Source organism: Calonectris borealis, chromosome 4, assembly GCF_964195595.1.
Source record: "Calonectris borealis chromosome 4, bCalBor7.hap1.2, whole genome shotgun sequence".
Classification (NCBI taxonomy): Eukaryota; Metazoa; Chordata; class Aves; order Procellariiformes; family Procellariidae; genus Calonectris; species Calonectris borealis.
In genome coordinates, this window is record NC_134315.1 from 2,782,270 (window position 1) to 2,926,151 (window position 143,882).

Here is a 143,882-nt window from a genome sequence, read left to right on the forward strand (position 1 = left end):
GATCCTTTTGCTAGTGGCTTCAAAGCTTCAGAGCTCGTTAGAGCAAGCCATAAAATGAAACCGTATTCCTCTAATTTGTCTTGGTTACATAGGGACGCGGCGGCTCGCGAGCCCTGAATGCTGCCACGCAGAGATGCTCGCTGCGCGCATCCCAGCCTGCCTACGGTAGATCACCGGGATCCGTGCCGAACGTCAGATCCATGAATAAATGGCTCAGGGGGGGACAATACATTCGTCCCCATCCGTCACTGAACAAAACCTGGGAGCTGAGCCCGGAGCGGTGCTTCGGCTGCTGGCTTTGTCCCACTCGTGGGTCCCCGCCGGTTCCCACGGCCCCGCCGCCAAACGGGGCCGCGCCTGCGAGCTCAGCCTTCCTCCCTCCGGACCCAGGCAAGATGGAAGAGGAGGATGGAGTGCTGCTGGTTTTAATTATCACCTTCGTTTTCACGGATGAGCAACAATGAGTTTAATTTATCGCCGTTTGGTGTTTGCTGATCAGACTCCTGGCTTTCCGCTGGGCAAGCCAAATCCGAAGAAAATAGCTTTCCAAATGATCTCATTGCTGTTTCCTTCCCCTGGATCCAACAAGCAGAGCGAACGGAGAAGTGGCCAGCAAGGTACTGCTTCACCGGAGAGCCGGGGAGCTCTGCGGGAGGTCCTGCTCAGGAGCTGCATTTTGCTGGAAAAGAGGTTTAAAAGGAGATGGAAAGGCAGCGGTGACTCTGTGGGATGGAAATTAGTGATGGAGTCTGAGGACATAAATGTTCTTCTTTGGAGAAAAAGGAAAGAAAGGGGTTCAGAGGAGTTAGGTCCCAATTCCCAGTGCACCGTTGGTGGTTCCCTCCTCTTGCAAAGGGGGTGGACGGCACTGGACTGAAGATGGAGGTGGGTGGGAAGCCCTTGAAGATGTTGGCATCAGCAGCATGAATATCTCACTTAAATGAAATGTTGGCAAAAGGAGATGAAAAGCTTAGGTGGATTTTCCCTTCCTGATATCCCTGGCCTTGTCCGCTCACAATCCTTCTGAACCAGAAACCATGGCAAGCCGGCAACAGGGAGTCCGAGGAGAAATTCTGGGTGTTTTCTGGGAAAAGTGGTGGGCCAAAGATGGAGGGAAATGGTTTCAGAGAGAGAGAAACAGCTTCTGGGAGTCTCTGGGACTCTGAGACTCTGGGAGTCTGGGAGTTTAGGAGAGGCAAACTGAGAGAAGAGGGGCACCAGTGCAGCGTGGCTCATTCATATCTTCATAGACCCCCTAAAAATTTTCCAGTATGGTGCAACGGAGTTAAAGTGAATAGATGCATGCTGGCAAATTTGCTTTCTTAGTCACCTTCCGTGGGCCCCTTAGGAGGAGCCCAGAGCTCTCCAGGACCACCAGCTGAGGAGCTCTGCCGAACGTGGAGAGGCTCAGAGATGCTTTTCGCTTACACATCCAGCCTTTGAAGATGTTGCATTGCCTGAAGTTGCAGCCTCTCCCCAGCCTGATGGTCGAGGCCAACAGGTAGAGACTTGAGAGCGAGCTGGAGAGTTGTAAAATCAGAGGCTGTTGGCTTAAATCACGTTTTAAGAAGTGTATCCCCAGGCAGCGTTGAGAGGAGGCTCCTGGAAGGGCGAAGCACAGTGAGGGGAGGGATTTGAGCCCCGGAGGAAGCGGGATGGGAGAGGTGGGAAGCTGTTCCTGGAGATAACGAGATGCGGGGGAGGCCACACAGCAAGCGCTGTAGGTCCTGGCTTCCTCTGTTCATCTGAGGCTGAAACGACTATATCAAAGGGAGGGAAAAAAGATGGGTGTAGGGCTGGTTGCCTCCAAAAGCTGGTGGCCACCCAACGGGAGGACAGCTGTAGTGCTGAGGGTAGGTAGGTGGTGGCTGTGGGCAAGCACTTGAAGAGGAGCAGGTCCCAGGGAAATCTTTGAGGTTCGGGGTACGGGGCCCAGGGAGGTTGCACTGTCCCCATCCTTGGAGGTTTTCAAGAGCAGATTGAACACAGCCCTGAGCAACCTGGTCTGACCTCATGGCCAACCCTGCTTTGAGCAGGAGGTTGGAGTAGAGATCTCCTGAGGTCCCTTCCAACCTGAATTTCCCTATGGTCCTGTGATCCTAAGACACATCCAGATTGTTCCCCCCTTGTAGAGCCTTTCCAGGGCGTTAGGGGAGAGAAGCCAGCACATCACTCCAGTCAATTATTTCCTGTCTTTTGTCAGACAAAATCCCACTCTGGTAAATCTGACATTGCCAAATAGGTTTAGAAAATGCTGCCTTTAACCTCCAGGGTCGCACGGTGAGTGGGGACATGAGATCTGAGTTTTATTCCATGGAACCAGACAGAGTAACACCATGGAAATGATGCTGGGCAGAAATTTAGAAAATAATAATATTTCTTTTTTCATCAAGGAATGTCATACTGTAGCATCTGGAGATGTCCCAGGCCGTGTTGGGATTAAGATGCCATGACACTAAATTATTCTCAGGGACGGCGATTCCCCCATCTGGCAGCAAACACCTCTCTGCTCCAACCACCGTTGAAGAAGCCAAAGGCCACTTTAGCAAGGACCACCGACAGCACCAAATTCCCTACGTGCATGGAGTTAGCTATTGCAAACAGAACATCTGACAGCCCCCTCCCAGTCCATAGTCACCCTCAGCCTCATCTCTCTCTTAACTAAACTCTTCATTTACAAAGAGCAGTGCCTATAAGAAAAAAAGTCCGGGTAGTTCTGGGTCAGCACTGCTATTTTTGCAATGTTTCCTGTGCTTGCAGGATCTCGGTGTGTCGTGTCTCCATCACCTCCTGCATCTCCACCGTGTTTCATGGGCGCACGGTGCCAGATTCACGGTGGTATAAACATGCAGACCTCAGCTTGCTGGAGAACTGACTCGCTTTTTTATTTTCTTTGACTTGGGGGCTGCCTTTTGAAATGAGAATAAAACAATAATTTAAGGGTTGAGGAAATCTTAATCTCTCTCTTCCCAGAATAGCACTTGAGAAGAACTGAGATCTTTTAGCCTGAAGAACTTGAATAAATGGAGTAGGAAGTTTTTATCACCATCCTAGTTTACTATTCAGTTTTCCCTCCTGAGGTAAAAAGTGGGAAACTTTTGTCAGAGTCTTGTTTTATCCCTGTCTGGTGCTATTCATAAATTTTTCGTGAAGAGCTCTGCAGGCAGCAAGTTTGTTCTCGGTACGAACATCCGCTGCTCTCAGGTCACTGCCTGCAGCCTGGACTCCGCTGAAACATTTATGGGGTCCCATAAATGCAACAGGATCCCATAAATCTGAACAGAAGGGAGGAAAAACAATTCTTATGAAACACAGCAAGGGACTACCTTGTTTGTTTACCACGCAAGCATGGCACGCTTCGTTTTTTCTCTCTGAGAAGTCTGAACTATTTCTTTAAAAGTGCTGTTGCGGTGGGAAAATGCCTCATTGTATTCTTGGTCCTGTATAGGGATAGGAAAAAAAAAATTTGAAAGCCCCAAAAGATGGATCCTTGGCTCATAGGAAGCTGGAAGCTGACAGTGAGATTTCTGTGAGCCATAAAGCTTTTCTGTTTGTTTTTATTTGTAGCCGTTGTGCTGTCACTTCCACCAGTTACCAGCTGCCTCTCAGCTGTGCCTGGCACCATCACGAGAGCCAGAGCTGGAGCTGTCACCGCTGGTTTTATTTCTGGGGTTGCCTCTGCCCGGTCAAACACAAGGGATGGAACAGGTCTTCCTGCCGGTAAACTGAAAGTTTAGTCTGGAGAAGAGATTAGCCTGGAGGAGTCTGAGGGGAGACCTCATCGCGCTCTACAACTACCTGGAAGGAGGTTGTAGCGAGGTGGGGGTTGGTCTCTTCTCCCAAGTAACAGCGATAGGACAAGAGGAAATGGCCTCAAGTTGCACCAGGGGAGGTTTAGATTGGACATTAGGAAAACTGTCTTCACCGAAAGGGTTGTCAAGCCTTGGCACAGGCTGCCCAGGGAAGTGGTGGAGTCCCCATCCCTGGAGGTATTTAAAAGACGTGTAGATGAGGCGCTTAGGGACATGGTGTAGTGGGCATGGGGGTGTTGGGTTGACGGTTGGACTCGATGATCTTGGAGGTCTTTTCCAACCTTCATGGTTCTATGATTCTATGATTGTATGAAGTTTGACCATCCTGGAAAGTCCTCCAGCGTGGCTCGTGGATGGCTCCTTGGCATGCAACAGGCCTTCCTGCAGCCGACAAACCCAGCAGCCCACGCCTTTTGCAGGGAAGTGTTGCGCGCGCGACAGTAGCATGGGATGTATGAGTTAATTTTTAAATAAAATGCAGCCTCCAGCCTCCTGAGCCTCCAGCCAGCCCAGGGTGAGAAGTTTAGGTGTCCCTCATGGGTGGGGGAACAGAAGACCTCTCCAGGTGCATGTCTCAGGGCAAACGACGGCTATTTTTGGCCTCTGTGTATCCAACATTGTTTTCTCCATCAGTGCAGCAGGGATTTACTAAAAATAAAAAGGTATTCACAGGAGAGGGTGCAAAGGCAGCTGTTTCCATAGGCAGATGCCAACGTTGAGGGACCCAGGCTGAAAGCACAGCGAGAGCGAGCCCTATCAGGTCAAGCGAACGGAGACTTAACCCAGATTTGGTGATTTACTGTTGGACAAGATCTAGGTCAGGAGGACCCACCAAGGAACATCAGCAGCAGCTTTCCCCCTTTTCCAAAGCAGTCTGCTTTCCTCTTTCTTTCTTTGGCAATTGTTATGGATTTCATTCAGCTTTTGCAGCCTTCAAAACGTGGAACAATAGTGAGACAGCGAAGCTCAGGAAGCCGGGGAGCAGGAATAACAGTTGACGTTGTGTCCTTTCCCAGCCTTGCTGCCAGACACCCCTTCCCCTTCACTCCTTCTCCAGGAAGTCTGACCTCTCTGTTGGGTGTTTTCCAGGCTGTTGATCTGCTTTTGCATCGCCCTGCACCCAAGGGAAATGCAAGGCTGCAGATAACACCCTGATGCAATGCACCAGTGGTGCAAAATGTCTTCTCTTGGAAGAAAGAAGAGCCTTGGGAGCAAAATTGCACCAATCCTTGTCCTGGGAAGATCCCTGTCCCCTTTCCTCTCCTCTCTCACCATGGTCTTGCTGTGCTTCTGGGGCTCTGGAGCTCTGCATGCCTCTGGGCAGGCACGTGAACACCGCTATGGTGATGGATCATGGCCATCAGGGTCTTGGTTGCATGCCAAGGAGAAGATGGAAAGTGCCAACACAGCACCCAAATGTTAAGAACGGGGCTCGCTGCAGGGAAAGGACAGCAGGGACACACTGTTAGGACATGTCCCCTTCCCTACATGAGTGCTGGATGCAGAGGGAGCCTGGGAAAACCTTTTGGAGGCTGGAGGTCCATGGGCTAGGACAGGGACAACCAGCAGGAGCTCTGCAGGAGACTGTCCCATTGAGCGTTCAATAAGAGAAGCAGGAGGGACACGTTTTAGGGGGGAAGCCGAGGGTTTTTAGCAATGCTGACAAACACCAAACGTGTCTTCTTTTCCTTTCGGTGCTTCAGTTCCCACGGCTGATGTTGCCTTAGCGAGCTCATTTCAAAGCACGGCCAGAGGCTCAAAAAATAGGGAGAGCTCGGGATCGAGACGGTGCCAACCCCCCGTCAGCACACGAGTGGGGGGCTGGGTGGTGTAACCCGTGGCTTAGGGACATCGGTACATCGAACCCATCTCAGTTTTACCGGTGAGGCCAGCTAAAACGCTTCCCGGTTGCCCCAGGGCTGCTGGGTCACGGCCCAGCATATTTATCTTGTCTTCTCTGCTCCGCGGCAGCGAGCGAAGTCCAATTTGGTTTGGGGGGAAGAAAAGAAATAACACTTTGGAACGTGTTCTTCTCTGCACTGAGTTAAGAGCGAGGCGTGCGTGGGGCGCAGAGCCCTCGGCCGCTCCCCGTGTGCCCCCCGTTTGCATCGGGGTGCATCGCAAAGCAAAAAGGAGTTTGCTCTTAGCAGCCCATCACACCCAAAGGCTGCGGATTTAGGGCTTTACGCTGCTCTCGGCAAATACCAGCGTAATTAAAAGAAGATGCAGACAAGTGGTCTTATCTCGCTCTCCCCCAGGAGCCAGGGCGATTAACGGGGACGAGCAGAGAGTTCGGCCGTCGGAGATTAACGTCGGGGCTTTCCGCGGGGGAGAACACCGCGTGGGGGGATGAGAGCGATGACAGCAAATTCGGTTTTCCTTAATGCTTACTCAACCGCTTGTCACGCCGTGGGGCAGCTTTCCTTTCCCCCGGGCTACGACGACGAGGCAGGAGGATGCAGGAGGAGAAGGATACGTTCCCCGCAGCCGGGGGATGCGTGATTAATAGATTTCAAGCTATGTGTCCCCGCACGGTTCATTAAACCCTGGGTCCAGATCTTTCCCCGCGTCGTGTTGAGCTCAGTCCTTTAATTACGGGTACTTGGGGATGTTTGTGTGCGGGACCCAAAATCCCGGCTCCGGCATCGCGGTGCTGGAAGCTGGGTGTGCTGGCTCGCGGAAAGATGCAATAACAGTAAAATGGGAAAGAGTGGGGAAGGGGGGGGCGAAGTCCAGAGCCTGTGGCGAGGCTGGCACCTCCGTGCTGGGCAGGACAGGACAGGACGGAGGAGGTGACACAGCAGGAGGGGCTGGGGGCTCCGCTCTCCTTGCACCCCAAATTTCTGGTGTAAAGTGAATAAAAGGTGTCCGTGAGGGCGGTTGTGCTGGTACCAGGACACTGGTGCAGATGGGTGCTGGTTGGAAAGGCGGGTTATTTTGGGGGGGTTAACAGAAGAGGGACCATGGGAGATAGCGGGGGTGCTGGTGATGGGGCGTGGTGGTTTTGGGGGACAGCGGTGCGGGGAAGAGTAATTCGGGAGAGGTTTACACGGGGGTGCAATGCTGGGGGGGCAGGGGGGGCCGGGGCATGTCCATGTGCTGCAGAGGGGGGCAATGGTTTGGGGGAGGCCAGGGCACACCGCCCCGCGGGGCTCTGTGGGGCGCCGTATCACACCCTCCCACGAGGCTCTATGGTGCTCCGTGGGGCTCCGTGTCACACCCTCCCGCGGGGCTCCGTGGGGCTCCGTGTCACACTGCCCTGTGGGGCTCCGTGGGGCTCCGTGTCACACCCTCCCGCGGGGCTCCGTGGGGCTCCGTGGGGCTCCGTGTCACACCCTCCCGCGGGGCTCCGTGGGGCTCCGTGTCACACCCTCCCGCGGGGCTCCGTGGGGTTCCGTGGAGCTCCGTGTCACACTGCCCCGCGGGGCTCCGTGGGGCTCCGTGGGGGTCCGTCTTACACCACCCCACAGGGCTTCGTGGGGCTCCGTCTCACACCGCCCCGCGGGGCTCCGTGGGGCTCCGTGGGGCTCCGTCTCACACCGCCCCGCGGGGCTCCGTGGGGCTCCGTGTCACACCCTCCCGCGGGGCTCCGTGGGGCTCCGTGGGGCTCCGTGTCACACCCTCCCGCGGGGCTCCGTGGGGCTCCGTGTCACACCCTCCCGCGGGGCTCCGTGGGGCTCCGTGGGGCTCCGTCTCACACCGCCCCGCGGCGCTCCGGGGGGTCGGACGAGCCCACGCCACGGCTCGGGGGGGGGCTGTGGCGGGGGTTGGACGCACCCATGAGCGGCGGCGGAGGGGGGGGGTGGAACCAGCGTTGTGCCGGGGGTGTGTGCGCGGGGGCAGGAGTTGGACGAGCCCATGCCTCGCGGAGGGGGGAGGCAGCCGTACCCGCCGCTGTGTTTGCGTCCAGCTGTTGTCGGCGGTAGAAGCCTTTCCGGCCCCGTTCCGTGTAAGAAGAGGAGAAGGTCGGTCTGAGTCCTCCGCGTCCGGGAAGGCAGAAAGCGCGGGCGGCGACGCGGCTCTACCGCGGCCCTCCCCCCCGCAGCGGGAAGAGCGGTGGTGCGTGCGGCGGGGGGCGGGGCGAGGCGGGGCGGGGCGGGGCGCAGCGGCCGCAGTGCTGCCGGCTCCCTCCTCCCGTCGCCGCATCGCCGTCGCCATGGCGCTGTGCGGCCGCTCCGCGCTCCTCCTGCCGGCCCCGCGCCCCTCGCCGCGCCGCCCCCGGGCCGCCGAGGCCTTCGTCAGGTAACGGGTGGGAGCCACCGGGGAAAGGCGTTGAGGGTGCGGGGCGGGGGGGGGGGGAATGAAGAGCTGACAGGGAGGGGCCGGCCCGGGCTTTGGGCTGCACTGAGGGGGCTGGTGGGGTGGGGTCGGGCCGGGCCGGGCGTTGGGGAGCACTGAGGGGGCCAGGGGTATGAAGGAGACTGGGGGTATTGAAGGGGCTGCGTGGAGCGGGGCTGGGGCATTAAGGGTGCTGAGGGCATCGAGGGGGGTTTTGGGGGAGATGATGGGGAGGGCTTGGGGGCGTTGAGGGGTTGTGGGGGGAGGTGAGGTGTTCAGAGAGCTGTGGGCACTGAAGGTGCAGGTTGGGAAGAAAATGAGGTGTTAAAGGCGTTGGGGTGGGCTGGTGGGAAGGAGGGGGCTAAGGGCTTTGGAGGTGCCGAGGTAGGCTAGAATGGAGGGGTTGGGGGTGTTAAGGAGAGGTTTTGCGGAGTGCAGGGAACATTAAAGAGTTTTGGGGGGTATTGCAAGGGGATTTGGAGCCATTAAGGAGTTTGGGGTGTTATGGGGGGCTGGAGCATTAGGAGCAGCATGTGAGGGGCTGAGGCTATGGGTGGAAGGCATGGGGCATCATGCGGGGTGGCTAATTTTGCAGGTGGCTACTGAGAGACAAGTGTTGATGGCCTTGATGGGATGGCAGGCAGGGGCCTGACGCGGCCTTGTGGGTGTAGGGATTGGCGACCGCTGGAGGAGGGTGTGTGGGAGGCTGTGGTGGATTGGGGGACAAAAAGAGAGGTTTGGGGACCTTGGAGAGGGGCTGGTCTGGAGAGAGTGGGCTTGGGGTAGTGTTACTGCGGGGAGCTAAGCCTGGGTCTGGTTTGGGAGCTACCTTGGAAGTAGGGGAAAAAGGGCTTGGGAAAGGTAGGAAACCTGAATTAGGGTAGGGATAGCAGAGGTTTGGGAGGGGTTGGGGGATTATGGAGAGAAAGGAGATTGTATATTTGTGTGGGCACCTGCTGGGTGGCTTGTGGAAAGCTGCTTGAGGGTATGAAGGCAAGAACATTCTCTGAGCTTCAGAAATATGGAGGGTAGGGCTTGACAAGAGATGGGGCGTGCGGACGTGTTAGGTGATAGCGTTGGCTCTATGGGAGCTCGGGTGTCAGCTCAGGTGTCGTTAGGTTGCTAGAGCTCTATTTCCTTTTAAAGACTTAAGGTGCACCCATGTGTGTGTATTAGGCTACAGTGTATTATCTGAAGTGTCTGAATATCACAAAGAACAACCCAGGAACTGAAGCGCTTGATGCTTTCAATATTTATAGCACAATACATGGAAATATTCACCAGTGTGAAGCCAGATAATAGAGTAACTGGGACATGGCACGTAAATTGCAGAATTGCATGTAAATCACAAACAAACAGTTGGACGAGCTACCTGGGTATTAAAGTGTTTATACGTTTGCCATAGCTTTTACATTTTTAAAAAAAAAAGGGTTTGATATTTTGTTCAAGGAGGGAAGCAAAGCATTTTTACTTTTCAGACAATATGCTTGTGAAATTAGAAATTCGGCACTGTGGGAAAGAAATGGAGGTCGTTCTGTTTGCTTGAGATGCATGAACATGGCTGTTCTGTGATGGTTATGTTCCCTCTCTGCCTGCAGTTAGAAACTGAATTGATCATAAGAGGGAAGGAAAACTGAATAAATAAATAATAACTGAATAAATTTATCTTATTTGTTTAAAAAGAGCTTAGTATTTGTTTATAGCTGGAAAGTATCTCAAAATTCATGATCGGTAACAAAATACCAAGATGGTAAAAAAAAGCACAAGCTGAAAGAGAAAATGGTTTCCACTCAAGCCCCTCTCTTTATGAGTGATTTTGTAATCTGAGATCCTGTTTTAGAGTTGTCATGAGAACATTCAGACTCTCTGTGAACATCTGCAAGCTTTTGAGCTCCACTGGGAGATCCAGACAGCATCTATAATTTGGCGTGTTTGTAGGAGGCATGTCATCCGTTAATTTTTTTTTTTTTTCCTCTTCAACATTCGTTCTTGTACAGTTTTTTTTTTCAGGCCAGATGGAGGCAGGGAGGCCAGTGTTTGCAATAAATTTCCCAGGCAGTCAGCAGATACCAGGCAGTTAATAAAAATAACTTAAAACAAAACAATCCTCCTCCCCCCGCCCCCAAGTCCCAAACAGGAATGGAAAAATTCTTAAGACTATATAAAGAGTAGAGAAACGGCCAGAGATAATTCTTGGAGTTCTTCCACATACTTCAGAGTTTTGGTCTGCCGTATGGTGTGTTGGGAGCTGGCGTTTACCACAGCGACCCGAGGCGTTGTAACAACAAAAGGAAGTAAAGAATGGTTTTGTAAATAAAAAGAAAAAATCCCTTAACTAAGAGATGAGTATTGCCCAAAAAAGGGTATGCCTTTTTAGAAGATGATGTCATGTTTCATGTGTCTGTGTTTAGTGGGGAGCGAGTGTTTTCCTTACGAATATGTGCATTTCTGAACAAAATTTCTATTAAATGCACCATATAAAATCAATGTAAAACCTGTTCTATTTGGTAGGGCTTTGGACACACCCAATTTTGCATTACCTTTATGTAAAATAGAGTAGGCAAATCCTCCGTGTTTGTAACGTAACACAGATCCGTTCTCGCTGTGTGGGGAAATGCAAAATGAATGCTTGGGTTCATTTTTGTATTGTCTCTGCCTATAAGCCTAATATTATCATCCTCTAAACCAGTCTGTTCTTAATCACGTAGTGGTTGAGTATGTGGCTTTTTTCCGATGGCTTCAGAGGAGCAGTCAGTGGGGTGTTTGGGAGCGTGGTGGTACACGGACGAAAGAGTTGTGGTTTCCCAGCCAGTTTTAGCAGGGGTCGTATCTGTGTTGAAAGATTAACAGTTTGTATCCATGTGTTCTTATGTAATTATGCCGAGGTTCAGGATTTTGTAATAGCACAGTTTCACCAAAATTTTTGTAAGGAATGCTCTGTATTTTAGCTATGCAAAGACAGAGCTAATTTAACTTGCTAAGGACGAAAAAAAAAGAGAAACAAACTCCATTCCTTGAATATGGATGGTTTTCTACCATGGCTTAGGGTCTGTCAAGTGCTAGGCTGCGGCCTAAGTGAAGAGGGATGTGGGACTATATGGTTGATAGGAAGGTAGAAGAAATGCTTGGGATGGAAAAGTTGCCAAGGAGAGGAGCAGAGCTATTGGGTTAACTCAATTGCCTGTGGAGCTTCAGCCGAAGTTACCCCTTTGTGATCGTTGATCTAACTGGTGGCAAAGCATCTGGCTTCATGCTTTGTGGCTGCAGTGGTTGTGGTCCAGTACTGGGCTCTGCAAGTAAATTTAGTCTTAAGGCTCTGTAGCTTAACTTCTGATTTCTGCCGAAGTTCTAGACGCTTGTCTTGTCTTTCTGGTCAGAGACTGATTGATGGCAGAATAATTACACTCCAGCTGCTAGTCTTTCCTACTTCTTCAAATATTGCCATTTTCTCAGGTGATAATGTTTTTTGGGGGAAATAGTTGGTGTCCTTGATAACATGCTGCAATTTAAGAAAGTGAAAATACGGAGCTGATGTTCATAAATTAGCCTGTTAAACAGAGAATGCATCAAGGCTGCAGGTCTAACCGACACGTACGTGTGTGTAGGTGATGGGCAACCTATCATTTGATTGCACCCATGGAAGAACTTCATCTCCTTTCCAGCCCGTTAGCTGATGTTGAGGTCCTACCTGTGAGTTACTCACAGTAAACAAGTGTGCCGAAGGGCTGCACTATCCAGCATGGTTATAGAAAATACCAATTTGAATATTGATGTGCATTCTTAATAAATAGTGCTACTGTTCAGATGTGCTGAAGTGCCAAAGATCCTGAACAAGCCTGTAGTTTGCAAACAGCATCAGGTAGTCCCAACCATTTAGTAAGGAGAGATTCGTGTTTGTTCCTATGTGCTTTGAGGTCTCTGAATTACAGAATCGAATATAACTATCCAGTTAAAGTCAAGAAGCAAGGAATTTGTGCCTGTAAAATGCACACGGAGTTGAAATTTCTTCCTTTATGTCCAGTTTTAATATTTGCTACTTACTGTTGCTAAACATGCTAAGTGTTTTTAAAGTTGCTAGATCTCCTATTTTCAGTCAAGTTCCTTATGTTCATTGTAGAGAAATTTTGAAAATAGCTGGAAAATTGTCATGTATTTTAAGGTCGGTGAATGTCGTTGTCTTTTGTGAGTGCCAAGCAGTAAAACAGAGATATTTTGGTGAGCTAAAAAAAAAACAACAACCTGGGAAAGCATGTTATTGTTCAAGCTAGATAGTAAATTTCAAATAAACTGTTTTTGAAATTAATGAAATTCTGAGAGTCTTTAGCTCAGTCTGACTTCTGGTTTCTGTTTTCACAAATATGTTAAGATGGTGATAATGTCAGACTGTGGGAAATGCAGGGAAATCCCATGCTCTAAGCAGACAATAATAATGTTTCTGGTAGAAATTGTGAGGTCAACAAAAGGCCCATGAAAGATAAACTTGATTTTTTTGGGGTAGAGTGGAAACAGATGGTAGTAGCAGCAAGTTAACAAGAAGTGAGATTTGGAAAAAAATAAACTGCTTTATCTTTCCATTTTATTTATTTATTTCTTTTTAAAAATCAAGCACTTAACATTAAAACCAGCGTCTGTCTTAGGTAGACAGCATGAATCTGTTAAGTCATTCCCCGAAGATGAACCTTGTTAATGTGAGGATTTGCACAAGCTTGCCAGGGGTGTCTCAGATTTTTCCCCTTGTTCGCTGCTCTCGATCAAAGCTTTACCACGTGTGGGTTTTTAAGACTGCCTAGCCTTTGTGGGGGAGGAGCGAAACATCTGCCAATATGAAGCAAAACATACTCAACACAGTGAAATCACATCCTTTGTCAGCTGAATTGCACGTTAACCACAGCTGCGGCCATCCCAGCCGTATGGTAAGCCAGCCTGCGGGAATCAATTGGGAATCAGTCAGAGATCAATGCTAATATCGTTGCTGCATTAGTACCACTGGATTACAATGTCAGGAAAAGGAAGCTTGCGTGCAGAATAAATTCAGCTAGGGGAATCCCTTGCAGCAAGGGATGCAGAAAAAAGTAATACGTTGTGGAAACATAAATAAAATGAAAATTAAAATACTGTGTGGCATTATTTAAAAAATGTATTTGTTCTTTCTGATTGAGAAGGGCACAGTTGTTAATATTCTCTTTATTTGCCAATATACGTGGCTTGCAGCGCTGTGTCTGTTACTAAGCTGTGAAAGGCTAGACTGCTGTAAAGCAAGGTACTTTGCATAATTAGTGTGAAGACATGTGAACAGATGAGCACTAATTATTAGAAATTAATGATTGTCAATTATCTTCCCCTTTTTTTTGGATCTAGTCCAAGATTAGCAAATATCAAGTACCTCAACGTATAGTTTCTTAATTGGCCCAAACACACTTTATTGCCAGATGCCACCCCAAAATGTGGCTTTGCCTTCTGACCTGCCTTTATCAGCAGTCAGAGCAGCTTGCTGATGTTTCAAAGTATTATTTTTTTGACTCCTGAGCTAGAGTTTGTTTGGATCCGTAAGCTGATCTGACTTGACACATGGCTTCAAGATTATTAGTGCAGATACAAAGGCAATGAGGAGGGCGAGTCCGTCCCTTGCAGCACCGTGGGCTCTTATACTGGCTTAAGACGACGTAGAAATCGCATCTTCTGTTCAAATGTGCATGCTGGAAAAATTCTCACTTTCACCTACTTCAACTTCTCATCCACTTCTAAAGCAGCCTGGTTGTCTGTGGTTGTCTCGTTGGATATGGTTGGGTAACTAGCTTGCAGCTCATGTCTTGTCCAAGTCTCATTGCAGCCCAGGAATTTGAGGCTTCCTTAGAAGGGCTTCATGTAATTGTGTTTTCGAACACACCTAATGCTGATTTTTCAGCACCAAGCTGCTGTAAAAGTTAGTTGTGACTATGTATGTGGGTGGATCCAGAGCCATGTCTTCCAGGAAAGCATCCTGAAGCCCGGAGGGTTATGCCGTTGCGCAGATGTCATTCTTCATTGCTTCTGTTTGAAATTGTGTTACTGTGGTAAAATGAAAAGGAGTAAAAAGTCAGTACCCTTGCTAGGGTGCTTGCTTTGGAGGCGGGAAACGTCATGGATTTTTGTTCCCAGGACAGTTTCTTTGTTTTTGTCAGATGACTGCTTAATGTGAAATGCAAGAAAATGCCATTTTTTTTCCGCTGACTTTATACACAGTTAGGCCTGTATTGTTTAAGAGCATGTAGTAAGAATTCTAATTATTCTCTTTGCTATTTCTGAATAATGTCTTTCTTCAGACACAGAAGTCTTCTGTTTTTAATGTCAGCCTTTGAATGTAATGATTTATACACACTTGAAATGATGTTGAAAATGTTTCTGTGAAGAAGCTTTTTCAAAGATTTCTTTTGTAGAAACCACTTCTTTAAATGAGGCAAGGAAAAATAGGCTGTTTAATATTAAGATTGAAATAAACATCTTTATGGTCATACATCTCATTATGAAATAACGAACATATAATTTGCCCTACTCTTTTTCCCTTTATGTCAGGGCTGTCTCCTGGAGGAAATGTAGCACTGACATTCAACTTTACTTGGCAGAAATTTCTTAGCAGCTTAATCTGAGAACTTTATATATTTTAAAGGGTGCCCCAAAGTTATAATTTCTGTGAAAGATAATGAAAGTAATTCTAGGAGAGTAAAATTCCTAACTTTAAATCAAAACTTAAGGAGGGAAAGAGATACCCAACCCGGAACAAACATGCCAGTACTTTCTTCCCCCAATTCCTCTTCCCCTTTTCCCCCCTCCGCAGTTTATTTGAACAGATCAGAAAATATTTTCATAGAGCTCAAGAAGACAAAAACATTGTGTATTTTGCTTTGCTCTACTCTGGTCTCGTTGCACAGGCTCATAACACTACTTTTAAATGATAAACATATTTGATCAGGTCTCCCTTTTGTTGAAGCTGTTAGTGTGAAATTAAAAATTAAAGGTTTTAGGAATAACTTGCCTTGTATCATATAATAGGGTTTTTTAATAAATGGGAGTTTCTTACAAGGAGTTTCTGTACTTGTTCTTTGTCAAACTGACTTCTAACCGTTCCTTTCTTTTAAAAGTGATCAGTATAGGGGGGAAAAAATGATAGCAAAATCAAGGTATGTATTCATGCTGTGTTTATAATGCATAAGAGGTTTTAAAAATATTTTACAGTCCAGAAAAACCTGTCTTTGGCTGGAGAATTACTTAAATTTGCCTTGAGAGTAAAAGTTGAACACGAGTAGTAGAGGGGTTTTTGCATCTTGTTTCTGAGAGGAGTTGAATGAAAATCTACCTCTTGAGCCTTCAGATTGGAAGCATTAATAATATTTTTTCTGATGACAGTTTCTTTTCTCACTCTGAGCAGAAGCAGGAAGATGCATCCTCTGATATGGTAAATGTTTTATTAAAAGTCAGTCTGGAAGCTGCTTGTTGTGTCACTACAGAAGTCCTTGGGCATGCTTTCTCACAGTCCTTTCAATCTGTCCTTCAGATAGCCTCGGGAAGCATGGGTTTCTCTTAGAGTCCTTTGCAGATAGAATGAGAAGCATGTTTGTTTTCATGCCGGCTTTGTACATAAAGTTGCTTCCATTCTCTTGTGTTTTAGAGAGGCTCTGGCAATTCTACTTGCCTGCAGCTGGTCCTTAAATAACTGTAGGCTTGTTTGCATGCTAACAAATGAAATAAGTCAAATTTGTTTGTACCCACAGTGAAGAGTCTAGCAATTTTTTCTACTCTTGATCTTGTGACATGGGAAGTATAAAAATACGAGCACTGTATAGCTTGCCATAGCGGATCATCTCTCGCCTAGCTAGTCTGGGGTCCTGTTTAATGATGGGACGAAAGTCTTCCAGAATAAGATACAAAACCTTAAGTTTGGATAGCTGTGAGATTCAGTTTTAGGTTTTAAAGCACTAATAATTAGAAGTTGCTAAAATGTGCAGCATTAAGTTCAATGGTTCTTTCACGGACTTGATAGCATCACCTACATGGGCAACAACATCTGATAGTACCTGATAAGGTGTCTTTTTGCTGTCATCAATAGCTTTAATTTCTGTTTCTGTATCTAAGACTGGATCAAAATATCTATTCATACATACAGTGGACTGTGATACAGTACAGCATATAATATGAATTGGAAAGTTTCAGGCAAAAAGAATAATTGAGGGATTCAGAACTCAAATAGGCAACCTGAAAACTGGAAAAAATAAAACTGGAGTGGTTTGCATTGATTTTGTACTTCCTGTGAAAGTATCTTCAAATGTTGTCTGCCCTTTACTGTGGAATTGCACTTAAATTAGCTATAATGTAAACCTTTAGTGTTCATTCTGTCTTTCAGAGAAAGTAGAGCATGATAATTGTAGTATTACTAAAAAGATCGATTTGCTTTTTACTTGGCTTAAGTAACTATGAAAATAGAAATATATGACCTGACTTTCTTGTTTATTTGAGCTGATCATAAATTTAGCTCTGTGTGTTTCTGTAAGAGACATTTGTTTCCTAGAGCTGAACAGCTCATAGTTATATAAACAAGACTATAAACAAGAAAACACATTCACTAATATCAGCAGTGAAATTTCTTGCCTTCTATCTGTATTAAAACAAGCTCAGAAAATGTTGCCTAGAAGCACAAATTATGTTGCTTTCTGTCTGGCTATCGTAGCTGGATTTTTTTGCCCCGTTTAAAGATGCATGTTGGACAACTAAATTAAACTTCTTCATAAACAAAATGAATTGTTTATTATATAATCTTGGCAAGATGTGGTATTGTTTAATTTCTTTTTAATGCAGATTATCAAAGATTATATTTTAGGCTTATAATTTTCCCTAACTGTTCATTTTAGAAAAATTTCATGGTTTCAATACAGAAGTCATGAGAGGTAACATGCATCTTATGAAAATGATCTAGATATTTCTTTGGGTATAGTGGGGGAAAAAGTTCCTGCTTTTATGATGGCATTAAGTATTACGCATTTAGAGTTGCTTTGAGCTGTGGTTTACTTTCTGACTGGAAACTCACTAGTATAAGTTCAATTTGTTAATTTGTTTTGCAGAAAAAAAATCTTTCTTAAAAAGTTACATTCTTTTGGAGTTCAGCTTTTGTTATGTTAAATGAGAGTATTGGCTCTATATTTTTCCATTATGGATGAAATAAAATTCTAGAGAGTAATGCCAGATGCAAGGAAAAACTGTGGCACCTGAAGCTTAAATAATAAGAGAAAATCCCCTGGTCAGGACCTGTCTTATCTCAGAGTGCTCACCCAAATAGCTTTTTCTTTTCTGTCTGAAAGTTCCTTTGGTTCTGGTTATGTATGTGCTTGTGATAATGGCAGGGTGACCCGTTTGGGTCTTCGTGATACTGGTAAGCAAAAGCATCACTGGCACACCGCGGATAGCGTGACACTGATGCTTTATTAACCGAGGACGTGGATGAGACCCTGCAGGTTCGCGCGAGGAGGCAGAGTTCCCTGTGCCTTCCCCCCTACACAAATACCATGCTTTTCACTTTGGTCTTGTAAGAGGTCAGGGATGTGTCTGTATTATGTAGTTGCACAGGGTGGAAGCGGTCTGATGGTGCTGGAGGTGCTGAAACTCATCTTTTGCAAACTCCTCTTGGGGAGTAGGAGCTACTGCAGTCCCTTCCCTTGTCAACTTTCTACTTGGGCATCACCTGCCCCACGTCCACGTTGCTCTGCTCTCTACTTCTCTAGTAGAGAAAGGAGCGTTGCTGGCTAGGCGAGAGGAAACTTGAACAGAAACTTTTGCTAGAGGTTAGAGATTAACAGGGCACTTGGTTAGAAGAGATAGTTATGGGTTCTAGTCTTCTCTCAGCACTTTATCTTTTAGTGGACAAAAATAATCTCGAGATGGTTTGATATGAGGTCTAAATGTATTTTAAACAAAAGATACCCAAGTTGAAGTGTGTCCACTTAGTTTATATAATAAAGAAAAAAAGCTAGGTCAAGTCTTTAGCCTACCAACTTTGAGCACTTCAAAACACTGACCTTAAGGATGAATTCTCTTTCTTTTGCAGCTGCAGCCGCCTTCGAAACATTCAGAGTATCCTGACACAGAGCAGCAAATCTCAACCTGATGGCATCCTTTGCATTTTAGGTTAGTTTTACTTCCCCCCCTCCCCCCCTTTTGTTCTCACTGTACTGATAAAGATGATGTACTGATTCATGATGGAACCATGAGTTTCAGAAAGATGAAGATCAGCTCCTCCATCCTCCCCCAAGTCCCCAGCCCTGTTTCTCAGCAAGAGGACAGCTATCTGATTGTTACACTCTTGTCCCTAAATAATTATTAAGCCTATTTACTGATTTCAGGCAAACTTGCTACAATAGTAATATCATCAGTGTTCTTCCAAGCCTTATGAAAATGAAGTGGCTGGAGGGAAGAGAGAATCTTTGTTAATGTCCAAATTGAAAGAAAGAATTAAATCCATATCTATTTGGAGCAAACATTCATCTGTCTAGGCAGTGTTTGCTTTCTATCTGGTGCTTGGCATAAAAGCTCAAGGCTGAAGGCACATGTGTTGCAGCTGGTTTCCCCGTGGAGGCGGGGAAGTGGAAGGGATTAGAAGGTGCTGAGGTTAAAGGGGTGGAGAAGAGCAGAGGAGCACCAAGATTAGAGATCATGATATGCAGAGCTACGGAGGACGGTCGTTGAGAACAGGCTTGGTGGGGAGGGGGGAAATAATTGAAAACTGACAGAATTAATAAAACCTGAATTTAGGGGGAGGGAGGTCTTGCCTCAGGAGAAGTAATTCAAAATGCGTTTAAAGAGGTGCATGAGAAACTGGGAAGCAGTTACGAGTTAAATGGTGGCATATAAACAGCATGTGGTTTCAGTGCTTTATTTCTTTTGGGGTTGGGAGAAAAGGGTGATACGAAATAAAGCTGCATGTGCAAGTATGCTGTAGGAGAGTAACAGGTTTTTTGTACTGCTTTAGTATCATTTCTGTATGTAACATTGACTTTTGTTATTATAAAATCAGCATCAAGATATTAAAGGAAAAAATCAGGAATGATGATTGAAATTCTTTAGAAGATAGGACTAAGGAGTGATTGTTTAAATAATGTATTACAGTTAAAGATGGAGAAATCCAATGTAGTCCTAAAGAAGCTGTGTGTAGTAATGGGCTTGCATTAAGAAATGATACGACAGCCTTTTTCTTTCTTTTTTTTTTTTTTAAATGATGTATCAAGAAAACTTGAAGAAGCTCATTTACTGAACCACAAAAAAGTTGCAAATGTGTATAACCTAGTTCTCTTTTGGTTGATGCTAACTGTATAAATGACTCTTCCTATCCGACATTTTCTAGCATAAGAGTTTAAGAAGTCTTTGGCTAAGTAGTATTTTACAGCTAGAAGGTCTGTAAGGTCACTGTGTCAACCTTCCAATGAAACTTAATCATACAGGGTAAAGTACTTGTTTTTTGCCTTTGATGCTAGTCTAATTTCATAAAACATGACAAGTTATGCTGTGTCTTAATTCTCGCCATTGACACCGTAGTATTTCTTGACTGTTCTTAATTCTGAAGCTGCAGGAAGTCCCAGACAAAGAATAGTCACTCAAAACATTGTATGGCTTTAGGAAAACTTTACAGGCAAAAGGAATTGCTTTGTGTAATCCTCAGTGTAATGTGAAGTATTTAAGTCCATGCATAAGACCATACCTCTTACTAAATAAGCATTTCTGTTATGGAAATACAGGAAGTGTGTTTTGTTATTAGACTTGTGCTTTGCACTAATCTCTTTCAGCACCCACAATGGGACTGTTGTTGTCTCATCTGACCTGTCGAATGTAGCCTTCTTGCATAACGTCTGATTAAGCAGGCATGTCACTGTTATAAATGCATTAAATCTGTCTTCAGATGACAAAAAATATGTAGCCTTACATTTTGAGTCCTCTTGACTTGTATGGAAAGCAGATACTTTTATAACTATGCTTTTTTTTTTTTTTTACAGTCAGTGCATGTCATATTTCACTGGGCTGTCTTTAATGACCTAGAGTTAATGCATTTCCCGCACCTCAACTTTAATTTTACATACTGGGCTGTGAGATAAAAACAGTATAAACTTTCATAGCTTCACTTCAAGTAGGTTAATATTTATACTGAAATTTAAAACAGCATTGTAAGATTCCAAAGAGAGATGAGAACTGACCAATTATTGATACAACTATTTAAATGTAGTTACAGCTGATTTTTTAAAAGAATCCTGTCATCTTGTTTTAAAGTGGTTGAATGGTAGCATTCCTGCATTCTTTGCTGGGGAGAAAAGACATCACAACTGGCAGCAGAAAGAAATTTGGAGGTTGGCATGTCAGACGTCTTTAAAAAGCTGTGATGTCTCAGCTGGAGTGTGTTGCTGTTAAAGTTGCTAAGAAAACAGTGTATCAGACTAATTATACTCTAAAGCATTTTTTTTAACAGTGGTGTTTCTCACATCTTGCCTTTCAACAGAGATTTTCAGCTCACGGTTAAGTTGATCTGATTTCTGAAGATGTGTATTTAGTTTTAGGAGGTTATATCTATAAATCTAATTGTAGTTGTAGCTGTTCTGATTGTAGATCAGAACTGTTTCGCAGTTCAGCATAGCTAAGCTGAATTTTTACAGAACCTGATATTTAGTTTTTATTCTCCCTGAAGAGGATAGGAACACTTCAGAGGCTGTGCCAGTAAATCTTTAAGTTTATTTTACCTTGGTTTTTATATCCATCCTACACAGATGGATATAGGATGCTCTTAGGATGTGGGAGAAACCTCACCAGCATTTAGTACTGATTGTTCATCCTATTCTTTTTCCCAGTGGAGACTATTTGAATGATTATTGTGCTGCTTCTCTTAGATGGCAGTTCCACAACTGCATGTCGGTTTTCAGCAGCTGTCTAAAGGTGATCTCCATTCTCTCCAGCCTCCCCTTCCTGCTACCTCCCTGGTGTCCCTAGAGCTCGCATGGCTGTTCGATGTGTTATGGAACAATATTCTTTGTTTTGATACTCAAGGGTGTGTCAGAAATGCATGCCTGGGACAAAGAAAGCAGGACTCTCTTTACCTGTAGGCTGTGTTTATGTCAGCTTAGCAACTGTGAAATCGCAGGTATGAGAGATGGCTGAGCTGAATGCTTTTTGCAGCACAGAAGGGGAGTCTCAGCCTGCCCTAGACCGCTCCTCTCCCCTTTCCTCTCTTTCCTCCCCACAGGCGTTTGGTTGATACCTTGCACCTGGTTCATCCGACTGAGACACTTCCCCCCCCCAACACCCCCCCCCGGTATTTGGCCAGACTGGTTTTCTGCCAATTGAGCAAGCTGAATCAGCTCGCTGAGAGGTCAGATGAGCACTGACTGCAGGAGAAGGAGCAGGAATGGCTCCTTGGGCAGCAGTGAGCTGTTAGACTGAGTCACTGTCTAACTACACCCTTGTAATGAGTTGGGAACAGGCTGGGAGTTGCTACTGCCAGCTCAGCTGGAGACAGGCATGGGGGTTTCCTAATTAATAGCGTTCCCCATTGTTCTGTGGAGGACTCCCGATATGCTTTTTGGAGGTATCTTATCTTTGTTATTGTTTCATTTCCTGTTTATTTTCCGCTAACCGTATCTGTTCATTTAACAACATATGTTTCTGTAGAATAGTATTAACGCTTCAGTATGAAAGGTCCTGTCTGTACTGGATACTAAAACCAAAAACAAAACCCAAAAAATCAATTATTCTGCAGAGTTAATTCTTTTGTGATAAGCTAATTTCTTCTCTGCTAGTCTGTCAGTGCTCTGCAAGCAATAAATTCGCCCATGTCCTCTATTATAAGAGTTAAGCTTATCAGCTTGTTAATGTCATCTTTTTGTCTTTTCTTCCCCTCCTTCTGTCATTAACTGAAAAAGCAGGGTTTTGGTGTTTAGCTATGAAGATTATCTCTGCTTCAAGCCTGAAGAGCTGGTGCACCCGTATAAAACCTCAAACTCTTCAAGTGATGGCGACATCTTAACTTTTTTTTTTTATGAGGACGGTTTCTTATTTTTCTTCTGATCTTCCAGACTTCATAATCATTTGTTCTTTTTTCTGCTTCGCTATGTGTTATTCTGTTAGCCTGTCCCAGAGCACACCCCCTTGGCTGTTCAGGCCTTGGAAACCCTAGCAATGAACCTGATAGGAAAAAGTGCAGATGCCATGGCCGCTTTCGTCCACGCTGTTTGGCCTGTAGTTGAGGCTGCCTTGTAAGATTAACATTTGATATGATAGCTGATTTGATATGATAGGTTTGCTTGTGAAACGTAAGTAATGCTGCTTGCAGAACAACTCATCTAACAGCTTGCTGCCACTGAAAGGGACTATCCTAACTCCTACTTTGTGCCAGACTATTGCTTATCTGATTGCCTTCAAAAGTTGCCTCATTTAGGCAAGTAACCAGTAAACCAGTTTATCTTCAGGACATTGTGTGTGCTAGCTTTCTAAGGCTATAGCTGATTTCAAGGAGACTGATTACGTTTAAATGGAGTTCCCTAGGACAATGGCACGGTTGCTTCCTGGAAGAACGGAGTCTCCACACTTGATTGTAACTAAAATCCCACCTAAAGACACGGGCTTTGGCACCAGTATTAGAGTGTTGAGTCCCACTGAATTCTAGATTACATTGGTACGCCTGCTTTCATGGGGCTGGGAATGTAAATAAAATAAAAAGAGACTGTGTGTTTTCCCTCTCCTCCCTCTTTTGTGCCCTCTCTGTCTGTGTTCCTAGATCCAGGGCAGCCTGGTTATGCAGAAAATTATTGGCAAAGCAAAGGCAGAACGTTGCAGCAGGGGGGAAAAATGAGCGACCGGGTCTGAGCATTCTTTAGCTGAGCCTCATCGATGCCATGACCTAAGTTACAGATTGACTGCTAAGGCTCTTGATGTTCCCTTGGTCAAGGGATACCTCACACAGAGTTGTGACTTCTTTTAAAAAGAGGACGTATATATATGAATGGGAGATCAGTGCTAGAAGCTAGATAGCAGAGGAGTGAGGGTTCAAAGATTGTGGCTGGAAAGATTTTTGAGGGCTGAGAAAGCTGGGACAGGTGTGGTGCAGATTCCCCCATCCCCAGCACGATTCAAGGAATGCAATACTATAGTCTGTTATTGGTGCTGATAATCATGAAGCCGTGAGCGGGGAGCAGTATTACAGAGGTTCATAGCTTCAGCACAATTTGAAGTGATTGCTTCTCTTCCGTAGGCTTAAACCAAATATCTGATACCTTGGAATATACGTGAGCTATCCAAAGGCCAATTACTACACAAACAAGGGAGTTTATTAAGATGTGGGATTCAGTAGCTGGATGCAGACGCGGCATCTGGTTAGCGCTTTAAAGCTGAAGCATAATATAAAAAAAGGAACATAATTAGGAGAACCTAGGGTTTGTTCCAATTTCTGGTCAGTTCAGGTGACTCTTTAGTAGTTTGATTTCCAATGCAAGTCCTGAAACCCAGACGTCCAGGCTGTGTTACTACATTATCAGTGTACTGATCTCTCCTTTGGACAGTGGTAACAAATCTTGATTTGTCGGCAACCATCCAACTGTATCCTAATATAGCTTGGTAGGAAAACTTGACGTTAGTGTTTATGAGGAATTTTGTAGCAGTCAAGACTGGTGACCTGTCAAGTGTGGATGTCAAGGAATCTGCTTCATGCAGTTTTACTTGTGGAGAAAGCTTAATTTAGTACAGTAGAATTAGGAATTATGACTGTGACTGTCTTCCGGAGAGATGAAAATACTTCCTAAATCTGTGGCCTGTTTCCTTTCTTCTTGTATTTATAGTCTATGTCTTCATGCTCCAGATCTTCGATTGTTTTAATTCTATTTTCCCAAGGACCAGAAAAGGCTTTCCTTGGAAGCTGTTCATATACCATATGTTTTGTCAGAATATCTTTTCGTGATTTGTTAGAAGTCTGCACTGGCTTTCTGGTGACTCAGGGATCACTATAATACTGATAAGATAATGTTTAATCATGTATTCTAAAGCAGGAGATTTAGGTCACAGGATTAGTTTGTTACGAAGCTTCAATCAAGAACATATTAATTAGAATGCATACTGCATACAGACAGATGTTTAAGTTTGAATTGCTAGATAAAATTGAACTTTTTTTGATGCAGAGCACTGCAGAAAACTAGATTTAATTTTTGTTAAGCAATGCCTGTGGATTTAGGTCAAGAGTAGAATGTCAGCATGTGGCAATGAAATTGTGAAAACTCCTTTTTCCCTACCCTGTTTTCCCAGTATGTTCAACGGGCCTAAGTGCCCACCGACTATGTGAGGGAGTTGAGTTAATACTCCTGTTTTAAAGTTTTCTTATTAGGGAAGAAAACTAACTTTTCAGGTGTACAATGTTAGGACACGTAACACTTCACATATGGTTTTGCTTTTGCAGGAATAGATAGTCGATACAATGAAGGTTGCAGGGAACTGGCAAACTATCTGCTTTTTGGCTTGTACAACCAGAATAACAATGACTTTGAAAGAACTGGGTTTCCTGAAGAAGTTCTTGATGGTGAGTAACATAATAAGCATTTTTACCTATTCTTCAGTCTTTCTGGAGGGAGGGTGAGCAGAAGAAGGAGCATACCTCAAAAAAAAAAAGTCAGTAAATCTCAAACTGTGTCTATACACCTGAAAAATGGTTCTTAAAAATGCTGCTGAAGAACTCTTGTTTTTAAACACGTTCCCCCTCCATACATTCCCCCAGCTGTTGTAAACCTAGACAAATACAGCCCATTATGAGAAGTCCTAGTTCAGTCATGGTATGTATGTACAGGTGTTGTCAATTATTATGTGATCACACCTCCTGAGTTCTAAAATACTTGAGCTCTTTTTTACTTTAACATATTAACTCACTTCTGTAATCTTTGAAAGGTGGCCAATCACCATGACCATAGACTATTATTCCCTTATTTGCATGAAACTTTGAATATCTACCCCATAGGCTGTAGTGCTAGTTTTTAGTTGGAGCAACCTTCAAATGTAGTATCAGGCAAGAGCAACTATAGTTTACAGTTTTGTAAGCGCTCTGTAAGGACTCATCACTGACATTCTTGGCTTTTCAAAGGACAGGCTGATGCAAGTTCTGGGCAAGACTTCAGAATAAACCCACAATTGTTCTGAACAGTAAGAAGTACTATTGTACTTGGAACTCTATATGGCTGCCAACTGTTTCTTTTTTAAAGAAGTGGGGAATGATTGTGTGTTCAAATAGTTAAACAATTTTCTTTTAATGAGGTACATTATAGGAAGAGAGGATTTTCTGTTCAGTTTCTGTGGGGTTTTTTTTGTGCCCATATAATTCTCCTGTGTATGGAGTCTTGATGCTGAAATAATATTTGTTCTGCTTGTTGCAGATATAATAATATTAATAAAACCGGACAGTGTCCATCTGTACTGTAACCCTGTGAATTATAATCATCTTTTGCCATATGTGGCATACTGGAGGAACTTGCATTTTCACTGTCTAACCCAAAATGAGGTAAGAGGAAAATGAATGCAAATGAGAATTGCTAATGAACTCGCTAATGAACTGATATTCAAAGTGGAACTTTTTTTTTAACATTCCTTCCGGAAGTCTTTTTTCTTCTTCATACTCAGCAGGGGTGTGATCTGTGTATATATATGGGTATTAATCATTTTGCTAATGTGTGCGAGAAGAATATGTTTTTAATACTTTGTATTTGTTGGAGCATGAAGACAAATTGCTCCCCTCTCCCACTAATTACTATTGTTTTGACATGAGTCAATGATCTCTTAATGAGGAAAAACATGTGGGTTGTAAGAAATGCAGAATCTGAATCAAGTACCACAGTCAACACTGAGTGATAGCCTTATTTGCTACAAAAGCAGTGTTTTAATGCGTTGTTTGCAATAGAATCATAGAATCATAGAATCATACAGGTTGGAAAAGACCTCTAAGATCATCGTGTCCCACCGTCAACCCAACACACCATGCCCACTACACCATGTCCCTAAGGGCCTCATCTACACGTCTTTTAAATACCTCCAGGGATGGTGACTCCACCACTTCCCTGGGCAGCCTATTCCAAGGCCTGACCACTCTTTCAGTAAAGAAATTTCTCCTAATGTTCAATCTAAACCTCCCCTGGTGCAACTTGAGGCCATTTCCTCTTGTCCTATCGCTAGTTACTTGGGAAAAGTTTTAGAATATTAGAAAAGATTGGCTTAGTAAGCCATTTAAAATCAAGAAACTTTATTATGTATTTTCATTTTAACTTTCAACTCTTCCTTTCAAGAGCTATCAACCTCACTTTCACCATGTGAGTGATGTGAGTTTCATCTTGCATTTAAAAGTCAAGGTATTCTTAGAAAAGCTATGTTTATCATAGTGAAGTACTGTTAGAGGAGTAAAAAATGAAAATACTGTTTGTCTAGGTGTAGAATAAGAACCTTTTTATTCCAGTTGAGACTGGAAATGCTTCTTCCTAAATGCCATCATGGAAAGCTTCCCCCCCATTCAGTTCTGTGTAGTTCCTCTTCTAATTTAGAATTACACTGAAATCTGAAGGGAGTTGGTTAGGAGCCTGCGATGTCAATGAGTGAAGCTGGTGGAAGAATGAATGGGGAGATCAGGGAGAGAAACCTTCTGTTCCCTTGAGTTTCCAGCTTGAAAGCGATGGGGCTTATGATAGACTGATTGTGTTTTTATGTGGCTGTTTGATATTTCATAATTCTGTGATCTAAACTAATTCAGGTTAGAAGGGACCTCTGGAGATCATCTTGTCCAACCTCCTGCTTAAGGCAGGGTTGGCGATGAGATCAGATCAGGTTACTCGAGTTTTCTTGCAGTTGGATGTTGAAAGAGTCCAAGGATGATGACTGCAGAACTTCTCTTGGCTATCTGCTCCATTACCTGACTGTCCTAATAGTGAAAAAGTGTTTCCTTTCCTGAACTGTTTTAAATCATGCCTTCTGTCATGCATCCTGCAACTGCAGACCACTGCGAAGAGCCTGGCTTCACCATCTCAATAACGCTTCTGTGGGTGTTGGAAGGCAGCTATGAGGTTCAGCCATTGCCTCCTCTAGGCTGAACAAGTCTGGGTCTCTCCTTGTAGGACAAGTGCTCCAACCCACTGATCATCGTGGTGGCCCTCCTCTGAACTTGCTCTAGTTTGTCAACGTCTTTTCTGTACGTGGGTCCCAAAACTGGATGCAGTGTTCTAGATACAGTCCCATGAGTGCTGCACAGAGGGGGGTAATTACTTCTTGTTAAGACGTAAACAACTGAGCTACAGGTTAAAGCATGCCGTAGCAAAATCTAAAGCCTGGATTGATAAGGTTTTTCTGTTGCCAAAATCCCTACTGAAAGGGCAAATCTTGAAGCGTACCTGAGGGTGGCAAGACACATGCATTTTGGAGTCAAGACTGGAGTAGTTCGTAACACATTATTGCTAGCACAACTGCAGTCTCAGCTATTGAATTCTAAGCTGCATCTGCTTATGGGCTTTTATATGATTTATTGTGGTAAGTAGTAACCTTAATCACACAGTACTGGCTTGAAATAATGGTGTAACTAGAAAGGTAAATCATATGCCTTGCTATTTGTGGAAATGAATGGAAAAATCTGATTTCTGACATTGAAAATACAAGGTTTACTTCATTACTGTTTCACGTGAGTGAGCTAAGCGATGCATTTCCAGTCACATTTCTAATGTATAAGAATTGCCAGTTTCCTAGATTACTTCTGAAAGAGAAACCAAAAAACGTTGCTGTGTCAGGCTTTAAGTGCATCCTGTTTACAGGACGATTGCCTGTAGTGACTTTTAAGTGTTTTTTTTTTTCTTCAGCGATAGAAACAATTTTTGCTTGCTTTTATAAAAATGAAACCAAAAAAGCTCAAGAGTTTTAGAAATAAAGAACGCAATGCTGTACCTGGCTCTGTGCAGCTCTTGATGAATCTGGCAAAACCTATAGCCTCTCCTTCCTTCCCACTTGCCTTAACTAGACCATAGGAATTTAAGTGAATATCCTAGTTATCGGAAGAGAAAACATATTATTAAAGAATGCCTATTTTCAAAATGGCCAAAAAAGATAAAGTACTGCAATTTGATGCATACTGTATAAGCTTTCTGGGTGTCACGTCTGTACCGTTTATGGAACGGGCTGTATTTATACCTGCAATAGCAGAGAGTGAGCAAGCCTTTAGCACCCTGCCAAAAACCAAGTTCTTATTCTAATGGCAGTTTAAGTCTTGAGAAACTGGCAGCTGTTTGGGGCTTGGCTTTGAACTGACACTTTGATCTGGCTTCCTGGGATTGAAGAAAGAACACATCATGGAGGAAGTTGGGCTGCATCTTAAATTCAGGCTTGTCTTAAAAGAACTTGTTCTTAAAATAAATTTGTTGGGTGTACCCTGAAGCTCGCAAGAGCTATATACAAAAAGTCCATAATCATGTAATTTACCTTGATACTAAGTTCAGAACACTGTACCTAACAAAAAAAAAAAAAAAAAAAAAAGACAACAAAACGCTACCGCTTTCTGATCTTGCTCCAGAGAGTGAGTGACTCTTGAAGTACCCAGCAGTGCTAGGCCTGCTGGTTTCAGGCTTGCTACTAAACCATGCCTTTTCAGGTAAAAATCAGAGAGCATTTATAATTTTTTGTTCTATTATAAAAGGGGGATTTGTGTGATTTGTCTTGTCAGCCTGGTTTGTATGCTTTTCTGAGCCATAAGTATGATATTTGTTCTTCACTCCTGCTCTTCAGTCTGCTGAAGTCTACAGACGACTTCAGTCTGCTACCAGCGTGAAACAGCAAGATAGTGTAGCATGGTGGTGTCTCCTCTTCTTTCCTCCTCCTTTTCCTAAATATACGTCTCCTTCAGACAGCAGTTGGTTCTCATTGCTTGTTCTGTGACCTGAAGCATATCTCGTCAGTTGGCTTTCCCAGTTTAGTGTTGTTAAGCTGGCAATATTTTATTTTTATTTCCTCAGTGGCAAGTTTTTTGTGGCACATCAGTTGGTATTCTCAAAATCTTTTGTTGTTTAAAGATGATCCAGAATCTAGCAGATAATGTTGAAAGACTTCATTGAAAGCTGAACATAAAGTATATGATTATGCCTTCGTATGACGTTATTAAAAACCTTGCTCTGAAGTTTGATTTTTTAAAGAACAATTTCCATTGGCTTGAATATATCACTGCCATGATGGAATTTCCAAAATATAGAGACTAAAGAGGTTCTTTAGCTTCTGGAAGCTGTAGGTAATATTTTAGTGGATTACATGACATTTGCTATGGAATTAAAACAGTAGAATACATATTCTCTTTAGTGCAAAACTAACAATTGAATTAGGCATGCCTAATCAAATTTTAAATGACTTCTTTCAGTATGAAGATGAAGAAGCTGCAGAGGAATTCAAAATTTCTAGCTTCGTAGACATGGTTCGAGATTGCAGTCGCATTGGTATTCCATACAGCTGCCAAGGTAGGTTAGCTTGTTTTATGCTTATCGTGTAAGTGTTTTGCAGCATGCAGGTCATGCAGTTCAGGGAATGAAGATTTCCTTGCCTCTGGTAAGAAATAAAGATGAATATGTCTTTTCCTTTTAGCCTCTTTTTACTTAAGAGTTGGGTTTCTTTCTGAAAAATGTAAGCCCTTAGACTTCATCTGAAGAGTGAATGCTCACAGCGTGAGGCAAAGAAATAATTTGCATTCAGAGAAGTGTGTTCTGCTGCCACAGAAGTTCTCTGTTCAGATGGGAGCTCCAGATAAACACTTCTTTATCTAAGGAAAGAATAAACATTTCGTTATGCAAGTTTCCTTTTTTAGCACTGAAAAAACCGAACTGCATGACTTCCTGTTATGATCTGTAGCCAGTCTTGCAGCCCGAACAGTCTAATCTTACATTGTTCAGTAAAGTGTGCTTTGCAGTATCCCCAAGAGCGAATAACGCAAAAGCAGTGCAGTGCATGTACTTCACTGTGCAGCATGCGCGTGTGGGGTTTTTGGTCCGCAGTACAGGAGGTGAGAGGCAAACAAAGAAAAGAAAATTGCGTTCTATTTTAGAACTATGTAAGTTCAAACCAAGCTAATTCAGTTTTGTGTGGTGGTTTTTTTTTTTTATATTCCTAATTGTTCATTGCTTCTGTTGAGGAAAGGCTGATATGCTCTGACTGCCTGCAAAATCATTAATGGGTCAGGGCACGGGGGAGGATGGCCGTTCTTTGTTAGGAAGTATCTAAAGAAGGTGTGTAGCTTAAGGATGATAATCACACTTCACTTCAGATAGCTTACTGCTTCACTGATGAGTACCGGGCTGAATAGTTTTCTTCTCCCCCAACTTAAAATTCTGATTAATGTGGGGATGACAATGACAGTATTTGACTTAAGGTCAGATATTTAAAGAAATTGGAGTAAGCAAAGCTCCTTGTTTTAGTATTTTGAATTTTAATAGGCACAGTTTTGCTAATGGTCTTAGAATGAAATTTGCAAGGAGACATAATATCTTTTACTAGAGTGATAGCTGGAAAAAAGGGACAAAATTTGGGGTGTAAAAAAACATTTTTCAATTACCGATTTTAAACTGAACAAAGGCAGGATAATTGAGATCCTTTATTAGAATCTCAGAACAACTCTAAGATCTCACAGAAAGTTAAACTGCCAGTATTTGTGAGAGAATGTTTCTGTGAAACATTTCTTTTGCAGGTCATCTACAGATATTTGATATGTTCATTGTTGAAAAGTGGCCAATAGTGCAGGCTTTTGCACTGGAAGGAATTGGGGGTGATGGCTTCTTTACAATGAAATATGAAGTGAGTAGTTACATTTTTCATTTTCTTCCATTTCCATTCTGAAGTATAAATTGAATCATGGAATAATTTCGGTTGGAAAGTACCTTTAAGTTCATCTAGTCCTGACTCACTGCTCAAAGGAGGCCAACTTCTAAGTCGGATGAAATTTTTCAGGATCTTACGAAGCTGAGTTTTGAATGTGCAAGGATGGAGACACCACAGTCTTGCTGAGAGACTGTTATGAGCTACACAGCACTCTGTTCTGGATAAACCATGATTATTTGGTGCCCCCCTAGCCCCCCTTTGTGATTTAGGACTTTTTTCCTTCTCTTCTAGAGCCTCCTCTACCAATAACAGAAAATACTTCTTTTAACTCTGCTAGATGGGTATAGATCTTCAAGAGCAGTGCAAGAGACGTGACAAGTGCCTTGAAATGAACTGAGAATCAGAAGTGAGTGTATTTCTTGCGTCGTTAGTTTTGACACAAGAGATACATCTACTTTTCTCGCAAACATATATGCTTGGGTCATCATAGCCTGCTGAATACGGCAACAGTCAAGATTTTGGATGATGCTTCTAGTTCTAATCATGATTTGCTGTTCCACTCTGAGCAACTTGTATAATTTGATTTGCCTATTTATTAAATATGCTCTAACAGCATCTTCAGAGGACAGCTTTGTATTTATGTACTTGTTTGAAGCTTCTTTTATTTAATTTTCTTGGACCTCAGCCACAAAAATGCAGATGTCCTATTTTTCTTGTCACTCCTCCATTTTTACAGCCAGAATGTCAGTCTGACTTCTGACAACTGGGAAAGACCCAAGGAATCAATAGTACCGTTGTTAAAGTCTCATCACATGTAGTACTGTACACGCTTGCTCAAAAATCTATTATGTGACTTCAAGTGTGCCTTTCTCTGTCTGCGCACTGTGCTCTTTCCACTGATACCTTTCTTCATGCTTTTTTTTTCTTCATTCCATCACTAGTACTGTAGTCATCTTGTTGTGTGAACCTGTCAAAATCATTAAATACAAAGTGCAAATAGGTGAGCATCCTTGTGGAGGTCTGCCTAAGTATCAGCAGCCCTTCCTGATGTCTGAAATCAGTCAATGAAAATTTGACTGTGAATTCAGGAGTTGTTTGAGTCTTTAATTACCCTTGCCAGTTCATTTCGTGAATCCGCAGAGGCTTTGAGAAAATGTGTAGACACAGTGTGGCAATGACTTTGTAAAGACGGAGCCTCTGCCGTTTCATTGTGGGAGTTGATACTGTCATTACGGCACTCTTGCAGACTTAAAAAGGAGCAGTGCAAATTCTCAGTATCTGTTTTTAAGAGTAAGTGTGTTAGCTCTGGTGGTTCCGCCAGTTCCAGCTTGAGTTCTTGATTTCTTCCTCCTTAAAGTCATGAGGGGATTTCAAGTGGGAAGTGGCATTCTTAACTTTTTACGTAACTGTTTATCATGGTTATCTGTTAGGCAGCTGCTATATGTCACAGATGGGGAGGGAAAACCAATCTATGGGAGGAAGTACATTTGGGATCACTGTAAATGATCTATAAATGAGTACTTCTGCTCTTATTAAAAGAGGGTGTTCTCGCTGCATTTTTAGCTCCTCAAACTGACTTTCCCTCTGCTGTGCATTCTATGCTGTTAGATTTGAAGATAATCTAATGATGATAACTTACTAATATTTTTTCAATGTTTTAAGGGCAGTTACTCTATTACTCTTACTACACAAGTCACAGTTGCTCAAGATGCTGTAAGCCAGAGAATTTACTGTTTCGACAGGTTCATGGAAGTGATGTCTGGGAAATCATTATTGCCGTATCTAATAATATGAATAACTGGAATAACTGTAAAACAGTGGTTTAAGAAAATTCCAGTCAGTGTTGCATTTTTAATGAAGTGGATGGTGGGGAACCCTGTAAATGCAGAAATTATTCAGATACAAGTGTCCCTTAAGAATATATTTTTGAATAGTGTTCTCATATGCATCAGCTTACTACTTGGAAGAAGGTATTGCTAATTGCTAAGTTAAACTAGCTTTGCCTACATTTGCCTAAATTTATGCTTACGGCAAGAATTGGCTGGTGCGTCAGATGAGTACCCTTGGAATCTGCTTCTTGTCTGTCTTGTCTCAGAAAACTGATCTTTCCCATTTGGTTGCACCAGCTGATACTTTTCTTTGCTATTAACTCAATTTTGGAAAACTTAGTGAAATGATTTGTTTGAAAGATGCAATCAAAACTTTGCATGTACTTTAAAGGAGATGAGTCTCTGAAGCATCCAGAACACTTATATCTGGTGAATTCTTTCGTAACCAGTAGTGTAAAAATATTTCCGAATTCAGAGTTAAGGAGTGTTGTTGGACTGGGCGGCGTGCTGCAAGTCTGTTTCAATGCGGTCTAACCCTGAATCTGTGGCATTCTTTGTGGTGTTTTTCACAGAAGTGTGTTTAAAATATTTTTCAGTTAATGGATGTCAGTGTTGATTTGTGGAAGACATACAGCAAAATGGATCCTGTTTCCTTGGAGGACTTGCTCTTTGAGGTAATGTGGGTGAAATATTCTAAATCAACTTCTAGTCTGTTAGTGTAGCTCCAGAGCAAAATTGTTATTTTGTTTGTTTGATTTTAATAGTGTTTGTGTACTTAATCTACTGACTCTGCTTGCTGTTGTTCGCAGGGTCTCTCTCCTTTCTTCAAATCTACCACCAAGCCTGCAAAACTTTAAAATGGCTTTTCTTGAGTTCCTTGAATTTCTTAATTTGCCTGGAATTCTCCTAAAAGTTTCTCTAAATGGTGTGACTATTCTTCAGGTCATAGGACTATGTACAAAGTACAGAGAGTTGGTATGTTTGTGTGTGTTAATCCTCCTTTTGCAGCAAGGGGGGGAAAAATCCGCTTTGACATAGAGCCATTCTTTCAGGAAAAAACACTTTCACGATTGCTTTGTAACTACTTTAAGTGGATAACAGTGACACACAGTGGCTGCCCTGATGCTTTGTGAAATACAAATGTACAGTGTAAAGTGATTCCTCATTTTAATGTGATGGTGCGATCTCAGTGCTAGAGGAGGAAGCAATGTATGAGTATTAGTATATGTTATTTGTTGTTAATTTTTTTTCAGTTTCTAGCTTGCCAGCAAAGTAGGCTTTTAATGTGTAGCAAGTTCAGCAGTAAGTATCCTTTATTAATAAAATATTGGTAGTTCACACCAATTTGGTTGTTTAATCAACTGCTGTAATGAAAATTAAAATGTCATACAGTTTACAAGGCTGTCGGTCTAAATAGTCACTCTATGATACTTCACTTCACCCTCCCTGTGGAAGTGAGATAACTGTTTGGGACTGTTTTCTTGTACCTGGTAATTCTACCCTGAAACACTTATTTATCCTATTTTGAAGTTTTGGGCCTGAAAGTTATGGTAAAATTGACTTCAAATTTTCTTGGGGGGGGAGGGGGAGAATTAATTAATGGGGTTTTGAAACTCTGGTTTCATAGAAATTGGTGATTTTAAAAATGATCAATTTGCTCTGTGAGGATGAAGCTAGGTGCACTTAAAGAGCATTTGAAGTTGGTATCATGTTCATACTTTTTTTTGTTAACACAGCTTTGATTTCAGGAAGTTCTGATTTTAACTCTGCTTGGAATTTAAAAGAATATTCTGTACAATATTGGCATGTTCCAAATAAGCTGACAAAAGCACTTTTTAGTTCTTAGCTTCTGTGAAAAGCTTATTTGAGACTGGAATATTCCCCAATGATAATTTCTCCCCTTAAATGTAAACCTTCATTTTAAACCTGTAATATAAGCTTTATTAGTATTTTGGGAGGCTTGTGAGATTTCATCAACATTAACTTTTTAAATTTCATTCATTACTGCATTTATGAAGTGGCTGAATTCAAATACTGTATAATACTCATACCACTGCTAAAGTCATAGTTCTAGTTTTGCCTGTTATGTCTGAAAAACTACACTTTCTAAAATCAGGATGTCTCTCTTATCTTCCAAGTTAGTATGTGACAAGGAACTGAAAGTAATCATGAGAGCATTTTAAAATTGCCTAGTTCTGTAAGGTTCCTGCTTTATCAGCATGACACACTCTTTTCTTTTTATTGATTCCTTGATTTTTTTAATTAATTTGAATGCAACACTTACCTGTAGTCATCTTCCTTTTTTATTCTGCTTTAGTGAGATGTTACTGATATTTCCTTTGCCACTTAACAATTTTTTTTTTACAAATGCAGGTAAAGAAATGACTGTCTGCCACTTGCATATCATGAACTTCCCGAATTCCCCACCCTGTTCCTCATTTTCTTACCATAAGCTTCCTTAATGTCAGATAGAAATTACTGCAGAACCATATGCAGATTTAAAAATTGAAAACTAAATCTTCCAAGTGTTCATTTTGTAAGTCTTATAGGAATCGTGAGGTCTGAGTTATGAGTGATCTCAAAACAGTGTACTTCCTTAGGTTAAAAGCAGATAGGGCAGGGCTCTGGTCCTTTTCCCTCTCCGGCCTCTTCTCTTGCCAAAAAAAAAAAACCCCACAAACCCAAACAAACAAAACCCCCCCCCACCAAAAAAAGACCCTCTAAAACCCAGCAGAAAGTCCTTATCTTTTACAAGATGTTTACTTTCATGTACTTATTGTTTCATTGCGCAGGCTGCAATAGTATACTGCATAGTGAAATGTAATCTATGTTGTTCTTAAGTAATTGGGGTTCATTCAGTACAATCTGTGACTTCTTTCTCTGGTGTAACACTTGCCTTACTGAGTAATGTTGAATATTTTTCTTCTAGGATTTAATGATTTTTGAACACCAGTGGACCAACTTTTTTGCGAATTTTGATACTGAAATTCCCTTCATCTTGGAACTATCAGAATCTCAGGCGGGGGAGGTATGCCTGCTTCAGTAATCCTTTGAAATGCTAGTGTCATCCATGCAGAAGTAATAAGTATTCAGCATTGTTGTTTTTCTTTTTTATTTTTTCCTTGTTTTTTCCTCCCTACCCCATCTCACCTTTCATGTTTGAGGAGTAGAAACCTATTGTTTTAAAGTTCACCACCCACCTTACCTATCCATGGTATGATGGCTTAGGACTGCCTGGTGTGAGTCAGTTGAGCGTTTGTTCACCGGTAATTGGACTTAGTTGATTTACGTCTGCACAACAGATCCCTATTTGTAGGTAGTTTGACTTTCATTTTGGTGGAAGCTCCAGTATGTGCACGTCCTAACAAGCTGAGGTTGCACATGTCAAATATCAAACATAACTGATGGCAACATACAGCATGGGTGAAAATAGCACAGTGCTTTTTTGTAGTGGCTGTTGCTTTCTAAGCATATACGAGACTTAATGGTGTTTGGGTTTGTTTATGGAGATTGGAATTAGTTTTTGAGGGTTCAGGAGTTTTCGCTGAGAAGGATAATCCGGTTTGCTCTTAACGATGGTGAGGGTATATCACACTTTCTGTTCATTTACTTGTAATCAGATTTTTTTTTTTCTTCTTCGCAGCCTTTCAGAAGTTATTTCAGTCACGGAATGATCTCAAGCCATATAACAGATAACAGGTATTACTTGTTATTCCCTGTGAAATTGTGGTGTCACTACTACCTTGATATGTTATTCCCATATCTCTGATGCCATAATGCTTATAATTCCTTTTGGGAATCTCAGCATATCACATCTCATCTTTGCATGTTTTTTTTTTAAATATGCGAAGGTACTTCTGGGTGAGATAAACCAAATTTTCATGGGATTTGATGCTGTAGTTATTACATATACAATGTCAATATGTTTGAAACCATTCACCTTGTGCGTTCTAATACAATCAGTTTCTTTATGGTCAGGTACCTAAACAAACTCATGAACTTATTACACAGGACAGCTATGTTTGAAAATGTTGGTCCTATTTACATGATACTCAAAAGCAATTAAAATATGAAGGTTGAAGAAGTCAGTATAGTTTTGGAGTCACAACATGCACAAAACCAATGCTTAAAGCAGGGCAGTTAAAAAACAAAATCTTAGCCAATATAAGCTGGACAATACAGGTCAGCTTTATTTTATTTCAGCATAGAAGTTTAACTGAGAGAGGAAGGTTGTTTGTCACATGTTGCAAAACCAAGCCTTCTGCTGTTTTGAGCTAAATAAAGGTTGCTTAGCTACTTGAACGTCTCTGGAGATTCTTCTTTATTTGGGGTTAAACAGTGGAGTTCAATGTCCTTTATTGTTTTCAGCATCCTATGTTGTTTGCATTTAAATAATGAAAAGAAAAACCTTGACCTCTCCAGTTGAGTCTTGGGCGCAAAGCCAAAACTAAATCCAAAATAGTTTTGTTTAATTCCAATATAGTCATTTCAGTGTTTTTCAAGAAAGTAAATTTTAAACAGCTTTTCAAGGCAATTTACTTTAAAAAAGAGGAAAAAACCCCTTCTAATAGCATTTGGAAAACGGCTTTGAGATACGTTCTTGTATATGAAAGAAACTATAGTCTTGTTAATTCAAGTAGGTTTTTTTCTTTGGAACTTGGTCTTTTCAGTGGGAAGCTTTCTGCAGCTGTAGTAAATTTTTTTCTTTTTCTGTCCTACTCTTTTAGTGAGAAATTCAGTAGTTGGTCCATCAGACTTGCAAGCTTTGATTTCATTTGTTGTTTGTAAGTGTTCTTCAAGTATTTGGGTGGTGATACCCTCTTTTCTCCTTAGCCCTAGCCGGCAGCCCTTTGTTCTGTTTGGTAGCCACTCAACTAAGGAAAACTTGAACTCTGGCAACTTTAATTTTCCATCAGAAGGACATCTTGTTCGAAACACTGGCCTTGGTGGAAGCACTGCTAAGCATATGGTAAGGCTTTTAAGCAGTTATCTCGTATTTTGAAGCAGTGAATATTTTCTGTTTCTTCATGTATTTTTTTGTGCCCTTAAAATGCTTACCTTTCATGAGTTAAGTACCCAATTCTTCTTAACGTATAAAACATGTTACCTTAGGAATCAGTAATTTTAAGGAACAAATTTCCTTTTTCTTTCTCTTTCCAAGTCAAACTACACTGGATGTTTAATCAGGGACTGCTGAATGAGTTAAAATATTTTTTTTCCCCTGTAAAAAGACAACTTTTAAACACTTGCGGTGCTGTGTGGGGTGGGGGAGAGGGAAATGCTGTTTTTGAGGACGTTTGTCTTAGCCATAAAGTGAAAATCTTCCTGATGATAGCATATGATGTACTTAACTCTGACACACAGATTTTATTTTAATCAGAATTGTTTGGCCATTTCTTAAAAAGAAATGGAAAGACACTTTTTTTGATAATGACTTTGTGAATAGACACAGGATACTTACGTGTATCCAAATTTCAGCATATGCTTCAGCAACTGAACAGTTCATGAAACTCTGAAAATCTTTCTGGTTAAGATGAAGTTGTAAGATTAACTTGTTTCCGTTTTCAAGTAAAAGCTTAGTTTTAAAACATATGATGAGGTCGATGGCTTGTTGCACTGCCGCGCAGGGGACGTAACTGGGGAAGCGACCCCAGGGAATTCAGATCCTCTGGCTGGCTGGGCTGGGTGCATCAAGAAGGTAACTCGCAGCGAAGGAGGAGAGGTAGCATGCAGATTGCGTTGTGTAGTTCTCCCTGCTAGCCGATTTCCACGGGCTCTGGGAGGGTCCGTCGGTTGTGCGAGTCCAACGTCTGTGCTGCTGAGGAGATGGATGTGGTTGAGTACAGGCCATCGTGGAGTGAACGTATGATTGAGGGAATGAGTTTATGATCTTGTCATGAGAACATTTCATGCATAGTTAGGGATGGATGGACGTGGGTATTCTGGACGCATCGTATGTGTCAAAAGCCTGAGAAAGGATTGTTTTAGCATCCCGGTGAAATCTCATCCTCCCTTGGCTGCTCTGTCTAACCCTATTTCTGTAAAAACACTTCCAGTTTTGTTTTTTCTCCCCTTGTTAACATTCCCATTAAGACCATTTGATATCTTTCAAAATGCAAGTACAATTTTTTCCTGATGTACTTGCTCCATCTGTTGTCCTCAGATTCTGATGTTGTTCTTAAAAAGGTGATTTATTTACAGGTACAGGTGATACTGTTTTAATAGGGTGTCATGAAAATAGTAAATAAGACCAAGTGCAAGCATAGTTATGGGAACCTGACACACTTTCCTCTTCATGAAAAGAGCAGTTGACATAGGAAACACATGCTTAACGCTTACGGAAGTCAGAGCTCCTCTCCTTTCCAAAGTCTTTCAACCATTCAGGTCAAGTCAAAAGTGAAATATACCTTTGAAAACGTAAGTTGCTTTTTTAAAATCCAGTTAAGTCTGTGTTGTACACTTCCTGTAGCATGTCAGTCATTAGAAGACTAAAGGGGAACTTAGCTTATTGTTAATTATTGCACCAATTTTTTTTACTAAGGTCTTTTTGTATCTCGTTAATACTGACAACTAGGTAGTGCAGTGTGTATCTCCAAAGGGACCTCTGGCTTGTTCAAGGACCTATTTTTTTGGAACCACTCACATTCCTTTCCTGGGTAAGTATATTAAAAATACCAAGCAGTAATTTAAGGCAGTTATTCTCTTTGAATAAATAATAATAAATAACTTGTAGCGATGGAAAGATGGCTTTGATTCCTTTATAAGCATTTGGCCATGGAGTGGTAGATACCGTGTAGTTCTGTAGCCAGTGCATGAAATCGTAACGGAACATTGTTCCGTTGCACATCCTACCTTCATGTGCGAAAATCTGTCAGACATCCGCAAAGAATGGCACAAAGGTTGAGAAGTGTATTTGTGTTTGCATCAGAATGCAGTGTGAAGGTAGAGAGCAGCTGAGTGTGCAGGCCTTTTACAGGTACTAGGTAAACATTTAAGTCCATGTTCCATACAGCTTGGTAGAAAAAAAATATAGCAATTCAAAGTGTAGTTGTCAAATAAGCCTGATTTTTTTGTTTTGGTTTTTTGGTGTGTTTTTGTTTGTTTGTTTTTGGGGGGGTTGTTTGGTTTTTTTGTTTGTTTACAAAATAATGGAAGATTTTTAAAAGGATAGAGAAAATTATTTGACTTTTATCCTTTATCCTCTGGTTTGGGTCCAATATAGTGTGTTATGATAGTGTGATCCCTCATAAAAACAAGCCATGTGAAATTTTTAAAAACAATTTTCTTACCCATTTTAAATGGCTGCATGAGTCTATGGATAAAGTCAGTCTCCTTAGGGTTGCTATATATCTTGAAACCATATCCAGCTCAGAAAGTATCTGAAGAGAAGATGCTTGGAGGTTTGCAAAATGGAAGGAATTACAGCATACGTTTGGTCTAGTTGTGCTTTTTCCTGGGCCTCCAGGAGTGGCCACTTTGGGAGACAGGATACAGTGTGAGAGGGATCTTTGTCCTGACCCAATGTTTTTAGGGGATGCAGGTCTTAGTCTTGGCCATAGCATGTACTGGCTGTACTGATACAGGTTAACCCGTGCTTTGCTTTTTTTTAAATCTGCAAACAAACTGCAGTTATATAAAATACTGGATAAATGTCATGTAAGATACGCAGCAGAAATGTTATGCCCAAGAAGTTCTGTGTAAATGCTTCTGAAACTGCTTAAAACAAACATTTTTGTTTTTAATACAGGAAATGACAATGAGATGCACAAGCAAGCTGAACAAGTGTAAGCTGCCAGCTTCTTAGTATTCCTTAACTTTTCACTCTTTCTACCTTGTGGCAGTAGGTCAAAACCGCTTTTAGTCAGCAGTGGCTGTTGGCATTTGCAGAGCTACATTTTTATTTAGAATAACGTCAATGTGAGCGGGTTTGAAAGGCAAATTGCTCATTGAGGGTTTCAATGAGCAAGCTAGGAATTGTTAGTGTGACATCCCTTCTGCTGTACAGCAAAGTATGAAAGGAAATATTAGTAAATTTTGCTTAAATTTTAATTTTTTTTTTTATCTTAACACTTACTTGAATCGCTTTAGAATGTACTTCATATACACTGAGGGGGAAAGTATCTATAACTGAATGGGAGCATGTTCCACAGATAGAAGTAAAAGTAATTTTTAGACTAGTTTCATTAAACTAAGCAATGTGTAAGATTTATAATGATTAGTGAAAATGCCAACAGGGAACACTTGCAAAGAGATTTCACTATGTTAAAGGATAGATAAAAGTTAACTTCTGAATTTTTTTGTTAGTAAGCCACAAAGCTTCCGCACATTTTGACCTTCACAAAATAAGACTTTGTTTATCTATGTTGATGTCCACTTCTCTGCATGTTGTAGATACCTGTCAAGCTGTAAGAACATGGTAGATAATCTGCTTTGGTACTGCTCTCAATCTTGATAAACCAAATCTTTTCTTAGAGATTTTGTCCTCCTTGCTAGTTAGGATAATTTTAGGAGCCTTTCTTGCTTCTGCAGCAGAGCAGTTTGCCAGCCTGCCTGCCTGACATGTTAGCAAGATATTAACGGTGTGTCAGAGGGAGCCAGTAGTGGTGACCTTTCATGCTAAGTACTGTTGACTTTTGGTAATTGTGATATGGTTCTCAAAGATGTAAAAGTGAAGTTACTGGACTGAGCAGCAGATTTTTCATTTTTTATAGTAAAGTTAACTTCAACAGGTAATTTTGCTTACATATATGTTCTGCTCAAACATACAGAATATGTCTTGTCCTACTTCTAAAGGACTTTGTATTAAATACAGTTCTAATCGAGATGGCTAGAGAAGTGCTAAGCAAAGCAGGGGTCGGTTGATAGAGGCAGTATTTTTTTAGGAGAATATCTTTTTTCTGGAAGTGTCCCTGTATGGAATCAAATAATCTAGTTTCAACAACAGCAGCAAAATTAGCTTTTTGGGCAAACCTGACCTCATGATTTTGGAATTAGTTTGCAGTGGAGTCCTGGTTCTTATATTTGTCAATGTTTTTCAATGAAATAAAAAGTGGAAAAATATTTCATAGGCACTATTCAATCCAAATTTGGCAGTATTTAGGAAGCAGAACTGCAACCTAGAGTGCAGATTGGCTGGAGTGCATAAACTGACAGTGTAACTTTAAGTATCCCTGGGGTAAACTTTGTATTTTTACTTTTTTTTAAGAAAATACCATTTTCTGCTTTACTTTGTTAGTGTTGAAATTTTAAAATGCGAAGAAGCGTAAGGTAACTATAGCATATTAACGTAAAGCACAGCTCACTGTGAGGTGTTTTCTTGCAAATATATATATGTGAATTTGAGTGAAAATAGGAACGGTTACAGAGTTAGGAAGAAATTGCACATTTCCTGTAATGAGCGTGTACTGAAAACACAAGTTAAATGCATGTGTTAGTACATGAAATTACATAGAAGAAACCTCAAAAAGTAGTAAGAAGGTTTGATTTTTAAAATCTCTTACTGCTATTGGGGGTGAAGTTCAAAGACAAGCATTGGTGCATTTTGAGTTCCTCCATGTTGGGCCATGTTTGGTAGCTTCAGATGCTTTTTTCCATCCTTCAGGAACGCTTTGCACATGGCTTAAATGCTGTATCCTTCCCTTTCCTCCCCCCCTTCCCTCCCTCAACATCTAGCAGTTGCAGAGGAGTAACGAGAGGAGTTAAAGTTTGGGGAAGTAGGACTGTTTTGTCGATCTACTTATCTTTTTGTTCCAATTTAGCTGGAAGACAGAGGCTGATGTTTCTTAGTTGGGCACAGGTGGTTTTTTCCAATAGTTCTGGAGCTATAAATATGTGAGTAGCTGCAAGTTGCTTCTGGCTTTAATAAACCTTTGTTTATTTCTGTACAATTTTTTCAGTTCCCTTTTAAGAAGGGAATCGGACTAAGCCGTGATGTAGATTTGCTCAAAAGGTTGCGGTGGCTGGTTTGTTTTGGTATCTTTTTTGCGTGACATGCTCCAGAACAAGTCAGTCTCTGAAGTCGGTTCACTCTGTTTTCCAGAACATGGGGCTACCATTCTATTCTTGTTGGAATATTTAGGATGTGATTCTCAACACAATTACAGCAAAAGTCAACAATAAAACTTTTTTTTTTTTTTACTTGACTGATGAGAGCAGGGATACATTTGTGCCAAGAGGTTTTTTCCCAAGACATTCTGTAATTTAAGCAATTTACTTGCTCTAATTTATTTTTTTTAAACTGAAAGGTTAAGTATAAAGCTATTTCTGTGCTTATTTGAACACGGACCCCTTCCATATAAGGGAGTTGTGTTATGAGAGGAGAAACTGCTCCTTTAAACAGAGGAGGAAGAAAACTCTATCTGTCTAGTAAATGTTGTGTTTGTATTTCTCTTCAGTACGCTGTTGTCGCAAATATATACTGCTGTTGTAGAGGCTGTGCTTGCTGGCATTGAGTGCTATGCTAAAACTTCCACTGAATCCAAGGTAAATGAAGCACTGATTCTGTACACTGTAATTGTTGATTTGGATTGCTTGCAATATAAGATTACATGCAAACCAAAATAATAAAAAAAAAAAAAAGAATGTTTCAGTCAACTGCATAACATTAATGAAGTTAATACCGTGGCCTCCAACCAGTCTCTCTGAATTCTGTTTAAAAAAGAGAAATTTCAGAGTATATCTAATCTTATCCATCTACAATTGTTTTTCCATCTTTCATGAATTTTCCTAACCTTAGAGTAAGGAAAATCAGATATGTGAAAGGACAAATTTTAGCCTGGTGCATCAGTGTGTTATTGTTTAGTGTATGGTCTCTTGTTTATCTTACGGGTGCTCCTGTAGTTGCTGGGATTTGGAAGTGTGGGAAAAGATATTTTATTCTCAATTTCCTTTTTTCAGGCAAAGGAGGTAGCAGAGCAGATGCTCATGTCTGTGTTAGATACCCTTCATTTAACACAACTTAAAACTGCATTACGGTATGTATTTTCAAATCTTGTTGATTGATGTATTGTGTCAATGTATTAGCTTCTTCTGGGAAAAAATATGTCAAATGTTAATTTTAAACTGAACTTGCATGACTGCCAAATTCCAAGACTTCATAATGCATTCAGACTTTTAAAATCATAATTATTCCATTTTTGTTTTCCCGCTTTTTTAATAACTTCAGCAGTTATGTTGCTTAAATCTGTTATTGCTTATTTTTCACATGTAGAAGAAGTATAAAACACATTTTTCACCAGTACAAATTCTGTTCTACAGCTCCAAAATCGCTTTTCAAATTCAGGCTGTGAATAATCATGGAAGGTTTGTATCACTGTCTTACTCTTCTTGTTATTAATTAGTGTTTTTAATACAGTAATACATCTATTTTTCTTGTCTTGGAACTTTTGAGAAAACATTGTGTTTGATTATTTCGTACAAAATGTACTAAATGTTTTTGTGTATGAGGCAGTTTAATGATTTTATATCTGTAATTCTGTGGAATCTTAAAAACATCTGAAAAAAAATCTAAAACAACTGGGCAGACCAATTTTATTAACTGTTAATGAATAGAAGCAGCATGAGCCCATTAAGAGTTTCTGTTTAAAACCATGCTTTTAACTTAGTTGATATCACAAGCTTGTGCTTTTTTAATCCTCACGCTGTCTAATTTGTGAAGTGGCCTGCACAAATAAGAGTTTATTTTAAAATTAAATAGCTTTTTTGGCTGCTATGAAGTCACTGAAAATGATCTAACCTTTAAATATTTAATTATCGTTATTGTTCCAGAATTACTCCATTAGATAATGAGGACAGCCTGAGTTTGATTAAAACGGTAAGTAAGCTGTTCAGTATTCTGATTATACATTTTATTAGAAAATAGAGCTCGAGTGGCTTTTTTTTAATGGGGCATGCTGAGATTTTTATTTATGTGAGTACAAATGTAAGGGGAGAGATGAGATAGATTTCAGATGCTGAAACCAAGGTAAGATTGAGTTTTAACATGAAGCCAGACAGTGGAATTTGGAATAAAACATTAACATAGAGTTATGATCTCAGACTTTCCACCACAATATACAAGCGATGTTTTAGGTTTAAAAGATACAGATTTTGCTGCTTCAATTGAAATGTTTCAAGTTCTGCTTTCCCTTCCTTTCTGTCCAACTGTTTTATTGCTGTAGGCGTCTATGATGGTATTTGACATTCCAGACTTGCTCACAGGAAGAGGATGCTTGGGATCCGTTGTCTTTTCAGAGTCCTTTCTAACATCACAGATACAAGTAAAAGAAAAAGGTAACTATTTTGAATTCTAACACCAATGTTGTCATTCTGTTAGCTTTGGTGTGATGGAAGAGCAAAAGGGCTTCCGAGGGATGTTACTACTATTACCATTATGGCTTTAAGCCTTTGGGTTAATTAAAAGTCCTAAATGTTTTAGCTTGCTAGTAATGAATAGTGTCAAGTTTCTCTAATATCACTGAAAGGACTTTAGGGTTTTTGGCTGCCTTGTGATACAGCAGGGCTGAGGTATAAAAAATTCAAGTGTAATAGTACCCTTCCTAAATTTTCTTCAGTCTTAGTGAATGTCTTCTGTTGTATGAGGAAATTTGAACAGCTCTCTTCCATCACTTTTGTGACACTCATTTTGCATGATAAGTTTTAATTTCAGTTGCAATTTGTTTGGAAGAGATGAAACAAAAATAAAAAAGCATATGATTTTTAGAAAGCTTGTTTTTGGAACAGTCTTACATTTAAAATACAGGATACTGAGTAACTTCCATAACTTTAGACAAGTGCAAAATTTCCAGATTGTTTACATGTGACAAAGGTAGATAGTTACTGAGGTTGTCTGAACAATAGTTATGAACTCTTGTATCCAGACAGGCTGCGGGTTTTTAACCAGGGAGTTGGAAGACTTTTGGCGGGGACGAGAGCAAAGGAAGAAGCTATATACTAAGACAAGAATAAAAGCAGGGTTTCTTTGGTATTGTACAGCAGCTCTGTGTATATTACAGCACAAGAAGACTGGGAGCTAGTCTGCTGTGAAAGCTTCGCTTAAACACTAATAAGCCCTTAAAATAATGGGGAAATTTTCATATTTCCTAAAGAAATTTCAAGTCGTAAAAGTAACTCATTGAACAGTCTGAAGTATATGGATGGTATCATACTACTTTGCTTTCCATTTACTTCCCTGCAGATGGCAGCATTAATTCAGAAACCAGCCACATAATACTGACTGCAGCTATCCCAAGATACGCTTCTTGGCTGGTTAGTACACAAAAACTTATTTGAGTTTTTTCTATACATACAGATTCACAAATGAAAACTTGTTATATAAGTATGGATGTGTGAGGAAAACGTATGGAACTTGGGCATTGAAACAGAGTATTAATATAAGAATACTATTCTGATTTTTTAATTTGATCATGAAGTGAAAAACTAGTAAGTGGAAACAGGCTGATGGTTCCATTCATAACACAAGTTTTAAATTATTTCATTTTCACCACTTCAATTTTTTAGCTGTGTAAAGGCCTGGGTGTTTTTCAAGTACACAGTGTGACTTTTGAAAATTCTGTTTATTGTGGGGCACTTTAGATCACTTAAATGCCTGCCCCAACAGAGAGGTCTGGAAGCAGACCTTTCTTTAATGTTATGAAGCTGGGCAACATTATGCCCTTTGGCAATCCATACTTCTTAAACACTTCAACAGTAATAAAACATAAGACTGAATGGAATACACTACTTTGTGTCTATACAATACTATTTTAGTCTATAAAACAATTTAATGGGGAGTATCCCCTTGAATGTGTTTCAAGGAACTATTTCAGTCCCGTGGTAACACAGTATTGAAGAGCACAAAGCTGTCTTTGAAGCGCTCTAGTCTCTGGACTATATCTATCTGTGGTGGCTAAGGTTCTTGTTTGCCTTGAATCTTCTTTAATGCTTTTTATTTAATGTTAGACTGGCTTTATCTGTTAAAAATACAAATGGAAACTGTTTCGGGCTACAGGTTGAAGATAGCGATGTGAAACTGTCTGAAAAGGCACAGCATACCTTGAAGGTAAAATTAAACATTTTTGTTAAACTCTAGCAGTTACACTTTCAAGAACCAGTATTCAAAAAATCTTAGCTGCTAGCAAAACTGGCTTTTATTGTGTTTGTTAGTCCTCTTCTGCGAAAGACTTGCCTGTTCTACCCTGTCTCTTTCAAACTTTGACCTACAAAAAAAATACATTGTGTGTAAAAGTTTGAGGTTTTCTTTATTTCAAAGAACGACAAAACCCAAGAGCAAAAAGAGTTCTAATAAAGCTACGATTTCATGGAAGTCTCACTAAGTATTACCCAAGGAGCTCATGTGTTTCAAAAAACCCCCAAAAGTCAATGCCACTCTACATGCAACTTTCTTTTAACTTAATTAGCATGCTAAATGTCTAAAAGAAAACACTTTAAGCACTATGAAAAAGAAAAGAATTTGGGATCTGGGAACATCTTAAACCACATGAGTTTCACATTTGTGGTTTAATTTGTGGTTACCAGAAATCTTCATTACAAATAGATTTATTTTCCTGTAATATACTTTTAGTTCAGTAGATTGACAATCTAAAAACAAAAAGCTATGCCTTGTGGTTGTGACAATAACTTGTAACTTAATAGCTGCTGGCAAAACCAAAAGCGGGGGGGGGAAGTGCTTTTAAAAATTATACTCTTGACATGCTGTCTTTCACTAGTTCTTCTGTATCAATGCAGTTTAAAACTCTTAAAGTTCTGACAAATGCTGTTTAGAAAAAAAAAAATCTTTCTTTTCCTCAAGCACAAGCATGAAAAAATATTCTTGCCTGGATCACAGTCCTTGATGCAGTCTGTGATACTACTGTTTGTTTTTCCTCTTTAGGAAGACAAATCTTTTCTGGGCACTTTACTCACCGGAGGTGATGGAGCGTATATTTATTCTAGCAATCCACAAGCCATGCCTGCAGAAGGTGAGATGTGTTTTTTCAATTACTTATCGAGTTGGTCCACTTTTTCTTTTTTTTTAAACATGAGAGAGATGCAGAGTTTCTGGGATCTACTCATCTGGTGAGCATACTTATGCCATCGTCTTAAACTTTCTTTCCGTTTTCCTTTGCAACTTTCTCGTTAGACTTCATGTTTTACTTTTTTGTCCCCAACCTCTGCTTGAAACTTCTAGTCCTAAAGAGGGATTCCTGTCAGAGCCGTAGGCTTGCTTTTGAGGCACACGGGACTCGTCTCACATGATTGAGAATGAGTCTTTGCAGACCTGGGAGATGGCTTTCTCCCATAGTTAAAGTTCGAAAGCGTGCACAAATTGGTTTCTTCTATCATTAATGGATGGTGTGCCATGTTTTCTGCTTTTTCTGTACCTATATGAACATGAGGTTGGAAAGATTGGCAGTAGTGACAGTATGCGATGGGCTCTCAGCTCAAGAATGAAGGCAAATATGTACCTTTTGGGCAACGTGATATGCTGTCTGTGGAATGATTTGCTTCTAAATTTATTTACAACCTTGTGTTCTTTGCTCCTACCGAAGCCGCCTCCTGGGGTTGACATGCTGTTCCAGTTTTTTTCCATTGTCATTTTCACTCAGGAACTTCAGTGTTTATTAGCACAGATGCTCACTGTGTTACAGAAAGATGCTCAATCTTGGTCCTTTTCAGATTCAATCAAGTTACTGATTTCTGACACGAGATTACTAGCAACAGTCTTGGATCATTCCTCCTCTTTTGGTGCATTTTCCTTCAAGAACTTAAGTAACATGAATATCCCAATGATATGACTGAAGACAATTTGGGAGGACTGTTGGGAGGGGTTTCCCTCACTCCCTAGCCTTGCATTAACGTGCCTTGCTTTGCCTTGAGAAGACTCACAGAAGAATAAATAGAAGTTGTTGAATCAAAACATATTTCTTAAGGCACAATATTTTTATGTTCCGCTGTCCAGAGAAGGTACTGTTGTCACAGTATTGCTGTACAACAGAAGATAACTAATATCTGACATCTAAGTGCTTAGTATAAGCTGATGATCTTTAGGGGAAATCTTTAGCTTTATTGTTTTTGTAGTTATGCGAAGAGAGTATTGAGGATAAATAATGATGTACAAGGCTAATACGTAGTGACTTTCACATAGCGGAATTTGCTTTTGCTCTAATTGAACGGATTTTAAAGAAGGTTAATGCAGAATAAGATGTTTAGCTATTTTGCAATACAGTGCTGTGGGCACAGATTCACTCAGTAAATAACTAGGGAAAAGAACGGTGATTTTTTTTTTTTTTTGGCTTTGTGAAAACTGTCTGTGTATGCCCCAACGGAGCGATTTACTTTTTCCCTTTTTTGGGGAGATTTGTGAAGTTAAATATTTTTATAACTCTTGGGATGGAGAGTTTTAAGTAGGTGGTATAAGGACTATTATGTAACACTTCAACAAGCGAGATATTTTCTTAGGTGTCAAGTGAAAATGAATTTGATGTCGTTCCCTTTCACGTACGCTGCAAGGCAGCTTGCTCTGCTCTGATTTGGGCTCTACTGAGGTTGCAGCTATGTAGTCTGGCAAGATGAGGTGAAAAAAGGTGCTGTCACACAGGTGCTCATCTTCCCTCTGTCGCTTGTGTGTTACCGTAATAAGGTATATATTCGTGACTAAAATGCATCAAAAAACTTCAGGCTTTTCCTTAGTATGCTAATACAACTGCTGTGCTATGGATTTTTGTAGGATGAACTTAACTGAGTCAATCAGTCTTGCCAATTAAACTCTCTTTTGTGATTGTGTTCAAGGCCAGGTTGGACGGGGCTTTGAGCAACCTGGTCTAGTGGAAGGTGTCCCTGCCCATGAAAGGGGTTTGGAACTAGATGATCTTCAAGGTCCCTTCCAGCCCAAACCATCCTGTGGTTCTATTATTAATCACTTGTGGAAGTTATACAAGTAGTATATCAAGTTGTTCTTGATATAATTCACTGACTTCCATGGTAAAGGAAGCTGTTTTAGTTTGGATTAATTAATACTATTTTTGGCTTGCTTTTCTGTTACAAAATAATTAACACCTCTGATTTCCTCTCTTTCCCCATTGACAATTCTCTGTGAAGTGTGATATTCTGTGAGATTTGACAGAAATGTGCTTGAAGTGTTGTATTTTGCTTTTTTCTTCCTTGACCACTCAATAGAAGGCACATACCTGCGCTGTGGCTTGGATTTCGTGAGCACTGGAAGCATCAGCAATGAACATCTTGTCTATATAAACTATTAAACCTCCACATCTGTGTAATTATGCGTGGCTTTGTCTCCATTCTACTTGCTCTGAATTTGGACCTTGAATTTGTGATTGTAGTGTTTCCCAATTTCATAGCAGCTGTCTCTCCAGCGCAATTTTTATGTTAACTAGAAGCTTCAGTCTAAAACAGTTATGTTCATAGTTAGCAGAGCCTATATGTTTTTTAGGTGACTGTTGAAATCACGTACCTAGGTATGGTGATTTGGTTTGATTCATATCAAGCTCTTTTTTAATGAAACAAAGCCTTAATACTGAACAGTTTTGAAGATCTTATTCTAAGTTGCCATTTCAAGAGGAAAATGTCATAGTTCTTTATTCTTTCTTCTGAGCATTGTTGGATAGATTGAGCTAGATGTGTAGGCATGTGTAGCTGTATGTGTTAGTGACTTTGCTGCTTGGCTTTGCTTTTTCTTGAAGCGTAACTCTGAGTAATGCCTTCTTTTTTTTTCCTTTTTGTCCTTTTCCTTTTTTTTTCTTTAAAGAAAATATTTAACCTTTCCCTTTTGCTGACTCACATGCTTCCCTGTATGGGATGCGATCCTGCTTTTAATGCATGGCCCAGCACGGGTAGCAGAGGTCCAGCTGGCAGCCCCTGCTTAGTCATTTGTTCATGGCTTTCTTATGACTGTCGGAAATTAGCTTTTTGCTGATGTCAGTTTCTAGCACTTTGGTGGAATTTTGTTTTTATCCGTTACACCATCTAGCCTTGCTGTTTCTCATTTTCCAGCTGCTTTCCCTGGTCATGCAGGTTTGTTAAGAACCAAAATGTCTGTAAGATGACAAGAAAAACGGAGATAGAATGAATGCCATGTCTCTCTTAGCTGTCACTGATTGTTAGCTTCCAGGGAAGTTGCTAGCCCAGTAACAGTTGTCTCTACAGTCAAAAGAAAATGCAAGTCTGCAGGTAAAGGGCTTTTCTGTTTTAAACTTTGTCTTGGTGAGGAAGTGACAGGAAAACTGTCATCTTAGACTTTTTTTTACTGTCTGCATGGTATGTGTTAGTATGTTGACATTTTGCTGACAATCTGACCAACTTTAACACTGTTACTGTGTTTAAATTTTCAGTTGTTTTGGATGTAAGTTCTTCTTAAGTTCTTGCTTTGTCAGTTTTGCATTTCTGTAAGCTTGCAATTCAACATGATGGAATTTTTTTGGCTTTAAAAAAAACCCCACAGAATATATACGATAAGTGAGCTCCAGGGGATAAGATTAAGTCAAATGCAATCATAGTCATGATTCCTGCCCTTGATAGTGAGATCCGGTAAAGATCAAATGGTTGTGCTCTGAATGCTGTCTAGATACTATCCCAAATCTTTACCCAAATGTACTGCATGTTAAATATAACAAAATTCTGCAAGAATATAGATTTCTTCCTCACAAAGAAGAGTCTTTCATCGCATGATGCTGAAATATTGATATATACCTAATACAATTCTTTTTTCTTTCAAATTCTAGGCAAATTGTACTTCTTTTCAGATGGCATTCTCTTTTCTGATCCCCACCATGGCAGCATTTCCATTTCAAAGAACCATATGAGTTCCATTTCTCTTTATGATGGGGTGAGTATTTTGTTTGTTCCTATTGTCATAAACTTTTTATGAATTTTAAACAATACTTCTGTAGGGTACTAGTACAAAGTTTCGATTTCAGTTGCAGTTTTACAAGTGTATACGTCAAACTGTAATAACTGATGCAAATCTCTACACTTTTGGTATTGGTTAGCTTGACCAATTACTGATTAGCTAAACTGTAGGGAGGAGAGAATTTTGTATTAGACTGAGTTATCAATCTGGTCTTAATAGCGTGGAAAATTGCTTTTTATTAAAAGAAGAATTGCAGAACATAGCACTCATAAAACATCTAGCAGTCTTAAGTGATGGATAGAGAAAAGTTCAAGGCATTGTGAAGTCATATGGTGTATTGGAGGGTGAAATGCTGCCTTCTATTCAAAATATATTTAACCTTCAGTCAAATGTTCATGGCAGCGTACTACTTATCTCTGGAGAGGTCACGAGCAGTGTCTGTCTACTGTCGTAGAGCGTTGTGTAACTGACAGGGTGAAGCGAATGACTGGTTCATGTTTCCCAAGCTGAGAAGTGAGAAGGAAAGGCATGTTGCATGTAATTACACATATTCTGAGTAATTACAGTAAAAGACACAATGCTAGGCGTGGAGTTTTGCCATTCCTGTGATCAACTTGTATCACTTCACTTGGCCAACTTGCCACGCTAATAGTTTCGTCTTCTGGCTAGTGGGAATTGAGAAGTAGGTTAATGATGGTAACTCAGCTTTTTTTTTTTCCCTCTTCAAGGCACTCACGCTGGGTTAACTATCACTTTTTCAGAATGAAAAGAGATTATTTTGGTTGGTTATTTTTTCCTAAGCACTGGAAAAAAAGAAAACTCTGTTTCCTTTAGTTGCTATTTTCTTCAGGTACAGTATTATACATTTGTTTAGTGACCTCCAGAAGGCATTGTGTTGCTATGATTTCACCATATAATGGAGGAAACCAGCAAAATACAATAAAAGTGTGTGATTCAATTGAGACGAAAACGCAACAGTGAAGAGAAGCTTACCTTAGCTGCCTTTTCTTGTATGTCATATTGATTGCCCCTTGGTAGTTTAAGAAGCTATTTTAACACTGACCTTCCTTCCATTGTTTGATTCAAGACACTCACTTTCATAAAACTAGCTATTTATGGGACCTGGCTATCATTCTTGAACTGATGCCACATTTTTGTGTAAAGCTAAACCTTGACAGAGAGCATTTTATTGTTCAACTGACTTGGCATAATACGAGGGTGGAGAGCTTAAAATGTTAAGAAGTGACAGGAGAAGAAGGGTAATTGTTAGTATGCTTTTTCCGAAAGTTATTGCAACAACATTGATGGAAAAGAAAGGATAATTTAATGCTAGAATTAAAAGAAAAGATACAAAGACTTTAAGTGATGCAAAGTACAGTTTCTTAGCAGCTCTATCACCATGCCTGCTAGATGCTTCTCTTTTTAACTTGAAAATATCTGCACTTCTGCCTCCAACACGTGCTGCAGGCTTCTCTACACTGAGAAGCTGGGCACCTAGCTGCCACCTAAGCTCCAGAAGTCCTTGAGGCTCATAGACATCGAGTGTATGGAGGACAGGGTAGATTCCTCACAAAACTGTACCATGAAGGTCTGAAGCAGAAACCATCCTAATTTTAGCAGCGTCAAACGTACATCTCCCATCTCGTAAGGCAGCACTATTCTGGCGTAGTACCAGCCACCCTGGGAGTAAAAGAAAACCCAACAGGCTGCACTGCCACTCAGTCTCCAAACTCCCAGGTTTATTTCTTTTTCTTCTGTAGCTGTTCAGTGTCTCAATAAACGGTGTCAAGGCATCTTTACTGTATAGAGCTTAAGGTGCTATGTGCTTGGTTTTAAGGTCTTATTTAAGACCAAGTATTTCAGCTTGTAAATACCTGAATTCAGCATTCATTTTGGCCATTAATCAAGTGAACAAATATTATTAAGTAATACTTAGATTTCACAACAACATTAACATCTTGTAAAACTTCTAAATGGATTCTTTTAACCTTATGTCCGTCGGGATTATTGCTGCTTCTTTTCAGCTTTTTTCAATTTGTGGAACCCTAAAGATTTTCCAGGAGGAGGAGCACATTCTGTTGGGCAGTTCACATGCAGATTGCAGCATGTATGAGTTGGCCTTTTAGTCGCTCCTCATGAAATCTGCAAGCTATCCTGCAGAATCTGGGGCCTGTGGACCATGTTCCAAACGCCGTTTTCTCTTAAGAGAAATTGGTCTCTTTTAGGAGAGCATTTTTTATCTTCTTCAGTAACCTTAATGACTTTGAGAGGATTACTTTTATAATTAATCCCTCAGTCAGCAAAGGGTAAAGATTCTGTTTGCAAATGTCTCTGAGTTGATACCGATTCTTATGTAAGTATTCCCCAACTTGAGCTTTTTCTTCTTGAAAATTAGTAAGTAGAGTTCTTTGCCCATGTCTGTTGAACGGGAGATGGATGTTACTCGATTTCTGATGTAAACCCTAAGTAAGGGAATCCCCATCCTCCAAGGATATTTCACACTGCTGGATTGTACTGTATTTCTAATATTTTAGTGTGAAAAGAGTTACAAGTCAAAGCTTGAGCATAAAACATTTCAGCATCCTGCAAAGTTGTACGTAAATGCCTACCTTGAAATCCAGAAAACCAGGGATCAGTGTTGTTTTGTTAGAAAAAAAAATTGGCCAACCTGAGCTCAGTGCTTCTGAGGGACACTGATCTTGAGGGCTTCAGCTTCCTGTTGGTGAAGACATAATTCAGGTGAAAGAGCAATAGACTTAATAGAACTTGTGCTCATTAAAGAATCCGAGAGAAACAGGACACTTCCAACATGAAAGTGACCTACACTTCCAATTGCAGGCCTGATGGTTGTATCTCATTGCAGCATGGCTCCTTTCAGATCAAAAACTCAAGAGCATGGTATAAAAAAAAAAGTTTGCAATGTCACCATGCCATCCTTTTAATCTCTTTAGCTGACATTTAGTTCATTCTTCTAGGGTATCTGTGTCGGAGAAGATGTGTGGGTATAGATGAAGGTGGCTTTGTTGTGAAGCGTTAGCAGAGGAAAGGGCTAAAGGTCTAGTTTTTGGTGGAGGGAAAAGAGTAGATGTTAAAATGCAAGCTTTTCTTTTCAAGACAAGACAAAGCTTAAGTGCTTAGAACAATCTCAGATGCTTTCTTTACAGCTTATGATCTCTCTAATGGCTGCAGAGTAGAATCTGAGGAGTACTGTAAGTGGCTGCAGTTGATCCTTCTGCTCCATACCTGCGCTATGCAAGCTAATGAATGTTCAGATCTTTACGTGTGCCCAGCTACGACTGTAGTAGTTCTCTTCTGACCTCTGCTATTTAATGTATCAAGCCTTTTTTTCACTTTCAATAACTGTTAATTGTAATTTGTCCTGTTTCTTCCTTTTCTAGGATTCAACTAGTATTGTTGCTGCTCTCTTTATAGACGTCAAAAGTTCCTTGCTTGTTCATTTACCAATTGAATTCCATACCCGGGACAACTTTTTGATGATTGCACTTTTCCCCAAAACAAAGATTTATAAAGCTTTTTATTCACAGGTAAAGTAAAAAAAAATTGGCTTGGGTGGGAGGAAAACCACACAATTATTCTTCGTGTTTCAGATGAGAGGCTAGGGTGAACTTGTTGATGTCTGTCTTAACTAACTAAATTTGGGAAGAAGGGGTTTGTTTCTCATGTTAGTTGAGCCACTAAAGCTTGTCACCTGATAAGTAAATACAGGAAAGATTAAAGTTCAAGATCTTCCTTGCATCACAAGCAAAACCTTTTGCTATATCTCAGTGAACAAGCACAGTTTAGAAAGGGGAAGGGGCAGTTAATACTGAGGGAGCAACAAGTTAGGAAATACATTGAAAACCTCCTCTATGAAGCTGGATGGGATTCATGGAGGGTATTGAGAGAGATGGCTGATGTGATTTTTGAGGCTGCTTATCTTTTATATAAAATCAGGTGTTGCAGTAGGAAGGACTGTTACAGATAACTTTTTCAGTAGTGGCAGATAGCATAACAAGGGGCAGTAACCATAGATTGCAGCTTTGAAGATTCAGACTGAATGTTAGTAGGAGGCTGGTGCAGTGACTGGAACAGGTCACCCAGACAGTGAATCTCCACCTTTGACGATTTTGAAAACTTGGCGGGACAAAGTGATGGCTGATCTGATCTGTACTGCCAGCAATAGTCCTGCTTTGAGCAGGAGGTGGATCTGGAGATCTCCAGAGGCTCTCTTCCAACCAGAAACTGATTATATCTGCAACCTATGGCATCTGCCTTGCAGACTCGAGATTGTCGCAGACTCCCTGCCATCTAGACCTTCCTAGTCCGTTCCAGGAGCATGATTGCTCCTGATTTTAGGACCTTGCATGTGTGAGAAACTTTATCTTATGTATGCATTTCTAGTGATTGTGTTGCTGGTTAAGTTTAATGCTCACCATGTGCTTTCATTTTGTCTTCTGAAGCCAGTGAGTGCTCTAAAAGCTTGTTTTCTAGTAGTTGCATTTTAAATGTAGCACTGGTGTATAATTGGCTACAGCAATTGTATGTAGTGGCAGAGGTTCTATTGTGTTTTTTTGTGGTTAGACACATTCGGATCGTGATCCTTAGGGAAGTTTTGTTAAAGTCTTTAAGTATCCCATATGGCATCGTATTATTCTCCAAGTAGATTGGCTTCATGCATTGTAATGCAGAGGCTTTTAATAAACAAAACTTTATAACAATAGCACTTTTGAGGAAATGAGCCTGGAGATTTTAGGACTTCACAAGGGTTTTAGTATGCGATCATAACACTGGATTGGAAAAGACCACCTAGCTCAGTGAGTACAGTCCCCACTGGTAGTATTAATGTTACCATAAAATTTCTCCTCCTCTTATCTTAAGTGTTTAGATTCCTCCCACTGTTCCACTAAGTGAGTGGTTGGGAATACTTTGTTTGTTTGGTTTTTAATTTTCAGCCTATTTTATTAGGTCTGCTTTTATATCTGTTCTTTTTCTTTTGCTCTACCAGCGGACATCCTTGAGGTATTCAGAAATTTCGGACCTATTCTTTCTGGCTCATTTGGCCTGATAAAATAAAACCAGATCCTTTTTAATCTATGCTTATAAAAAGTTCTCTTTTCCTCTGATTGTTGTAATAGTTTTCTTTTGGACTGTTTTTTGGCTGTAGATTTCCAGACTGTGTGTAGTATCTGAGATGAGAGTATTTGTTTCTTGTACAGAGGCAATAATGGTTTTTTCTTCTGAAAATGTACAGAAGTACCCTTGGTTTGCCTTTACTTTTCACTGCTGCCTTGAATTACTAGATCGTACTCATTTTTTGAGAAACTCCTGCAGGTCCTTTCTCTTTTGCTACCCACTAATACTCCAGCTGATTCTAGAAGTGTTTGTGTGCTCATTCTTGCTTTCATACTTCCCTTCCTCCTATTTTTCTTTCTGTTTCTTCCATTCTCACAGTTGGATCTGTTTTTCTCTGAAGCATCTCAATGCTGTGTAGACTGTCTCCCAACTTAGTTCCCTGAAATGCTGTCAATTCACTTCAGTCTATGCCAAATTCGTTGCAAAGGGTGTCACGGGCATTCCCTGAGCAACTCTGCTGGTGTCCCCAGCCTTCTGCTGCTTTCTTCGGTGCTATTTAGACCTGTCCTCCTTTGAGTTAGCTTTTTGCCGAACAGTTCTGTACTGAGTTTCAGTTTCTGCAGTTTAACAGTTTCTCATCTGGCACCATACCAGTTACTTTCTCAAGTTCAAGTAGATGAAACATGTCGTTTGTCTTGAAGATGTTATCTCATGAACGAAAACTATTCATAAGATCAAGCGTACCTGATTGTGTAAGCCATGGAAACATGTTGTTGTGTTTTGTTAGTATTTACCTTCAGGTGTTTATTGATTTCCTCCAAAATTTTTTCTAAAAGTCTGCCTGGCATTGAAGTAGCACAGACATAGTAGTCATTCTCCAGACCTGTAGTTACAAAGATTCACTAAAATGTAGGTACTAGTTTTACTCTTCTCCAATCATATGGCGTGGTACCTCGCTTACTGGACCTATGCTTTAATTATTCCAAGCCTCCTTGAAATAGGGAATGGCAATTACCCATTCCTCCAGATCTGAGTGTATTAAATTCCTTGTAACTGAGACGTTTGCAAGATTTTGAGCACACAGAACTGGAATCTGGTTTGCAGATCCTGCAAAGACAGGACAGTACCTTTCATGTCCTCACTCTAATTGGTAGTAGAGGAAAATTTGCTTAGGCTTTGGGATGTATTGATTTCTCTGGTTTTCTTCACCTTCTCTAGTGCCATAGCAGTTCTTTTTTTAAATATTCATTAAGTTCTACAAAAAGGACCAATTTATTTCCTTTGAGTTCTGTCTCAGTCTGACCTGCATTTTCACTTTATCCCTAGCTCTTTGCCTTCTAAAGAATACAATTTTCTGTTGACCAATCCTTCTTTCCATCCCTTGTAGGCATTTTCCTTAGTCTCTTATACGTGTTTTGAAGTGGTTGTTTGTTTGGTCGCATGGATCCTTCTACATAAGCAATATTGTCTTTGTTAATATCAAAAGTTTATTTTATTTTGATGTTTTTTATCTCAGTACCCTTGTGTTTAGGATGCCGATTTGTTAATCGAAAGCAGTCTTTTCCCCCCCAGGTTGTTTTGTCTTGCAGCACATTATTGTGAAAAATGACAATGGCTGTTGCCTTCACTTATTAAAAGAAGGGAAATACCGAACACTTAAATGACTGTGTGATTCATCTGAATCTGATTTCTAGGTTCAGAGTGCCATTCACATTAATGTGACTTGGCTAGAGCAATAGGATATGAGCCAAAACACTATTCCCTAGAGAAACAAAGGGCTCTCTTTTCTTTTGCAAAGGAACAGGGTTTTTCTTAAATTTCTAGAAATGAATGCTGCAATCTTACCTCATGAAAATTACAATACTACTTAAAGGAGACTTATATTAATTCAGTTCCTGCTGTACTGCACTTGGACTATAAATACCTAGCATATGCTATAACTAAAAGTTGCATGTGAATGTTACTGTTACCTGGGTGGGTAATTTTTTTCCCTAGGATTTTTTCCCCAGCTATGAAGATGGGGGGAAAACGAGACCATTTCATAAAGTTACTTCTTAAAGCAGTTCCAAAGAGAACTGCCAAAGAGAAGCTTACAAAATCTGATTTGTGGAGACTTTTTCCATATTTTGAATTCTTGCAGCAAGACCAGTATTGTGAAATAATTAATGGCTAGTTAAAATGCATGTATTTTTTTTAGGTGAACAAAAACAATTCCTAAACAAATTCAAAACAAGTTTTGCACAATAATGATCCTTATGCATAGGTCTGCTTTGTTCCAGGTTTTCTCTTCGTGGCAAAACCAGACAAACTCAGGATTATCTTTAAGGGTTGTCCAGGAAGAGTTCCTGTCTGTGGAACAAAAGAGACTGTAAGTTCATGCCACTTACTCCAGTGTAATTATACATTAACTGTGTGCTACAATCAGAAAAATGCTGTCACTCATTGAAGATTTTGATAATGATTCAAAAAGGAATTGTTGCATTCTTAGTGCAACACTGGCTTTATTTTTTTATACTAGTTAATATGAAGCCATCTGGTTTAAAGAAGATAAATTTCTAGGTTTCTTTTTTAACTAACCAATTAATTGATTTGCTTGTTTTAGGCATTCCAGTGTTCAGAAGCTATTTAATGCCTTGTCTTTTCCTTCTGGGGAAAGATGCAGGGAGCTGAAAATATCTGCTGCCCTTCCAGAGTTAGAGAGGTGAGAAATTATTTTTCTTTTCAAGGGATCAGTTTTGTCAGAAATGATGCACAAATATTTTGGTATATGTAATACTTGTCTAAAAATTGCTTATTTAATAACTCTGTCTTCACACTAGATATTTTTATTCTGAGATGAATTATTTCCTCTCTAGGAAGCCTCTGTTTGACCTTTTAACAATCTTATTTTAGTAATTTCCCAACGATTTAGATGAATGAAGTCTTTTGGTCTTGATTGTAAGAAAATAAAACTTTTATTTTTGAAAGGTTTGTGCAACATTTTACTGTCAGCAGCGTCAGTCACGAGCCAATAATGAGAGCACATCTTCCTATTTTATTGCAACAGTCAGAAACCATTCCTGATAGCAAAGCAGAAAGTGATAAGGTAAGGAAGCAACCCGACAATACTTCCTATCCCTAGTATAGAATATTTAGCAAATATTCTGTCGTTAGTTCTGTTGCAGGCAATGCAGTAAAGTACTGATATATGTTTAACTATGCTGTCTGCCTCCTTCTCCAGTACCACCAGTTCACACTGAACTCACTTCAAGTCTGTTTCTTGGAATAAATTGCTCTGTCCTGTTTTCCTGATTACATTACTTACATTTTTTTCATTTAAACAATCTTTTGGAATTGCTAATGGCTCTTCAACCTGATAAAATAGAGGCAGAAAATGAGGCGTAGATCTTCAAGTGAAGAGTTTTCTCTAATGTCCAGAGAGAGTTAGCCCTAAAGCAGTAGCTTGTTTTTATAAATTGCTGAATATTTTAGCTGAATTGTTCTCTGGAATGTAAAAGTCCTTTAAATAGCATAGAGGTAGCACATGATATTTAACATTTGCTGATATTATCTGTAGAACACTCAGTTCTCTATAGGGGCAATAACAATTGTCAAACTTAAGGAGTGCTTTAAATAGCATTTTCAGAGAAAATATTTCCTTGTAACTTGCTGTAAGCAAGAAGGTCAAAGCAGCAGGAACATAGTCTTTCTCTTTGAATATTGCAATATGGTGGCAGCCTTATTTCCTGGGATCTAGTTCAGAGATCATACTGACACTTAAATTAAGTATTAATTAATAAACCTTTATCGATGTTTCAAAATCTGATTTTAAGGTTAGTTTAAGTGTTTTTCTGTACGTTTAAAAAAAAAAAAAATCTTTCTACAATGTTCATACCAAATTCTATAAAACACGTGAGCTTAGTGCTTCTGATTTTTCTGAGTTACTTCTCTATCTGTTATCATGAATACTCATTTTCTGTGAGCATCCGAAAGTGATTTTGAGGATAGGATACAAATAGTCTGCAGATGGCAATCTTCAAATATCACGTAGAAACTGGAAGAGGTAATTTTTCTGTTAGTAACAGGTTGATATGCAGTGTGGTGGCTGATTACCAGTGACATAATTTCTTAAGTTCAGCGCAGCACAGAGAATTGTTTTAGTCATGGTTCCTTCAGAGCTCATTTGCTTACTTCTGTAGCACACTCCGCTATATAGTGCAGAACTACATCTATATACTTTGGAGATATTCTCTGACTTCTTATCAGTGTTTCTTTGCTGTGATCCCTCTTTAAATACCACAAGAATTACACATAATGGAAACAGAGGTGCTTTATGCAGAAAAGCTGTTGGTATGTTAGAGCTGTTATTGTGCAGCCTCTTACCAATCCTACTCAAAATGCAGCTCTGCTGGAATAAATTTTGTGTATAGCACGGTCGGTTCAGTATCAGAAACGTAGAGTTGCTCTTCATGTTTGACAAGACTGTTTGACATACACCATCACTTTTTGAACCATTTTGCTCAAATACTGTTCTGTGCACTTGAATGTACCCTTTTCACCATAGGAAACGTAACCTATTTGGTGTTTCTTGCAGTGTTTTGTCTGACTTTTGCATTAATACTTACATTAAAATCTAGTCTGCAGTGTAAAGGTTTTGATAATGCTGTTTGCTGTATTTGTTAATTATCCTTTCACTGTATTTAAGGTATCAAAACCAAGAGAAAATGCATCTTTCTAAAATGATGCGTATCTGAATAATTGCGTAAACACAGTTCTACACTATCTGGCTGTTTATGTGGTTAGTGTCACTTAATTTTGTGTTTAGACTTAAGATTTTATCAAGATCGAGAACCTTCTGTGTGTGCAATTGTTGTAGCTCATTTCTACTCTTCAAGTCGCCCCCCTTCTTATCTGTTCCCTGTGTTTTAGGTGGTTATCACCGTTATAACTGGTCTTCCAGGATGTCGCTGCAGCGATCTGTGTGCTTTTCTTGTAACTTTTAACAAGGAGCATGGAAGGTTTGTACAGTTCTGGTTTTACAGTCCAAAGCAGTGGTTATACTAATCACCAAAGAGCTACTCAGTGCGAAGAAATGAAACTATCAATGTTTCGCTTAATTTTTTTTTTTTAATATCCCAGTTTCTGATTTGTAAACAGATGTGTTATAAGAATAAATTCGGTAAATATTATGAGGCACCTTAACCAGTTCTACATAGCACACTGTAGGGTAGGGTATATTGCTTCAGTTCTGTTACGTCAGGTATCTCATTTAACCGTGTTATGTCAGGTAGATTTGCCCTTAGATTTTAGACATTTAGACAAAAAAAATAGCACAGGAGATTTCTTTGTTGATATTCCATATTAAGAATAATACCACAGGTATGACTGTAGATCTATGACGTGTGTCTGAAGCTGTCACTGATGCTACAAACAGTTAAGAATAACCTTAGAAAGGCCAAAAGAATCCTTTCTTAAGCCAATGTGGAAGTTGTCACAACTTGAAGGAAATAGGTGAAGAGCTTCTATTTATTGACTTGTGGTAGCGAGTCTAAAATGCGTTTTTCTTGGAGAAAAGACTATACTAACAGTCCTTGCTACAGCATAGTTTCTAATCCGACCTGGTTTCTATTCTACAATAGCAGGAGATATATTCGGGACATCTGTTGTATGACAATAAGATAAATCTACTGTAGGAATTTGCCATTCTGTGTGTTGATATAGCTTCTGGAAAATCAAAAAAAGAAATTTTTATCCTTTTAAATCTTACAGCCAAACAGCATTTAATCTTAATTGGACTGTTGGACTGTTTTTTGTATTACTTTTAACTCAGTATCTTCATATTAGCAAGTTGATTTGGAACAGTTTTGTGGTTCTGTTTTTAGGGCAAACATGTAAGGTGACTTTTTGAATGTTCTGTAACAATACATGTCATGTATTGTTCGTGTAACAATACATCATGTTTTCCTGCAAATGTCATTGTTACTTTTTATTTTTGCAGTGAAATATTTTCATGCCCAGTCTCTTTTGAATTGGATTCATATAATTTTTGTTTACTGCTTCACTAACAAAGATCAGAATTGCTCATATGATGTGCTGCTTTGAAGAAGCTGTTCAACATTGTTTTATTAAACAACAACAACAAAAAACCACAAAACCTTTTGGCAGTAATGTAAAGAATGTGCTTATGCTGGAAATAATAGAAGGCCAAGTAAATTCCTCTTTCCCATGTGGTATGAGAGATGTGCAATCCTAGTGCTTGTCAAATTTATTTTCAGTCTGTTGGTTCAAAATAAAAAGAAAATAGGAATATTATGTCATAGAACATTAACTTCTTTCCTTGTTTTCTGTTGTTTAGGTGGATAGTTTATCGGCAAACGATGGATAGTCCTGAATGTTTCAGTGCAACCCACTTCCAGCGTTACCTCTCCAGTGTCCTGGAGGCTCAGCAAAACCACAGCGTCCGTCAGTCTACTTATGCTAAAAAGAACAAACGTCTCTTAGTGGTCTTGCAAGGGTAAATGTTTGAAACTGTTTCAACTGTTGCATAGAATAAGGGATTTTCTGTTCCCTTCCTATTTCCAAGGCATTTTTAAACTTTCCCGTCACTCTGAAGCAGTCAAATTTCTGTGCTGAAGTGTGGTACTCTGTGAACTCTGTTTTACATATGTACTAAACTCAGCTTTTCGGCAACCTGTTAATTTTATTGCTTGTTACTCCATTGGAAAAAAGGTGTCCGTCGTCTTCCTTCAATCATATGGAAGGAAGGACTGCATTTGGTGGTTCTTCCCTATTTAGGAGATTGACTGTGATTTTTTTTTTTTTTTTTTTTTTTGGCTTCTCAGAAGAAGTTTTCTTGCCCTTTTGAGCTGCATCTTAGACTGTTGTTAAATGGCACTTTATTTACTGGTGCAGCTGTATGTGGTTTGTTTTTGTGTGTTTTTTTTTTTCCCCCGGAGGTCCTAGTTAGAGAGGTATTTGCCCTTCAAAGGCAGGTGAGACTTCTTCATGCTGGTTTTCTGTCTTTAAAGACTGCTGAAGTACTGGTTGTCTGTCTTTAAAGCCATAGATTTAGATGAGGGCAATGGAGCAGAGAGGGCTTGAGATTGTCTTGCAAGTTGCACTGCAGAGCTGCAGGTGAATATTACTGAATATTACCTGCTATAGCATTATCTTAATATTTAGAGGGAGTGTTGCATGTTGTAGTCCCTGTTAGCACACAAATGAATTATTGCTACTTTTTCCCAACAGACCTGTATTTTGCTGATAACAAAACAAAAAAACGTGGAATAAATGCACAATGTTTTACAAAATGCAGAAAAACATGTTAGCTGAATCCTCGCCCTGCCTTTCATGTATAATTTTCTTCGAAAGTTTGCTAAAATGTTGAAATTGTTTTGATGAAAAATGGGGGTGGAGGACCTCCCTCTTTCTTTTGGAGGAAGATTTATTGTCTTTAAGGCATTAGGTGACTGAGTGCATTTTGGTAAATTTTAATTTGAGTTGCTTCAGAATAGAAATTAATTTTAGGAGGTGTGACATGGTATGACATGAAGACTATAATTATATGTCTCAAGTGCTTTCAAACTTTTGAAAGATCAGTGAGTGCTAGAGAATCTTTAATAAATAAATTCATAGTTTCCAGAATTAAATGGTCCATTCAGTCTGCAATATTTTTTCCTCCAAATAGAAACTTAAAAGCCTAAGCTATGCTACAGTAAGCATAAGAATCAGTCTTTGCTTTTTTCCAAGTATTTAGCATCTTTATGTGCATACGTGCTTGCTTTGTCTTTGCATTTCTGGTAGTCCTTGCTTTGATTTTTCGGCAGTATTAGCTACAAAATCTGTAACACAAGCTTTCAAAGTTCCAGTTGATAAAAGATACAAAGTAAGAGAGGCAATATTGCATGCATGCGAGTTGTTATCCAAATAAATATTTGGGCAATTTTTGCACAACACTTCTTCTATGGTATGTTTTGAGTCTCTGTACTTCAGAATGAACGACTCTGTGAAGATTATGACCTCTTAAACTACTAGCAGAAAGCAGGCTGTCAAAAATACCCTATTCACTCGATAAAGCAGGAGATATTGAAGTAAGCCTGATAAACACGTTTCGGATAAATGCCAGTTTTTTTGTGGTAAAAGATGAAGACTCTGAGCCATCTCTTTGACATTTCCATCTCACGTGTAGCACTTGAACCAGTATCATCTACAGGAAGTTTGCCCACTCTATTTCCGAGCCATTAGCAGGTAACATAAAGTAGCTTGAGGGAAGTACTACCCTAATACGGCTGAATGGTTTTGGTTCCCAGGCCACCAAGTGTTCATCTTGTTCACTAAGGGCATATATATGGAGCTTAGCATTTTCTTCATTATGGTCCATGCTGATAGTGTTAAAAAGCAAACTTTTTTTCATGTTAGAGAGATTTTTTTTTTTCCCTTAAAGTTAATAGGAGTGGTATAAAGTCCAGAGATGTACAAAGTAACTGATATTCTGGTAGCAGCAGTGGCTTCAGGAATGGTTAATTATAGGTTTTCCATTCTTTTCTGAGTAGGTGAGTGTTGGTACAGACAGCTTTAAAGTAGTTGGAGTTCTCTAAATAATCCATAAACTGACAATACAGTTTTGAGAGAAGGTTGTAACTGGCTGAGAAAGAAATATCTGGAATAAATACTCAGGTTCACCTAAACTTTGCTATCATACAGAGATATAACACAGCAGTCAGAAGTATAATACAGCAGTGTCTGGAGTACTGATAAAAAATGGACACGTTAATTATAGAAGCATGTTTAAATTGGAATGCTGAGAAGTAAGAGGTGTTGCTTTTTAATTTCTTTTTTTACTTGAATCATACTTGGTGCTTAATATCCTTTGCGGTAGGCATGGCGTGCTTGTATTTACATTATGCTTTTTGTGCTTGCTGAAAGCCAGACTTTTCAGTTGTTCGGTGTGAAGTTTATACTGCTTTTCTCTGTAGTTGTCAATAATTTATTTCTAATGTTACTTGCACTCTGCTTAATTTGTCTGGATTTGCCAAGTTTTGAACTGCTTTATATCTATTTTGGTAGGCTTTTTTAGAGATCTAACTTCCTTGCAAGCAATTGATTTCTTACTGTTGAAATGTGTCATTCTGTTTTTCTGAAACCATATTTTATTTTGTTTTCTTACAGATATACTGATGTTATTGATGTTGTACAGGCTCTGCAAACTCATCCTGACCCAGATGTGAAGTCGTCTTTCATCATTGGAGCAGTTAATACTTGTGTAGAGCCACTGAGTTGCTATATGGAACATAGGTATACTTTAAAATATTCTTACTAGTTTGAAAATAGATATGTAAGTTTGAGATCACTTTTGTAATAATTAGAGATATATGATGGTTAAATGCCGTTGAACTGTCTTAAATCTTACAAAACTGCTAGGTAATCCCTCTTGGATGAACTTCGAAGTGCTGTTTGGTTTATAAGGATGATACTTGGTTTCCACTACGTCTATAATTATTAATAAAAGAGTGGCGTGTGGAAGAATAAACAAAGATTGTCATTAGCACACTGCTTAAATACGTATACTCTGGTAAGGACTTTGTAAAATCTGGAGAGTCAATTGTCCTCTCGTGTGCTTTTTAAATCATTCTTTTTCTTACGATCTTTTTGTAAGTATGACTAAAAACTGAGACGTGCATCTCAGTTTGGGTTATAGATTGTGTCACTACTTTTGGATATTAAATGAAGACTTTACAGATTTAAAATACGCAACTTATGGGAAGCAGTCCCAAATTTAGTAGAAGAGAATGACAAAGCACGGAAGCAAAAGCATTGCAAGTATTAAAATCTGATATCCTGGGTTACTGCAGAGGCAGGGTGGGGAGGAAACGGTAGCAAAGCCAAGGCATTGACATTTTAAAATAGTGTGATATGGTCGCTGTTTCGTAGTATATGTGTGCGCTCCACACTTCAACAAACATGGAACTAATTTCATAGACCTATCTGTAAAATTATGATACTGAAATTTTGCAATTATGCCTTGCAGCCGATTTGATAAAAGTAAGTTAAAGCAGTTGCAGTTTGCAGAGTTCTTAACATTGCTGCTATTTGTGATAAAACTCTGCATCACAGCTTAGAGGTGAACTGCCCAATTGTTTTGTAAAAGTGCATTCCTTAAACTTCCTAGCTATTTTTAAAAGACTAACCAATATGCTTCTTGTGCTTTGCACTAGTCAATACATAGATGTTACCTTACTGCTTCTTTTTGTCTTCGTGACAAAGATTGTAAATAAATAATTAAGACTACATAAAATATTGTTGAATTGATGCTGGAGTGCTGTTTCAACTTGTTCTTTCCATAATTATAGAAAAGACAAGTTGCGTTCCTAGGTTTTTTTAAACTTACTAACATGTTACTGGTCATGGTACTGGGTAGTATTTATAGCAGCAGTAGCCTGCAATCCTTTGACTAACATTGTTTGTCTCCTGAAGTGCAGCAGCAATTGAAGGAAGAGGCTTAGCCTATGCTGTAGACTATTTGTGTCTCGCTTTGAAGTTTCTTCTGATAAGAACTTACCAAGTAGCCACGTACTGCCGATGACAAATCTTTCAGTTGGGAAGCTTTGGCGATTTCACTGTGAGAATCGAGAAGAGTGATTTTAATGTATGACTTGAAACTTTTGCAGTCAAGAAAATCAAAACCATTTCTTGTCTCAGAAAGTTCCTTACTGTAGAGATCTAGCTCTTTCATGAGCTTAGGGTGAAGCTCTTCCCCGTGTTGAGTAGCAAGCAGGGCAGGGGAGAAGTAGTTGAAGGGGGACGGATAAAGTACTGTCTCTGGAGCTATTGTGTGCATGATAAAGCTCATAAAAATAATTGTCGCTTGTCTGACACAGTACCAGAAGTTGGTATGATATGTACAGAAAGCATTATGTACATACAATCTTTCCATGAAGAGTTCCCACCATGTTTGGAAGGCACAGTTCTTTAGGGCAAAATTAAAATTCCTGTTGTTTAAATAGGAATTAAAGTAATGTTGAAACCTTTCTGACTTTCTAGAATACAGAATAGATTGCGTGGCGGGAATTAGCTCTTAAATCCATTAAAGAATTAAAACCATCTACAAAACTAATTTTTGGAGAAGAACTCCCCAAAGACATAACCTGTGGGGATGTTCCAGGTATATTGATTGAGGAAAGGAAATACGAAAACGGGTTGGATAGTAAGACACTAGCTGTCAGTGTCCACATGAATGTAAATGCTTTACTTAAATAATAATACCTATTCTTGATATACAAACTTCTGGTTTTTTTAGGCTTCTTTTTCCCAAGTTCTTGGACCAGTGTTCACAAGGTATGTGTCACTTTTCTTGACTTTGAGCGATACAGAACAAGTAGCTGAGCCATATGGTCAAATAAATACACTATATGTATAGTCAAAGGATCATGATAAACTCTTGGAGGTAAGAACCATCTGTGCAGAACAGACAATCTCTCTCTGCCTACGTTATTAAACACCATAGGCACTTGGAGCATGGTGTAAGAATCTGGAGCATGACTCATTCTGGTTGTCCTCATCTGGAGGATAGGTTTCCTAAGACCATTAGTTAAACTGCTTATCCTGAACTGTTGTAACTCGTGCTGTGTTGTTAATCTAGGAGCAAAATGGATTGGATTTGAGTTCCGTCCTCTTTTGGGGAGGCATGAGGAAATGAAGGTCTCCTTTAATTCCTGCTATTTTAGAAAGGGAAGAATGAGCTGGTTACCTTGTTCCCCATATCATCATCTTAATGCAGTGTGGAGGATTCTTGCAGGGTTCATTTGACATTGCAGCAGACAAAAAAGCTCACTTGCAGAAGAACCGTCTCTTACAGTTTAGTTTTATATTTAGTTTTATATCCCGACTCTGAAATGAATCATTGACTGCATTGTCCTCCTTGTCAGGCTTGGAACTTAGAGCAGCTGTTGGCACAAGGGGGATATCAGCCTTTCTGACCTGTCATCAAATAAGTTCTTTAAGTTTCGAGAGCAGAAGCAAATTCAACTATAGCACCTTTACAGTTGTTTTTAACAGTTGTGTAGCTGATTCACAACATTAAGACCATACGTGTGGTCTTGTATATATGAGAACAGATCTCTCCAGTCAGATAATCTTTATTTTAGGCAGGCTATAAGCTCAGCCTGAAACGGGATAGAGCAATGACAGTTGAGATTTTTTTTTTTTTTTAAGTCACTGTTGGACTGCAGTTACTGCAGCATGACTTTCTGATCTTATGCTCATGTCTTCCCAAGTGAACTGCAGGACTGTAATTCTTGTGTTTGTATTTAAATGCAGTTGTCAGAGTAGGATGCTGTACTTTTCGTGTGGCTATTTAGACTCTGTAGTGCTCTGTTTTGCTGCCAGAATTATGCCACCTCCTAGTCATGTGTGAAGGGAGCCCAAAAGAATGAAATCCAAAAGAACCTAAAAGAATGAAGTTGTGAACAAGCTGGCAAGTATGTAGGTGCTGTTATATAAGGCAGTATTTTACACTTATTTGGAGAAAAATGTTGGTGCTACAAATCGGGGAGCTGACCAATGGATTACTATCATGATTATAGCCATGGGTGAAATTGAAGAGGGCAGGAGAATGTTAAGAGTTAAGAATATAACGAGGTATCAATAACTACTGAGAATAATTACTGAGTGCAAGCATGCCTTTTTGTTTTATGACAGAATAAAAAAAAAATACTCAAAGCTATCTTTTTTTAAAGTGCAGTTGTACCTGATCGGGTGAGAATTTGTCATTGTTCAAGGAGGAACTAGAACATGCGTAGGACAAGTATAGCTTATTTTCTTATGGTCCAAACACCGAAAGAAGGAAAAATACCGGAGGTTAGAATAATGTTCTTCTGGCAGTGAATTACTTCTGCATGTTGCAAGGTTTTGTCATCTAGTTTTCAGATACAAAATGTGACATTAGATAGCCTAGAGGTCTATTCGTGTAAAGCAAATTGTTTCCCATGAATAGGGGCATTCTTTGTGTAAAAAGTTTTAGGAGGAAAAGTATGCTTTCAACTGAGATGTGGTACGCTCTTAAACTTTCCAGACAAATGCAGAATTGTGTCCCATGTATAGTAGAGAATTTACATCTGCATAATTGAGAATTCATTTCTGGTGCAACAATAGCAATATTTAATGAGACATTCACTTTGAGATATATTTGTCCTACCTGTTCTTTTTGTCATGCACCCCAATATTATTGTTTATGTTACTGTAGCATCAGTGGGCCAAGACAGTGTCTTACTGGGCGTTGTACAAAACAGAAAACAGAAACTTGCAATGCAGGTATAAGACAAGACAAGTATGGGTATAGGCAAGTAGGAATTAATTAGACTTTTGGGTGGTTACCTTGTCCACATAACTATCTTGCAAATTTTGGGAGTGAATAGGGTTAGCCTTTTGCTGCTGCTTTCCAGGTGCCTTCTATTGTGTGCCTTTCTGAAAGGGTACCTATGCATATCATCAACATGACAGCATTTGACAACACCACGTGACACTTTCTGCTTGGAAAACCACAAGACTAACAGAAACAGATGAAGATCAGGCAGAACTTATAAAGCCTTGAGCAGAGTGACCAACGTTAGCAGTTTTGTTTTGTCTCTCCCTTGCATGCTCGTTTTAACTTTAAAAAACAAAAATCTTGCCACCATCTGTGTGCTGTAATTTCCTTTTGTCTCACTCCTTCCAAATATGCGCCTCTTTTTATTTCTTGCACAGAAGCTGTAAGATGACACCTTACGAGTCTAAGGGCACATTGGCATCTCTTGTGTTGCATACGAAGTTCTTTTACAGATTAAGACATCACCATGGTTAAATATGCCCATTGTACGTTTGGGAGCAAAGAGGATCCATTATTTTTGTAAAGCATACGTATTTTTAATCTATCCCTCCTGTTTCTTTACTGCTTCTATTGAACATGCTATTCCCCAGGCTGCAAAGATTTTTTTTCTTTAGATGAGTGTATTAATAAGGAATTAAACAAAACTGGGTGGTCTTCAAAATGCAGTGGAAACAGAGATGGCAGTGACAATTTAAATAGAAAAGGTCAAAATTATTTGTTACTAAGCTATGTAGGCATCTTCCAGTTCTCAGAAAGCTATTTTTCTTCTGGATTACCCTGCCTGTCGGTCAGTTCAGTATCATGGACTGTTGCCTGCTAACTCAGGGCCAATTTTGCGGGATACTGGCACCTACAAGATGTATGCATAGGTGTGTGCAGAGCCAAAGCTTGCAGGTTCCCCAGGTTCTGAGCAGTCTTCTGTTACTTCCAAGGTTGCGTGGGAGTTTACAAGCAAGAATGACAGTTAGTGCCCGAAAGCTGTTCCCCTTAGACAAGCACAAATGAAGAGGGAGTGATGGAGAAAGAGTACGGGTGAGGAGCGTGAGACAAGATGCATAGGTTTCTGATTTGCTAGATATTTTATTACTTGAATCTTTTTCTTCTTAACTTTAAGCTTTGCCAGCTTAGTCCTTGACAATTACCTATTCTCTCCAAGGCATAGTGCTTCTAACTGTAATATATGCTTCGTAGCATTTGTTATACAGCCTTTTTATTGTTCTGTGCCAACTTCACAGAAAGTATAACTATGTTTTTAATTAAACTTGACTTTTAAATCAATATCAAGTTTGAGGATATTAAGAAAAAAACCCGCTGCGTGTAGCACACCCACAATGTGGTGGTTGTTGATTAGCTTATTCATACTTTTAATCTTAATTGCATGATCTACATAACAATTTCAAGCATGTGTGTGATTTAAATTTCTAAGCATGCTTGCTGTTCTGCCCCCCTGCACCACCCCCAAGAGCAACTGTGTATTGGAGAAAACTTGGATGTTTCTGAAATTGGAGTGGAAACTTCTGTGGGGCATTAAAAAAAGAGAAATACTAATGATGGAAATTTGCTTGGGCTATTATTAAAATTCTAACTTGAAAGGGTCAGTGATGCAAGTAACAGTGACAGGGAGCATATGGTATAATGTAAGTAGCCCAGGAACATTTGGTATAGAAATGTCTGTGTGAAGAAGCCTCTGCAAGGATTAGTGTGCTTTAAAGGCTTCCGTGAAGATCAGGAGTAACTGTAGGCAGCAGCTCATGGTGTGAGCTTCGTTACACATTCTTCTTTAAATAGTGATGAGTTGGGGGCAGGCAAAATGCGTCCTGGTTCAATCGTTCATGGACAGTCAAGAGTTTATTGTTCTGTCTTACACTGTACCTGTAGTTACAGGAAAGTATCTGAAATGAGCTGCCTGTCTTGAGCAAAGAGATAGCATTCCTCACACATTCTGGGCAACCCTGTCATCCTAGGGAGTCCCGAAGAGTTGGCACTGCAGTCTCTGTGAGGAACTGGGCTGAAATTCATTCTGATGTAACGCCTTTCTGATATAATTGGAAAGCAGAGATCCTATAGCACTGAAACTGGTTGGATGATAATTGCGATACGTCGTCTCGCATTTTTTCCTTAATGAGATCCCTTCCAGTGCCCAAGGCTTGACGACCGTGATCGTTGGTGTGTTATTTCTGATTGCCTTCAGAGGCATCTGCAGCAGCAGCAGTTAGTTCTCATTTAACATGAAACTTGTCCTGTACCTGGCAAGACAGCAGGTATAACATGAAGACTGTGTTGCCATCTTCAAATCTTGGAAAGTTTTTGCTTAAGAAGAGTAACCATTTCTTCAGTGAAATTGATGGCAGTGGGTGCCAGGTGAAGGGATACTGTTAAGTCTGAAAAAGGCACTGCTTTTCTGGTGACACAGCTGAGTCTTTTTGGGAATTGGGGCTCGGGACAAATAGTCATCGTATTGTTTTTCTCTGTTATCTTTTTTGATGCCTTGTGGGTTCAGACTTGCTGTCTGAATACCATTTTGGGGTCTTTCTTTAAAAACAGAGACAAAACAAACAAACAAACAAAACAAAACAAAAAAACCCCAAACAAACAAAAAAAAACACCCCGAAAAAACCCAAACAAAAACCCTTCTCTTGTTTTTGGAAGTGACAACTGTCACAATCCAAAATCCTGATTTTTAGCTGTTCAGCCTATCTTTCTACACATTGAATTTGCCAAGAGGCTTTAAACACTAGTACTTTTTATTAAACTAGTCCCCCTCAAATTGATTCTCGTATGAATTTATTCTTTTAATTGATTCTTTTGATTAATTAAGTCTAAATTGCTCTGATACACGGACTGTCTAGTTGAAAGAAAAATGTCTTGTGTTTTGGCAAAGCAGGCCTTCCTCATTAGTCAAGTCATCTTCAGTGACTGGCATTGTACTGGTAGACTCATGTTTTTAATTTTTTTTTTTTTTAAGATTGTTTTCACTGAATCATAAGAACCCACAGATTACAACATCCTGCCATTTTCCCCTTGAGTCATTCCAGTGACTGAAAAGGGTTGTCTCCTTCAGGAGGTATCATTCCTGCATGACTACGGGTTGTGACAGAATGGGCTTCTGAGCTGGCTGCCCTCTAGATGCAGTTGCAAAATAAATAGTTAACGATAATTCTGTGTTTGGTTATTCCACATGTGTGAAGTTATATCGGCTTCTGGGTTTTTGCTGGGCAGGCAAGAGATGAAAGGTTCCTTGCTTGTTTGCTTTTGTGGGTTTTTTTTTTCCTTAGTAATGTTAGTGTAGTGAGATGGAAGGAAAATAAAAGAATGGCTGTTATATTACTTAATTGTTTATTGGTCACTGTTGCATACCTGACTTCTGTAAACTATTCTCTGATTTCCTTACACAGGACTAGTGAGTAACGTGGTTTTCACAAGTCATGCTACAGAGCAGAAGCATCCACTCCTTATGCAACTGCAGAGCCTCATCCGAGCAGCAAATCCTGCTGTTTCATTCATCTTGGCAGAAAATGGAGTTGTAACTAGGTAATGTTAATCACTGTCCAGTATTTGACGCTTTTGGCAGATGGAACACATGCACTTAGAAACTTGTATTCTCTTGTTTTACTCTGGTAACTTAAACAAAGGAGATGCAGATTTTTCTTAATTGCTTCTCATGCAAAAGGCATCTTCCCTTTACATTTATGGTCATATAGGGATTAGGAAATGTATGTTTTTGTTTGCAGAGTATGACTTATGTTACTGTTACTGTCATACTAAGGGAAAAATACTTTTAGTTTTACGGAGACTAACACATTCATTTTTATGTAAGTAGCATACAGATAGTGGCCGTTTTATTGAACTTATAAAATTAAAAATCTTCATCTTTATCTCTTTATAGGAATGAGGATATTGAATTAATTCTCTCAGAAAGCAGTTTTTCAAATCCTCAGATGATGAGAGCTCGATATTTAATGTATCCTGGCTGGCAAGTATCTGGACTGAGAAATATTAAAACTATTTTTCTAATTAACTTGAAGATTAAAAAGTCTCACTAACTTAATTTATATTTTTTTCAAGGCTACTCATTTGGAACAGGCAATAGCTTTGTAAATCATTTTTATAAGAGAGCTGATGAGTATTCTTAGTAGATACACGATTGCTGTCCTTTTATGGGGAAAAAGATCCTTTCTGGACACCATTTAAATCAATGGCAAGATTACTGTTGCTTTTCAGAAGAATAGAAAAGAACCCTCTGGGAATAAGCTGGGAAGGATTGGGATGGGTGAGGTCAATAATGACTGGAGTAATTTCATTCTGACAGCTATTCAGCCTTACTGGAATGAACTTGCTATGTCAGTCTAGCTATTAGCAGAACAATTATTCATAAAAAACAGCAACCTTATTGACAGTTTTGGCAGAGGCTAAGGGCGCAATAATACATGGTACCAAGCTTTCCATTTAATACTGAGGGATATTTTTCATGGTTCAGGGTTCTTTACACATCTTGTTGCAGTTATCCGTGCTGCACCTATTTGGCAGAAAGTGTAAACCTGTCAGCCATTATAACTCCTGGCTGACTGTTTTCTAGTTAGATTTATAGTGCTGGAAGCACGGTTTATTCATCACACCTTGCCAGTCCTGTATGAATGTATATCTTTTTATTCATAATTCTTGCTCTAAATTGGATGCAAGTGAGGCTCCTAAAGTAAAATGACACAAAGCTTGGGATGTCAGAGCTGCTTGTGGATTGCATGGAGCCAAAAGGGGAGAGAGAGAAGGCAGGAAAGGAAAGCGTTTAAAACTTTTGGACAACTGTTAATCTATTTGATGACAGTATGCAAGAATAGTATGTAGACAGTATGTAAGAAAAAGAAAATTGCAACAGGAAGAGCATCAAAAGGAGTCCTGAGCGCTTTGAACAACCTAATACTATTAATACCACACTTTCATGGATGTCTTAGAGAAGAAAGCTTAGTATTTTTCTTCCTATGAGCAAGGCTTACCTGTGGTGAAATAATAGATGTTCCTTTTAAGAAGTTTGTTAGATGAAGAGCACAAGTGCGTGTGTTTTCTGTATGTTGAAGGTGTGTGTTTGTTTTTTCTTAAGGTACGAAGGTAAATATGGAGCTGGGTCTGTCTTCCCTCCAATGGTTCAGATCTGTGTATGGTTTAATCGTCCTCTAGAAAAAACACGATTTGTGACCAAATGTAAAGGTACAAATGAACTTTTACTGCCTTGATTTAAATGCAACTTTGAAATACTGAGGAATAGAGGGAAAGGCAGGCACTGACGTAGCACAATTATTTAATTACTGCTGAAGTAAACTTTTAATTGAAAATTCATCTTTCCTTCCTTAAAGTACAGTAAATTATCCTCTTTAGCGTCTGCTCTGGAAAACTGGCCCATGATTTTGTTCAGATGAAAATCTAATTTCAGTTTTGGATTCTGGAGGCTGAGACACTTATCTTTATACGTTTGCTTTTTATTTTATGTTTAATTTTGTTTAGTAGTGTTGAAATACAGTTTGTAAGTGAGCATCAGCTTCTACATTTTATGCCGAATCATTCTTTGTAGTTACTAGAAAATAGGCTCAGAAAATAGGCTCAGCTCTGTGTTAGGCTACTAGACCAGATATATAATCATGCCTTTCCTTCTTTCCTTAGCAAAACAGTGTTAAGGAGCACCATTTTACTTTCCACACACACTGTAAGCGTTCATTATGCCAAACACATGTTATTTCCCACCTTCCCCATAGCAAAGAAATGAGAACATATAGAAATGTTATGTAGTGGGGCTCTGGGGGACACTGCAGCTTTTTCCCCTGAAGCACTAGGATGTGGATTAGAGACCTGTAGCATAGGTCTGACCAGAAGCTACACCAAGGAGAAGAAAAGTAATTGAGATAATCTGTTTGTCTTCTATTTCAAACAGCGATTAAGTCATTGCTCAAGCCAAGTCCTTTTTCTGGAAACATTTATCACATCATGGGCAAAGTTAAGTTTTCAGGTAAGGGCAAATAATTACTTGTTTGTTGTCTTGTGATTGCATTGCATGCATATATATTTGAAAACTTTTTTATGTACTGTGTTCTGTCTACACCAATGTGTTGATGTTAAACTAGATTAGCAATTATCAAGACATTTCTTTCTTCTGTCTTCTCCTTGTTAGATTCTGATAAAGTAATTGAAGTCTGTCACAACACATCATCTAATTCACTAAGCCTTGTGCCTGTTCAGGAGGGGCCAACTCCTCCTGATTCAAGAAGCGATAACAGAGATTGCAGCAGTCAACAGGAGTGCTTCCTTGTGTTCATTGGCTGCTCTCTTAAGGAAGAAGATATAAAAGACTGGCTCAGAGAAACGGCAAAACAGGTCTGTGGGCATGTTTACTTCTGTTCAGTGTGATCTGTTTTGGCATTTCTTAACAACAAAAGGAGAAATCTGAGTGTCTCGAGGAAACACTTTTTTTTTTTTTAATCTCCTTTCTCTTCTACCAAGGTATTAGCATTCCAGAGTGTAAGTGTATTTCAGACAGAGGACTAACAGTTTGCAAATGTGTATTGTAATTTGTGTATTGTTTTAATATCTGCTACAGCATGTTCATGGATTGATCTGTTTTTGAACGCTTGAGCAAATGGAGTACGTCCAGAATAAACACAAGATGATTTAGTTGAGACATGATTGCCAAAAGCTAAAGCGTAGTATGAAATAAATCTTCTTGAAGTGCCTTGAACGCTGCAAAGCTGAAAACTTGTTTTGATTCACTAAATTAAACCTCCTTGGAAATAATCCACTGAAATGGAGGGTATAGTTTTTTTTCATTTCGTCTTGCTTAATTTGTCAAGTGTGCAGCTATGTAAGACTTCATGTATTTCTGCATGACTAAGGTACCTATGCAATAGAAGTTGGAGTAGGGAACAGGGAATATGCACGTTGTAAGAAGCCTAGAAGGCACATTTTGCAGCTGTGGTGTCTTGCTAACTTCACGCAGTGACTGGCATGACCTGACCAGGAGTGCAGGACGAGATGGTTCGCTGCTACACAACTAAGTAATACCAGCAGGTATTACTTTTGCCAGGCTGCACATTAAGGCCTTAGGAAGTGAGTCTTGAGGTTTGATTCAGAAATTGAACAGAAACTGTTCAACCATACATATTGCATATTTTAGCACTCTCGTTGGAACCTGAGCCTATAGTTCCAACTGTGCCCTTTCATGATGCCCATTTTGGAACATTTGTTAGTTAAAAATACTCATGGTTACTTCTTTATGGCTTAGGGTTTGCATAGTATCTATAAAAAGTTGCATAGAAAGGGAAAAAACTTTCCTGCAGCCCGTTGTTGGAACTGTTTCTAAGGATCTTCAGGTTCTCACCCCTGTTCTCCTAGCAGGTTGTGTTACTTCAGGGAAGCATACATTTTCTGTGATTATCTCATGCTCTGTATATATCACATGGGTAATATATGGAGACAAATGCTTTTGCTATGTAAGAAAGCACTCTGTTGAATACTGTTTTAATTTTATGAAAACTTGGAACTTAAATGCTATTTCAAGTGTGAAGTGCTTCCTCTTTGAGCAGTTTGAGACTGCAAATAGTCTTTGTACAGTCTCACTAGTCATGGCTAATTAAGGGTTTCAGATAGTTCTGAGAGTTACTGCACGCTGCATGAAAGAAATGAATTATAAAACTTTTCAGACTGAAAACTAGATTGTTTTTGTATTCATGTGCCAGTTTTTTCTTTTTTTTTGCAGTAGAGCTGTATTAAAATTGTATTATTTAAAATCCTTTTAGATTTGTCATCTCTAACGATGCATTATGTAAGATCACTTAATTTCTACTTCTGTTTTCAGAAGGTAGTTGTGAGTGCCCTAATATAAGTGTGCACTCTCAGTAAGTTTGCAAACAACATCAAGTTGGGCAGCAGTGTCTTAAAGGTCTTTTCCACCCTAAAGGATTCTATGATTCTATAATTGAATAATTCTGTCTAGAAATGAATTTTTAAAATACTTCTAAAAGGCGTAGTTCTGTACTGGGCTTGAGCATGATAGCATGTGATCATAGATTTCACTGCCTTTACCCACGTTTTCAAGAAAGGACTGACTTTTCTGTGGTTTTGGGTTTTTTCGTAATGTAACTAAACTGTAATACCACATTGTCGCTCAGTAGGTATATAACTGGGGTCTAATTCTTCATGCAGAAACCTCAGAGGAAAGCCCTGAAAACCAGAGGAATGCTAACCCTTCAGGAAATAAAGAACATTCATGTAAGTAGAAGCAATTAATAGCAAGTCCTCTTCTGGCTGATTGTCTGAAATATCCATTTGTATGATAGAGCACCTCCCATACTTGCCATAACAAGTGTGCGGAGCACTAAATTCTTGCGGCACTTACTGTCTTTTTATATACTCGAAACACAGCTGAGGCTGTCCAGCAGGGATTTGAGATATAAATCTTGGTGTTATCTCAGGGCTTCAAGTTAGCTCTGAAAAGTAGGGGGAGGTGTAAGATGTTGGACAAGCGTATGCTTTTGGTTTCTGTAGTGGTCTTTCCCCATCTTTTCTCCCTGTTCTGTCCTGTGCAGGTTGTCACTTGCAAATTAGGATCCCAAATGCCTAATCCTACCCTCATCAACTACCTTTAGCTTGTAAGTGCTATCTTTGGAGTTGGGTTCCTAAAAGTTCGGCACGGCTCTGATTAGTGTTGCAGTACCTAACTCCCCTAGTCTATATGGATGTCACTTGTCATATACTGTCTCTTCAGAGCCCTCCTTTATAGCCAGGAGCCATACCTTCCTTCCTGGCTGCTAAGTTCAGCAGAAGGAATTTTTCTTTTATCTATTTAAGTTTGTTAGGACTGTCTTTAAACAGTTTTGAGTTTTAAATGTTTAATGTACCCTATATTTTTTCTTAATGTAGGTGAAACGCCACTTGGATCCACTTCCAGCTGGTTATTTTTACAACGGGACTCAATTTGTGAATTTTTTTGGTGACAAAATGGATTACCATCCATGTATCCTTTAAAATGTGGGTTTTTTTGGTGAAGGTTTTAGGTAGGCAACAGGCTATGCAAATCTGGAATGTAGACTGTCAAAGCAGATGATATGGTGAAGAGCCAGTTTGATTTGCAGGTAGTAATATGAAGTGAAAAGTTTTTTTCCTTAAATCTGTGCATGGCTACTTGCCCCTTAAAGCTGACTGTTAAAACACTTTTTCAGAGATATGATCTAAAAAGCAGAATAGAACCAACAAAACAATCCCAAAACTGTACATGAGCTCACACAGAGGGTAATTTATGGACCACAGCTTGTCAAAGAAATATTTTTCAAACCAAATAGTGCTGTAATATTGCTTAATGCCTGGTCATGACTGATAAAACTTCCAAATGAATATAATTTTGTGTGCATGCATGTGCGTGCACACACTCAAGTAAAAACAATCAGGGTTGTTTTGGATATTACTACAGTATCCTTTTTTCTGCCACATATCTTTGCGGTGGAGCTGGTGTTAAATGATTGCTCTCATTTTGCAACTCGGTATGAGAAAAACCTTATTGGGTGCAATGCCGTAATATGAACAAGGTGTTCAGAATTAGGTGTGGAGGTGCATTTTTTGTAATCACTTTTTAAACTCACTTAAACAAGTAAAACCTTACTTTAAAACTACTTCAGCTTAGCAAGCAGTATGATTTACTTATCAAATTGTGGCATATACACATTTGTAAATGCGCTGTCCTTGCTGGTCTTGTTTGGTATCAGTTACAGAATATGAACTACAGCTGAAGTAGCGTCTCTGGATTTCTTTCCAGAAAATATTTTTATTTTTTAAATTAAACCTGATCGTATTTTTGTCTTTGGCAAGAAACGCTAGAGTAACACTAATGTTCAGTGTATTCCTGTTCTTCTTTCTTGTTTCCGTAACTTTCTATTGCTTTTGTCTTTGTTTTATTACTGAAATTTCAAATTTGTCTTTATATTCCCAGTTTTTTTTTCACTTTAACTTTGACAAACTTTACAAAAATCCAAGTGGGTTCTGTGATTCTGTTTTGGAATAAGAACAAACAGTTATTTTCTATGCCTTATGGGACAACTTCAAAATTTTAAACCAGCAGACTTCTGTCTGCAGGGTAAGCTCCTAGTTATGGTGTACTGGCAGCAAATACTCAGTATTCACTGGACCTTTACGCCACCACCATCTTGGTGTTTGGCAATAAAAGATACAGGCAGTGGTTAACCACTTATGGATGATTTTAATTTTGGGCAGAGTTTTCCACTTAACCAAAATAGCTGTAAATATCTGCAAACCTGCTGTAGTTTTGCTGTTCTTATATTCTTCCTTGTGATTGGGAAATGTCTATTGTGCAACTCCTTTATTCCCCAGTAATACAGAGTAGTTGTGGTTAGGTCTGACTGCGGGACTCCGGAAGGTAATATGTTGAATTTCTGCTCTCGGTAAGTGTCCCTGAACTGGCACCTCCTTCAAACCTGTACATTCTTTTCTAATGAATGCTATTTGCACAAATGGTTTTTCCTTAGTTTTTCAAAATCAGTAATGGACCAATTCATGAACGATTACTTGGAAGAAGCCAACAGGGAAATAGAGAAGTACAACAGAGAACTAGAAGAACAAGAGTATCATGATCTCTTTGAGCAGAAGACATAAGCATGTGCGTTCTGTGCATTTCTGAACCACCTACTGTCAGTAACCAAAAATGCTGTTGTCCTTGCTGGTTAACTAGAAAATTAAGTGAAATGTCAGTTTTCAGCACTCCTTTTAAAACTAAGAGATCATTCCTGTAAGGTTGGCATTTTAATATGGTAACTGCTTAGCTGTTTGTACTGTCAGGTTTGCTTCCACTTCACCTTAATTCCAGACTGTAAAAAGCATCACCTGGAATCTCTGGCTAGTAGTGGAAACTTATTTAAAAGAAGAAGAAGAAAAGAAGCAAAACTATATTTCCTAGTAGGTCAGAATGTAATCATGAAATTGGTCCGTCGTGCAGATAATCAAACCACTTTAATCTCTGGATGTCCCTTGAAACCTGTTGCACAGGAGCATTGATGAGCAGTGGTATACTTCAGTATGTGGGATTGGGGGATGTTCCTAAAGCGAGAAATGGGGGAACATGTAAAAAAACTCCGAAGAGTACCTAATCCTATATCTGTTAGGGTGTTCCTAAAGCGAGAAATGGGGGAATGCCTGAAAAACTCGGAAGAGTACCTAATCCCACAGCTGTTAGGGTGTTCCCAAAGCGAGAAATGGGGGAGCATGAAAAAAACTCCAAAGAGTACCTAATCCTATATCTGTTAGGGTGTTCCTAAAGCGAGAAATGGGGGAATGCCTGAAAAACTCGGAAGAGTACCTAATCCCACAGCTGTTAGGGTGTTCCCAAAGCGAGAAATGGGGGAACATGAAAAAAACTCCAAAGAGTACCTAATCCTATATCTGTTAGGGTGTTCCTAAAGCGAGAAATGGGGGAATGCCTGAAAAACTCGGAAGAGTACCTAATCCCACAGCTGTTAGGGTGTTCCCAAAGCGAGAAATGGGGGAGCATGAAAAAAACTCCAAAGAGTACCTAATCCTATATCTGTTAGGGTGTTCCTAAAGCGAGAAATGGGGGAATGCCTGAAAAACTCGGAAGAGTACCTAATCCCACAGCTGTTAGGGTGTTCCCAAAGCGAGAAATGGGGGAACATGAAAAAAACTCCAAAGAGTACCTAATCCTATATCTGTTAGGGTGTTCCTAAAGCGAGAAATGGGGGAACGCTTGAAAAACTCAGAATAGTACCTAATCCTACTGCTGTTAGGGCGTTCCCAAAGCGAGAAATGGGGAACACTTAGGCATCTGCTTTTTTCTGAGGGGACAGCGTGTCTTATAACCTCTGCACAGTTTGAATCTGCAGTTGAAATTTTGACTTTTCTAAAGAAAATATGTTTATACATTTCAGGGTGAAACGAGATAAGTGGAGATATCTTGCTTTCTTCCCAGTGTTGTTATTGGTGTTCTGGAAAATATATTATATGAATGGTGGTAATCTGCAACTTGCTGTTGCTTAAAAGATTATCTCTGAAGGATTTCTTATTTCAGTACTAAAAACTAAGCAAAGCAAGAGAAGAGGGAGATTCTTTAGCTAAAGAATTCCTTTTAATGAAAATGACTTATTTCCAAAGGTAAAAAATATCAAAAGATATACTTGAAATATGAAAGAACTTGTTTGTGAAGCTTTCAGAAGAATTTGCACACCATAACATTTCACTAAACTGATACACCAGCTTTTAAGTAGTTGCCACAAAACCTTTATAGTTACTAAATGACATCATGATAGGAATTCTGACAACTTGTCCTTTAACTTAATTTAGTACAATTTTAAGTGAGACTTCATAGATCACTGACTGAAGGATTATAAGGTACCCTAGCAGCTACTTAAAGGTAATTATTGAAGCTTATTTTAATAAGCAGATTATTGTAGCATGCTATGTTTTCAGAATTTAGTCAAGTGAAAACAGTCTAGGAGGGATTTTTTATTTTCATATTCCTTTGCCTTAGGAACAGCTCAGTCTTTTAATACAACTGCAACTTTTCTTTTTGGTCAGATGTATGTAATGCAGTAAGAAATTGAATGAATGATTTCTTACAGTACACTTAAAATACTTATAACATGTCCACACAGTCTCTTTCTGTGGCAGGAGAATGAGATTTAACTCCTGCCATCAAACCTAAGGCTACATACAGTTTTATGCCTTCCTTAAGAAATATATCTTTTACCTTTGGAATCTGAAATAACTGAAATTTCAATAAGCCTGTCAAAAACTGAAAGACCTTTTAGGTAGACTTTCAGTACGCGTTGCTACTAGCTGGCTCGGTGCCTGTGCTGTGGTGGTTATACAGTGCAGAGGTGGAATTCCAGGTGCTGCGGATTGGGATATAGATGTTGATAAGGTTTCGTTACTAGCTTTCCTACTAGATTTAAAAAGCTGTCGGAATTTAAGAATTTTTTTTTGCACACCACGAGACTTTATAAACTACTTGTATCCTGTTAAAGTACAATAAAAGCCAGCGATTAGTTTGTGTTTCTAGGCTTTCTGGGGTAACCCGTCTTACAGGTATAGAGCATCGTGGTAAGGCTCGTGAGTTTATCTATGCATGGCTATACTTTAGTCTTAATATACTGTAGTGCCTGGTAGAGTAAATGTAGCTAGCAGTGGATTTGGGGGGCTAGCGGGTGTTTACAAACTAAGTACAGTTGATTGCATGAAACTATTTATCAGACCAGGATTATTAGAGTACAAAATTCTGGTTGTAACTGCAATAAAAAGGGGCATTAGAAAATTCTTAACAAATTGTAGTTCTTTGCCAACAAACTTAGTGTAAACCCAGTGTGCTCCTTTTCAGTACAAGTCATCTAATCTGCAAAGCCATATTTCTAGAATAGTGGTATGACTACGTAATGTCAGAAGAGATGCCAGTGGTTGGGACAGCAGGCACTTCGTCGATGCTTCGTCTCGACTTGTAAGTCAATAACAGAGTAGGTCTAAGTGCAATTGATGGAACGATAGATGAAGATACTGTAGCTTATTTTGCTCTGCTGAACTCTTTTTAAGAACTCCAATTTGTGCAGCTCTGGAAAATAAATGTTGATGGGGCTAATTCATCTGGGGTTGGCGTAGCGAGTTGTAATTACAAGCGAGATGCCCTGCGAACAAAAAGGAAATCAGTATTCAAAATTGGCGTGCTACTGTGCAAATTGAGCTGTTCCTTAAAAACTGAAGCAGAAGAGCTCAGAACAAAGGCCTAGTATACTTGTATACTGTACTGCATGCTATGTGGTAATAGCTGTGTATTATAAAGACCTTTCACCATACTGGTACTATTTCAATTAATATATTTTGGTATTGAAATAATTTGATTACCTCAATTTTTTCTTTTTTTTTTTTTTAGTTTTTAACTGTGACTTTAAAACAGAAAAAATACCGAAATAGTGAAACTGTGACAATGGTATCCTTTAAACATAGTAGTGCCTTGGAGATGACACCATTTATTCACGAAGCGTAAAATAAATGGATGTCGTGGGTTGTATTGCTTGCACCCTCTTTTTTTTTAAAGGAAAAACAGTTTTGGTGAAAGGACTTAAAATTAACCTAGTGAAGAATATTAGCACAAATGGTTAAACTGTTTAAAAGAAAACTCTTTGAGGACTAAAATGTGTAAATGCCTGATGCTGCTGATAGTTTAATAGCAGTTGCTGATTATTTTGGAGTTACTTCTAACAATCAGCAGCACTTTTTTTTAAGGAGAAGAGCATAACTTTTGTACTCTGGTCAGAAACGTTTATACCGTATCAAACCCCATCTGTAGGGTAATCTGGTTTCCTCACTCTTTTGAAGTCGAGGTAAGGATTGAGATACTTCTAAGGATCTAGTTTTGAAAATTTTTTTAGCTACTGTAAAACTAAAAAAAAAAAAAAAGCACCCTTTCTAAACCACGAATGTTTGGATACAGAAAAAGTGCCATTACACTGTTCCTTTATCTTTTGCTGTATTTTGAAAATTGGTAACAGTAACTTTGTGTCCAGGCATTTCTGATATTGTGAAGAAGTGCTGAGAGTCCTCAAGGGGTTTACATGCTTTGCTGACCTTCATGTTAGCAGCTTGTGGTGGTGTTTTTTTTTTTTCCTCACCGAGAATGAGTGTGATCAGAAGTTACTGAAGTTATAGGGAGAAAAATGTGATAAACTTAGGAGAGGAACGTTTGCAACTTGAACTGCGCTGCAATCTCGGAGTATTTTATATTAAGCTGTGCAATTTGGTATTAGTCCAATTTTACACTTTGCAATTAACAAACTGATTGCAGGGAGGATTTAAGTTGCATGTGAAAGTTCCCTAATAAGTTTTTGTTCTTTTAAATTATTTTTTAATTGAAACTTTTCTGAATTTGCACAGATTTAAGCTCTGGAATACTTTGGTATCCTTAAAAGGGAAAAATTGTAACTAGTATAGTGAATTGTAAACTGTGAGTTGTTAGAACCACATTGTTGATCTAAGTTTAGATTGTTTAAAAATGTACCTCAGAAAGCTGGTGAGAAATTACTTCATTTTTACACAACGGTCAGATACTAATGTAACACTTCTCACTTTACAATGTGCCAAAATTCACTTTTATACTAGTTCTCAATGCTTTAATATTTGCAACTTTAAGTTAAAAACTTGTATTTACAAACACTACTGTAACTTCAGTTAAACTGAATTGTGTGATTGAAGCTTTTAGCCTGTTGTATTTATTACACAACTTGATTCAGTAAATATAAAATTACCTTTCCAATTATTTTTGTATTGTTTTACATGTTTATACCTGCAGTCTGTGTGACTTTTACACCTGTAACTCAGATGTGATGGAGAGAACCAATAAACAGTATCCATCTGCTGTCTGTCTTTGACGTCTTTAATAAACTCACTATTTCCTAAACTTGTATTTTTAAGCATTGAGCGGTTTTCTTTTAAAATTTGTTAGTTTTCTAAACTGGCAGAAAGGTGACTAGTTTGTGTTCAAACTAAAATGTAAAGATTTAAGGAAATTAGGGGTTTTTTTAAGCTGCTATTTTAGGTTTAGACCTTCTTGCTTGGGCTTCTAATTGGGTAAAATCTAAAACCAGTTGTAGGATGAAGGACCTTGATCGACTTCCCTCTGCCGTCTCTGCCCTTCAACAACTGTACTTAACCGTAAGTGGACAGTTGCACATACACAAATGCAGGACCTAAATCCTACTCCTTGTATTCATACACACGAGGATGCAGTTTCAAGATCAGCTTCGGTTGAACTAAAATCAGTCCGCCTTTGAGAGGGCAATCCCACCTTACCCTCCTTTTTCTGCTTCAGTCGCGGAGTGGGAAGGCTGTGCGTGAGTCAGATCAGTTCGCTGATTAAACTGAATCTGCAAATGGTTTCTGTCTCAGTTTGACAGTGCTTTTGCATTTTTTTTTTTGTAGGAAGGTTTTGCACTCGTTTTTATGATTGACTTTTATGAACTGTTTATGTAAAAGCAGCATGTTAAATTCAGCCGGTTTTGCATACTCCAGGTATGCAAACAATAAATGGCAGCTTCTGATGCATGGACTTTTGACTGAAATCCAGAAATTTTCCCTTGCTACGCAGCTAGTTTTGGAAAATACGGACTCTTCCACTTGTAAATGCACTTGGGCTGCGTCCACTGCTTTTGAACTGCTGAGTGCGTGCAGTTTCCTTTGACTTTATGGTAGGTGCTGTCAACGCAACAGTAAACAACTTCCATATCATAGTATACTGATCGTCTGAGAAAAACAGCCAGTTGTCGCTTCAGGATTAGACTACAGAGCCCAGGAAATCGTTCACGCGTCAGCTTTGCCAAGAGCATTCGGGTCCCGATACTGCGAAGACATGGGTTCTCAGTGCGAGCCTTTGGGCCGGATCTTCGTGCTGGCCAAGTAACTAGGAGGGTTTCCACCACCCCTCAGCCGCTTGAGTAGGGCAATCTAGAGTCTCGGCCCACGGTTTTATTCATGTCTTACCATGAGGTTGTTCTTAAGATGCTCTTCAAATGCAGCGAAGTTGCTGAAGGTCGATGAAAGGAAAGCAACTTCCTTTGTTCCTGTTACAAACCTGTCTGGATTATCTTTCAAGTGAGAATTTTGCTCTTTTCTCTGGTGCGTAACTCTGCTCGCTGCCTTTGTGCCCTGGTTTCTGCATCTTCCATTCACTTTGGATTTTCAAGATTTAACCTGAGATCACTTTGTGGTTGATTATTAAAATGTAAAAGTCATCATCTTAGGATTTTAAGAGCAGTTCTTTTCAAAGAAATGCTTTTACAGGAAGGCTACAGAAATCAGGCTCTCGGCTCAGTACATGTAGTTCCTTGGAGCTCTGGCAGGGAGGAGTACATCTCCAGAGCCCTGTGCCTAGCAGCCCTTTTAGCTTGAGTGTAAAGAGAGAAACTCTGACAAGTGATGAGCTGTTTGTGATTGGGGAATCTCTAGAAATTATCCCCATACTGAAGTATTGGGGTTTTTTTTCAAGAAGAGAGACATGTCACTTACCAGACTCGTTGGAACAACTGGTGGTGGAGACCACTGGCTCAATTATGGTCCCCTCCATGAACACGACATAGTATTAAGCAATCATTTTGGGCTGAATTCAGGATGCTCTTCTCCACAGAAACATGAATTACAGCTTTCTTGTGTGTCGATGTGATAGTAGGCACACTTTTGGTTGCACCCTAGAGGTGCAGTCAGCTGTGCTGGGTGCTTAATGAAGTTGAGAGCTCAAATCTGTTGCTTTTGTGCCTCCATCCACGTACGTGTTGCAGACATCAGCCCTGGGCTTAACAAAGCCGTATTGCAACAGAGTTTTCTGGAGTGCTTAAACCATCACCTACAAATACAAGGCAAGTTGATTTTTATTTTTTCTTTTCTTTGCAGATACCAATTTCTGTCTACCGTTTTATTAGTTGTATACACGTGTAACGTACCATAAGATTTGTTGTGGGGAAGCTGTTAAAGCAAGCACTGTATTGCCTCTTCACATGCTCTGCTAGCTACCGATCCCCTCGCTTCTGTGCTTCGTACGACTCTGTGACGCGGATGTGCCTTTCTACCCGCGGCTTTTCCCCCCGTATGGTAATCCTGGGGTGCTCCATCCCATTGGATTATTTTTCCATGGCAAAAATAAGGGAAAATAATTTTTCTCCATCCCAAGAATACTTAGCTTAGAACTTTCCATCATAATTGATAAGCTTTGAATCGCCCGATGGGCCAGCAGTGCTTTCTCTGTGGAGACTCAAGTTTGATTCTGCTCCTCTGGCCTCAGTTTTGTGGACATTTACTAACATAGCTCCTGCAGCCCAGAGGGATTTAAGGTGTCTGTGAAAGTATGAAGTTACATCAACAAATCTTACAAGAAAACGGCGTTTGGGGGAAATTCCTGTGTTACAGGATCAGAGGACATATCCTTACCTTTGGGCGTTAGCAAAAATTAAAGAGCAATAAAAGCTTTGAGCAGGAGCGTACACAAGGTGAGGTTGTTTTACCAGCTCCCATTTTTAAAACCCTTGGCCGTCCTCTGGGTAAACTGGTGGGGCTGACTCCGTGCTGTATCTCCCCGCTGCATTTCCACTCTTGCCCAGCCCCGTTGCCGTCGCGTTGGGCCCTCATCTACAGCTCTCTTCTTCAGGGTGGGACTGGTGAAATGGTCATTTATTTGTAGGAGCCAAAACTTCAGAGGGAGAATGTGCCACGTGTTTAAAATACTGTGAGCCCTTTCAAAAGCTTGTAGGTTTTGCAGTCTCCTTTTTTTTTTAAAGAAGAAAATACAGAGGTCAAAGAAGGTCCCTTCTCCCCTTCCTGTAAGGGGCTGTGCAGGGGCATCCTTTTTCACTTGTTTTAAGTGGCTTATTCTCCTTCCCTCCCTCATTTTCTGCTTACTGTGGAGCAGAACCAAGCTCTCCAGCTAACGTATATTTACTCTTCTCACACTGCCATTTAGGTTCAAAGGTATGGGTCCCGTTCCTCCCAAATCCTTGTTCCAGTCCCCCTCACCTTGAGGACTTTCTCTTTTCCTCCCCTTCCCGTCCAAGGAGGATCTCAGGCTATAGCTGTGCATCTCCCTGCTTCCACCTCTGTCCTTTCATTTTCCCTTTCAGATGGGTCTTCTCATCTGGTGGGACCTGCAGGCAGAGCTAAGGTGGAGCTTGAGTTGCCTAACCCATGGTGTGGAGGCCAGAAGCTGAGCCCCAGGTTCCTGGGCTTCAGCTACTTCCACATTTGGCCAACTTCATTTACACAATGTGTCTTATACTCACATTTCAGTGCTGTCACGGGGAACGTAACAGGTAAAATCTCTGTTGTGGCAAGATCAAGCTGAGACTCTCAAGATCTTTTCTGCCTTAAAAATCTTAGAATTTGGTTTGGTTTGTTTTGTTTTTTTTTTTTTTTCAATAACTTCTTACTGCCTACAGGCGTAGATGGAAGGGATGCACGGGTGGTGTCCTAGGAGCTGCAAAATCTCGCTTGGGAAGGACCTGATGAGGTTGGCTGGTTTGTCCCCCTTATCATTCAGACTGTTCCCTATGAACTTGAGTTTCTCCTTCAATAACTCCTTTTCTAGGCAAAGGAAATGTGGAAGATCTCATCTACCTGGACTTGGGCAATATGGTATGTTTTCAAGATGGGAAATGTTAATTTGGAGATCAAGGGGGTTGGTGGAAGAGTCGCAAGGTCAGTCAAGAATTGGCTGAAGGTTTGATGAGAGTGGTCAGCGTGGCAAGAACTGGGCTGAGAGAAGGTTACATGGTAGAGCTCATGAGGAACGTGCACAGTGGATACTTTTATGAAAATTATCTGATACAAGAGTTTTTATACAGTAAATTCACTAAGGATGTAAAGTAGGACTTTTCTAGACAGAGGAGGGTCAAGAAATGGTGGAGAATGAAGTGGAGGACATAGAGGTACTACTGAAAATCAAATAATGAGATATTGGTAGAGGGATTTGAGCTCATATCACCCAAAGAATCGAGGAAGGAAAGCTGAATGTGAGGCTGGTGCAAAAGCATCTCTGAAAAATGCAAATAGGTTCTGGGATGTGAATGGTACCGATATTTCCAGTGTGGCAGGGGATGACCTGGACACTCATAGATCACTGGGATAACTTGTGCTCAGAAAATAAATACTCCAAAAACGTGTAAGCAAGAGTGACCAGGGTGGATGGAGATCCTGTCTCATCCAGGGACACTGAAAATGAGCCTTGCTTTGGCCTGACAACAGAGGGGACATGCAGTGGGGAGGGAAAATGCAGATCTGATGCTGGGAAGAAGGTCTCAAATCACCGGCGGGAGCATCATGCTCCCTTACTAATAGGAGTAAGTGAAGAGCAAAATCCTCAACTAATGAAAAGCTTAAAATGTTTTGAAAGGGAATAGATAATGGGGATGCCTACTATATGAGTTTCATTTCCTAAGAGAGATGAGTTAGGTTTTCCTAAATAAATCCAAACATATCCCTTGAGTCAGGGTTTTTAGCCCTGTTCCTTGCTCTCTATTATCTCTTTCATTTTGGCGAGTCTGGTAGTATCTGCAGAGGTTTCCAGTTCTGCTTAGCTTTTCATGAGCTCCTCTGCCTTCCAATGTGAATTGATCTGCAATTTCTTCGCCTACGTGTCCGCAGACAAATGGTGCCTCGTTAGCTTCATAAATTGCTAGCCTAATTAAAGTAATGAATTCACAACAGGAATTGCATGAAAATGGAGCACTTGTTAATTGAATAGCCCTGGGTTCGGCTCCCATTGTACACTTTCAACAAGGTGCTTGTGTGATCCCTCCTATTGAATTTGCTTAAAATAAACCTTCAGGGTAGTTTGATGTCTTGGTAGGAAAGAAAACACCCAATGGGCAAGGCCTGGAGGATTTCAATAGCTTTATTGCTCCAGGACAGACAAAAAAAAGCATGGAAAGTAAAATCTGAGTGACCCATTCATGGCTAGGAAATCATTAGGCACACAATGTATTGTATAGATCACTGTAAAACCGCCCGACACGAGTAAAACAGGAAATTTATAATAGTTAAAATTGAGCCTTCAGTTAACCCCACCAAAAATCTTCTATTTTTCTGTGTTATCAAAGTTAGTTCAATATTTGCTTTATATACATCCTGTTCCGGACTTTGATTCCTCTATATAGCGCACCTTCCTGCCTTCTAATATCTGATTTATTACATAACCGTTTATTCTTCCGAAGCTTTTGCTTTGCCTGTTTTAACTCTTTATCTTGTCAGCCTAAGAGCTGCTTTTGTCCACGGTCTTCCCTTGCGCCTCTGCTTGCTTGGTGAAGCCCCGGAGAAAGAACAACTGAGGAGCTGGCAAAGAGGGGAGGCTATAGGGGACATAAGTTAAGGATGGGCTGTAGGATCTTCTGGAGAGAGATGCAGAATATCTAAGGTGGCTTGTCTGCATCAAATCAGAAGTTGGGTGGGTTTGTCCAGGTCATTTCTGAAGTTAAAGGGTTGCAAACATGCAGGATGTGCTCGGTGTCCTGCTGCTGGAGCTTGGAACTGTACGAGCCCAGGAAGGACAGCAGGTCCTAGCCCCCCACGCCCACCCTCTGCAGCAGTCTCCTCTTTCCTAAACCCCAGTAGGCTGTGGAGGCTTCACGCACCCTCCCGGCTGTGCTGCTGGGTTGGGGATCGCTGCCCTCCCCGTGCTCGGAGGTTATTTGCAGGCTTCGCCACGTCGCGGGGAAATGGGGAGGAAGCGCTTTGCTGGAGGTCAGAAGGGATGTCACCAGCAGACGGGGAAGGTCCCAGAGGCAGGTTTGATGCTGAAGACTGTTGAAAGATGTGTTTCCTGTGCAACAATAGAGAATTTTGTTGTGTTTCCCTGTGGAACCTCTTGAGATAAGGGCTGAAGTTCATCCTGTACCAGCAGACACATCCCTTCTCCCTTTGTTGGCACGAAGAACAACACAAAGACAGAATTAGAAATTACAGTGCCTCTTATATGCCTTGCACTGGCAGAGGTGACCTGCCCCTATTCGGTGTATTCCATCCTGAGGGGACCACCAGGCTGACACGCATCTACCTAACACACATCTTCATGTGCACTAGTGACTACAGATGCTATTAGAAGTTGCCTTGGAGAGAACAGAAGACTTCTGCTTTAAATTTTGGGAAGAAAATGAAGAAATTGCTTGCTGTTCCTGGACTTGTCCGGTCCTGAGTACAGCAGAAAGAGGAGGCAGCAGCCATCCTGCTCACAGGTCCAGCCCGGGGCAGGGATGCAAGGGCGGCTGGCTCCGGCTTTCTGCTGTTTAGCAACGCATCCCCAGCGGTGGGCACAGCTCAGATCTCTGCCTTCTGCAGAAAGGTATGGGTATATTAACTAGGTGAGCCTTGAGCCCTTCCTTCAGACCCAGTGCAGGTTGGCCAGGAGCTCAGAAGGTGTTAATGGAGAGTGGCAAAACTAGAACCCACTCCCTTTCTTTAAGGAAGAAATGTTTTACACTGAGGGTGGTGAAACACTGGCACAGGTTGCCCAGAGAGGTGGTAGATGCCCCATCCCTGGGAACATTCCAGGTCAGGCTGGACGGGGCTCTGAGCAACCTGATCTAGTGGAAGATGTCCCTGCCCATGGCAGGGGGGTTGGACTAGATGACCTTTAAAGGTCCCTTCCAACCCAAACCATTTGATGATTCCCTGCAGCTTCGTTTCTTCAGGAGATGGGGTTAAAAAGCTCCTTAAATTACCCCTTTTTTTTCCCTAAAATAAATCTGCTAAAAGGCCATGTTGTCCCCTTGCCCAAGGACCTGCTCCCTGGCAGTGGGACGTGGTCATGACAGAGTGGAGCTCATAAGATTTCTCTTCTCAAAGCAAAGGCCTATGTCTGTCTTTTCTCTCTGGCTGCAAGGCCGGAGAAATAAGTAAAATCCCTAAATTCCCCTGCCTAAAATGGGAGAGGGAAGCAGGGAAGGGATGACTGCGCTTGCTTGGTCTGTGCTGCAGATTAAAATCGCTGCTGCAAAGCAAATGCAACACAAACATTTCAGGTTTGGCTTGGTTTGGGAAGGGTGTCCCTTCCGCTAGCGGCTGTTTGGTTGGTTGGGTTAGGTGGGTGCAAGCTCTAAGAATAAACATTCCTGGGAACACGACGGCTGGCAGAAAGGTCAAAGCAAAGGAACAAACCAGCACCAGTCCTGGGATGGGACGCTGTGGGGAACGTGGGAGGATGGGGTGGGCACATAAAGAAGCGTGGTGTGCTCCTTCCCACCGTCCCTGTGCGTTGTCTGTCGTCTGACCCATCTTGCAGGCGGCGATGGGCATTGCCTTGGCTCTTGAGTCCTTTTAGTCTCTTCTCCTAAGCTAAGTGGTCGTTAAAGGGCTTAAAGCAGTGTAGAGTGAGAGGACGAGGGATGAAGAGAAGGATGGGAAGACTCATGAAAAGTCATCTTGTTTATCCCCATTGCCCCAAGACCTTCTCTTGGGGCATACAAGTCTTCTGAGGAGTGGCTGAGGGAACTGGGGTTGTTTAGCCTGGAGAAGAGGAGGCTGAGGGGAGACCTCATCGCGCTCTACAACTACCTGAAAGGAGGTTGTAGCGAGGTGGGGGTTGGTCTCTTCTGCCAAGGAACAAACGATAGGACGAGAGGAAATGGCCTCAAGTTGTGCCAAGGGAGGTTTAGACTGGACATTAGGAGAAATGTCTTCACCGAAGGGTTGTCAGGCCTTGGCACATGCTGCCCAGGGAAGTGGTGGAGTCCCCATCCCTGGAGGTATTTAAAAGACGCATAGATGAGGCGCTTAGGGACATGGTGTAGTGGGCATGGTGGTGTTGGGTTGATGGTTGGACTCGATGATCTTAGAGGTCTTTTCCAACCTTAATGATTCTATGATTCTATGATTCTAAGGTCACTGCTGTTCCTTGTGGCATCCAACCTTGGAGTTTTCTCCACCTGAACTGAGTATTGGCTTATTCCTCCCTGTAAAAGGCTTTTCTTGGTGTCTGACTCACCTCTTTTGAATAATAGAGCTGAATGGGGACCCCAGGAGGAGGAGGAGGAGGAAGAGGGAGGCCTTTTGGTACAGTCAAGTTTGACTCTGAGTCCCCACAGCACATCTCCTGTGAACTAATAACAAACCCTTTGCGCCGCTCTGTAAAAAACACCCGTAGGTCAGCCCTGGGGCAATATCGCCTGTGTAGATTGGGGAAGGGTGGTGTGATCCCCCTGAGCCCCCGGCGATGGGGCTGTCTGTCAGGTTTTGCTGTCCTTGCTGGGGACCCTGAGGAGCACCATGCTCCTGCTTCCCGCCGACTTTGGCATGAACAAGCAAACTATTGTTTGATTCAGTAACGAAGTGGAAATACGCTCCAGATGTGAGAACATGGTTGGTGCAGATCTGTTAAAAGTGGACAAAAGATGAGAGCAGCATCCCTGGAGTGAAGAGGGGCAGATTGGCCATGACGGGTCAGGTATTGCTGGGATTTATCAGAATAACGTGAGATATGGGGGACCAGTGTTTTCATGGTCTTATCTGGACATGACCGTCTGCATAACTGCATCTACCAGCTCGACGTTAGCATGAGGCCAAGGCCAGATCAACGCATCCAAGCAAGGAAAGTCTCTGCCTTGATTTCCCCTTGCAGGAAAACCCAATGGGAAACCCAATGGGGCTGCTTTGCTGGGTGTGGGAAGGAAAGGTGTCGGGATTCACTGCTAGAAGCATTGAGGTGTGCAGCATCACCCCGGTGGAACCCTCCTTTGGCAGTGCCTTGTTGGGATGGACATGACATCCCAAAGCAGCGGTGAAGGGCAGAGCTCATCTCCAGTAGGAGGAGATGGTTGGACTTGATGATCTTAGAGGTCTTTTCCAATCTTAATGATTCTATGATTCTATGAAACCAGAAATGTTGCAAGCCCAGGGTGTTGATATCTAGGAAGGGATTATGGCTTTAGGAAGCAGGGTGAACGTCTTTCCATACGGCTAGAGCCATGGGGTTTCTTTCTCCCCACTTCAACCAGCGTCAAACTGCTAGTTTCCTTCCTTACAGATCTAAATGGCAGCCCACTACCCGATGCCGTGGGACGTGGTAACAGAGGAGGGACACACCAGCGTCATCCAGGATACGTTAAACTCTGTCCTGAACTCGTCGGTCCCTCTGGGACGCACGGAGGAGTTCACTTCTCGGAGAGCTTCTGATTCAGCTGGCTCGCAGACAGCGCTGAGTTCACCCATCTGCCGCTTTCTTGGCAGCCGGTGAGGGTAGGAAAATAACGATCGTTTTCAATCAAAGTTTAATGTGTGCAAAAAGCAGCCCGGAGGATTCCTTTGGCAAAGCCTGCCGCGGGCGAAGACAGCCGCTGGAGTGGGCCAGGAAGGCATTTTCCCCCTGCCCTGGGTCAACCTCTTTGCTGTAAGCGAACCTTTCTGTTTGTCTGCAGCAAGCCTGCTGTGGCCAAGTGCCCTCTTGCTCGCCACCGAGTTGCTCTCAACCCTTTTCTGCCTTCTGTAGTCCTGCCCAGCTGACGTTTCAAGCACAATGTGTGCGCTGTTGCAGACGACCTTCAAAGGCTGAGCCATGAAGCTGCTGGTTGTGGGGCTCACCGTCTTCTGCCTGGGTCTTCTCCTGGCAGCTTTCTCATTGCTGTCCAGGCTAGCAATCTACACTCGTATCCTACTTACAGGATGGTGAGGGGCAAATCAATATTTTCTTTGGGATCCGGACATTTGGGAGGTTTTGTAATGGTTTAATTCCTTGTTTTTCTGCTCTGGATGTGCAGTCGGCCATGCAATGCTGTCCCTACCCATGTTCTCCTTCCTAACCCTTGCCCCCAAGGTCCCCTGCCATGAAGCATGGGGGTTGCTCGAAGGCGAAAGGGAAGCTCAGTAAACATGAAGGACGCTCTTAGCTTTGCCTGGGGAAGGCTTTCCTTAATGCGTTGCAGCAAGCCTTGAGGCTGTCAGTCAGCCCTTGAAGAGTTAACTGATACCTCTACAAAACTGAAGCTCACGGAAAGCTGGTCTCAACCTGTCAACGAGGGCATCACGCCACGGATTCATTTTTGTAACTTAATTGGTTTTTTTTTCCTCTTTTTTTTTCTTTTGTCTCTGTAAGTCAGTCTTTCAATTAATTACGTATCATATGCAGGCAGATTTCCTCTTTCATTTCCAATGGAAGAAAAGGGAGCTGTGAACCCTGCTCAGAAAGAGAAGGGGGTTTTGGGAGAAATGATAGCTGCAGATTCGAAGTACAACCCTGGTGCTGAGTTGTTTGCAACCTTTGCTTCATCACCAGCTTTTTGCTGCTGTACCGTGCCTGGTTGGCACGGCTTGCCTGGTAGCACCAGGGCTGCTGAAGGCTGCCCTTAGCTCGCATGGCTTTGCCACCCTCTGGCTTCATCCTTCCCTCTCTGCTTCCCTCCATCTGCGGTGCCAGGGAAGACTCATCCTTCTTTCCACGGATGTGTTCAGACAGCCGTGCCACACAGAGAAGACTTTGATCGCTTCTGCTGTGTTAGAAATAATCTGCTTTTAGCCTAAATGCTGTTATAGAGCTGCCACCCTTAGGAGGAAAGCAGGAAAAAAAGCAAAATAATGGGGAAAAGATGTTGAGCAAATCTCCTCTCTGGCTTGGAAGGAAAAGCTCAGCTAAAGAAGACTCTGAGCACCAAACCTCTGCTTTCTAGTTGGCCCTACAGATGATGCGAGGAGGATAGCCTTGACTCAGTGTGATAAATCCAGGTCAAAGCACTTGAGAGACCCTAGCATGTGTCTGAAGTCATGTGGGGCTGCAGATCCTTGCATGGAGCCCTTCCCCCCAATTAGCAGAGTATTGCAAGGTCAGGAGCAGAGGTTACTCTGTTCTCCTCCCAGGCGAAGATAAAAAGAAGGTAGGAGAAAGAAAACAAAGCGCACAGCTGTTTCCTGGCTTCTGTGTTGCCTCTTTGATGGCAGCTATTTTTGGGATCTGAGCTATGTTTTGTTCCCATTTTGAGATACCTGAAGTGTTCGATTCAGACTGTCTTTGGGGAAGGTTTAGGGAAAAAAAAAAAAAGAACAGATTAAGCACATTTCTAGCAAAGAGATACTGAAATAAAAACTGAACTTACATATCACACAGGAGCTGGGACTGTGACAATAACATGAACTGAAAATGGACCCCAAGCCTGGCTGTCCCATCTTGTGATGCCACCTTGACCACAGGGGACCAAGTTCTCCAAGGAAAGGAGTATTTCTGGAGAAGAAAAACCTAACAACAATGACAAAAAAAAATCCTTTCTTCTGTGTTTGTAATGCACAGGTGAATAAAAGGTCTTTGTGCAGAAGCTGGATGTTCCCTCATGTCCTCTCTCATATCTTGGAAAAGGGAAACCAGAGATATGCTTGGTTGTCCTTGGAATTTAAGGTTAGGAAGGGTCCATTAGGGTTAAACAGCCTAACGAGGAGGTTTGTTCACCACTGGCTCCCTTGTTGCTGCTTGAGATCTGCCAGCCTCTTCCCATGAGGTTCACAGGTGCTTGGTCCTTACTGGCTAGATCGTACTTGGCTGCGCGGAGCCGAGCACCATCACTAGCCGAGCTCATGTCATGCCACGTAACGAGAAGGCAACGTACTTTCTTCCAGCCAGCTCGTCAGCATTGCCATTAATCCGTCATTTCATGCAAGGACTAAGTCAGTTCTTACTGTTCCTTGCAGCAGGAACTGCCTCGAGGTCAGAAGACCTTGCTGCGGTTGACCTGCAGAAGCAATGCAGCATTTCCCAGCAGGGCTGGGTTTACCCACCAGGATCCTCTTTGGGATTTCCTTTCCGCAGTCTACAGTTCGGCTCAGGAACTCCTTGCTACGTTTTCTTGGGGGCAAAGCCAAAAGTATACCTAGGTCCAGAAAGCCTGATTTGTAGAAGAAATGTTCCATCAGGAGCCAGTAAGCAGAATAACAGAGAGCTAAACTTGGTGTCTGCCAGGGTGGGGACTGCAGAGTGTTGGAAACGAGAAGGGTAAGGCAAGGTGACCATCACCGTATGGCTGCAGCCTTTCCCCTACACTGGTTCTGGCTCCTGCCTGGCCTCGGTGAACCCTTGGTCTGATCCAAGACAAATTGCATCAAAAAAAACCTCAAGACAAAAAGCTAATTAGCGATCTGGGCGTGACAGCCCAGGTGTCCTTCTGCAAATGCAGGTCCTGGGAAGAATTGAGAGGGCTGTGACACCGTTTCTGGAGATGTTGCGGCAGGCTCTGGGGGACAGCTGGGACAGCTTAGCTTGTCCTGGAGGTAACTGCCCAGGAGGCACTGGCCTCCAGAGCCACCATGTGAAGGCTGCCAACCCCTGGAGCATCTCACCCCAGGGTACCTGCTTGTTTCTTGGCTGCGAGGTCTGTTGGGGGGGCCCCATCTTCCCGTGCTCATGGTTTAGTACAATGGAGCCCTGTTTCACCCGAGGAGTTGCTGTCAGTGCACCACCAAAAGGACAGTATATTGCTTTTTCTGGGAACAAAGATCACAGCAGCAAAACCCAAGTAACCTTGGTTACCACGCTTTTATTCGCGGTAAACAGAAGAGCTGATAGCAAAAGTCCTTTTCTTATGTATGTACTGAGGACGCCATGTACCCGCGGATGGAAAACAGCAGAGCCAGGGCAAGGAAAAGTTTGGTAAAGCAAGCAAAATGTTGTAAATGTGATGTCATGGTTTTCTCATCGCTCCAGTGCTCTTAGCGAGTCTCTCCTACGGAGATCGGCTCTTCGATACAATGGGAAGTTGTTCCTTCTTTCTTTTGTTCTTGCCCAACTTACGTCCCGTAGCGATTTGTTTTTGCAGCTCCTAGAGATGAAATATCTTTGGCTGCAGTCATGAAAATGCTAACGAGGTGTCCATGGTCGGATAGCTTTGTAAAATGGGTTTGTGGCTTAAATCCTTAATAATGTGGGATTTGGGAGATATGTTTGCCCGGTGCTTAGCCTACCCAGGAGCTAATCTCTCAGTTCTGTTGTTATAGAAATGCCCTTTGCGGCTTTCCCACCAGCTTTCGGCTCTGGAAGGTCTCTCTCCTGCCGTGTGCAGAAATGCCTGCTCATCATTTCCTCCCTTTTTCTGTGGAAAGTTGAGATTTCCACAACCAGAGTCACTTGTGCTATATCCTCGTACTCCAGGGATTTTCCGGATTCATCTTTTCTGCATTATCAATATTACGTTGCCGGTCTGGAGAGGAGGAACGGTACCTCCAGCAGAAGTCTGTTTATCTCCAGTCCCTCTTGTACATCAGCCTGCAGAGACACAAGCCATAGCCAAGCTTTCTCTGAAAAATATTTTTAACCCTTCCTCCCTCCCGCTCGTCTTCCCAGCCAGATCCCCGGGGACCTGCTGAACAAGATTATTCTCATCTACATGTCTCTTGTGACTGTACGAAAGAGCTTAGCTCTGCTTTGAGAAATACACTCCTTACATATATTCTTCTTGTCTACACCCTTTTTTTTCTTGCGTCTTTGCCATGAAATCCCAGTTGTCAGGCCAAAGAGGAAAAGTTTGAAATCTACTTGGTTTTTTACTTAAGGTAGGCTATTTTTTTTCGTCTTTCCATATTTTGAAGATGAGCAATGTAAGGACTGTTTTTCCTGGCATATTCTCTGACCCGATTGACCAAAATACAGCAGTTTTTGTGCTGTTCTCATACTCATTGTGGGACTTAGTTGATCACGTGCAGGCATTTAATCTGGTCTGGTCTTTCAAAGTCAGCGAATCCTACCCCAGTGCAGATATCCCCACAGTTGGATCCTACCCTCGATACTTAAGCCATAAGAGCAGCACGGGATGCAAGGGCATCTGCGCCGGAGCTGAGCCAGGCTGGTTCATGATGTGCATGAACATGCAGTGCACATGTAGGCGTACGTGTACAGCCATGACCTGCTCCAAGGGTGGAAGAAGCGTCATTGTATTGCCATGCCGACTTGCAGTACCGCAGCCTTGGCATGACCTCCTGGTGTAGAAAACCCATGGACACCTATGGACAGGGCTGTAGTCTGACAATTCATCCCAACTGTAGTTTGCAAACGGGAAGACTTTAGCTCATGTCTTACTGTCCTGCAGTTCATTTGCTGCAGTCTGACAGCTAACTACGCATCTCCGTTTGTTTCTGCAAACTCCAACACCCTCACTCGCCACCCAACACACGCAATGAAGTCCAAATACGGGTTGGAAAGGATGGCCATCTCCGGTTTTAATAGCACTGAGGTGAAGAAACACAAGAAGAAGCCGAAGAAAACACGATTTGCATGGACACCTCAACGGTACAGCCTCATTGGATAAATTCAGCCTAAACAAGTATTAACATGATTTACGGTAATTACAAGATAAACACAGGCACAGCACAGGGAAATGTATAAAGCCAAGGAGTCTGGGCACAACGTTTGGTGGACATCACGTATGGATCTATAGAGGAAGATAAAAGCTCAGTCCAGTTGGTGACTGCTGTCTTACCATACTTAGGGAGGGCCCGCATTGTTAGTATGCAGGGTTCTGTTTCAGCCCTTCCTGCTCTTACCTGCTTTGCCTTTGGTTGTAAGGGAGTCTCTCAACCAAGATGGTTTGTAGAGTTGGGTGCAGCCCTCCTTGTATTGGGTTTGCCTGGCAAGGTTTTTGTAGCGAGGGGGCTGCAGGGGTGGCTTCTGTGAGAAGCTGCTAGAAGCTTCCCCCATATCTGATAAGGCCAATGCCAGCCGGTTACAAGACGGACCTGCCACTGGCCAAGGCCAAGCCCATCGGCGACGGTGGTAGCGCCTCTGGGATAACGTATTTAAGAAGGGGGAAAAAAATCTGCGCAATGGCAACTTCAGCCGGAGAGAGGAGACAGAATATGTGAGAGGAACAACTCTGCAGACACCAAGGTCAGTGAAGGAGGAGGGGGAGGAGGTGCTCCAGGCGCTGGAGCAGAGATTGCCCTGCAGCCTGTGGTGAAGACCGTGGTGAGGCAGGCTGTCCCCCTTCAGCCCATGGAGGTCCACAGTGGAGCAGATATGCACCTGCAGCCCATGGAGGTCCACAGTGGAGCAGATATCCACCTGCAGCCCGTGGAGGTCCACAGTGGAGCAGATATGCATCTGCAGCCTGTGGAGGTCCATGCTGGAGCAGATATCCACCTGCAGCCCGTGGAGGTCCATGCTGGAGCAGATAACCACCTGCAGCCTGTGGAAGACCCCACGCCAGAGCAGGTGGATGCCTGAAGGAGGCTATGACCCCGTGGGAAGCCTGCGCTGAAGCAGGTTTTCTGGCAGGACTTGTGACCCTGGGGGGGACCCACGCTGGAGCACTCTGTTCCTGAAGGACTGCACCCCGTGGGAAGGGCCCACGCTGGAGCCGTTCGTGAAGAACTGCAGCCTGTGGGAAGGACTCATGTTGGAGAAGTTCACGGAGGACCGTCTCCCGTGGGAGGGACCCCACGCTGGAGGAGGGGAAGAGTGTGAGGAGTCCTCCTCCCGAGGAGGAAGAGCAGCAGAGACAACGTGTGATGAACTGACCACAATCCCCATCCCTGTCCCGCTGCACCGCTGAGCGGGGAGGAGGTAGAGAAATCGAGAGTGAAGCTGAGCCCGGGAAGAAGGGAGGGGTGGGGGGAAGGTGTTTTAAGATTTGGTTTTATTTCTCATTCCCCTACTCTGATTTGATTGGTAATAAATTAAACGAAGTTCCCCAAGTCGAGTCTCTTTTGCCCATGACAGTAACTGGTGAGTGATCTCCCTGCCCTCATCTCGACCCACGAGCCTTTCCTTATATTTTCTCTCCCCTGTCCCGCGCAGGAGGGCAGTGATGGAGCGGCTTCGGTGGGTGCCTGGTGTCCAGCCAGGGTCAACCCACCACACTCCTGTTTGGTTTTTGGCCATCCGCAGCTCGATGCATGCCTGGAGGCCTCCTAGTGACTTTTTGAACTAAGTTTGCTCAGAACTAGGTGTGTTTGGTACCTGCAGGTACGTGCTGTAATCTATCTTTACGTAATTTAATCCTGCTGGGCAGAGGTGGCGAGAGGAGGAGAGACGTACGGGTTTGTTCTTTCGCTTATCGTTGTTTTTTCATGAGTGACGCTTGCCACAGGGCTGTTATTTTTGGAGACCTGGTGCTCGTGTTTCTTGTGAAGGCTGCTAGAGCTCTGGGCGCAGGCTTTGAGGTATGTAAATCTAAACAAGAATGACATTTAAAATAGGTTACATGCTATACCCGAGTGTGCACAGACAGGAAATATGAGTGGATTGACTTCAGATCCTTGAAATAAAAAATCCCCCGTGGGAGTATCATTGAAGTTCTCAGCACCTCTAGGTAATTATATTCTGACATAAGTTGTTTGGACCCCAATTCAAGGTAGCTCTAATCTGGACCTCATTATGACGGATGAAGAGGAATTGATCACTGAAGCTGGATTTTCCCTGGAGGCATGTGATCCTGACCTGCCTGCTTAAATTTGGGCAAAGGTGGGACAGTTTCAGCTAAAAACGTGTGCGTACTCGCAGATTGATAGAGTGGCTCAAGAGGGTCAGAGGGGCACAGCTGAGAAAAGTTAACAGCAAAACTGACTGGAAAGGAAAAGGACACGGAGAAGAAGATGGCAGTGGGAACTGAGAGTCATTTCACTTGTCAGTCATTTTTGTTTGCCAAACTGCTTCCACAAAACACAAGGAAAAACACAGTCTTTGGGAGCCTGCTGGGTCTGCAGATATAATTTCACTACTGGTGCTGTCTGTGGACAGGTTGGGAAGCACGAGGAGGTCTGGAGGGTTGCGCAGCAGCATCCCCGTTGCGCAGGGAGCGCAGCGTGGTCAGAAGACCGTTGGTCATGGAAGGTGCGTGCAAAGGCACCCAGCTGATGGGGGGAGTCTGGAGGACAACACCGACTGCCAGCAGCTTTACGGGCTCTGACTTTTCAGGCTGGGCTCTGGATTGTCTGCTCAGCCTACAGGGAGCAGAACTTTTTCTGTCTATGGTTATTTTGAAAGACGCACAAGGGAGCTGAGTCACGTTGTTCTCCTCTTTCCTTTACCCGTCTAAGTGGATGGCCCAATATGGAGTAGCCAGAACACGGGTCAGGAGAGAAAGATCTAGGGATCTGTACTTCTTAAATTGTTTCTAGCACCACAGGCAAGAGTCTAGCCTATGTTGACCATTGCAAGTGCTTCCCTTAGTTCAAAGGAGTCCTTGTACTTTGTTCTTCAGGGGAATCTTCCAACACGTCGGTGTGGTTCCAGCAAGTTTGGTGTGAAATGTGGATCCTGATCTGCTAGCTGCATTAACTGATTTCCAGGCCTAGAAAAAGCTCAAATCTACTTGAACTTTCGCTACAAGTCAAATTTAAATTGCCAAACCTGAAGAAAGCAGACCGTGTTCCCCCCACTGTCTTTTGCACAGCATCCAAAAATAACCCACAGTTCTTGTTCTTCATTATTGCAACCAGAATCCCCCTTTCAAGCTTCACTCCCGTGCAGGCATGGAGAAGTATTTCCATTGTGCATCTTCTAGCCCACCTAAGTATGAACATAGTTTGCTCTCAGTAAGTTGATACTTGTGGTGCCTTGCAGCATGTGTCAGAGTTTAAGAACAGAACTGCTTGCGCTTTCTGCTCAGTGATTAGATGCTTTGGCTACAGAGCTGCTTCCTTGCCTATTCCCTCTCTTTGTTTCAAGCTCGATGCTCTTAAATATATATCTACATGTCATTCTTGATAATAAAGACCCGGAAGAGCTTTTAAAGATGTAGATGATAAAACACAGCATCTCTTTACTTCCTTTCCCCTTTCCTCTGCCCAAGCATAGAGTCTCTCTACAAGGAGGTCTTGCTTGTCTTACTATATATTGACGTTTTAAAAATCTTGCTACCATCTGAAGCTGTTGGCTCCAGTTTGGGCTTTTTTCTCTTTTTTTTTTTTTTTTTGTTGTTGTTGTTGTTATCCTCTCAAGAGAAAGAAACTATGTGGGTTTCCAAGTTCTTGAATAAATGTCAAATAAAACATTCCAAACAATTATTCAAGCTGGTAATAAGCAGTGAGACATCCTTCCTGTAGAGAAGCTGAACAATGGTTTCCTCTGACAGAAGCAAAATATTAGGAGCCTTCCATATGTTGGTGCTGATTTAAACGGCGGCAACATCTCTGAGTGGGATAGGAGGCCCCAGCAAGTATCTGGATATCCTGCGGGAAGAAAAGCTCTGTGGGTAACACCCAGACTCCCCCTGACATGCCATAAAGTTCTGGGAGTTTTCTCCGTGTCTCCTCAACATCCTCCAGTTTTGAGAGCATTTGCTTCCTTCCCTGGCTTTTTTAATCCTTCCCAGCACATCCATCACTTCTGTAGCTTACCCCGAACACCCCAGGGAGGCAGGTGAGCCACCCTCCACCTCAAACGCCAGGATGACCTCCAGGGAGGAGCAGTGTTGGCTGAACTTGGCTGCCACTTTGACCTGCATCCCCGCAGCCCCGGTGAACACGTCCCCTTCCCAGACCATGTTCGGGGTCCGCCGCAGCACCGTCTTCTCTTGACCGAGGACGACAGCTTGGTAGGCTTTCGGCACCTTGACCCTGAACCGGACCCAGCTCTGCTCCTGGAGCATCCCCGTGCGTGGCTCTAGCAACACGCACCCTCTCCTCCACAGGCTGTACACCCTGGGGAAGGGAGGCCAGCTGGGATCGGAGAAGCAGCGTATAACGTAGTCACAAATATGGACAAAGTCCTTGCGGTCTTTGCTTCTCCCAAAAAGCCCTACTTTGTAGACGCCCGACTCAGGGAGCACAACGCACACGCTGACTTTAGTTCTCAGGTGGGTGACCAGAACATACCTCTCCAGGGGGTACTTGGCGCTGATGACTTTGTCCTTACTCAAGCTGGCGGTCACCTCCACATCAGTGGGTATGTGGAAGGTGATGTTGCACTTCCCGAGCTTGGTGGTGATGATGGGAGCAGAGTGGCTGGGGTTGGAGAGACCATGGCCACTGGAACTGATCCCGCTCCCGCAGTGCGTGCTCAGCCCCGAGGGGAAGAGTTCGTTCTGGTTGACGGGCCTCAAACAACGAACGAGGAAATTGGCCGCGTTCCTGAAGGTGCTGCCTCCTAAATCTTTCACAAACACGGAGAGCCGATAGTAACCCTGGAAAGGGCAGAGGACATGGCAACTCAATTTCTCCTCCTCAGCTTGAGCAGCCAAGCATTTCTTGCCGAGAGCAGCATCTAAATCTTTATTAACCAGCTCATACATGGCGAGCAAGGGTCGGGATGTCTGGAGAGTCAAGAGCAAAGTTCCCTGTGGAGCAACAAGCAGCTCCCCTTTGTGGCTGCTCTCCTTGATGCCAAAGTCTCTCGCCATTTGGTGAAGGCCCCAGAAATGAAGTGGGTTTTCAGGCAGTTTCTCTCCATCATGTGGCTCCAGACATTGGATCTGATAGGAGCACACCCAGTTGTACGGGTCCTGAGAGTCAGCGTGGCGTGCGAAGATCATGAGGTCGAACAAGCCCTCGGTTGGTGGAGTCACCTTGATGGTCATGTTGTTCTCAGATACCGTCATCATCCCGTGAACTGCACCTACATCTTCTCCGGTTGTGGTGCCCTGGAGCTTGGAGAGCTGGTAGGTGAACTCTGTTGGGTGGGTGCTCCCCAGCATCACTGACACCTCCCCATGGGCTGCAGAAGGGTGAACAAAACACCTCTTACCACCCTTTCATCAGCAGTGTAACACATTCACTTTTGCAGTGTTGACCCAAATCATCTGCATGAGAGAGAGAGTCCCGATTCTCCTCCTCTTTTTGCCTCTACCTGCTGAAGGACCTTAGCAAGACTCTTCCTCACCTTTTACCATTTTTCTCCCCTTGCTGAAAGAGAAATGATGATACCACTGGATCTGGAGATGAAGGGGACAGGTTCAAATAGTTATCCTTTGGACCCTGAGACACCCAAAACTAAGCTAATGGTGTCCCATACCGGAGTAATTCTTGCATGACTTCTGGAGCTGGAGTCATTCCTCTAGGCTGCAGGTCTTATACTGGTCTCAAACTAGCAAAGCAGCTGGGAGAATCAAAATATCCCAGGCTGGCTGCTAGGAGATCCCACATCACTGCCACGTTTTAGGAATGAATTTAATTTTTCCCATTATTAATAGTAAAATATTTTTTCTGAATTTTGGCCTCACCAAATCACAAAAATCCACAAGCTTCTGGCTTGGAGTGTGCACTAACCAGGGAGGAGGGGAGAGCAGGAGGTCCAAAGGAGAGGTGCATTGGTACAGGTATCTGGTGATGGTACCATGGGTGGTGGCTAAGTGCTAGGGCTTTTTCCCAATGACTTTTGCTCCTTGGTCTCCTTCTCAGGGCCACCACATACCACCCAACAGCTCCCCAGCAGCAAACCAACCTGCTCCCCCAGGCAGGCTGCAGCAGGCGGCTTTAAAACCAATCTGAATCCACCTTCGCACTGAGAAATGAAGCACCTCTGAGGGAGGTCACCATGGAGGAGAAGAGTCGTGGTGGCCTTGGTTTCACCCCCATCCTCCATGTGCCACGTCTTGCTGCTTGTAAACCCATACCGTGGTAAGAGAGGGCACTTCTCGGTGCAGCAAGCCTTCCCAAGGGATTTCCGTCTGCTCCGGGGCAGAAGGTTGGTTGATTTTGCAATGGGGACAGGGCAAGGTTTCGCAAGCCCTGAAGTCTTGGCCCTGAAGAAGATGGGACCGTCTAACTAGCGGACAGCAGGCTGCTTTCAGCACGTGGTGAGCTACATCATTCCATGTGAAGCCACAGGTACTGGGGCAGCCTTGGTAGAAAACCGTGGTTTAATGGTATTTTATACCTTTTTTTCTCCAGGTATAGGTGAAAGCATGAGAAAAGTGGCCACCCAGGACAAAATTTTGAGTCCTTTTGCCCTTGAAGGATCCCAGACTGCTTCACAGAGCCTGGCACGGATGTACTGAGATGTGTACTTAAACCCACCATCCTCAAGGTCTGTGGAAATTAAGCCTGCTCTTCGTTACCCAGGGTCCCTAAGTGCCCAAGGCTGGCTCGTCTCACGTCCAGAGTGCGGCTGCTCTGCATCGTCCCGTCCTCACCCCCACGTTTTTGCTGGAGAGAGGGGAGAACCGAGCAATAGCACTGCGGGAGCCCACGGCTGGTATCAGCACCCGCGCCGTGCACAATGTTCATTTGTTTTGGGTGCTAACACAAAATGACAAAAGACTCCAGATTCATGCTGAAAAAATTGTCCCTTGCTAATTATTAGATTATGAAACGTGTTTCATAATCTAATGAATAATGGGGGGGACGACTTTTTTTTTTTTTTTTTCTGTTTGAATCTGGATTTTTTCATTGTTTGCCCCACAGTTTTTGTTGGTAGGTTGAAACAGAGATGTGAAAAGAATGGGAAGGCTGGGTTTTATTTGTGCCTTGCCTGTTAAAGCTGTGACTTGGCTCACACAGTAAGTGCAAACAATTCTCTCCTGGCAAGTGTTCAGTGGAGACATTACTGATGACAGACTTTATTAACTGCAGGTTTGCTTGTTATTAAATTCGCTCTATGCTAGTTTCCGAAGCTGCTGGCCTGGCCGGCTGCATCGTATTAAGATCTTTAGGAAGAAAGAAAAGAACAGAACATTGTATGCAGCGGAGCCAGCGATGATGAGATAGGGAAGCCAGCAATGCATTTCGCTTTGGGAAGGAGACCCAAGGAGATAATTAATGGCTACGTTTAAAACAAACATTTGTTTGTTTTATTGAGTTAATTCAAGCCATGCGCTAGAGATTCCTGGTTTCCAGGGAGGCCAGGTGAAGCTGGGGATGTGTTCCCATGTCAGCACGCTCAGTGCTGCAGGAGGTCAACGTATGTTGCATTAATTGTTTGGGGGGAAAAAAACCACCATTAAAGTACAGGCATGTTTCTAATTTCTCAAAGCCTTGTTTAAAAGGCTTCCCTTCCCCTCTCCCACCCTAGCTATTGTATCTACAGCATGCCACCAATGACTGCCTTTCTATTAAAAAAAAAAAAAGAAATCTTATAAAGTCTTAATTCCATAGGACTGAATGCCCTTCATCACTGCGGATACCAACCCTAACGCCCAGGCAAGGTTAGCAATTAAAAGGGCTGGGTTTTCAGAGGACGGGTGCTAGGTATTTCCTGAAAATCAGGTCCCTTTGCAAGATGTCCCACCTTCAGCTCCCATCAGATAGTGATTTGTAGGAGGAATCTTGGCTGAAAGCTTTTAAGCATTTTAAGCAGATGGGAGCTGCTCAAATACAATAGAGCAGGAATTGATCGGCAGTCGCCAAAGAGGGAAAATAAGCAGATTTTGCACCAAAGATCTCGAGCATTTTTGCACTAAGATTGCCTAGATGCTTAAGGGTACCCTGTAAGGTGATGGCTTACTTCCATCAACCTAGATCAATATAACCATAATTTTGCATCAACAAAAGCAGACATCTGGTTTGGTTCACAATCTGGGTTTGCAATTTGGTGTTTTAAGCACAATTCTGATATGAGGTTGGCTGTTGAGGCTAATTGCAGTACTTAAACTGTTCAGGTTAGGTCCAGGAATACAGTTCTTTCCCTCCACAAGATGAGAAATTCACAGAGGGGAAAAAAAAGGTTGGCATTTTTTTTCCTGTTCTAATGGAAAAATCGCTTTTCATCTCAGTTTTGGAGGAAAAAAAGAAAACTGTGCCTATAGGCCAGGTCACGCAGTGAGTTTTGTGGTTGAGGGACAGGAGTTCCTCCAGCCAAGGGAGTGCAAAGGAGGGATGTAGCTGGGACGTGCCAGGCAGGTTTGCTTCCCTAACATCTCTCCCCAGGTCCGTTTTGGCTCATGGCAGCTAGTGGCCAGCGAGGACCCAAAGCCCTGAGCTGCCTCTAGGCTCCATCCCTATGTCTTTTGGCTATCAGAAACTAGGGGAGGGAGGGGAGAGAATAATGAAATACTTATTTTTCCTCATTCTTCCCTTTGGGCTTTTGTACCACCACTAATGATATTTGGTGAGAGTCTATGTTTTGCAATTTATCGCTTTGGCACCCAGATGAAGGGACTGGTTGGACTATTGATCTCCTGTTTTTCCTTTGAGACCGCAGACGTTGTGTTGTTTGGTTGTCTGCCTTGGAGCCTCGCTAGTGACCTGGACCTGAAAGGGGTTTCTCCAAGTCTCCGTTCCTGCATTTACCACATAGGTGCTGGGTGACCTTGGGTAGAGGTAGACGAAGTCCCCTCCCCAGGATGCTCTGAGGTTCTGCATAAAAGGCAGCATCGATTTTTCAGCTATTCCCAGTTTAATTTGTTTTGCATAGGCCACTGGCTGCTCAAAAGGTGCGTGGTAGCACGTCTCGGCAAAGCCCCAGCCTCCTGGAAATACCCGAGGAGTTTGATTTCTGGGTAAGTAATAACCTCTCTCAGTCAAAAGCTTTACAGCATGCCTTGTCTGTCATACATTCATTTTCTATAAGCCTGACAATTCCCCTCAATCTGAGATTGCTTTATCTCCTAGCTTGCTGTCTTGGTAAAATAAATTGCAGGAAAAATCCATATACTCTTGGGACCATCTAGGGAAGCGGATGTACAAAGGGTGTCCGGGTAAAATGAAGATCGTGTTGTATCCAACCTGAAAAATCGTCATAAAACTACAATCAAGGAAAAACAGCTCCAGCCCCCTCCCTTCATTTCCAAAAAACGGGACATGAACGTTTCAGGCCATGTTTTATCTGGGAGTCTCCCTCCCCAGCTTGTGAACACAATGAGGATTGTGTCTCAGGTACGTTGAAGCTATTTTGCTACTGTTGGTGAATTTAGATGGGAAAAGCCAGGCACAAAAGGGCCTAAGTGATTTGGCTCAATTAACTATGATTTATGAATCCTAATTCCCAGTTTGCTAATCACAGTATCAGACAATGGCCTTGATTCCAGAAATTGCTTAAATATGTGCCTCTGCTCTACTAGATGTTAAACATGTGCTTAAAAACAGACAGACGGGCCATTTTTGAAGGAGAAGTGTTTTCCTCAATCCAAACTTGTTTCTTAAAAGCAAGAGAGCTCTTAGATTACTAGGATTTAGCCCTCGCTTTGCATTTACCTGTTTTGAGGCGGGAAGTGTTTGGAGAAAGGAGGGAGAGCTGAAGTCTGAAAAACTCTGAAGTTTTAAAAACTCTCTGCTCAAAGTCTTCCCGCGAGACGGGGGGCTGCAGAAGCTGCCATTGGGGGTCCTCTGGCCAGTGGGTCTCAATGAAGTGCTCAGGGTCAGTAAGGAAGAAAAAATCGTCATGCCTGCAAAGTGAGAGGAGAAGACACCATGGAAGGAGCAAGAAAACCCTTAGCATCCTGAGTGGTCATGATGCACGGCTGTAAGGGAAGGAAGCTTCCTCCACACCGTCAGAGCTGCACCAACTTCAGTAAGGGAGGGCCGAGCTCCCATGCAGCATTTCATTTTCCGCTGCCTTTATTTTCTCTCTGTTTTTCCTTACTGAGGTGCCCGGAGCTGAAACTGCAGTTCCCAGCCCTCTAACAAACCTCTTCCAGCAACCAGTTAAGATGACCTGATGAGCTGCAGAGGACATAATTTTACTGAGTGGTTCCTCTACCAAGGCCTGTTACTTGAGAATATATTTCAAGATGATGTCTGATCTTGGTTTGAAGCTCTTCCAAGAATTTAGGTATAATTAAAAAAAAAAAAAATGCATCTTGGTTCCAATTTGCATGTGCCTAACCTGACTTTCCAAACATCATCCCTGCTTAGGTGTTTGCTGAGTGGATCAACCTGCAGATGTGCGCTCAGCCTTGTGTTGGGGTCATCCTGTGAAGCCCTGTTGCATCCGTTGACCTGAAGGTTTTGAGGCCACTGTGTTAGATCCACAAGAAGTTGTTACCTTTGTCTGTTGCTCTAGGTGATGTTTCATTCCCCTCCTCCTCTTTTCCCCATGCTCAGCTAAAACCAACCCACACTCACTGGTGTTTTAAACCGTTCTCAGCAAGATAATCACCTATTAGAAATTCCACAATTATTTCATTATGCATTATTAGCGAAAAAAAAATATTAAAAATGCAATCCCATAATACAGCTAATGGAAATTATAAAATTGTACAAACAGCTTTCATGAGAGTCGTTATTTGCTTAGCATGGGCTGAGAAATCTCAAGTAATTACATATGGAACCACATAAGAGCAAAGTTGCTGTGAAAATGATTTGTTACTTCATAAGTGACACTCATTGCAGATTAAAAACAAGTTGCGGGGGGAAGTTATCGTGAAAAGCTACTGCCCCAGCTCAGGGAATAAGGCACTTAACGTAGATGTTTACATATAGAGGGTCCACGTTTACATGACATTCCTGAGCACCCACTGTAGTTGAGGATGAACAGAATAGCTCTCTGGACCTTCTGCACGTAGCTTCTGGGGGTGTACCTAAAATAGGGGCTCAAGGCCTGGTGAACCCAGACTTTAAGGGGTCTATTGGAAGGGTTAGGATGGCCATTCTGTCTCCAAAGTCAGGTTGAGCCTTGACCATTTGTGTTGGGGACCATGTGTCCTGTGATGGCAGGGGAAGGGGTGTCTCACCTGGGCACGAACAACCTGTTCTCTGCATCCACGGTCCCTGCGCCCCAGCAAGCGTCCAGGAGACACCACTGTCCTTCCAGCTCCACCGCGTTCCACATGTGGCTGCTCTTCTGCTGCTGGCACCACCGGCCTCTGCAGGAGCCCAGACTCCGGCCAAACCCTGGGATCTCCACGCAGCTCAAACCCGCCTCCCTGTCCAGGGAGAGCCAGCAGGGAAGATAACCACAGACCAAACACTGCTTTGTGCTTTCTTTCTTGGAGAGCAACCCAACCTGCATGGTTAGTACAATCTCTTTCTTCTTAAAGCCGGGACGCCACTCATGCAAGCTGTTGGCCAAATTCAGCTTTCATTCAGCCCCCTGCTTTCCCCACAGCTACTTCCAACCCTCATCCCTCATATCTCTGGTTCTGGTTAATCTGTCAAAGGCATATATACTCCTCCATCCAAGTAAAGGAGAAGGAAGGCAGCTGCTGTGCCTGCGGTCGTGGTGGGTAAATGATGCTGGTTGTGTGGCAAGCCCCATGCCAGATGTATGTCTCCTTCAAGGGAGCAGAAGAAGAAAGCCCGGGGTGAGTTTTACCTGCACATTTCCTGGCACAAACGGGCATAACCAGAACACACAGCTCTTCCCCTTTGCAGGACCTGCTCTGGCATATGGATCTTCTGAGACAGCCCAAAGAAGCCAACCACATCATATTCTAGGAAAGGGAGAATACCATGCAATTTCAGGCCAACGTAAGGGCTTATTATTTTCAAAACGATCCCATTCCTTCTCCTGCCCAACCCTATTTCTCTGCCTAACCACCCTGGAAGCCATGACAGCTCTTCTATCCATCATTATTCAAAAGTTTGACAATTCCCCATATGAGCAAAGAATTGCCAAAGCCTTGGGGGATTTGGGTTCCCAGTGCGTGTAAACAGCTGTTGCGCCATTCAAGAGAGGTACAGTGACAATCATATTGTCTCGCACACATGGATGTAGTAGGGTAAAGTAGCACGAAGCGGCCGCATTGTGCTGAGATTCCTGTGTCCCCAGATGACTGTTGCCAGGCAGAGCTCAGCCTCATCGAATTTACATTATCAGGGAAACAGCCTCCGATGCGTTGAAGCTGGGTGCACCGGAGGCAGGTGGGCTTTACCGGTGTCTCTGGGGGTCTGGCACCTGAGTGCCAGTGGAGGAGGTGTCATTTCCAGGATGGAGAGTCCCGTGCTGGGAACAAGTTCCTACTCCAGGCACTTTCCCGAATTCAAGAAGGGGACATTTCAATCCCTGACTGCAATAGGAAAACTGTGGAGTCTCTGTTCTGCAGGACATGAAGAACCTAAATCCAGGAGGTGGCATATGAAGGAAGGGCTTTTCACATCTCTGCAAAACGGTGGGACCAGACTTACCGATGTTGTGGCAGAGCCAGAACCATATTGCCCGCACCGTCTCCAGTTCGCTCTGGGATTTGGCAGTGATCAGGGGAACGATGGCCTGGACGGACAGCCCGGTGTGCCTGGATTTCAGCTGCAATGGAAAGGAAGGGTGAGTTAAAGGGAATCTGCGTGTCACTGCTGCGTGGGTGGGTGACCGCTCCTCGTGGCGGGCTCACTGGAAAGAAAATGTACACCACAAAAACCCCAAAGCTGCATTTTTTTTTTCTTCCAGAATTTAAAATGCAAAAATACTGTTTGTGGTAGAACAGGGATTTTTTCCCCATTTTCCTAGGCATGGTTTTATAAATGCCTGAGGGCTGGAGTTGCAAGCTGGAGGAAAGGAAGGTGGCATTTCCCCTTCCTTTGGAGCAGCTGGTTTGGGATGTACAACGTCATTGCTCTGGTGCCCTCTCTGTCCAGTCCAACGTGTCCTCTGGCCCAGAAGGTCTTGTCCTAGAGGTGGGTCTCTCCAGTGGTGCTACTCCGCAACGCTCAACTAGGGACAGTGGGTTGCCAGCCCCGCACCGATTAACATCTCAGTGTATTTATGCAGAGGAGAAGCAGGCTTGTGGCTCAGATGCTCTTCTTGAGGCTGTGAAACCACACTCAAACCCATGCACCAAAATGGGTGGAAAGAAGATTTTTGCCCCTACCACTAAAATTTCACTAACTTTTTAATCCATACCTGACCACAAAGAAAGCCTTTCTGCCCCTTTCCTCCCATTCACACATTCACATTTCTGGGTTCTTCCCCTCTTTGTGATAGCACAAGCATTTTTAGCAGTAGGCTTTTCTTTGACTGAGTTAAATTTAGCCCAGTTTGCTTCTCCAAACTCCTGCCCCTGCTATTTCGTTCCTCAATGACTTTCCTGCCCCAGCCATCTGTAAGATAGTTTCACATAGATGGAAATTTCTTTCTTTTTGCTTGTGGGAAATGTTGCATTTATAGCGGATGAAGATTTTCCCTGGGAAATGACAATGCAGCCAGGAGAGCACCTACTTCAAAATGATGGTGCTCCTGCTGGTCCCTTGTATTTCTGTCATGAGGTTGTTATGAGCGTGCAGCTGCTAGGCAAACAAATAATATGAATTATTCCCAAGGAAAAAAAAAAAAAAAATCATTAAATATCTAGCTACCTGCTTCCCTGTTTACATCTTGCAAATTCAGCCCAAGTCCATCCTATTCTTTGTTTCAGTCGGAGATGGTAAAAAGTAGGTCCTAGATGGAGAGTTGCAATGTTCCCAAGTAATCCTGGTCCCGACTATATCTGAGGACCCCAAAGAAATGGATCAGAGCCTCTTGTGTTGCGGTAGCTGCTGGCTCCACCGGAGGCTTTGGAGTCGAAGGATGGAGCCGTTTTCTCCAAAACCACCCAGGTAATGATCCTGCCAAGACTTTTTCACATGGTTAAGGTGGATTCATGCAAGCAGTCCTCAGCCTACTCCTAAATGGCCAGAAAACACGTTCGGCTTTGTGCCTGCACTGCCTGGGGCTCTCCCATCAACCACCTTCTCCCTGGGGACTGGCAGCAGGGCTTGGTGCATGGGGAGAAGGGACAATTCTGTATCCCCACGGCACCGTTGGCCAAGCAGCAGCCGTCACCAGAGGTGCAATACCCTGCTCGTAGGTGGTCAGTAAACTGCTCTACTGCTGCTCTTGGCACCAATAATTCATGGCTAAGAGGAAGAGATGAAGTGCACCAGGTTTTAGTGCAGCTAGCGCTTTGAATAAACAGGGAAATAAGTTGTTCCCATGAGTCCCCACTGCCTTGGAGGTATTTTTGGTTGTTTATTACCCTCCTTTTCCTATCTTCCAACTCCCTCCCCCTCTCTTCTCTTTTTAACATGCTAGGTAGACTCTGAAATCCTCAAGCATCCTTATTCCCAAGGGAGATTAGCCTCAGGCTAGGTACAAATTACAGGTTTCAACAATAACGGAGAGCACAATTATTCCTTGTGCCTCTTCGCTCTCACTAACAACTTGACGTGTAGGCTGCAAATCCTGCATCGGTTCAGCATTCGCTGCTTAGGCAAATTGTGCTGACCCTGGGGAAGAAATTACACAGGCAGCATGTGGTTCAGGTAACAGGGAGGAATTACAAAATTCAGCGCTCCCCTTCTGGGCTCCCAAGCATCCAGAAAGTGGGAGCATCGTATAACGGCAGACAGCCTGAAATGAGGACACAACTGATGCCTCCTGCTCGAGAAAAAGCAGGACTTGGGCTGCCACAGATATGAAGGGGCTGGTGGACACAGCCAGACCGTATGGCTATTGCTGGCTCCGTGTGCTTTTTATGCAGGAAGCACGCTGGCTCACCAGCTCCCAGGCTAACTAAAGGCAGCCTGTGCTGCCTTGGGGCATCCTGTGGTCTGAGTCCCTTCCTCTCCCCCCTTGCAACCTTCCTAGAAGGGTTTCCAAGATCCTCTACCCCACTGCAATCCTGTTTGGGACCCTGAAAAAAATCCTGTCCCATGGTGAAACCAGCCCTTCTTCCCAGTTTTGCATGATGAGCTGCAGCAGACGCTGCATATTGCAGCTACACAGCGGTGCTGGCTGGAAACAGGCAACAGTGGGTCCTGGGTGGACAGCAGCTCTTCAGAGGTAGCACAGCGATCTTTGGCCATGGTCAAGACAAAGTCACAGCCCAGGGTCTTGTGAGATCCTCTAGTTTTGCTGTAAGGCACCATCTTGTCACTGCTGAAAGCAGAGCGTATGGTGAAATTTGAATGTTAGGATGTGGATCTGCTGGTGGCACCATCTGTGTTCCTACTAAAGGACACCAGGACCTACCTGCTGGCTCACGTGTAGGACGTGGGTGTCTATGTGGCTGAAAACCTTTGAGTCAGAGAAGAGATCTCTCCTGGTCTTTCTCTGGGGATTTTTAGCCTGTTTCTCTTCTTCCAAGCTGCTGAGCCCTTCCTCAGGAAGGAGGGCTGGAGAGCAGCTTCCCGCAGTCACGGACGACTTCTGCAGTAGCTTTTGGAAGGTAGCCCTTTTGCTGCTGCTCTTAACTTTGTTTGCCCAAAAGGTGAAAACCACCTTGGAGGGGGAATCCTCAGGCTTATCTCTTACTTTTTGTGTAACTGAGACTTTCTTTAGCACCCCCTCCTTGTTCCTGTTCACGTTGGTGACTCGGTGGGGGAGTTCCTCTGAGGTCTTGCGACTGATCTCTTCAGAAACGTGTCCCAGGGCAAAGTTGCCGTTACAGACATCTGACATCTGAGCTTCCCTCCAGCCAGGCAAGATGTTTTCTGCCTGGGATGGCATCGCGTTTTCTCTGTGGTTCCTGGGATGGGCCTGTCTCGATGTGCTTTGGGTAGTTTGTTTTTCATGGTGGTTGCCATTCCTGGAGCGATGGGAGGGAATCGGCTCGTTTGCTTTGATAGTCTGGGATTTGGATGACTTGCCTCTGTCATAGCTGGTCTTCATCCGTGCAGTGGGTAAGGGGTTGAAGAAACCACGGAGGTCTGCGGATGGAAAGAGAGATGATTTTTTTCAAAAGAAGAATGTACTCTGCACTGATTATTTCAGAGCCTGCCTGTCTGTATGGTTACAGCAAATCAGGATTTGGTCGGCTGGGTTTAGCCAAAAGTACTGATTTTTTCCTAATTCCAGAAGTAAGGTGGGATGGCAATGCCACAGAGAAGCCCTTGGCCTGTTTCCAAGTGCAAATACATTTTTTTGGGGATAGTTGGAGATCCAGTGGTGGGCTATCAGCAGTTACAACTCTGCACTGGAAGGGAATGGAAAAATCAGGGTTATTCCTTTCACAAAGAAATGGTATGGAGACATTTATGTGTGTTGGAAGGGTCTGCAAGTGGGTGCAGGGAATGGGTAGGTGCCTCAGTTTCCCTACATTAAACTAGGACTAATCACGTAGCATTTCTCCTTGCTACGTGAGAAGGAAGGAGAGCCAGTAATCAAGGAGAACAAAGAATTAATATAATCAGTGTTTTGGTGCTCCAAAAAGGTACATCTGCCAGAAAATCTTTCCTTTAGGAGGACCCTCACCTCACACCCAGTATGTTTTTGTTTGCTCAGATTCAATTCTGTCATTCAGGTCCTACAAAAAAAAAGTCATTCTTTGTATTATTGCTTTGCACGTGAAGTGTAGGTGTGTTGCAGGAGAAAATACGTGAAAAGGCGGAAGGAAAGGTGCAATCCAGGATTGATAAGGTTTTTGGGTTAAAGCTGTGTGTAGAGCCAGCTCTTGCATGCCCTCAACATCTGCACAGCGCTCGCTAGTTTTATCTTGGTTTAGCTTCTATTTGCTGTTGTTGTTTTTAATCATAAAATGACTATTTGTGCAATGCAAATAGCAGAGCCTGCTGTGAGCCACTTAGCGTAGCCCAGAAATGTCACTCTCCATATTCATCCAGCCTCTCCCATGCGGAGCCAGACTGGGTTTTCAACAGCTGCATTGGGGCACTGGCCTCGCTCTTCCAGGAAAGCAGGATGTCACTCATCCCTCTCTCTGCTACCCTGGTTTTTCTCTCCCTTCTCGGGACTGAGACTTGCAGAGGTAGGACAGCCTTGTCCACAAGGGATAAGAGATCGTGACCACTCCAGGCTTGCCAATTTTTTTTTTTTTATTAACACATGCATGCACGTGCAAACGTTGAGAGGATGCAAACAGCTCCCGTGAGTTAATCCAGCGCTGGATGCTCAAATAACCAGAGGATGCCCCAATAGAAGGATGTCCCCTAGATAGGTCCTGAGCACATGGGATGTTTTTCTTTGAGGGACAGCCATACCGGAGCCCAGACCTCCCCACCGCCGTGGGGTTTTTGCATGGCCTGCCAAGGCCGTACGTTCTCTATTTACTCCCGGACCACATCTGAGGCCAAAGAGACGAATTGTTTGTGCCCAGCTGTTGACATGTTCGAGTCGTCCTTGTGCGCGTGAGCTGCGGTCGCTGCTGGGCTGCTCTCCCGTCCCCAGGCGCAGACACCCGCTGTCACAGGCAGAGAGGGATTTTGCCTGCCACTTTGTGAGTGAGCAACAAGAGGCCACTTCTGAATCCTTCACGGTCATTACCTGAGATGAACCGGGGCATGGTAACTCAAAAAAATAAATCCCAGCAGATGCCAGGAACCCCCAGCCTTTCTCCTCTTGCTTCGACGGGGCTTGCTCCTGCAAAGTCTAGCCTATGTCAGAGGCATCGGGGGGCTGTAAGTCCAATTTTTCCACAGCTGTGCTTTCAGAGAACAAGCCTCTGCTGCCTTCCCACATGGCATTTGGGAGGGGAGTAGCTTGGGACTGGGGTGGAAGATGCACCCTTGGCTCTTAGCCTTAGTCTCAGAAATACTGGAGCATCGGGGTTCTCTCCAGATGACTGAAAAGGTGAAAATCCTCACTTGCCCCGTTTTATTTTTTAATCTGAACACTTTTTCTTGGATTCAAACCAAATGGTTTATTTCAATTCCATGTCACTTCTGTATTTATGGCTTCAAAAGAAGTTTAAGCAAAAGCACCACTTTGACATTAACCTAAACAGTTTCCTCTCCCCATGCCTTAAACACGAAGTTTCCTACACAACCCCTAGCTCAGAAGTCCATAAATCACTCGGAGAAGAGGATAACAGGGGACTGCTGCTTTCTTACTTTCCCCCACAAATTTCATCCGTGGTTGGAGAGGATGGGTCTGGGAAAGCACTGATCTCAGGGTGCGCTGTGCAACCTCCTCTTGCACTCCGCCAGCCCCCTCCCCATGTCCCGTAGTGCCCGGGAGATGATAACATGTTAATCCATGAAACACCAGCTCCCGAGGGGACGTTTCAGCCCGGAGGGGCTGTTGCAGAGGGCTCAGGGAGAGGGGGGAGAAGGGCTGGCTGGGGTTTGAACGGGAGAAGCACCCCGCGCCTTCCCAGGGACGGTTGTGCTATCAGCAGGCTCTTGACTCTCGTTCCCAGGCAGGCATTTCGGTCTGCCCTGACTGCTCCGAGCAGATAAATGTAATTTTAAAGCACCCCGAGCAACATTATCATCTGCAGCTCTGTTGGGAGTATGGGAATTGCTTTGCCTCTCCGAGCTGTAACGGTGGCAGCTTAGAGGTGTGATGGGTGCAATGGGAAACCTCCACAAGATGAGCAGAGAGAGACCATCCGACATCTCTGCAGCATCCCTCCCATGGTAACGAGCCCGGCAGGGGGTGGAGAGGGGAAGGGAAAGGCCGTGGGGAACACTGAGGTTGTAAAAGAGGTGTTGGGGTGCGGAGGGCTGGGGGTGAGGAAGGTGGAGGTGGTCAGGAAATGGGGGGGGGGACATAAAGAGGCCACCAAAGCAGAGCCACGCTGGACCCCGGCCACCCCATGTGGGGACGTGGCACTTTGTCCAGCTATAGTACAGGCAAGGAAAGGGATGGAGGGAATAAATGCGGAAGGGTGACAAAACTCTGGGAAATGATCTCCAGTGGGTCTGTGCGGTGGCGGGTGGCCCCGGAGGGACCCAGAGCAATGCGTGCTAACGGCAGAGCCAGCAAAGCCTTTGAAAAAGGGGGTTTTTCCTACTCACCCTGCTCGTGACACAGCCGTGGCTCCCCGCCGTTTGCAAAAGGCAGGCAACCCCCAGGGCCCCCCATTCCTTTTATACATGGGCCAAATCAGGACTGTCTTTTTTTTTTTTTTTTTTTTTTTTTTTTTTTTGGCACCTTGCTAATGTCAGGGGTGCTAAAAATACCGTAAAGCGCCGGCGAACGTGCTAACGTTGCTGCTGCCAACCAAAGCCTCTGCAGGCCTGGCACTTCTGCAGAGCGTAGGGGCTGGGGTGTATTTATGGGAGGGATAGGGGAGAGATAAGAGGCTTTCCCTTATCAGCGGCCAGGCTTTGGCAGGGCTGGCTCTGCCCGGCTGGCTCGTGTCCGTCCCCCCTGCCTGGGGAGGGCAGCTGCCTGCAGGAGGTAGTGCAGCCTATCAGTTTGGATGTTTCTGCAGGGTTGCTCCTGCCTTGGGTTTTTTTCCTGGGCACCTTTCACTGCGTTCTTATAGTGCTTTGAATTTCACCATCCTGGCTTTGCCCTGGTAGGGATCTGGGGAAAGCCAAGAGCAGAGTTATCCAGCCAGCTGGTGGGGTTGTCCTCTCTCCGCCTCTGCTCGTTAGCACTGCTTGGAAAGATCTTTCTGTCTTGTGAGATGTTCATGGAGCAATTCACAACACCTTTGCAATCATCTGCATCTGGCCCAAACTTATTGCATCCCTGGTTTTCCCAGTCTTCTGCAAAATTCCCTGTGCCATTGGGCTGCATCTGCAGGATTGGAAGGGGAAATTTTTATTCTGGCTTTGCACAGCACAGGCTGTTTTGCAGCCCTTGTCTTTAGCTTGGTACCCTGGGAAGTCCCCAGTGCACATCAGGATTAAGAACACGGTCTCATAGAGGTGACCAAAAATTTGAAACACGGATGTGGGACTATTGTTCTTTAATATTATCTAACTATGTTCCACTAAGTGGCATCATATCCCTTGTTTCTGTTCACTCATCTTAACTCTGTCTCCAAATATTGAAAATTTTCTTCATCAAACAGACAGGAAATAATAAGGGAGGAAAAATATTTGCCAACTGAATGGAAATGTATTTTTGGAAGAATTTTTCCCAGTTTTTGGCTGAAAGTGGGGAGGGGAAAAAACAGAGAAAACGATTACTTTGGAAAAGAAGAGAAACATTTCATTTAAACTCCCCCCAGATCTTACCCCCCCAGGCTCGCTCCCTTTACCTGGGGTTTGGAAACCACAGCCTCCTGATGATGCAGATTCTCCCCGGCTCCCCTCTCGGTGCGGGGTTGGCTCTGTTTTGGATGCAGCGGACACCACACCCTGCTGCTGGAGAGCACAACGTGTCATTTGGGTCCCAGCAACGAGACCTTCCTAATTTGCAGAAAATGGTTTCAAAATGAAATTTTCACAGCGAGTGGGTTTTGGCAGCAGGAGGCTGGCAAAGGAAGGTCCTGGGTCTTTGGGGAGAGAGCACGAGATCCCATAGCTCAAAGATGTTTCCAGTTACGTGTGGTCATTAATGGGTCTGTTTTGCAATTAGTGACCTTGCGCTGGTCTCTACCCAATCCAGAGACCTACTGAAACACTGCAAAAGGCTCTGTAAGGCATTACAGCCTCCTGGGTAATGTAATTTTGGAGCCAAGGTATGAGTTCAAGCCTCTAGGCAGACCTATGGAGAGCAGTCTGGCCATGGTGGAGCCCACTGTCAATGGGACCCTGGTTCTTTAGTCTGGGAAACCAGTGACATCTCACCTGGCTGCTGGCCACGTCCTTCCACTGGCTACAGAAACAGATTCGGCTCATCTATGCTCACCAATGAGACAATGGAGCACAAGTCTGATGAGGAGCGGCTGAGGGAACTGGGGGTGTTCAGCCTGGAGAAGAGGAGGCTGAGGGGAGACCTCATCGCGCTCTACAACTACCTGAAAGGAGGTTGTAGCGAGGTGGGGGTTGGTCTCTTCTCCCAAGTAACAAGCGATAGGACAAGAGGAAATGGCCTCAAGTTGTGCCAGGGGAGGTTTAGGCTGGACATTAGGAAAAATGTCTTTACTGAAAGAGTTGTCAAGCCTTGGCACAGGCTGCCCAGGGAAGTGGTGGAGTCACCATCCCTGGAGGTATTTAAAAGACGTGTAGATGTGGCGCTTAGGGACATGGTGTAGTGGGCATGGTGGTGTTGGGTTGACGGTTGGACTCGATGATTTTAGAGGTCTTTTCCAACCTTAATGATTCTACGATTCTATGATTCTAACTAAGGTGAGGTTGAACTTTGCTCTCTGATACGCATCAAGTTGTCACTGTCCTTGCTGTGGGACTCTTGCTAGATGATGATGTCTGAAGGGCGAACTGAAGCTTTTACAATTGAAATAGGAAAAAAACCCCACCAGACAGACCAAGGGATTCACCAAAAAGTGATGAACAAATACAAGTCACCATGGCTGGGCAGCTCTATTGACCATCTAACAGGCAAAGGTTTTTTGCAGATGTTGCAGGAAAAGGCGAGCTTGCAGGGAGGGTTTGAAGCAGCGGGATGAGGCGTTGCTGTGATGGTATTTGGGGGCTTTTCTCAGCATGAAGACAGACAGGGAAAACAGCACAAGGTTGCTTGCTTGGAGATTCAGCAGCTATTAAAGGATGAACCAGGTGAGCCTGGAGATGGGGTTGGGATCAGGGGTGAGACAGGATGGGGCATAGAGGCCTCAGATAACAAAGGCAAATTGCTTATTCCCTCCTTCTACAGGGGGAAACACTGCAAAGAGAATCAGGATACAGAAAGAGTTGACCCGACCAAGGCGAGGAGCTAAAAATACTCTTGCAGAGAAGTATTTTACGTGTGCAAGGAAGGCAAATCTGCATCAGACGAGCCCAGGTGAGAGGCTGTGGCACTAACCCTGTGCGGAGACAAAGGCCTTGATGAGCTGGTGGGCTGTGTGGGTGGGCAGGGGAGGGCATTGCTTTGAAATTCTGGGAGAGGTGTAGGCTCCAGCTATGTAAGAAAAACTGCCCACACCAACTAAGGCTGCTACAGATTTGATCCTAATTAACCACGTATGGCAGAAAGGGCCAATTTCTGTATTCAGTTGTAGCTGCGGGTGGGTGTTTGCAGATCAGACCAAGATAGATATAGTTGTGCTGTCCCCACCTTGGTTGCACGGCATGGTGGAGAGCAGATAAAACTGCCCCGTTGGGTGGGATGCAGCCCCACGCCATACCCATCCCTGAGCCATGGCATTGCTAATACTGCAGAGCAAGGAGAAATTTCAGACAGACAAGCATCTATCTTTAAACTGGGGCTGGGCTCATGTTGTTTGCTTCGAATCTGCAGAGCCACGAGCAACTTGGGGTTTGCAGGACTGGAATCCAGCGTGGTGCCTCCGAGAGGGACTGGCCGTGGGCTCCCGACCAAGGCGTAGGGATCGTGGCAGCAGTTCTGCAGCCTTCTCATGCAGACCGTGGTTGAGAAAGTAATTTTCATTGTAATCTTTTATTTTACTTGTGAAGCCTTCCAGACTCAGGGAGTCTCTTGGCTCGAAAGCTGGGAGCTGGTTTTTGGGTTATTTTTTGGGGTTTTTTTATAAAGCACTCAGCAGGAATCCAGAATTTAAGAGACGAGAGAGAATTGCTCGCTCTTCAGAAATTGGCAGCGAGCCGCTTTTCCAGTTTATTTCCCTGGAAAGAGGGGACGAATACATGGAAATAAAGCAAAGGCAATATTTTAAAATCCTCCAGACAAGCACCTTCACCTAATGTAGGTCTGGGTTGGCTTTTCAAGCCAGCAGCCTTCCTAGCCTGGCAGATCCTAAGTCCAGAGCAGGCAGGGAAATCCACAGCTGGTTTTGAAACCAGCAGTGAGCTGTGTTTGAAGGGTAATATGTCTTTCAGGAGGGACCCCCAACTCAAATCAAAGCACCCAGGAGGGGCTGAGTTCACCCCAGCCACTCAGACACTAACACTGTGTTGTTCTTGCAGCTAAAAACCCCCTGATTTATTTGGAGCCTGCAATTTTCCAGTCTACAAGGGCCAGCCGCTGGTTACCCGTCCATCTGCTTGATTCAAAAGCCATTGGACAAAATGGGCACTCTTTGTGGGTCAGGGCCACCTTGTTGTTCTGTTCGTGCCACACCTCCCGGGTTGGGGTTGGTGTCCACGAGATGCTGCTCCTGTCTAAGAAGTTTACAGCGATCCCAGTGGGGAAGGATTTGTGTTCTGGGGTGGCCTTCGAAAGCCTGGGATTTAAAAAACAAACAAAAAAAAGGACCACCAGGTGAGGCTTCAGCACGTTTTCTGATTTGGAGGTCTCTCTAACACTGTACTTTAAAGCTTTTTTTACAGTATAGGAATATGTAAATTTGTAAATGAAAATACATTTGTAAATGAAAATAAGAGATTAGGAAGTGGGAAAAAAGAAACTGAAAACTGGGATTCCTGCTTTCTGAGCTGAGGCTGTAAGACAAACCGCAGAGACTTGGTGTCTCCTAACTAAACGAGGAGCACCGGCGAAAATGCCCGTGTTTTTCAGCCGCTCTCGCTGCACGCTTGCAGGGACTCGGGCTCGCCTGTGCCTTTGACCGCTCGGCACACGGGGCCCTGATGTCGGGTGGGACCTTTCCCCGCTGCTGCAGCACAGGGAACAGATTTGCAGTGTTGCGGAAAGACCTTCCGATGGGAGTGACCCATCTGCGGCAGGGAGCTGGAGCCGCTGTGGTGCAAAGGTTCGTTTTAAGGAACAATATGGGAAATAATGCATCAGACGCGTCTATCACCAAGTTGCCTTATCTTATGCATCACTGTCTTTGACGACCTTTTTCAAGTGCTTTCTCTTAGTGAACAGTTATTTTTCGCAGACTGAGGAAGAGCACAGGGCTTTTGACAGTTCCCTTCTGTCATAGTTTCCTTTCCTTTCCTTTTCTTTGGTTTGTTTTGTTTCGTTATTTCTTTCAGGTGAATACTTGAACCAGAAATGAGAAAACTGGGTTTTTTTGATCAAAAGCACAAAATATCCCGCAGAGACTGGGCACATTCTGCTTCATGAACTCACGGCGCTGGCATCTCACAACGACAATGATGTGTTTGATGAGCTCCTAATAACACTGCAAAGAGCCGTCCCCTCTTGAAGCCTGCCTCCTGGCACCAATCTGACACTAAAATCTTTGAAGGTTGGACAAGTATTTAATTGACATCACTGAGCTGGCCTGGTATCGTCGTGCTGAAGCTGTCAGGCTGCTGCAGACAAAGTGAAGGAACAATGTAAGTGACCTTTTTGTTTAGAGGAGGCTGGAGTAGTGGGGAAGCACAGCCAAGGATTAGAGCCATACACGCTCCCCGATGCATTTCCATGCTTTGCTACCCTATCATATATCTTACCATACAGAGCACACGATGACCCATAGGATTTCCCGACCGTCTGGTAATATACACAGCAGTAATGTTGGTTTTGGCTGTGGTCATTTGCCTGATGATGTGAAAAGTCCCCATGGCTCAGCTGATGCATAGGGACGTGCTAAGGTTGCCTGCGGGTCTGCCAGGGAGAATGACTGTCCTTCATCTCTGGTTCCAGGTCCCAGTTGGGAACTGGTGCACCATGAAAGACTTCATGATTGCACAGTATCTCAAAAGACGTGAGATGTTCTGGGTATCTAGCAAGCCTCTCAGTGTTGGGAAAATTTCCAAACACGGGTAAAAGGTGGGGAACATTATGGACCAAACCTCCGAGTCCTTGAGGTCTGTTTGCTAGCCAAAGGCAGAGAGTCCATGGGGACCACGTGGACCCCACAGCAGGTTTTCAGACGTGGTGTTGGGCTGCGACAGTCTGCAAAACAAAACTGCTCATACCACCACAGCAAATCTGTCAGCAGAAGAGGCCACACGATGCCACCAGGTCTGTCATGATAAATACACCTCCCAGCTGGCACTAGCAATGTTTACCATGTCGTGTCTTCTGGTTTTGCACTGGTTCTTGTCTCCTTTTCATCCACCATGGGTCACGTCTGCGTCAGAGCAGAGAGGGCAGGCTGTTACAAGAGATGCACTCCCAGAAATGTGCTGCCGTTGTTTATTTTTACTCGTCCCTGCTTTGCAAGGATGGAGTGTGTGGGAAGAACAAATGATCTACCTTTGCAGATTGAAAGGGAGGGAGAAAATAAACAATATTTTAATGCAAGATTGCGCTTGAAAACCAGCAAGCCTGGATTTTAGGCCTTGATTGCGCTCAGAGGCGACTTTGCAAGAAAAATTGACAGCTTCCAGTTCCTGGCACAACCTCCAGGCAGGAGAAAGCTCTGAGACAAGTAGCCAGCCCTTCTCCAAGAGGTTCACCTTCCTCAGGAGCTTGGCCATCAACACAGCAGGCATTGGCTGTGCGTGGACTGTGATGTTGACTTACAGTTTCCTTTGTTGCCTGGTGGTCCCAAAATGACAGAAAAGGGAGCTTGGATGCCATCTATTGGAGAGGTGTAGGAAGGGAGAAGACAAGCTGGCTTCATGTGCGTGGGTGATCAGCCAGTCTGTTTGCGATGGTGTTTTTGGCTCAAAAATTCACTTCCATCTGGAGTAGGTGGGTAATAAAGTGTCTTGTCTCTGTTGTACAGCAATAAGGCAAAGGTACAGTCTGTAGTATAGGATGTTCAATGTAAACATCATCTCAGTCAAACCCTCTTGGGGAATAGAGCAACAAAATAGAGTAATTTCTTAGCAGCAAGTGTTTTGCTGATGCAGTATCTGGGCAAAGGAGAAGAGCAAAGGCCGTGGCTGGCTGGTTCTGCTCAGCAGTTGTGGGGCTGTTGTTTGCTCTGAAACCAGAGACTTGCTCCTCTCCTGGTTTGGTGACCAAGGACAGCACACATGCTACTGACATTGTGGGACTGAGGTGTAGGACTGAGATGTGTCCAAAGTAATGTTCTCCTGATGGTCCCATCAGTGTCCAGGAGATCTGGGACAGAGAATTCCTGGCCAAGCTGAGCAGAGGGGTGCTTTTACTGTTCTTACATACAATAAGGTTCAGTTTATTGTAGTGCCTTGTTCTTTTCCTCTTGGGTCATGCAGGGTTTATGGGGATCCATGGATGCTGCTTAGTTTTTCCAGGGGTTTTGCCCCCTGTAGAAGGATTTAAGGCAACGTGCTTAAAGGCAATAGACTGATGCCAGCTGGCAGCAGCTAGGGATCCAATATACACACTCCAGGACTATTTTCATTGGGATAATTATTGTTGCTGGTGTAACAAGCAGCACTGTAATCATAACTCTTGCTCTTCATGGATCTCCACGGACCCATTAAACCCTATTGTAATCTGTAGGATCCCTGGAGTACGTGAAAATTAATAGCAGTGCCTATGCATTACAATTACCACCAGGCAAAACTCAGAAATTCATTTCTGCTGGAAAGTCCGACTCTCTGGAAAACAGTGATTCAGAATTAACAACTCTTAGGAAAATATCAATCCTGGAATAAAAGTTCAGAAATCCTCTTTCTCAGCTATTTCGAAAACTGTCTGCATGTTGAGCTTCTCTAAGAGAGATCAGCCTCTCTTTTTCTTTTAATTTACTCTTAGTGTTATATTAAAAAAAAAAGCAACCACAAACCAGCTGCTACTCTAATTAGTATTGAGTGAAACAGCTTCTTTTACCATCTAATTCAAAATGTCAAACAATTCCCTTCCAGCAGCAAGACACACCTCAGACAAGCAGATAAGATGTTTCATTAGAGCAGTAGCTGCTTTCAATATTGTGGAAAACTGATCGCAGGCTGAAACAAAAGCAGAAAAATACGGAGCCGGACTGGCAGGCAGGCAGGAGAAATCCTAGATGAGGTTAGCACCCAGCCATTTTCCCAGACAGACCATTAGGTGCCTTTTTTTTCCTCTCTCTTTTTTTTTTTTCCTGGCAAATTGATTGATTTCCAAAAGAAAATTTCAGTCTTGCCAAAACTTCATTTTCCTGAGCAGCTGCAGTCCTGATAAACCTGCAGCCAACAGGGAAACTCCGTTTGCAGTGAAATACGTGCAGCTCCTCTGCAGACCCCAGGAGATGGATAGCACAAGCTGTTTTCTGCCCGTTTTACGGACAAAGAAACAAGCCAGGTGTGACTTAGTCCAAATCTTCATCCGTGTTTAATCACTGGCTTGTAGGAACTGCAGTTCCTGCTATGGAGCATGAGCTTTCTAAATATTCAAAGAGGACAATCCCTACTCCAAAAAATTCCCAGTTTAATTTAAACGTAGTCAGGGATTAAAACAAGAGCAATTTATGTACAAAGCAGCATCATTCCCTATGGGAAAGCAAAGGAATGGAGACTTTAAGGGTATTCCTGAATTAGGTACTCCAGTGGATCTCCAAGCCTTGCATGCAGTCTCTAAGGTGACAAGCAGGACCCCATCCTTACAGGGACACAGCTGTGGAAAATGTGTAAAACAAGATAATACAGTAGATACTGTGTTGAAACAGTACTTTAGGTGTGTGTTTGCTAAGGTGGAGCTGGACTTCTGCTCTGCTCTGGAGGTGGGACTTGAATTTTGGTGTCCAGTGAGTGCTCCAGCCATCAGATGTGGCCGTGGGTTGAGTTGGGAGAGCGAGGGTGGACCTTTGTCACGGATCAGAAACGCTCCCACAGCCTGGCAATCTTTCTGCTCAGCACCATACTTTCCCAGCTAATTTTTTTTGGACAAGTTGAAGTTTTCTGACAAAAATTATTTGAGGGATTTCTGATCTACTCCAACCTGTGATAGTTTCTACCTGCTTGTGCAGGTGTTGTGGGCAGCAAGGGTCAGAGGGTTTTTAGCATCGCAGATTGGGTGAAAAAAAGGTAGGAGGAAGCAGCACAGACATGTTTTACTTGGCTGGAAGTTATGGGAGAAGCTGGGAAGCCAGCTGGAGAGCTCTGCCCTGTAGGAGGTGAGGAGTTTTCCTACCTCCCTTGAGTGGGTTTTTTTTTACAGCTCCTCCAGGTCTGACAGACACAGACAGCTTTGCTGTAGGATGCTTAGCCCACAAGTGTTGGTGTCTGAGGGGTAGCTGTTATCACCGGAGGGCTCTGTGTCCCTCTGCTGAATCAGCAACGGCTTTCTTCTGCTGTGAGGAAAGGCTGAGAGAGTTGGGGTTGTTCAGCCTGGAGAAGAGAAGGCTCCGGGGAGACCTTATTGCGGCCTTTCAGTGCTTAAAGGGGCTTATAAGAAAGACGGGGACAGACTTTTTAGCAGGGCCTGGTGCGACAGGACAAGGGGGAATGGTTTTAAACTAAAAGAGGGGAGATTTAGACTAGATATAAGGAAGAAATGTTTTACAATGAGGGTGGTGAAACCCTGGCGCAGGTTGCCCAGAGAGGTGGTAGATGCCCCATCCCTGGGAACATTCCAGGTCAGGTTGGACGGGGCTCCGAGCAACCTGATCCAGTTGAAGATGTCCCTGCCCGTGGCAGGGGGGTTGGACCTTTAAAGGTCCCTTCCAACCTAACTATTCTATGATTTTATAAGTCACTATGCAACCACCACAGTCATCTTCATCCCTGCTTGGTGTTGTCCCCGTGGGACAGCCAGGGACCCGAGGACAGCGGGATGCACATCGCACATAAATAGAGGGCAGTTGTGCATTGCTGCTAGGAGTGAAACCAAGTCTCTTTATATTGTTTGAGTAACAAACAGAGGAAATATCTGTAATCTCTCTTCCCTGCCACTCCTAGGGAGCTATCTTGTTGCCTTTCCTGTGGAGTCCTCTGCTGTGGTTCTGCCTGTGGGAACTGTTACCCAAACGGATTATTTAAGCTTTGACCGTTTCTTCTCAGGAGTTTTTACACGGTTCCCCTTTTGCGCATCTGTCTTTGATGGCAGGAGGAAAAAAATTGATCTCCGGTTCTATCTGTTTTGTGAGTTGGGATGATCTGGCAGCTCCTCTCCTGCAAAAGCTCAGCTTGTGCAGCGTTACCACTTTCTCAGCAGTCTGTCTTCTTGCTGCATCAGCTGTTACGTGCTCAGAGATGTCTTTCTCCCAGAACGCATCCTCTTCAGTAGATCACACTTGTGCTGGCAAAAAGTCCTACCTGGACCCTAAACCACAGAGTTTGGTACTGCTTAACCTTTGTTACCAGCCCCTTGTTCAGACACCGAGGCGTGGGCTGCGCTTCCATTTCGTTGGTTTGCAAAAACCATACCCTTGTGGGACAGAGGAAGAAGCCTGGTTGTGGTGGAGACAGACACAGCAGCTAGAAACTGTGCTGTTTGTACGGGAATGAGGGTAGGTGATCATTGCAAAGCCTTGTTACAGGAGCTATCCCCACAAACCATCTGCAGAGTAGGTGAAGTCCTAGAAAGAAGCCGTTACTGCCCCTAAGAGCTGTGACCAAGGCAGGTAACGGAGGCAATGGGTGCAGCGACGTGCCAAAGTTACAGCTTTGCAATTCAAGGCAGCAGGCAGCAATCCCATATCCGTGTCCTGACACAGGAACCTCTGGATTATGGAGGTCTGGATGAGACCCTGCTGTCATTGATAAATGTGCTGGACAGACTTAAAGGCATCATGCCATAGCTGAAAGCAACTCAGGTCATGCCACAGGCACTGAGCTTGGAGGGCAGCCAAGGATCCTCGCTCCTGTCGACGTAAGATCCCAATTAAATTCCTGCCAATTAAATTTCTGCCTATATTCTACCCTTGAGCAGATTCCCATCCTGCTAGCATACTGCACTCCCGCCTGCCCCCAGCCAGACAAGCCTTCACCCTAGCTGACACAGAACTGCTTCCCTACATGGTTTTGAGAAAAAACCACTCCTTTCTAAGTCTTCGTTTGGGAGGCTTGGGATGACCCGTGGTCATCCAGGCTGGGAGCCTGGCCTGAAGCGTTGCAGCCTCTCCCAGTCAGTGCTCTTCACTTACCTTCCAGCAGCAGGTACCTGGATGGAGGGAGGACATGTTTAGGCTCCTCCAAGTCCCCTAGCTTTTCCTGCTCACTCTAGTACCACTCCAGCATCTCTTTCCTCCAGGTATGACAATCTGGGTTCAGCCTTTTAAAATAGCATAACCAGAACTATTCAGGATGCTTCAGTTGTGGTCTCACAAGTGTCTGATACAATGACATTAAGGTTTCCATACCAGCATTTGAACTCCTTGCCCGGTACATCCTAGGATGACATTTTTCCACAGATGTCTTAAATACTCAGGTTATAAATATCCCATATCTCCGCATTTTCTCCTCTTCCATTATTTCCAAACTGTAATTTTTTCCCTTTTAGTCAAACTTTTTGTTTGATCCCCTCAGTACACACTCTCATACCTTATTAAATTCCACCCTTTTTAGCTCTCAAGCTCAGGCATTTTGTCTTTTATGATAATTTCCAATTCTTCCCTCTGCAGAGTCTTTATCTCTGTACCCACAGCAACCATCAGCTCCCTGCTCTTCCTTTAGTCAAAACTATTACTGAAAATACATTTTTTTAAAAAGGGGCCCAATGTCTCACCTTTCAACTCCATTAGAAACTTTATTCCCATCCATCGGTTCCCCTCCCATCAAAACCTGGTGATGTCTACACCTTGTCCTCAGCTTGATGCTTACACATCTTCACAGATTCCAAACAAATCCTCTTTTTCAGGACATTACTGAATAAATAAGATGCCAGGCATGCTGTCAGCAAATAGATCAGTGACGTTTTCAGACAGAAGACCTCTCATATTTCACTTTTCTAGGAAAATGCTGGGTTTTGGCAATGAATTAGGGAAGGAGCTATAGGAGGAAAGCATCTGTGGCAGCTCCCGCTGTCCTGGTATCTTGAGCAACAACTGATTTCCTACCACAACAACGGGGGTTGTGGTTCATCCTACCTGGTTTTTGATGTCTATGGTGAGGACACAAGATCCAACGTAGCCACCTTAAATCCCTCGTGCTCAGGAGGGTGAGCAGGCACCGATGGGCAACAGTAGGTCTGATGAGCTGCATGCAAGGAAGAAATGTCATGATAAACCTTAATCCTGTGATTAGCTTGTGAAACTCTCAACCCCCTCTAGAAACCACCTTCCTCCTCAGCAGACTTCTACCCTGGCTTTGCACAGCAGACCTGAGAACGAACCACAGGATATCCATCTTTTCAGAGATCTTCCAAGAGCAAAGTCTTTGAGGGCCCAGTTCTGGATGCGTTGTGTCTCTTGCTGATTTTATTGATGCGGTGCCAGAGGTTAATCTATCCCCTGCGTCGTAAGCACTAAAGCTGCAGCTGCTGGGAAGAACTGCTCCAGGCTAAGTCTTGGCAAATATCTTGGCATGTGAACATTTTAAAGATGACTTAATAACTCCAAAAAACCCCAACCCCCAAACCGTGCAAGGACCAGCGAGTCATTACGTATTGGCAGGACATGAGGTGCGAGGTGGCCAGCACAACGCATCTGCAGCTTGTAAGGTATGCACGAGCCCACAGGGTTGACTCCGTGGCCAGTTAGCCCTAACTGGGGGCTCAACAAATAAATTGTAGAACTGAAACAGCCAAAGATCAAAATATTGTGAGGTTACAGGCAGAGAAATTCATAGCCCAGCTAACCTTACCCAAATTCAGCCTTCTCTGTAACCTTGGCATTTTTTCACATGAACCAATTCCCATTTTATTGGTTAGGAGAATTAATCGTATCATCCAATTTTTCAGATTCTTCATCCAGTCTCTCTTCCGAATGAGGGAGTTAAAAACCCTGCAGGTTTTATCGATGCCCATTAGAAACAAACATAATTCGTATAAAATGTGCACTGTAATTTTATGTTTTTCAGCATCCCCACAGCATTTCAATGTTTGTAGCCACATGTTGCCTGTGTCTTTCTACTGTGACTCTAAACTTACACTAAGGCCCCAGATAAACTTTCTGGTTCCGTAGCCCCAGAAAGAGAAGAAAATATTGAATGTGTGTGTGTCAAATGCAAGTAAAATGTTCGCTGGGGAATGAACCAATTTATAGGGTCAGAAACCCCTTGCCAAAGATGAGACGAGAGTTAGGGAACCATAGAATCATAGAATTGTTTAGGTTGGAAAAGACCTTTAAGATCATTAAGTTAAACCGTGAACCTAACACTGCCAAGTCCACCACTCAACCATGTCCCTAAACACCACATCTACACGTCTTTTAAATACCTCCAGGGATGGGGACTCCACCACTTCCCTGGGCAGCCTCTTCCAATGCTTGACAACCCTTTCGGTGAAGACATTTTTCCTAATATCCAATCTAAACCTCCCTTGGCACAACTTGAGGCCATTTCCTCTCATCCTGTCGCTGGTTACTTGGGAGAAGAGACCGACCCCCACCTCGCTACAACCTCCTTTCAGGTAGTTGTAGAGCGCGATGAGGTCTCCCCTCAGCCTCCTCTTCTCCAGGCTAAACACCCCCAGTTCCCTCAGCCGCTCCCCATCAGACTTGTGCTCCAGGCCCTTCTCCAGCTTCGTTGCCCTCCTCTGGACACGCTCCAGCACCTCCATGTCCTTCTTGTAGTGAGGGGCCCAAAACTGAACACAGGATTCGAGGTGCGGCCTCACCAGTGCCCAGTACAGGGGCACGATCACCTCCCTGCTCCTGCTGGCCACACTATTTCTGATACAGGCCAGGATGCTGTTGGCCTTCTTGGCCACCTGGGCACACTGCTGGCTCATGTTCAGCCGGCTGTCGACCAGCACCCCCAGGTCCTTTTCCTCCGGGCACTTTCCAGCCACTCTTCCCCAAGCCTGTAGCGTTGCCTGGAGTTGTTGTGGCTGAAGTGCAGGACCCGGCACTTGGCCTTGTTGAACCTCATACATTGGCCTGGGCCCATCGATCCAGCCTGTCCAGGTCCCTCTGCAGAGCCTTCCTACCCTCCAGCAGATCAACACTCCCGCCCAGCTTGGTGTCATCTGCAAAACTAGGGAAGACTTGCTAAATGTCTCAGAGCACTGAATTTTCTTTAATTGGCTTTTTCTCCACGCTGACATGTTTGTGAGGGTCCCCAGGACAGAGGAACTTTCCTAAATCTCTGATCTCTTGTCTTTCAGACACAGGCTGAGATGTATTTTGTCACCCCAGGTGGAAAGGATGCAGACACCGGGGTAAGAATTCATATTTTCTGTCTCCTTGGATGCCTTCCTTCCGGGGCTGGCTTCTTAGCATTGCATTAACAAAGCCCACTCCCAGGCAGAATTGCCTCACCAGCCTCATTTGTGTGCTGCAAGATAAGGGAATATATTTGGCTGGTTGTCAGTTAATTAACAGACCGCTGATGAATTTGTGGCACTATCGGCAGGGTGTTAGCGCTCTCCTGGGCACCTGCTGTCAATGGGAGGTGGAGGACAGAGAGTTTCTGCAACATCCGTGCCACGGGGCAAGCGGTGCCCAGGGTCTGCACCCCCCCACCAAGGGTGAGGACTGTTGCTACTCGCAGATATCACAAAGCAATGGATATTTCTAAAGAAAAAAAAAGAATATCCAGGGCAGGATGCCCCCATGGCCTCCACCCAGGACAGAAAGGTTTGCGCACACACCCAAACTGTAATTATTCAGGCTGAACACTTGTAAGAAAATAACATTTTTTATTTTCTTTTTTTTCCTGTGTGAACAAACAAGGAAAAATTCCAGCAAGTGGAACTTGAAGTTGTCCCTTTCCTGTGATGTCCTGCACCTCCGGCTGCCACAGGGATTTGAATACTTTAGATGGAGAAATAAATGAATGGATTTTCCCCGATCCTCATTCCTTGCACAATCTTTTCACTCTTCTGGGGTACCAAAATGAGCTCAGCCCAAGGGTCAGGGTGGGTTGCATTGAAAATGGGCAGCATCTCCCAGGGTTTGACAATACAAGCCCATTGTCAGCGGGAGACACAGGGCTTTGCTGTGAACAGATGTGGCTTTGGGGAAATCTCTTTCTGGCTGCATGTTTTGGGGACTGAAAACCCTTTGCTGAGCCCTTGCTGAGCAGAAGGTATATCTGCTAAGGGATGAGCGAAGAGAAAACACATGGGAGGGGAAGGAAATGCAAGCACGTGCTCCGTATGTGCAGAGGATAATGTGAGCTCAGGTATAAAAGTAACAATTGCCATTTATGGGGGTTTTTTAACCAATCCTTAATTCATCAAATTCTTCCACTTGAAGAACATATGTCTATCTTGTTCTCTCTCCTTTACCTCTACCCCAGAAAAGAAAGAGTCGGAAGAAATATATAATAACCATGAGACATTCTGGACTTCCATAGCATCTGTATAGCGGTCCTGCTATTCCCAACCCGAGAAGGTGCATGCTACAAAGGGAGTGAAACAATTTCCTTCAACAAAGAGTTTGGTGTCCTACGAAGTAGCACATGACATTGTGCAGAACACTGGCCTCGGACACCTCAGAAAAGCCACTGAAATACAAGCTCATGGCCGAAATATATTTGTTTCCACACCGTCAGCTGTGATGTTAGACATCGAGGAAAACATCAGGTAAGCCATGTTTGTATGATGGGGAATGCGGCCTGGGAAGCAGTGACTGAAAAGGATTTGGGGGTTGATCTATTAAGTCCCAGTGCCCGATGTCATGCTATGACCAGAAAAGCTGGCAAGGCTTTGTATGTGCAAGGTGGGGCAGCTCAGGTAGGAAGATGGGATCAGGTTGGTGACCTAGGGCCACTTAAGTCATTCTCACTTCAAGAAGTGGAGATCTGGAAATGCAATTTTCAGATACATCATCATTTTTTTTAAAGGCTTCTCCTCCTGATCTACAGACCAAAACCCACTGCCCAAAGTCAGGACCAGGACTCTGCTGGAAGACAGCAGCTGGGAGAGCAGAGGCAAGGAGTTGGAGCAAGGCAGGAGACAAGAGGTGCCTTGTGATGCAGACACAGACATAACCCTCCAAATGAACTGAATTCTCTTTGGGTGTGTGGATTCTGATGGCAACCTCCACAATTTTCCAAAGCAACCTCTTGCTTTACTCTTCCCCCTGGCCCAGCCGCTGCTAACTGCAAAATATCTGTCAGGCAAAGAGTGCTCTGCACCGAGCCTGCTCCTGCCTTCACTGAGTTGACAAATGTGTTGCTTCCTGACCAGCAGCCTAAGACTGATCGTTTGCAATTGTCTTTTGTCTCTGAGGCCTCTCAGTACCATAGTCCCAGGGGCTGTGTTTGTGCTACTGGCTAAACGCAGTCCCAAGCCCTCTCTCTGTCTTGCTATTCATTATATATATATATTTTCATTATAATCTCTGAAGTCCTTTGTAGAAGCAAAGCCCAAGCAGATCTGTATTTCATATATCCTGCCTGAGCCACTTGGACTGGGGCAGGACTACTTAACACAGGAGCATAAAAGGGGCAGTGCTGGGTCAAACAGGACATCCATCTAACCCCATGACTTGTGTCTGACCATGGCCAAAAGCAGGATCCTAGAGACAGGCGGAAGAGCAAAGCCTGCTGCTTCGTGTCCGAGCAAGATCCTCCCAGCCCCCAGGCATGTTGTCTCAGACACTTCCTGAGCTGAATGTGGTGGCCTCTGTGCATTTAGCAATTCTCAGTTACTTTCTCCTCCATTAATTTGTCTGGTCTCCCTATGAGCCCACATAAGCTGTCAGCATCCGCACGATACTGTGGCAAGAAGATACATGGCTCAGATGTGAAGAACCATCTCTGTAGGCCACTCTTATATATGTGGCCCTCTGTCAGCCTTCTCTGCACCTTCCACAGGCATCCCAAGAGCTTCCTGGGAATGACATGGCTGTTTCAAGCCAGGTCTGTAGGATAGGCCAGGTAATGTAGAGAGAAAGTATCTTCATCACACAAACAGCCTTCGGGTCACTCTTTCCATCCCATGCAGACGCAGCCCATATCTCCCTGGGGTATCAGTTGTGAGTGCAGCAGTTGTGTTAGCTTCATTTGGAGTTACAAATTCCGAGAAAATGCAGGGCCTATACTTTCAGAATTGATGCAACTTTAATGTCGTGTTGCTAAACAGGAATTTAAAGGAGCCACAAGGAGACAACCAAAACCCATGGGATTTCAGCAAGGGTAAGTGCCTTACTTTCACGGAAAATAGGTGGTTTTTCTCTGTAATTTGTTTTGCCCTCTAAGCTAGGTAAAAGAGAGCCTTAGATCTTGCAGTGATGGGAAACATTTGTGCAGGTCTCCCTCTTCTCGAATGATAATCCGCAGCCATTTCTGGTTTGTTGTTTACTTTTCTTTCTTCCGTAATTGAAGCCCTGCTGTAAAGAATTAAAAGCAAACTTTTCTGAAGAAGGGAATACACTTGCTCCTAAGAAAATCTGTGCAAGCTATACCCACCCCTTTCAGAGCTGCTCAGAGCTCTGGGATTTGCTGATGTGTGTCTTTCTGTACTGAGTTGCTTTATTAGAAATTTGGTCTTTGCTCCTCTGTCTCCTAAATGCATCTGCAGCCCTCGCTTTCATGTGCTCTCTGCCAGGCTTGGAAATGCACCAGCTCTGATGGAGAACCTACTGAAGAGGGAGCGGGAGATGGACAGCAGCGTTCCTTGAGATGCACCATGCTGGTGGTCTCTCACCAGCCAAACATGACCCCTGCCTCTTTGCTCCCCATCCTGCCTCGAAGCGTGGGGCCAGACACCAAGGGTAAGTAATGAAATGAGGCAGAAAGACAAGAAGGCAGAGGTGAGGAGCAGGGAGGATGCTTCCACACTTGGATGGGAAGACCTAGGGTTCAGTGGAAGAGGAGAGGCCAACAAAAGGGGAGCTGTCAGGAATCAGGGCTGGTCAGCAACTCCCTTTGGCCCAGGGTCATCCTCAGTTCCAGCATGTGGGCTTGGTGTGGAGGCAAATGCCTGATTGTGAAATCCCCTCCTGTGCTGTCACCCTCATGGAACGGACTGATGTCTCTTGGGAAGTCCATCTGTCCTGTACAGCCAAGTGCAAGAATAAATTAGGCTGCAGTGTGGGGATTCAAGTCCGAGTGCTGCAGAAAAGCCAGGAGGCACGTGGCCATGCTTGCAAGGCTAGAATTTGTCTTAAAATCTGCTGTACTGTGGAAGGGTTCAGCCCCCTCCAATACAGGACAGATCCTCCACCGACAGATATTGGGTGCCTCCGCTCGGTTCAGTTTCAGTTTATATCTAATATGACCTTGCAATGAGTTTTTAACTGCGTTAGAGAAGCCAACCCCAGGCACCAGAGAAAGCAGAAGAAGACAATTTCTGCCGATGGCAAGGAAGAGAAGAGCGGCCTTTACAAGAGGAGGATGTACAAGGACAGCCGTGGGGGAGAGCAATTTGGCAGTGATTTCTCCCCAGTTCACATTATTGGGGTATCGATAGCAAGGCTAATGGCCCTACGGTTCCGGATACAATATGCAAGACTGTTTATAGCATCTGCTGAGAGGCAGTTACTTTTACTCTCGTTGGCAAATCATTGTTTACGTCTCGTGTTTCGAAATGCAGCTGGGTTCCAGCCTTTCCTCACCAACTGGCGGAGCCGAGTGAATCCATGCCCATGTGCTGCTCTTTAGCAACACAAACAGCACAGCCAGATTCCACTTAGCAGGATTTGCTCACTCCCCAAACACGCAAGGCTTGGCTACCAGCACACCAGCTCGTTTCTGATGGCTCCTTAAACACAGCGAGTGCTGCAGGAGAGTCACAAGCAGGTTAAAGGGTGGTTGAGCACCTGCGAGATATCCTGGAACAAGAATGGGCTTGATTCTTGTGTCAAGGTCAGGGGTGTGCTGTAGTTCATCTTTTTGGCATGATCAGCTTCCCTTTCTCAATTCCACTCATTATTCTGGAGATGTTTGTTGACTTGTGTAACCCTCGTTTCATTTTGGCCTTCTCTCTACCTTTTCTGGGTCTATCAGCAACACTCGGTTGCATTTGTCCAATCGAAATGTTGTAGTAAAGAGCCTGAGAGCCCAAACGGCAGTTCAAGTTGTGAAGGTAGAGATGAAAGGCTGTGAATCTGAGAAGATCTACATGGGTATCTAGGGTCAGCTTGGATGGATCACATTCATCCATTATGAGCTGCACATGCTGCCATCTCCTGCTGCACGTTATTTGGAGCGGTGCGCTAAAGCCACCCTTGCTGTGCTGCTTGTTCCAGCAGCAGAGCCCTGCTTGGAAGCACTCTCGTTCCTCCTGGGTTTGTTATCAGCTATGGGAAGAAGGGACACAGCATCCAGACAATGAGTAATAGGAGCTGTTATTGCTGGACTTCACCTGCTCACTGCCTAAATAAGTCCCAGATGCCCTTTTAGCCTGGGAGGTCTTCTGTGCAGAACTCCAGCAGTGGTACAGACAGCTACCAGCTTCTCAGTAAGTGCATTGGGACTTACGGCCCAACCAGCACTGCAGACATAATCTTTAAGATCTTTCAGGCAGAGTTAATCCTACAAGGTTTAGACACAACTTAGAGGTGAAGACCAAGCTGAAGGCAATGCCCTGTTTATTGGTGTGACCTGCAAATGAGACGGTGGGGTACAAAAAGCTGAAGAATTGTAGCAGAAGTGTTACGGTGATGGGTAAATAAAAGTGGGCAATAAGACATTATTCAGTGGGGAGATCTGGGAAATAGGGGCTGAAGCCTGCATTTTGAACAGAAGGAACCAGAGGGAAAAGAAGAAATTTAGAGGAAGGAAGAGCAGAGCACTAAGCCAGCCTAAAGATGGTTCATCTCGCATAGGTGGGAAATTTGAGGTCTGTTGCCCCCACTAGGATCCAACTCCCAAGCAGCTGTGTTTTGAGCCCTGGGGCTGCCCAGTGCACCGTTCCTCCTTGCTGGGAAGTGAGCAGGGCTCAGAGGAGAGGGGAGGACCTGGGAGAAGCCGCTGCTTTTTGTTTGCCAGTCTGGTCCCAAGTTCAGGCTGCTGATGGAGCGGTGAGGGATGGCTGACTCATCAGGCATTGTGCTGTTTCGCAGGAGCCGTACGGCGCTCCTGACACCCTCTGATTTTGTGTTACATAAAGTAGATACACCCCAGTGCCAGATGTGCTATATCACATTCCCCTTCAGCAGAATCCTTCGGCTCTCCAAGCCATGTCATGTTTATGTAGACTCCCAAGCACCAATTATGCAATCTTTCCCATTCTCTCTAGCCAACAAACATCCAATTAAAATGTGCAGTTACCATGGTTTCTTCCTCACCAACCTAGGTAGTTTAGATGTGAAGTTTGGGTTTGTGAAAAAAAAAAAACCAACACACTATTTTCTTGTTAAGAAATGTATTCATTAGACTGATGGTCTTAAAATGTTCTGCTCAGCCCACTTCGTGTTTGGGGGTTTTGATGCTGTTATTTTGGGCTTTTTTGAGTACTCAAAGGGAAAGGGGAGAGCTTGGGAATGGTTTACCATGACAAATACATTGTTTTCAGAGTAAATTTAAGCAGCCAGAGAGGAGGACTGGAGCTGGGGAATGTTTGCTGGAGTATATGAACGTGCTGTTGGAAATAGTTTGTTGTTGGTAAAAGCTGGGTTTAATTGTAGTCTCTTAAAATCCCTGAATGTCATATAAAGAAAAAAGCTTTACAACAAAACATGTCTTTTAGGGCAGAGTTGGAAATGAATGTAGAGCCTAGAAACAAACCGGAGTTGCCTGGATTGGGTTACAAAACCATGACTTTTGTCATGTAGCATGTCTCACTGTCCTGCTTTTCAGGATCCTTACACGGCAGAGGAAACTGGACTCAAAACCCTGGCTCCATGCAATACCTTAGGGATCAGGCAATGTAATCCAACTAATTTCTCCAATTTTCCCTGCAGGGAGAACAAGAGGCCGCTGCAGACAGGTCACAGCAGCTGCAGAGACAGAAAGCAGAATATATCAGTGGTATGGTGAAGTCAAGCTCAGCTAAATCCCACGGCTTGTTGAGACAGTGCAAAATTTAGCCTGGGCTGTGGCAGAGACAAATAGCATAATTCACAGCTCTCCAAGCCATCGGTTCATCCTTCTCCCTTTGCAAACCTAAGGGAAGGCACAGGGAAAAAAGGTTAAGACTCACTGAAACATTGGTAGGTCTGCGGAGAGTAGCAATTCATCATAAATAATTACCAGCAAATAAGTGATAATGATAGCTAACCAGGCCAAGCCAGGTACTTGGCAAGGCCCTGGAGACATTTCTTCTAGACAGATTCATCAACTTTGGCTTTCTCATTTTTCTTCCTCCTCTCCATGTTCAAGGAAGATGAACTGAAATTGGAAGAGGCACAGAGAGGAAGTAATAGGATGACATTAAAGGGAGACTATTCTACAAAAAAAAAACCAAATCCAAAAAAACCCCACGAAACAAAAAAAGATGAGAGTCTTTGCTGGCCAACAGAAAGCCATGAGAGAGATCCCAGCAGCTGGCTGGTCTACAAGATATGCTGTGCCACTAAATAGACATAATGGCATAATAAAATAGGATGGAGAATGGGTTAAAAAAAAGTCAAATGATCATCCAAATGGTTTGTCGTGGTTTAGCCCGGCAGGCAGCTAAACACCACATGACTGTTCGCTCACGCCGCAGCGGTGGGATGGGGGAGAGAATCGGAAAAAAGGTAAAACTCGTGGGTTGAGATAAAGACTATTTAATAGGACAGAAAAGGAAGGGAAAATAATAATAATGATAAAATATACAAAACAAGTGATGCACAATGCAATTGCTCACCACCTGCTAACCGATGCCCAGCCAGGTCCTGAGCAGCGGTCCCCGCCTCCCCGGCCAACCTCCCCAGTTTTTTGTTCAGAGTGACGTCATATGGTATGGAATATCCCTTTGGCCAGTTGGGATCAGCTGTGCCGGCTGTGTCCCCTCCCAGCTTCTTGTGCACCCCCAGCCTCCTCGCTGGCAGGGCAGTATGAGAAGCTGAAAAGTCCTTGACTTAGTGTAAACACTGCTCAGCAACAACTAAAACATCGGTGTGTTATCAACATTATTCTTATCCTAAATCCAAAACACAGCACTATAGCAGCTACTAGGAAGAAAATTAACTCTATCCCAGCCAAAACCAGGACATGGTTTTATCTCCCCAAAAGGTTTTGGTCTGGTCTGTGCCAACTAGTGCTCTCCCTAACAAAGCCTGGAAACATTGCAGGGGACAGCAAGAGTCGGGGGCTGTCACCTGTAGGAAATATGGAAAAAAAACTATCCTATTTTGCAGTAAAGAGGAAGACTATGATCATAAGCCATGCTGCTCCACTTGTCTTCAGGGCCAGATGAAAGGTCTCGGCCCTGTTTAATTTGCAAATCAACATTTTGCCCTGCCTAACGCATTGTTTTTATAGAGCCGGTTGAACTGAGAGGATATGTTTGGGGTGAATAACAGGGAAGGAGAAGAGTTATGGAAGATAACAGACTGTCTGCACAAACGCTTGTAGTATGAACTGTGGAGAATGAGGTTTAGAAGGTGGCTTTTTAACACCACAACCACGAGGTGGTGAAGAGGCTGCTGCTATGAGTGGTGGCTGGAAAGAGCTCGAGTGGACACAGGCATGCATGCCAGCCCTGCTACCGCCTGGTTTTCCCCTGCTCCCTCCAAACAGAAAAGCTTTGCAGTGCCGTTCCTCATCCTACATTTGTCAGCAGGGTTTGGCTTTGAGCAGCGAGTCTTTGTTTAACCTGGGAGATGAAGATTGGCTCCTGGTGCATCCTGAGTGTATTTTCTTTCCTTCTGTGCTGAATTTTGCAAAAGGGAAACCTGGGCACAGAAACCTAAAGAGAGCTGTACTGGGCAATCGGACACAAGAACTGGGTGCCGAGCTCAGCATGAGCATGGACTGCTGCTTAATGGAGACATCGTCTGATGGGAACACAGTGCTGTCATGCTCAGAGGACCACTGTTATGGGAATGCCGTGCGAACTGCATCCATCCTCTGGTTTTATTCCTGTGCAGAGTGGAAGTTGACTTTCATGACCTCCCAGGTTAGGGGAAAATCAAAGACCATGGCCAGAAGTCTGCATCTTAGCAAATAAATCCAGGACTAAGCAGGCTCCTCCAGAGGTCAAGACATATCACAGACTGCCTTCCTCCAGCCCACTGGAAGGGGACTGGAGCTACCAGCTCTCCCATTTCGATAGGCTCTCTGGTAAGCGTGGCCTGTGCAGTTTCAGCTCATGAGATCATCTGCTTCCCTAAGGTTAGGATGGAACAACATTTCACCACTGGTGGAAACCTCAAAGCAAAGCAAACCCACTGAAGCCATAATTATGTCTTTATTGTCCAGGGCCAAGCCGTGTGCGGCCTGGCAACGTGCCTTTCATTCTGCAGAGACGATTACATTTATACTACATTACACATTGTGGGTTGGGGTTGGTAGTGCCGCTGTAATTCAGCGAGGGGCATCTCCATTCAGATCACTCGCTTGACAGTGCTGCGAGGGCATGTGTATGCAGATTCCATAAAGAAGGACTTTGTTGCCTTTCTCCCAAGCAAGTCCCTCCTGGCCACCACATGGAGTGATGTAAAAGGGCTTTGTGTTGCTTGTCAGCAGGAATGCTCCAGCTGAGACTGAAAAGGGCATGGATGAGGTGGGTGCGCAGTCCAGATGAGGCAGCAGAGAAGGAGCAGTGCAAAGGTGGTTGCTATTTAGACTGGTGGAGAAGCATGGGGTTGGTTGTGACTCGTGAAAGAGAAATTTTGAAAGCGGAGCAGTCTAGTGAAGAAGGTGGAAGAGCTGGAGGAAGGAAGATGGATTTTCTGAGAAGAAAGCGATCCTGGTGGCAGGATTAAGGCCATATGGGTGGAATGATGGCAATAGCAAGGAGATGGATACAGGGTGTGAGCCAGAGCCAGTTGAGCAGATGATTGTGAGGCTTGAGGACGTCAAAGGAGCCAAGGGCTCAGGTGTGTGGTGGGGTAGATGTCATTAATATGCCCAAGTGTGACCAAGAGGGACTCTGATGGAGATGGTTGGAGAAGGAGAGGGGACAAGCTCTTGACTGAAATGGTGAAAGGCAGAGTAGAAGGAGGGCTGCTTGTTAAATGAAGAGGAATGAGTGAGAAGAGCTGAGTCAAGATCCAGAGAGGATGAGAGGAGGGGCAAGAAGAGAAGGGTTTGAAAGAGGCTGTGGCGTCAAAGTGACAGCAGTTACAGTGAAGAGAAGAGAGGCAGGTGAAGGGGTTTGAGGCAAAGGCCCTCAGAGAAGAGGAGAGAGGCTCGATGAGAGATGAATGTGGAGACTGGAGAAGTGATGAGGAACAGGCAGGGCTGTTTGTTGCAAACAGGAAAAGGAGGGAGCTGGGGAAGGATGTGCGTTTGACATGACCAGCATGGGATGGGATGTAGGGAGAAGGGATGGGTTGAATGCTGCAGAAACACTGTGGACATGGTGCCTCCATACTCTCCCTCCTGCAGAGCTGGGGAGAGCCGTCCTGCACCCTTGGGGCAAGGGTTGTCCTTTCTGCTTGGTCTTACAGCAGTTGCTCTGGTGCATAGCAGGCCTTCCTACCACACCAACCCTACTTCTTCCCTCTCCTGAAGATTTCCTCCAAAGCCAGGAGAATGCCAATGGACCTCTGAATTGTTTGGCATTTACCTGGTAATAGGGAATCAGTTTAATAACTCCTAGGAGATTGAGTTTTATGTTGAAGGACAAGAGGTGATGAATTTTACAAGATTGTGTGATGAGCCCAGGGTGTTCGTGACCAGAAGGAACTCCACCGACTTTGCAGGAGTGGCAAAGGACCACCTTTCAGTCAGGGACCCATGGGTGGCCCTGGCTGAAGGGAAAGTCTGAGATTTGATGAAGCTGATGTGATTTGACAGCTCCTGTGTGTCTTGCTTCTGGTCAGAAGGCTGCAAGATGGTGGTGGTGGTTGGATCATAGAGCAGCAGATGATATTGGGCTGAACCAGCAAGGGAGGGCTGAGAAATTGGCACAGGCTTTGTCAGAGGAATATGCAAGGTTCAGTGCCATGAACTGTTGGGCTGTGGACACGTGTCTTTCTGCGCATTGAATAAACAATGCAAATCCAAAGTAAATGTTGAATTAGGCTAAGAATAGCATGTCAGCCTAATCCACAGACACCAATGGC

The 143,882-nt window shown here is 43.0% G+C and overlaps 1 protein-coding gene across 1 annotated transcript; it reads left to right on the forward strand.

Annotated features, from left to right (window-relative positions):
- Positions 1-7,960: 7,960 nt before the first annotated feature.
- DNAAF9 (dynein axonemal assembly factor 9) lies at positions 7,961-85,432 on the forward strand. The gene is made up of 38 exons (XM_075148377.1): positions 7,961-8,054; positions 18,163-18,242; positions 24,535-24,654; positions 25,499-25,623; positions 29,494-29,590; positions 30,811-30,917; positions 33,367-33,444; positions 35,700-35,798; positions 36,414-36,469; positions 37,604-37,739; positions 39,345-39,426; positions 40,518-40,554; positions 43,165-43,252; positions 43,667-43,743; positions 44,027-44,071; positions 44,537-44,582; positions 44,929-45,040; positions 45,945-46,015; positions 46,758-46,808; positions 47,640-47,727; positions 51,487-51,590; positions 55,013-55,159; positions 58,967-59,055; positions 59,290-59,388; positions 59,655-59,772; positions 61,596-61,684; positions 63,022-63,180; positions 65,835-65,960; positions 67,963-68,000; positions 73,425-73,560; positions 73,916-74,002; positions 75,125-75,231; positions 75,950-76,024; positions 76,187-76,389; positions 78,214-78,279; positions 78,931-79,024; positions 80,561-81,440; positions 81,797-85,432. Exons 1-37 carry the CDS (start codon positions 7,969-7,971, stop codon positions 80,671-80,673), a joined length of 3,531 nt encoding a protein of 1,176 aa, XP_075004478.1. The 5' UTR covers positions 7,961-7,968; the 3' UTR covers positions 80,674-81,440; positions 81,797-85,432.
- The last annotated feature ends 58,450 nt before the right edge of the window (positions 85,433-143,882 follow it).

Coding starts and splice junctions, on each gene's coding strand:
- DNAAF9 (XM_075148377.1), top strand. CDS start 7,969: ATGGCGCTGTGCGGCCGCTCCGCGCTCCTCCTGCCGGCCCCGCGCCCC. Junction 8,055..18,162: donor GCCGCCGAGGCCTTCGTCAG/GTAACGGGTGGG, acceptor TTTCTTTTGCAG/CTGCAGCCGCCTTCGAAACA. Junction 46,809..47,639: donor AGGCACAGCATACCTTGAAG/GTAAAATTAAAC, acceptor TTTCCTCTTTAG/GAAGACAAATCTTTTCTGGG.